The 144,179-nt window shown below is 37.2% G+C and overlaps 3 protein-coding genes across 6 annotated transcripts; 1 reads left to right on the top strand and 2 right to left on the bottom strand.

Moving 5' to 3' along the window:
* Nucleotides 1–34,896: 34,896 nt before the first annotated feature.
* On the bottom strand, nt 34,897–88,641 carry LOC113120391 (SPRY domain-containing SOCS box protein 4-like). 4 transcript variants are annotated; one of them, XM_026290218.1, is made up of 3 exons: nt 88,527–88,641; nt 61,150–62,023; nt 34,897–36,033 (listed from the first exon to the last, which is right to left on the bottom strand). In XM_026290218.1, the coding sequence occupies exons 2-3, from the start codon at nt 61,853–61,855 to the stop codon at nt 35,906–35,908; spliced, it is 834 nt and encodes a 277-aa protein (XP_026146003.1). In that variant the 5' UTR covers nt 61,856–62,023; nt 88,527–88,641; the 3' UTR covers nt 34,897–35,905. The 4 variants fall into 4 exon arrangements, with proteins under 4 accessions (XP_026146003.1, XP_026146008.1, XP_026146005.1 ...); XM_026290223.1 differs by lacking the exon at nt 88,527–88,641 and adding an exon at nt 78,209–78,330; XM_026290220.1 differs by lacking the exon at nt 88,527–88,641 and adding an exon at nt 71,170–71,331.
* LOC113120430 (GTPase IMAP family member 4-like) lies at nt 47,045–49,199 on the top strand. Its single transcript, XM_026290235.1, has 2 exons — nt 47,045–47,844; nt 48,098–49,199. The coding sequence occupies exons 1-2, from the start codon at nt 47,817–47,819 to the stop codon at nt 48,862–48,864; spliced, it is 795 nt and encodes a 264-aa protein (XP_026146020.1). The 5' UTR covers nt 47,045–47,816; the 3' UTR covers nt 48,865–49,199.
* A 10,050-nt stretch (nt 88,642–98,691) lies between the features above and the next one.
* Nucleotides 98,692–112,284, bottom strand: LOC113120375 (solute carrier family 25 member 36-A-like). The gene is made up of 7 exons (XM_026290216.1): nt 111,841–112,284; nt 109,794–109,958; nt 109,139–109,216; nt 106,117–106,217; nt 100,085–100,151; nt 99,618–99,907; nt 98,692–98,918 (listed from the first exon to the last, which is right to left on the bottom strand). The coding sequence occupies exons 1-7, from the start codon at nt 111,879–111,881 to the stop codon at nt 98,725–98,727; spliced, it is 936 nt and encodes a 311-aa protein (XP_026146001.1). The 5' UTR covers nt 111,882–112,284; the 3' UTR covers nt 98,692–98,724.
* Between the last annotated feature and the right edge of the window lie 31,895 nt (nt 112,285–144,179).

Raw genomic sequence — 144,179 nt, 5'->3', positions numbered from 1 at the left:
AAGAATCGAACTTCCCATCACTAATATAAAATGCTCTAGACATGCCTGTATCTTTCCTGATACATATTTCCTTATTATTTATCATGCATCTTTGGTGGCAAATGTTGTGACAGCACTGTAAATGTTGTGCAAGTCTATTCACAAACTCTCCACGCAGCATTTTTTATTTTTTAAAGTATTGCACAAATTGTGCTCATTTTTCATAAGTCAAACCATTGCTATATTTAATTGAAGGCTCTTTACCAAATAAAGTTTTGTTAAAATGTTGTTACAGTTACCTAATATTATTATCCCTTTTTCCTAATAAGAATATTAATAAAATAGTGGGTCACTCAGTAAATATTTAAACCTTTTATTTTGGTGTTCATCATTATGTTAAAAGTGTCTCTTTCCTATTCAAATGCTAAATATTCTACTTTTGTGTGCAGTTTGAGGACAAAACTGTGTCTATCTATTAAAATTATAATATATGTTATTTGTTCACAGGTGAAGAAAGAAAGCCAAGAAGAGTCGGTACATCCAGTCATTATGTTTGTAGACTGTGTCATCGAATGATTTGTAAAGTTTGTTGATTTACTTTCTCTAAATCCTTTTAAATGTGTATGTAAAACCTTTTTCTAAATGCAAATCACTCAACAACAAAGCATGACAATTGAGAAACTAATGTGTCAGTTTAATTTATTAAGTTAATGTAAAAGACAATAACAAATGTTCAATTATGGGATTTTTCGAGAATATTTAAAATGTTCAGACGTATGCAAATGACAAATAAAAATTGGCTATTGTATACCAAAATTATACGGTGTTGTAAAATATCCACGTAGGGCTGTGCTAATCATGCCATTGAATAATATTATTATATAAAAATGTGAAGGATACACTGGCTAATTACAAAAAAGAAGCAAACTGTAAGAAGCACAAATTAAGTTTGTTAAAGCTTTTATAAGACCTTTAAAGAGAAAAAAGTAATTGGCCACAAAATGAAGTGTGGTCATTTTCATTATCAAAGACTCACAAATTTTCCCGGAGGCGCATGTAGACGTGATCTCCTTCCTTTACAGTCAAAAAGACTGAATTAGATCATGAATCATAGCAATCGCCTAGAGGATGATTTTAAAACAGTTATCATCTGTTGTCCATTTTTTAAGAGTCTTAGACCCATAGCTTTAGATGAGCGGATATGTCCAAAGAAAGTGAAGAAATAGACTCCTTTAAAGGTGCTGTGAAGATTCCTGTAACGTACACAACAAATAACAATAAGGTTTTTATGCTCATGTAATTACACTGTTTGTTTTGATAAAACATAGTTTCAGAGTGTATTTTAAAACACTGATACAGTCTCAGTATAAAGAACACATACCAGTGGTTGGATTGTGTGACTCCTTTCGCATATTTTTTGGCCAAAAAGTACAATATTTATTAGTAAATGGATACATTAGATTTATTCAACAGTTTTCCAACATATGACACTCAACAGAAGCAATTGAGACACATTCTCATTTGAGATTAAAGTTTTTTATAATATGATGTAAAACCACTACAGAGCAGTAAATGCATCTCAACTTAAACACTATTCTCTGCACATCAACATCATCTAAACCATGCTGTAAAGAAAATAACAACATGAAAAACCACCACATGCTATAAATGTGATTTATAAACATTTTATCCTTTCACACTTAGTGGAGCTATCAGAATATTTCACGGTTTGGTCTTTAGCACTTCTGAGCTGTATTAAACAGCTGGCACCAAAATGTTCTAGACATGCCTGTATCTTTCCTGATACATATTTCCTTATTATTTATCATGCATCTTTGGTGGCAAATGTTGTGACAGCACTGTATATGTTGTGCAAGTCTATTCACAAACTCTCCATGCAGCATTTTATTTTTATTTTTTAAAGTATTGCACAAATTGTGCTGAATTTTCGTAAGTAAAAGCATTGCTATATTTATTTGAAGTCTCTTTACCAAATAAAGTGCTGTTAAAATGATGTAACAGTACTAGAAAGCCAATGCACTTGGTAATTGGGATTTTTTTTAATTCCCTTTTTTTAATAATAATAATAGTAACTAGATAAAAAAGTTCGTCAAGACAAACTTTAAGTTGGCTTGAGAAAGCCTGACCAGAAAGTTTGAAAAGTTTAGAAAGTTTAGAAAGTTTAGAAAGTTTGAAAAGTTTGAAAAGTTTGAAAATGTGAAAAGTTTAAAAGTTTAAAAAGATTTAAAAGTTTAAGAAGTATAAAAATGACAGTGATTAACATATTGCTAGCATTACAAGCAAGTGACTACCATGTGACAAGCATGTACTTAGCATGATTAGCATGTTGCTAGCATGATTTTAGCATGATTAGCATTACTACTAGCATGTTGCTAACATGATTTTAGCATGATTAGCATGTTGCTAGCATGATTTTAGCATGATTAGCATGTTGCTAGCATGATTTTAGCATGATTAGTATGCGACTAGCATGTTGCTAGCATGATTTTAGCATGATTAGCATGTTGCTAGCATGATTTTAGCATGATTAGCATGCGACTAGCATGTTGCTAGCATGATTTTAGCATGATTAGCATGTTGCTAGCATATCTCTAGCATGACTAGCATGTTGCTAGCATGATTTTAGCATGATTAGCATTACTACTAGCATGTTGCTAACATGAATTTAGCATGATTAGCATGTTGCTAGCATTATTTTAGCATGATTAGCATGTTGCTAGCATGTTTTTAGCATGATTAGCATGCGACTAGCATGTTGCTAGCATGATTAGCATGTTGCTAGCATGATTTTAGCATGATTAGCATGCGACTAGCATGTTGCTAACATGATTTTAGCATGAGTAGCATGTTGCTAGCATGATTAGCATGCGACTAGCATGTTGCTAGCATGATTTTAGCATGATTAGCATGTTGCTAGCATGATTTTAGCATGATTAGCATGCGACTAGCATGTTGCTAGCATGATTTTAGCATGATTACCATGCGACTAGCATGTTGCTAGCATGATTTCAGCATGATTAGCATGTTGCTAGCATGTCTCTAGCATGACTAGCATGCGACTAGCATGTTGCTAGCATGATTTTAGCATGATTAGCATGTTGCTATTATGATTTTAGCATGATTAGCATGCGACTAGCATGTTGCTAGCATGATTTTAGCATGATTAGCATGTTGCTAGCATGATTTTAGCATGATTAGCATGCGACTAGCATGTTGCTAGCATGATTTTAGCATGATTAGCATGTTGCTAGCATGATTTTAGCATGATTAGCATGTTGCTAGCATGATTTTAGCATGATTAGCATGCGACTAGCATGTTGCTAGCATGATTTTAGCATGATTAGCATGTTGCTAGCATGATTTTAGCATGATTAGCATGCGACTAGCATGTTGCTAGCATGATTTTAGCATGATTAGCATGTTGCTAGCATGATTTTAGCATGATTAGCAGGCGACTAGCTTGTTGTTAGCATGATTTTAGCATGATTAGCATGTTGCTAGCATGATTTTAGCATGATTTTAGCATGATTAGCATGCGACTAGCATGATTTTAGCATGATTAGCATGTTGCTAGCATGATTTTAGCATGATTAGCATGTTGCTAGCATGATTTTAGCATGATTAGCAGGCGACTAGCTTGTTGTTAGCATGATTTTAGCATGATTAGCATGTTGCTATCATGATTTTAGCATGATTAGCATGTTGCTAGCATGATTTTAGCATGATTAGCATGCGACTAGCATGTTGCTAGCATGATTTTAGCATGATTAGCATGCGACTAGCATGTTGCTAGCATGATTTTAGCATGATTAGCATGTTGCTAGCATGATTTTAGCATGATTAGCATGTTGCTAGCATGATTTTAGCATGATTAGCATGCGACTAGCATGTTGCTAGCATGATTTTAGCATGATTAGCATGTTGCTAGCATGATTTTAACATGATTAGCATGCGACTAGCATGTTGCTAGCATGATTTTAGCATGATTAGCATGTTGCTAGCATGATTTTAGCATGATTAGCAGGCGACTAGCTTGTTGTTAGCATGATTTTAGCATGATTAGCATGTTGCTAGCATGATTTTAGCATGATTTTAGCATGATTAGCATGCGACTAGCATGATTTTAGCATGATTAGCATGTTGCTAGCATGATTTTAGCATGATTAGCATGTTGCTAGCATGATTTTAGCATGATTAGCATGCGACTAGCATGTTGCCAGCATGATTTTTAGCATGACTAGCATGTTGTTAGGATAGATAGATAGATAGATAGATAGATAGATAGATAGATAGATAGATAGATAGATAGATAGATAGATAGATAGATAGATAGATAGATAGATAGATAGATAGATAGATAGATGAGTTTGAATATAGATAGATAGATAGATAGATGAGTTTGAATATAGATAGATAGATAGATGAGTTTGAATATAGATAGATAGATAGATAGATAGATAGATAGATAGATAGATAGATAGATAGATAGATAGATAGATAGATAGATAGATAGATAGATGAGTTTGATGATAGATAGATAGATAGATAGATAGATAGATAGATAGATAGATAGATAGATAGATAGATAGATAGATTAGTTTAATATAGATAGATAAGTTTGATAGATAGATAGATAGATAGATAGATTTGTTTTAATATAGATAGATAGATGAGTTTGAATATAGATAGATAGATAGATAGATAGATAGATAGATAGATAGATGAGTTTGATTATAGATAGATGAGTTTGATTATAGATAGATAGATAGATTAGTTTTAATATAGATAGATGAGTTTGATAGATAGATAGATAGATAGATAGATAGATAGATAGATAGATAGATAGATAGATAGATAGATAGATAGATAGATAGATAGATAGATAGATAGATAGATAGATAGATAGAGTTTGAATATAGATAGATAGATGAGTTTGAATGAGTTTGAATGGGTTAGTAATAGTACATAGGTTAGTCTGATTGAGTCTAATGGGCTTCAGTGTGTTTAGATTTGAATTTTTGACAGTTGGAGTTCACGGAATGTTCAGTTGAGCAGAGGCTTTTCAATGCAAGTCTATGGGATTTTTATGATTTTTAATCTTCAGTTTTATGAAAAGTATAAGTCCGATCAGTCTAAAAAGATATAGCAACTAACTTCAGATCAGTCTGAAGAGCTGGGCTGAGTTTGGAGTTTGTAGAGTTAAAGCTCTAGGAGGAGTAGCAGTCAACAGTTTTAGTCTCAGAAGAATAATAATAACTAGAATTAAAAGTTAGTGAACTAACTTTGATGTTGGCTTGGCCATCTTGGCCATGGAGCAAAAGAGCCAAAGTACTTGTGTGCCCAACATTGAGTTGCCCCGCTGCAAAATTAATACAAATAATAATGCCATAAAAAATACACCTGCAACAGTCTTTTTCCATGCTCCCTTGCTGTTTTCTTTTTTTAATAAAAAGCCTGGGCTATGATAACAGCTATGACAGGGTTGTCTAGCTGGATGTGAAATAAGTCATGCCTATTTTTCTCGTGTATGTATTTCACAGTCCTGCCACCGTCACGTTGTGGGCAACGACACACAAGATAACTGAAACAATGCATTTTAAATCAAGGAGATCATAAGGGGTCCAAGCACAATGGTTTGTATAGATGATGCAGTTACACACTGTTTAAAATTGTTTAATTTGTACTGTATGTTCATTCTATTTATTTATTTGTGCTATTTACATAATGTTTACATTTTTTTAAGTTTGTTTATGTTAATTTAAAATAGCACTGCATAGTCTTCACTGTAAGATAAAATACACAATCAAACCAAAATGTATTCAGACACCTTCAACATTTCTCACATAATCACAGTTTATTTGCTGTAGTTTAGAAACTGGTAATAATATATGACAATAACTCAGAACAAATTCATATTGATAATTTCGGATAACTTTGATAAAAAGATATGTAATGGAATCAACCAAAACTTCAGACAGCTGTCAGTATGACAATATTTACACAACTATCAATACTTTGTTGAACAGTTACCAAGCAAGAAATGCTTAATTTGGTTCAGTCTGTGGTGTGAAAAGGTTGCATTAACAATTAAAGAAAGAAACACTTAAGCAAAACATGGGCAGGTCCTTAATTATTATTTTTTTAATCAATTTCACTGGTAGCCTACAGTATTAAGAATTTGTGGGTATAATATTTCACAGATCACTATTTTGCCATACTCACTTACATAAATGAACTAGTGGCCTGCACCCACTAGTAAAACAATTCTATCTGATTTTTGGATTGACTTTGGATAAATTCTTGTACTACAAGGTAAATCAGTCAAGAGCAGTGAGTGATTTACTTTCATTTTCATACATTAAAGACTCTGACAGCAGAGCTAGTAAATTAGGCGCGGTCCCTTTAAGAGACAAACGCATCCATTATGATGATACACATCCGATTTTTTTTTTTGCAACTCTTTACTTTCACTTAAGACATAACCACATACTTATTCGAACACACTTTCCAACACGGGTATTTCGACATATTTTGTATGTATTTGTTGTCGGTACAAAAGCAAGAAGACTTTGAGACGCGTCTCTGCTTGCCCTGAACAACACCGCGCTGCTGAATTGAGCTCTTTCGCTTTTCGCTCTTTTTTCTGTTTATTTAAACTGCGATTTGAATTTGTTCGTTCAGGTCCAGGAGGAAGTGAACGTCCTGAACGAGAGCTCGGTTCAGTGTTGACGCGCGGCTCTCTCTCGTGCACACGCGCCATCAGCTGCTCAGTCCAGTTTCCCACAGTGCGGGGCTGAAGCGCGAGTTTACTGTGACGTTCCGCCTGATGATTCAGTTAGAAACCAGCTAAGACCAGCGTGACAGTGGCCAAAACTACTTTAAAACCATTTAATATATTATTCAAATTGTTTTGTGCCGTTTCGCTGCAGTGTTTTAATGTGAAAGGCTGTAAATGTGTACTTCAAGTGTTCAGAGGAATACGTCGCGAGCTCGCTGTGATGTTCAGCCTGATGATTCAGTTAGAAACCAGCTAAGACCAGCGTGACAGTGGCCAAAACTACTTTAAAACCATTTAATATATTATTCAAATTGTTTTGTGCCGTTTCGCTGCAGTGTTTTAATGTGAAAGGCTGTAAATGTGTACTTCAAGTGTTCAGAGGAATACGTCGCGAGCTCGCTGTGATGTTCAGCCTGATGATTCAGTTAGAAACCAGCTAAGACCAGCGTGACAGTGGCCAAAACTACTTTAAAACCATTTAATATATTATTCTAATTGTTTTGTGCCGTTTCGCTGCAGTGTTTTAATGTGAAAGGCTGTAAATTCTCTGTGGACTTCAAGTGTTCAGAGAAATACATTGCCAGCTCGCGAGCAGTTGGCTGCCGCGAATATATCATGTTATTACTTTAAACAGTTCAGAAACATCTCAATTTAGCTCTTGGTGTGTTCTAACGTGTGGATTGCGTGCAATAGCGTTTTTAAAATGTCTTAAATAGGAATGAATTCGCTTGTTGTCGGCTCCGTGTAGACAGCCTGAGCTGAGCAGCAGTGATTCTTCTCTCGTCTGACTGCTCCCCTCCCCTAAATGTCATTGCAACTGTAGGGGCGCAATTTTTCTCAGACAATGTAAGTCTATGGGTAATGAATTTTGACATTTAAAAATTAATAAAAAAAAAACGTTAAGTCTGATCAGTCTGAAAAGATATAGCACACACCACCGCTCTATCCCGCAGGTGTCTGCCGAGTTTGGGGCTTGTGGCTTTAAAGCCCTAGGAGGAGTAGCGTTCAGAATTTCTGTCAGAAAAATAATAATAAGAAAAAGAAGAAGAAGAAGTTTAAATAGCATAACAGTATGTTGGCTTGTTGCCAAGCCAACATAACTAGAACTAGATAAAAAAGTTCGTCAAGACAAACTTTAAGTTGGCTTGAGAAAGCCTAGCCAGTTTAAAGAGTTTAAAATTAAATTTTAAGTTAAGTTAAAAAGTTTGATAATTGCTATGCAGTTGCTAGGGTACCCGGAGTGGTTGCTAAGGTGTTGCTATGCGGTTGCTAGGGTACCCGGAGTGGTTGCTAGGGTGTTGCTATGCGGTTGCTAGGGTACCTGGGATGGTTGCTAGGGTGTTGCTATGCGGTTGCTAGGGTACCCTGAGTGGTTGCTAAGGTGTTGCTATGCGGTTGCTAGGTTACCTGGGATGGTTGCTAGGGTGTTGCTATGTGGTTGCTAGGGTACCCTGAGTGGTTGCTAAGGTGTTGCTATGCGGTTGCTAGGTTACCTGGGATGGTTGCTAGGGTGTTGCTATGCGGTTGCTAGGGTACCCTGAGTGGTTGCTAAGGTGTTGCTATGCGGTTGCTAGGGTATCTGGGATGGTTGCTAGGGTGTTGCTATGCGGTTGCTAGGGTACCCTGAGTGGTTGCTAAGGTGTTGCTATGCGGTTGCTAGGTTACCTGGGATGGTTGCTAGGGTGTTGCTATGTGGTTGCTAGGGTACCCTGAGTGGTTGCTAAGGTGTTGCTATGCGGTTGCTAGGTTACCTGGGATGGTTGCTAGGGTGTTGCTATGCGGTTGCTAGGGTACCCTGAGTGGTTGCTAAGGTGTTGCTATGCGGTTGCTAGGGTATCTGGGATGGTTGCTAGGGTGTTGCTATGCGGTTGCTAGGGTACCCTGAGTGGTTGCTAAGGTGTTCCTATGCGGTTGCTAGGGTATCTGGGATGGTTGCTAGGGTGTTGCTATGTGGTTGCTAGGGTACCCTGAGTGGTTGCTAAGGTGTTACTATGTGGTTGCTAGGGTACCCGGGGTGGTTTCTAGGTTGGTTTGTATAGTTGCTAGAGTGTTGCTATGAAGATAGATAGATAGATAGATAGATAGATAGATAGATAGATAGATAGATAGATAGATAGATAGATAGATAGATAGATTAGAAACAGACAGATTATAGATAGATAGATAGATAGATAGATAGATAGATAGATAGATAGATAGATAGATAGATAGATAGATAGATAGATAGATAGATAGATAGATAGGTAGATAGATAGATAGATAGATAGATAGATAGATAGATAGATAGATAGATAGATTAGAAACAGACAGATTATAGATAGATAGATAGATAGATAGATAGATAGATAGATAGATAGATAGATAGATAGATAGATAGATAGATAGATAGATTAGAAACAGACAGATTATAGATAGATAGATAGATAGATAGATAGATAGATAGATTAGAAACAGACAGATTATAGATAGATAGATAGATAGATAGATAGATAGATAGATAGATAGATAGATTAGAAACAGTCAGATTATAGATAGATAGATAGATAGATAGATAGATAGATTAGAAACAGACAGATTATAGATAGATAGATAGATAGATAGATAGATAGATAGATAGATAGAATAGATAGATTAGAAACAGACAGATTATAGATAGATAGATAGATAGAATAGATAGATTAGAAACAGACAGATTATAGATAGATAGATAGATAGATAGATAGATAGATAGATAGATAGATAGATAGATAGATAGATAGATAGATAGATAGATAGATAGATAGATAGAATAGATAGATTAGAAACAGACAGATTATAGATAGATAGATAGTTTAGAAACAGACATATTATAGATAGATAGATAGATAGATAGATAGATAGATAGATAGATAGATAGATAGATAGATAGATAGATAGATAGATTAGAAACAGACAGATTATAGATAGATAGATAGATAGATTAGAAACAGACAGATTTTAGATAGATAGATAGATAGATAGATAGATAGATAGATAGATAGTTTAGAAACAGACAGATTATAGATAGATAGATAGATTAGAAACAGACAGATTATAGATAGAAAGATAGATAGATAGATAGATAGATAGATTAGAAATAGATAGATAGATAGATAGATAGATAGATAGATAGATAGATAGATAGATAGATATGACATGATAGATGATTTTGAATGAGTTTGAATGGGTTAGTAATAGTACATACAATATATACATAGTACATAGACTATGAGTTTAATGGGCTTCAGTGTGTTTAGATTTGAATTTTTGACAGTTGGAGTTTGACGGAATGTTCAGTTGAGCAGAGGCTTTTCAATGCAAGTCTATGGGAGTTTTTATGATTTTTAATCTTCAGTTTTATGAAAAGTATAAGTCCGATCAGTCTAAAAAGATATAGCAACTAACTTCAGATCAGTCTGAAGAGCTGGGCTGAGTTTGGAGTTTGTAGAGTTAAAGCTCTAGGAGGAGTAGCAGTCAAGAGTTTTAGTCTCAGAAGAATAATAATAACTAGAATTAAAAGTTAGTGAACTAACTTTGATGTTGGCTTGGCCATCTTGGCCATGGAGCAAAAGAGCCAAAGTACTTGTGTGCCCAACATTGAGTTGCCCCGCTGCAAAATTAATACACATAATAATGCCATAAAAAAATACACCTGCAACAGTCTTTTTCCATGCTCCCTTGCTGTTTTCTTTTTTAATAAAAAGCCTGGGCTATGATAACAGCTATGACAGGGTTGTCTAGCTGGATGTGAAATAAGTCATGCCTATTTTTCTCGTGTATGTATTTCACAGTCCTGCCACCGTTGCGTTGTGGGCAACGACACACAAGATTACTGAAACAATGCATTTTAAATCAAGGAGATCATAAGGGGTCCAAGCACAATGGTTTGTATAGATGATGCAGTTACACACTGTTTAAAATTGTTTAATTTGTACTGTATGTTCATTCTATTTATTTATTTGTGCTATTTACATAATGTTTACTTTTTTTAAGTTTGTTTTTGTTAATGTAAAATAGCACTGCATAGTCTTCACTGTAAGATAAAATACACAATCAAACCAAAATGTATTCAGACACCTTCAACATTTCTCACATAATCACAGTTTATTTGCTGTAGTTTAGAAACTGGTAATAATATATGTCAATAACTCAGAACAAATTCATCTTGATAATTTCGGATAACTTTGATAAAAAGATATGTAATGGAATCAACCAAAACTTCAGACTGTCAGTATGACAATATTTACACAACTATCAATACTTTGTTGAACAGTTACCAAGCAAGAAATGCTTAATTTGGTTCAGTCTGTGGTGTGAAAAGGTTGCATTAACAATTAAAGAAAGAAACACTTAAGCAAAACATGGGCAGGTCCTTAATTATTATTTTTTTAAATCAAGTTCACTGGTAGCCTACTGTATGAAGAATTAGTGGGTATAATATTTCACAGATCACTATTTTGCCATACTCACTTACATAAATGAACTAGTGGCCTGCACCCACTAGTAAAACAATTCTATCTTATTTTTGGATTGACTTTGGATAAATTCTTGTACTACAAGGTAATTCAGTCAAGAGCAGTGAGTGATTTACTTTCATTTTCATACATTAAAGACTCTGACAGCAGAGCTAGTAAATTAGGCGCGGTCCCTTTAAGAGACAAACGCATCCATTATGATGATACACATCCGATTTTTTTTTTGTGCAAATCTTTACTTTCACTTAAGACATAACCACATACTTATTCGAACACACTTTCCAACACGGGTATTTCGACATATTTTGTATGTATTTGTTGTCGGTACAAAAGCAAGAAGACTTTGAGACGCGTCTCTGCTTGCTCCCTGAACAACACCGCGCTGCTGAATTGAGCTCTTTTGCTTTTCGCTCTTTTTTCTGTTTATTTAAACTGCGATTTGAATTTGTTCGTTCAGGTCCAGGAGGAAGTGAACGTCCTGAACGACAGCTCTGTTCAGTGTTGCTGTCCCTGTCCGCGATACGCGCGGCTCTCTCTCGTGCACACGCGCCATCAGCTGCTCAGTTCAGGTTCCCGCAGCGCGGGGCTGAAGCCAACTTGATGTGTTGAATGCTCGGAGCACGTTATAAAACGTATTCTTAAAATACACATTTCTGTTTTAATAAATGGTCATATTAAATCATAGCATAACACATAAGTAGGTACAAAAATAATCAGTGATGCATGCGACCCTTTTGGTCTCAGTGTAGCTCCCTGCTTTACCATGTTATGCAACGCTGAGCAATTGCTGCGACGTTAAGCCTGACAGAGAAATCTCACAAGCACATATAAACACTCATTTTCATATGTGTAATATATTCTTCTAATTGTTTTGTGCCGTTTCGCTGCAGTGTTTTAATGTGAAAGGCTGTAAATGTGTACTTCAAGTGTTCAGAGGAATACATCCCGAGCTCATCTGTGACGTTCAGCATGATGATTCAGTTAGAAACCAGCTAAGACCAGCGTGACAGTGGCCAAAACTACTTTAAAACCATATAATATATTATTCTAATTGTTTTGTGCCGTTTCGCTGCAGTGTTTTAATGCGAAAGGCTGTAAATTCTCTGTGGACTTCAAGTGTTCAGAGAAATACATCGCCAGCTCGCGAGCAGTTGGCTGCCGCGAATATATAATGTTATTACTTTAAACAGTTCAGAAACATCTGAATTTAGCTCTTGGTGTGTTCTAACGTGTGGATTGCGTGCAATCGCCGATATAATTTAATTATAAAAGGTCTTAAATAAGAATAAATTCGCTCGTTGTGAGCTCCGTGGAGACAGCCTGAGCTGAGCAGCCGTGATTCTTCTTTCGTCTTTCTGACTTCTCTCTGCCCAGACATCAAGTATTCATAAGCTGTATCACGCTGTCAAATTATATTTCATTTTGCCCACATAAACAGTTAAAAAACACCTGAATTCTGCTATTGTTGTGTTCTAATGGGTGGATTAGTGCAATTCGCTGTGATATTATTTTTGGAAGCGCTTAAAAAATGCTGATGACGCGCTCATTTCTCTCTCGTCTTTCTCGCTGTTCTTTGGCCAGAGACATAATTTATAAATGAGATCTGACCCGGTAATAATAACATATGTTGGTTTAGCTTGTCAGTGTGAATGAAATGTGTAGCCTATTTATTTGTCCGATCTCGCCCCGAAACGCGGCTGTCATGTGGACTTCAAGTGTTCAGAGAAATACATCGAGCTCGCGGACATTTGGCTGCCGCTAATATATCATGTTATTACTTTAAACAGTTCAGAAACATCTGAATTTAGCTCTTGGTGTGTTCTAACGTGTGGATTGCGTGCAATCGCCGTTTTAAAAGGTCTTAAATAAGAATGAATTCGCTCGTTGTGAGCTCCGTGGAGACAGCCTGAGATGAGCAGCCCTGATTCTTCTCTCGACTGCTCTCTGCCCATAAATCAATTATTAATGAGCCCTAACCCCTGTAATAATCAGATATGTTGGTTTAGCTTGTCAGTTTGAGGGAAATTGTATTATTTACTTGGTATTTTTAACCGGTTTAAAAGTGAAACAAAACCCGACTCCTCCCTTTAATCTCGGTTTTTGCAACTAGGGGCGCAATTTTTCTCAGACAATGTAAGTCTATGGGTAATGTATTTGACATTTAAAAATTAATAAAAAAAAAACTTTAAGTCTGATCAGTCTGAAAAGATATAGCAACCAGCACCGCTCTATCCCGCAGGTGTCTGCCGAGTTTGGGGCTTGTGGCTTTAAAGCCCTAGGAGGAGTAGCGTTTAGAATTTCTGTCAGAAAAATAATAATAAGAAAAAGAGGAAAAAGAAGAAGTTTAAATAGCATAACAGTATGTTGGCTTGTTGCCAAGCCAACATAACTAGAATTAAAAGTTAGTGAACTAACTTTGATGTTGGCTTGGCCATCTTGGCCATGGGGCAAAAGAGCCACAGTACTTGTGTGCACAACATTCTTGAGTTGCCCTGCTGCAAAAAAATAAAAAAAATAATACCATAAAAAATACACCTGCAACAGTCTTTTTCCATGGTCCCTTTGTTTTCTTTTTTAATAAAAAGCCTGGGCTATGATAACAGCTACGACAGGGTTGTCTAGCTGGATTTGAAATAAGTCATGCCTATTTTTCTCGTGTATGTATTTCACAGTCCTGTCACCGTCGCGTTGTGGGCAACGACACACTCTGAAACAATGCATTTTAAATCAAGGAGATCAAAAGGGGTCCAAGCACAATGGTGTGTATAAATGATGCAGTTACACAATGGACATGTATCTTTTCAAGTAAATTATGAGTTCTTTTGTGAGTACTATTATATGCACAACATGAAAATAGATAACTATCAGTGTCCTTTCTTCACTTTTTCAGTAATGTGTGATAACTTGATAAAAATATTGGCAATACTATTAAAATATGTTAAAATTTAATGATATCTAGGAGATGATGTTCAAGTCTTTGAACAGATGAGGTGTGCTATATTTTTTCTAACTTATTGGACTTACGGTTTTAATAAAAATAAATAATAAAAATCATAAAAATCCCTTAGACTTTAATTGTCAGGATGTTCAGATGAGCCAAGCTCCAAATCCCATTAGACTCAAACTTTGCTTCTATTAACTATTTCTAATCAATTTAAACTCATTCAAACTCGTGTAATATTTCAAATTTATTTATGTGCATAAATAAAACATGTATAAATATTCATTATAATTTTTTATAAACTTCAATAAGGCCCAATATAGTAATAATGCTAAAACTATAATCTCCTAAATACCATTCAATTTGACTCTATTTTCACGTTGTGCATATAATAGTACTCACAGAAGGAATCATAATTTACTTGAAAATAGGATATTTATGTATTTATTTGCAAGAACTCCTTTGTCTCTAAATATATCTTGAAGTATTTAGTATTTATCCTGTGGCGCCATCGTGTGGACAACATACTGAAAGCAGCTGGTGAATGCAATCTCTTTTAATATTCAATCCAGCATCAATACCTATTTTCGATTTATTTCTCAATAGTTTATGTTCATGTGTTTTCGCTTATATTAGCCAAGTTATTATGAATTTTTAAATAATCGTGTACTTGATTTGTCCGATCTACCGATGAAATGCCTTAGTCACTGTCCTTTGAAGCTGGAGAGATGGACTTTTTTTTCTTCCAGTATTCATAAGCTGTATCGCTCTGATATTTCATTTTGCACACATACACAGCTAAAAAACACCTGAATTCTGCTCTTCTTGTGTTCTAATGGGTGGATTGTGTGAGACATAATTTATTAATGAGATCTGACCCGATAATAATAACATATGTTGGTTTAGCTTGTCAGTGTGAATGAAATGTGTATTTATTTGTCCGATCTCGCCCCAAAAAACGGCTGGCATGTGACTTTTTTTCCCTTCACAATGTCAAATATTGCGTTTTGCACACATACACGGCACAAAAACCCCTGGATTTTGCTCTCGTTGTGTTCTAAAGGGTGGATTGTGTGCATTCTGAATATATATTTTATTTTAAGATGCTCTTAAAAATATATATAAATGACTTTACCACAGGGAACTACACTAACTTTTTCCACTGGTGGCTCTTATCAGTCACCACTTTTTCAGTTACTGGCACAAAACATAATTTGGTCGTCCAAATTATTTATAGTAATTACTGGATAAAAATGAACAATAATGAAACTGTATTGCATACAGATGTGCTTTTTGTTTTACTTGCCATCTTTTAAACCACATGCCTTGTTCTATTTCTTACAGTAGACACAGTGCATTGCTCTGTCTTGTAGCTGGGGTTAGAGTTGTACAGAAAGAAAGTATACTTGTAAAGAAAGAAACACCTAAGCAAAACATGGTCAGGTCCCTAATTATTATTATTTTTTAAATCAATTTCACTGGTAGCCTACAGTATAAAGCATTTTTGGGTATAATATTTCACAGATTTCACACACTATTTTTCCATACTCACTTACATAAATGAACTAGTGGCCTGCACCCACTAGTAAAACAATTCTATCTGATTTTTGGATTGACTTTGGATAAATTCTTGTACTACAAGGTAATTAAGTCAAGAGCAGTGATTGATTTACTTTCATTTTCATACATTAAAGACACTGGAGCAGAGCTAGTCAATTAGACGCGGTCGCCTTAAGAGACAAACGCATCCATTATAATGATACACATCCGATTTTTTTGCAACTCTTTACTTTGACTTAAGACATAAACACATAATCTTTCGAACACACTTTCCAACACGGGTATTTCGACATATTTTGTATGTATTTGTTGTCGGTACAAAAGCAAGAAGAGTTTGAGACGCGTCTCTGCTTGCTCCCTGAACACCAGAACACCGCGCTGCTGAATTGAGCTCTTTTGTTTTTCCGCTCTTTTTTTCTGTTTATTTAAACTGCGATTCGTATTTGTTCGTTCAGGTGCAGGAGGACGTGAACGTCCTGAACGAGAGCTCAGTTCAGTGTTGCTGTTCGCGAGACGCGGCTCTCTCTCGCACCGAACACAGCGCGAGCCACCAGCTGCTCAGTTCAGCTTTCCCGCAGCGCGGGGCTGAAGCCAACTCGATGTGTTGAATGCTCGGAGCATGTTATAAAACGTATTCGTAAAATACACATTTCTGTTTTAATAAATGCTCATATTAAATCATAGCATAACACATAAGTAGGTACAAAAATAATCAGTGATGCAAATGCTGATGCATTTTTGCAATGATGCAAAAAAAACATTTTTGTCGCAGAGTAGCTCCCTGCTTTACCATGTTATGCAACGCTGAGCATCGCAGACTTTCAGTCTGACAGAGAAATCTCACAAGCACATATAAACACTCATTTTCATCTGTATAATATATTCTTCTAATTGTTTTGTGCCGTTTCGCTGCAGTGTTTTAATGTGAAAGGCTGTAATTTCTCTGTGGACTTCAAGTGTTCAGAGAAATACATCGCTAGCTCGCGGACATTTGGCTGCCGCGAATATATCATGTTATTACTTTAAACAGTTCAGAAACATCTGAATTTAGCTCTTGGTGTGCTCTAACGTGTGGATTGCGTGCAATCGCCGTTTTAAAAGGTCTTAAATAAGAATAAATTCGCTCGTTGTGAGCTCTAAGAGACAATGCCTCCAGCAGCTGACCAGCCGTGATTCTTCTCTCGTCTGACTAGTCTCTGCCCAGAAATAAATTATTAATGAGCCCTGACCCCTGTAATCAGATATGTTGGTTTAGCTTGTCAGTTTGAGGGAAATTGTATTATTTACTTGTATTTTTAACCAATGTAAAAGTGAAAGTAAACAAAACTCCGGGTATTGCAACCAGTAGGGGCGCGATTTTTCTCAGACAATGGAAGTCTATGGGTAATGAGTTTTTACATTTAAAAATTAATAAAAAAAAAAATTTAAGTCTGATCATTCTGAAAAGATATAGCAACCTGCACCGCTCTATCCCGCAGGTGTCTGCCGAGTTTGGGGCTTGTGGCTTTAAAGCCCTAGGAGGAGTAGCGTTTAGAATTTCTGTGTCAGAAAAATAATAATAAGAAAAAGAAGAAGTTTAAATAGCATAACAGTATGTTGGCTTGCAACAAGCCAACATAATAATAATAAGAAGTTTAAATACAATATCAGTAAGTTGGCTCTCTCAAGCCAACTTAATTAAAAGTTAGTGAACTAACTTTGATGTTGGCTTGGCCATCTTGGCCATGGAGCAAAAGAGCCAAAGTACTTGTGTGCCCAACATTGAGTTGCCCCGCTGCAAAATTAATACACATAATAATGCCATAAAAAAAATACACCTGCAACAGTCTTTTTCCATGCTCCCTTGCTGTTTTCTTTTTTTAATAAAAAGCCTGGGCTATGATAACAGCTATGACAGGGTTGTCTAGCTGGATGTGAAATAAGTCATGCCTATTTTTCTCGTGTATGTATTTCACAGTCCTGCCACCGTTGCGTTGTGGGCAACGACACACAAGATTACTGAAACAATGCATTTTAAATCAAGGGGATCATAAGGGGCCCAAGCACAATGGTTTGTATAGATGATGCAGTTACACACTGTTTAAAATTGTTTAATTTGTACTGTATGTTCATTCTATTTATTTATTTGTGCTATTTACATAATGTTTACTTTTTTAAGTTTGTTTTTGTTAATGTAAAATAGCACTGCATAGTCTTCACTGTAAGATAAAATACACAATCAAACCAAAATGTATTCAGACACCTTCAACATTTCTCACATAATCACAGTTTATTTGCTGTAGTTTAGAAACTGGTGATAATATATGACAATAACTCAGAACAAATTCATCTTGATAATTTCGGATAACTTTGATAAAAAGATATGTAATGGAATCAACCAAAACTTCAGACTGTCAGTATGACAATATTTACACAACTATCAATACTTTGTTGAACAGTTACCAAGCAAGAAATGCTTAATTTGGTTCAGTCTGTGGTGTGAAAAGGTTGCATTAACAATTAAAGAAAGAAACACTTAAGCAAAACATGGGCAGGTCCTTAATTATTATTTTTTTAAATCAATTTCACTGGTAGCCTACTGTATGAAGAATTAGTGGGTATAATATTTCACAGATCACTATTTTGCCATACTCACTTACATAAATGAACTAGTGGCCTGCACCCACTAGTAAAACAATTCTATCTTATTTTTGGATTGACTTTGGATAAATTCTTGTACTACAAGGTAATTCAGTCAAGAGCAGTGAGTGATTTACTTTCATTTTCATACATTAAAGACACTGACAGCAGAGCTAGTAAATTAGGCGCGGTCCCTTTAAGAGACAAACGCATCCATTATGATGATACACATTCGATTTTTTTTTTTTTGCAAATCTTTACTTTCACTTAAGACATAACCACATACTTATTCGAACACACTTTCCAACACGGGTATTTCGACATATTTTGTATGTATTTGTTGTCGGTACAAAAGCAAGAAGACTTTGAGACGCGCCTCTGCTTGCTCCCTGAACAACACCGCGCTGCTGAATTGAGCTCTTTTGCTTTTCGCTCTTTTTTCTGTTTATTTAAACTGCGATTTGAATTTGTTCGTTCAGGTCCAGGAGGAAGTGAACGTCCTGAACGACAGCTCTGTTCAGTGTTGCTGTCCCTGTCCGCGATACGCGCGGCTCTCTCTCGTGCACACGCGCCATCAGCTGCTCAGTTCAGTTTCCCGCAGCGCGAGGCTGAAGCCAACTTGATGTGTTGAATGCTCGGAGCACGTTATAAAACGTATTCTTAAAATACACATTTCTGTTTTAATAAATGGTCATATTAAATCATAGCATAACACATAAGTAGGTACAAAAATAATCAGTGATGCATGCGACCCTTTTGGTCTCAGTGTAGCTCCCTGCTTTACCATGTTATGCAACGCTGAGCAATTGCTGCGACGTTAAGCCTGACAGAGAAATCTCACAAGCACATATAAACACTCATTTTCATATGTGTAATATATTCTTCTATTTGTTTTGTGCCGTTTCGCTGCAGTGTTTTAATGTGAAAGGCTGTAAATGTGTACTTCAAGTGTTCAGAGGAATACATCCCGAGCTCATCTGTGACGTTCAGCATGATGATTCAGTTAGAAACCAGCTAAGACCAGCGTGACAGTGGCCAAAACTACTTTAAAACCATATAATATATTATTCTAATTGTTTTGTGCCGTTTCGCTGCAGTGTTTTAATGCGAAAGGCTGTAAATTCTCTGTGGACTTCAAGTGTTCAGAGAAATACATCGCCAGCTCGCGGACATTTGGCTGCCGCGAATATATCATGTTATTACTTTAAACAGTTCAGAAACATCTGAATTTAGCTCTTGGTGTGTTCTAACGTGTGGATTGCGTGCAATCGCCGTTTTAAAAGGTCTTAAATAAGAATGAATTCGCTCGTTGTGAGCTCCTGGAGACAGTGCCTGAGCTGAGCAGCAGTGATTCTTCTCTCGTCTTTCTGACTGCTCTCTGCCCAGAAATAAATTATTAATGAGCCCTGACCCCTGTAATAATCAGATATGTTGGTTTAGCTTGTCAGTTTGAGGGAAATTGTATTATTTACTTGGTATTTTTAACCGGTTTAAAAGTGAAACGAAACCCGACTCCTCCCTTTAATCTCGGTTATTGCAACTAGGGGCGCATTTTTTCTCAGTTAATGTAAGTCTATGGGTAATGTATTTGACATTTAAAAATTAATAAAAAAAAAACTTTAAGTCTGATCAGTCTGAAAAGATATAGCAACCAGCACCGCTCTATCCCGCAGGTGTCTGCCGAGTTTGGGGCTTGTGGCTTTAAAGCCCTAGGAGGAGTAGCGTTCAGAATTTCTGTCAGAAAAATAATAATAAGAAAAAAAAGAAGAAGTTTAAATAGCATAACAGTATGTTGGCTTGTTGCCAAGCCAACATAATAAGAAGTTTAAATACAATATCAGTAAGTTGGCTCTCTCAAGCCAACTTAATAATAATAAAATAGTGGGTCACTCAGTAAATATTAAAACCTTTTATTTTGGTGTTCATCATTATGTTTGACTTAGTTCAAAAATATAAAACAAAAAATAAACATCATCAGAAAATTTTATCTAGTGAAGCATGATTGTGTTGATCTTAACTGTACTTGTGTCTGACTCCTTGCAAAAGAGCAATTATTGTTTGTGAAATGCTTGTACGCTTGCAAAAGAGTATTTCACAAACAATGCTCACTCTTTTGCAAGCGTTCAATTGCAGGCACAGCTGAGATCATTCGTTTTTAGTTAGGCCTAAACCTACAAACTATTAATTATTAAAAAGATATTGCACAAACAATGCTCGCCCCAATGCTCTTTCACAGATAAAGTGTTGCTGTCCTATTTCAAGGTGTGTGAGACCCATACTATTGAATCATCAATATATCCGAAAAGCCACTGGAACTGATGAAATCTTGGTTTGTGTTCTAAAAATATGCCATGATCAACTGCATGAACACTGCTTTCTATCCAAATTAATACAAAACCGCTAAATCTAGTTCTTGCAACTGGATACTGGATTTTCTTGCTGGCAGAGCCTAGCATGTGAGGATAGGCAAGAAAACACATATCTGATCCTCAAGACTGGGACAGCCCTATTACCATATAATGATGCTACACATCCCTCTAAAAAAATAAAATAAAATAATTAAATAAATAAATAATTGGCTGATTTGACACAGAATGACCCCGTTGCATGTCAATGCTCACATTGGGTATTGCACAAACAAATGTATTTTTTTTATTTTAAATGAGGAATCTTTTTTTCATTCTGGCATGAATAAACTACTTCATATAACAAATAAGAAGAGTATTTATACAGTTTTGTTCAAAATAATAGCAGTACAATGTGACTAACCAGAATAATCAAGGTTTTTAGTATATTTTTTATTGCTACGTGGCAAACAAGTTACCAGTAGGTTCAGTAGATTGTCAGAAAACAAACAAGACCCAGCATTCATGATATGCACGCTCTTAAGGCTGTGCAATTGGGCAATTAGTTGAAAGGGGTGTGTTCAAAAAAATAGCAGTGTCTACCTTTGACTGTACAAACTCAAAACTATTTTGTACAAACATTTTTTTTTTCTGGGATTTAGCAATCCTGTGAATCACTAAACTAATATTTAGTTGTATGACCACAGTTTTTTAAAACTGCTTGACATCTGTGTGGCATGGAGTCAACCAACTTGTGGCACCTCTCAGCTGTTATTCCACTCCATGATTCTTTAACAACATTCCACAATTCATTCACATTTCTTGGTTTTGCTTCAGAAACAGCATTTTTGATATCACCCCACAAGTTCTCAATTGGATTAAGGTCTGGAGATTGGCCTGGCCACTCCATAACATTAATTTTGTTGGTTTGGAACCAAGACTTTGCCCGTTTACTAGTGTGTTTTGGGTCATTGTCTTGTTGAAACAACCATTTCAAGGGCATGTCCTCTTCAGCATAGGGCAACATGACCTCTTCAAGTATTTTAACATATGCAAACTGATCCATGATCCCTGGTATGCGATAAATAGGCCCAACACCATAGTAGGAGAAACATGCCCATATCATGATGCTTGCACCTCCATGCTTCACTGTCTTCACTGTGTACTGTGGCTTGAATTCAGAGTTTGGGGGTCGTCTCACAAACTGCCTGTGGCCCTTGGACCCAAAAAGAACAATTTTACTCTCATCAGTCCACAAAATGTTCCTCCATTTCTCTTTAGGCCAGTTGATGTGTTCTTTGGCAAATTGTAACCTCTTCTGCACATGCCTTTTTTTTAACAGAGGGACTTTGCGGGGGATTCTTGAAAATAGATTAGCTTCACACAGACGTCTTCTAACTGTCACAGTACTTACAGGTAACTCCAGACTGTCTTTGATCATCCTGGAGGTGATCATTGGCTGAGCCTTTGCCATTCTGGTTATTCTTCTATCCATTTTGATGGTTGTCTTCCGTTTTCTTCCACGTCTCTCTGGTTTTGCTCTCCATTTTAAGGCATTGGAGATCATTTTAGCTGAACAGCCTATCATTTTTTGCACCTCTTTATAGGTTTTCCCCTCTCTAATCAACTTTTTAATCAAAGTACGCTGTTCTTCTGAACAATGTCTTGAACGACCCATTTTCCTCAGCTTTCAAATGCATGTTCAACAAGTGTTGGCTTCATCCTTAAATAGGGGCCACCTGATTCACACCTGTTTCTTCACAAAATTGATGACCTCAGTGATTGAATGCCACACTGCTATTTTTTTGAACACATCCCTTTCAACTAATTCAACTGATTGCCCAATTGCACAGCCTTAAGAGCGTGCATATCATGAATGCTGGGTCTCATTTGTTTTCTGAGAATCTACTGAACCTACTGGTAACTTGTTTGCCACGTAGCAATAAAAAAATATACGAAAAACCTTGATTATTCTGGTTAGTCACATTGTACTGCTATTATTTTGAACAATACTGTATACACACACAGTATACCTTTTGCGAATATTGTATGCTGCTTGTGCTTAAATGCTTTTAAAATATTCTATTGTTATATGCAAAAAAAGTTGAAAGTCAAAGTGAATTAATATAAAATAATCGATATATATTTATTATTTAATGTACTACAAGTCAAGCAGATGGTCATGAACAGAATGCGAATGCTTATTGCGGCCTAATAACAGACTAAGAGGAATAAGACAATTCAGTAGGCCTAGCCTATATAACTTGTTGTTGACTCCACGTATATACAGACCAGCAAATATGAACGTGCATTACGAAATTCATTTAGTGATTTTAAAAGGATCAGCTCCGTACAGGCAAGCAGACGAGTACAGAACGCAGTGCGTTAAATTGTACATTAAACGTTTCCTTCCTTTAGAAGATCATTATAAATAAAACACATAATGTATCTTAATGGACAAAGAAAGTTAAATAAACGAGTTGTAGACAGTTTATTCTATATGGAAAAATGCTTAACGCGAAACGTTGCGCGTGTTCATGCGCTGAGCTTCTTGTCTCCATTGGCAACCAGCACAATTTGTGTCGATTGCAAGTGTCCCAGGTAGCAGAGAGTGCAACTAGCGATTGCAAGTGACATTGTAATTTTGTTTATTTTTTCTTGTCTTCGCCACCTGGCTACTGTTATAAAATGTTGGAAAATTCAATAAAATAAAAAATAAAGACTGCAAGTGATGTCACTAGCGGAAGTGCAAGTGTCTGAGAGTGCACGTCTGAGAATACAAGTCTGAGAGAGCAAGTACAAGTCTGCAGCCAGAGCCTCTGGGGCCACCTGAAGTGTTCGATCCGCCATCTTACTAATCCCTACCAGCAGAGAGCACCATTGAGATACATTCGAACCCCTGTCCTAAAATAACTCGATGTGAAGCAAATCAGTCAAATGGGACTCGTTTTTATGTTATGTGTAATAAATTAATGTTTACTTCAGATGTTATCTGCAGTGTTTATGGCCTTTTGTGGCAGGATAAGCGATATATTTAAATCGTTTAGGTGGATGTGTCTGCTGCCCACTGATGAGACCGGTAACAATCCAACACAAAATATACCTTATTTCTTTTTGAACACAATTATTCAGGAATTATTAAACATGCACGTATTTGTATCAGAAATGGATTTTAATATATTACAATGAATACAATTATGTTGTTAATATTGCTCTATAATTAAATGAAAAGTTTAACTTACTATCTGGGAAATAAAGCTATATGTCTTTAAATCCGTACTGTACATAGTCAATTATTTCTCTGAATAAATTCAGGATTCAGAACGATCACTTTGTGGTTTGTTATTTGTATATCGTGTCCGTCTGATGTTTATCACATTCATGATGCTCACTACTGTGATGAATTTAGCTTTTTAATAAGTAGGGGAAATTCCCGTTCCCGACATTTAAAAAATGACCGTTTACATACCTAGGGTGATCGCATTGTAATAATGTACAGAGATACTTCATATTTATAAATGCTGACTTGTTAGGTGGTTTTCTCATTAAAATCATCCAAATTCCTATTAATTCAGTGGAACGTTTACGCACACTAGGGATAACCAATATGGCGGCGCGGCGGCTTCACTTTAATGACATCATGAGCAATACAGTTCTTAATTATAGCTCAGTGATGGTGACTGTTATGACCCCTTGGCGGAGCAACATGAATGGAGAGTCCATTCAACATAATCAAATTTGCACAAATATGTATTTTAATCAGAAAACAGACATAATTACATTAAGGTTAAAGATTAAAAAAAATAAAGATACAAAAACACAACATCAAGCCTTGGACTGGAGAGCGTGAGAAAGTCCGCATGACCACCAAACAACAAGACCAGCAGAGACCAAGCCCCAGTCTCCTTCACCCCCTGAGGGTGAGAAAGAAAGCATCTTATAAGCAGCATGGTCAATCACAATCAATTTTCCACACCTGCGTCACAGCACTTAACCTGAAGACACAAAAAGTGTTACCCCGAGACACCTGCTGGACAAAATAAAATACTACAGCCCCTTGGATCGTCACATGACCAATACTCAGAATTTTAGCTCTGCATTTAATCCATCCAAGTGCACACAAACACAGTAGTGAACACACACCCGGAGCAGTGGGCAGCCGTATTGCTGCGATTCATGTGGAGTAGTTGGGGGCCTTGCTCAAGAGTCACCTCAGTCGTGGTCATTCACTCACCCAACCTACAATTCCTGTGTAGCCCTTCTCTCCCCGATTTAAGGTGAGACACTGCAGGCAAAAACACTGTTTTTTCAAGCACCTGTCAATTTTGAGATTTTGGTTTTTCATAAAGTGCTTTTTCAAACTAGTGGAAGGAAAACATCCAAAATACACTGTTAAGTGTTTTTTTTATAGCACTTTATCTGTTTGTGTCAATAGATTTCAATTACAATACATATTTTTAAAGGCCGTTTTCTCAAAATGAGTTTTTTCTTCAACACTGTGCCATAAATCTCCACTTCAGTAGCACTTACACACACCAGACTTGACATTTTTATTCCTGTCTATATTCTGAAGGTTTTTACAGAGGGATTTGTTCATATATATTTTCCTTGATTATATACAACATTTTATTTCCCCAAAAATTGTGAAAATATATTGTTTTCTGGCTGTTCAAAGTATTTTCTGAATTATGGAGTGACAAAAAAAGATAACCATAATTCCCTCTGTAAAAAACATTTGACTCTAATATGTCAAAAAAAAAAATAAAAAAATAAAAATTGAAACTGACTTAATCTACTGTTCAGATTTTTGTACTGGACATTTATGCAAATTAGCACATATTTCATTAAATAATGCCTAATTTGCATATTTAAACACAACACTTTTGAAAGCTTGTAATACAATTTTTTTTTTTTTTTTTTTTTTTTTGCAATAATCAATGTAATCAATCAACTGGGTAAGTAAGGTGATAACTATTAGTTTTTTTTTTTTTTTTGCCCTATTCACCTGCAGTGTCTCGCCTTAAGTGGGAGGGGCCCTGGGTTAGTTTATTGTTAGATCTCTCGAAGTAGCCTCTGAATATTATTAACTTTATTCCAATACCCTTATCTCAATATTGGTGTGCTTTTTGCCAGACCAAAATTGCCACAATCTTAAAATAATCTAGTAAAATAGTATATTTAGTAGTAGTTTACTCAAATTCAAATAACAGTTGGAAATAAAATAAAAGTTAAACCTTCAAAGTTTTACAATAAAGGGTTCTTTCCACCTTCAAACTCAATAATCAACAAATACAACAATGTATGAATATTCTCTACAGAGAATAATATAGCCTATCACTCTGGTGATTTATAAAACAGATACGATGGACAAAAAATACACAAAATGTCTCAAATATTTAATTTAATTTAAATTTAAATATCACCAAGGAAATATTATTGTGTTGAATACTATTCAAGTTCACCGAGTCTTTGTTGTCTCAATACAACGGTTACTACTCACATAAACATCCCACAAAAGTGATCAAAAACACCCGGGTGTCAATGCTCAAATTTACCAAACCAAATAAAATAAATACCCTGTTGCAGGCCTGATACGGTGTTGTGGGTCTTTGAGGCACAAAACAGATTGCCGCTTCGCTCAATGAGCAAAAAAAAAAAAAAAAAACTAAACTAAAAAAAAATATCTGTCTTACCTATCGTTAGTTCGAGCCGGTCTAGCAGTCGAATCTGTTCCCCTCTGAATGTCTGTTCCCCTTTACGCAAACATACTACAATTCTTGCGTAGTTGCCGATCTACTATACGTACGATCAGAGCTTGCGTGCGCAAGAAGCACGACTGGGTGTACGGCAAGTCAAATAGTTCAAAATACCGTCCTAAATCCTAAACTTGAAAATAGTTTTAAGATGAGAGGTTTTTCAACTTGAAAAGTATTTCCTTTTTTTTTTTTTTTTTTTTTTTTTTATTATCGATTTCAATGTGATGCTTGAGGCTTTGGTTATTCTGTTTTATACTGTCGTATACTTATTAATTTAAGCTAATTTATGTTTACTTTTTTATTATATGCTTTGCTGTTGTTGTATTTATGTATGCACTGAAAGCTTAAAAAATCTTTGTGTGTGGGGTGTGCAAAACAAAGATTAGATTAAGTATACAATGAACCATAAATGTTGTGTATAAATCAGAACTCTATGCACAGCACACATGACAATTTTAATTTATTGTGACTATAAACCTGGTTAACAGACTGTGCCTTGGTCTGAAAGAATGATCTTTGTTGCCCCAAACCTGTGAAATAAAGTAATGCAGTACACAACTGCTTCATATTTAGTCAGAATAGCCTATTTTGTGTAATGGTCAATAAATGTACTCATTTACATTGTTGGTCCTGATGGTGACTTTCCCCACTAAATTCATCCTTGCTGTTAACATAATCAGTTTATGTCTCACAGCAATGTTGAAAAGGAAAATATTTAGTAGACTTTTGAACCATTTATGAACGTCCACCCCCATTCCAAGCCAGTAGAATCTAGCTGAAATGGCAAGCTTGCTATTTTCTAATTTTAAAATACAATTTTTGTAAATTGTAATAAAAAAAAATAATTCGTCCTGCAGCCACTTTTCTTCTAAACTTTACATTGTTTTCTGAGGAGATCAAGTTTGCCATCTATTGAAATAGCTTTATTGTTAAAATCTAAACAAATAACCTGCAATGTGGTTCTAAGGGTCCAATTGAAGGAATACACCCATTTAAACTGAAATTAGAAAACAGGTCATTGTCAATGTGCTAGTTGCTTTAAGTCAGTTAAGTATAGTGTCTTGACAAGAACTGACTTTTTGTTATTATCAAGACTTGTTGTATCACTATACCCTAATTTTCTATGAGAAAACGTGTCAGTGTAGAGGAGTTATCACTTAAAATACTTTGCTTACCATCAACTTGGAAACTGGAGGAACATCTGCAGGTGAATTTTTTCTGCTCTTTTTTTTTTTAAGACAAATGGATAAACACCTTGAATGTTGTAATTTAGAATTTCTTCATATAGGTTTGACATATATGAGGAACTATATTCCACTGTTATCAGTAAGAAGGTAAAACAGATTAATCAAATAGAATATTAGTTCAAATGTATTTTTGCTCTAACAGTAATATAATACCCTGAGTTTGGACGTCAGCATGGACAGATTACAATAATTTGCAATGGAAAAATTAAACTGCAAAAACAGTTTTTTTTGCAAAAACAGTTCTCAGACATAAGACAAAAATAAAGAAACAACTGCAAGATGAATAAAAAACAACTGAACATAAACGGCAGTGTGATAATCCTTTTACTGCAGTGTAGCAAAAAATGTGTCCCCTTTTGCTTTCCTTACATCCAGGTGTGTTTGGTGTATTTGCATGCGGCAGAGTTGCCAAATCCAAAGCCTTAAACAGAGGATTGACTGACATATGGCATCACTTGTAATGACTAACTTCAGCTGGAAGAGTGCAGCGTTGTAACCATAATTGGCAGTTGGTTTAGAAAGGGTGTGTTGACTCTTGTATGCCTCTAGAGGTCTCCAAATACCCTATTAAGAAGAAACCCTTAAACCGCTGGATCACATAGCAGGATCTCTTTAGTCCAGGGTGTCCAAACTGGGTCCTGGGGGGCTACTGTTCTGTAGAGTTTACTCCATCTTGCCTCATTACACCTGGCTGGAAGTTTCTAGAATGCCTAGTAAGACCTTGATTACCTGGTTTACAGGTTTATCTACTTGGGGTTGGGGCTGAAGGGAATAAAGTGTAACAATAGTTCTTTCTTACTGAGGAAACTAGATGGATTCATTTTATCAAAAGATAAAATTTTAGGCAAGCTTTCATTTTCAGCTTGTTATTTTGTTATTATTATTATTATTATTTTATTAATTAATTAATTTATATCTTTTTTTTTAATGTATTTATTTTTTGAAACGTACCATGGATATACTGTAACCTACTGCATCATAAACACATAAGCATTAAGTACAGCACGGTATAAATTGGGACTTAGAGAAAAATAAGTGACAAAGCAAACAACTCAGCACGTCCAAGTTCTGCAGCAATACATATGAGTCAGAACTGGAAGTAATATGCCTGCATCAGATCATATTGGAAGAAAGGCACTTTTTGCTAATGACGGTGTGTTAAACATGCTAATGACGGCATCTAATGTTGAAGCATAGCTCTTGTGCCTCTTAATCTCGTAAGCTTACCATAGAGCTTGCAATGTCACGTTTTTAGCAGCATGTCAGTCCTGCTACTATCCTGACCAAAGTCCAATCTGTCACGTTGTCTCAAGCCTCCAGGATACTGCCAGTCATTTACAGCTCACAATTTATTACACTATTAACTTTTATTACCATTCCAGCACCACCGTCCACCTCTTCATACGTCGAAGCGAGGCCACCAGAGTCTGAATCATAAAAACGAGACCTTTTACAGTGCCCATGTGCATGTGTTTCGGGGTTCACGCTTGACACTGAATGCTTTAAGTCCCATCACTTGTGATTTACGCCGTGAAACCTAACATTTCAAAGCTAAAAATAAGCGAGGCTTTTTGAAGCTTCAACTCAAATGAATCGATCACTTTGTAAAACATCAGATGTCACAAGTGTGTCCATTAAAGTGTGAAACCATTGGCTTGATCAATTTGCGCTATCGAGCACTAATTCGAAAAACAAATATACTATACTTTTTGGTATAGGCTGTTTTCCTGTTCACAAAGTAAAGTGTTTTTGAATGCATTTTCTACGCATGTGCATATGTGCTCAAGCTTGTTTGGTAGGTTAGACCTCATTATGAATTTCTCCTGGCTGTGAGAGCTAATTAACCTAATTTGAGCAGCACCAGCAAAGACACAGATGAACCCAGGGGCCTGCTTTGCGTTTTTCAAATTAAGAGGGCTTCACTTTTCTCTGTGTCTGCACGGAGTCATTAGCGGAAGGGTTTGTGGGGGGAAAAGAAATTGAACAGCGAGCAAGTCATATCAAAGCACATGCCTAATTCACTCGAATCTCGGAGAACGCAACAAATTGAATCTGCTGCACAAGCTTAATGTGAATAATTTTTCCAATTCTTAAACTCTGAGGTCCAATCTGCTGCTGAATAACGAATGGTGACACACGGGCTAGTTTAACATAAGCACTCATTAGCGAATGGCAAAAATCATTAAAGCAAAGCCATGATAACCTCTCATCTATTATTTGGTGAGATGACATGGAAGATTATGCCTGATGTATTTTTACATCGTGTCTAGAATGTTTTAATTAATCAGATTTCATAAAGAGAAAGACGGTGTAGATGGAGGGGATATCTTAGATGTCAGAAGACCACAAAACACCCCCCATCAATCTATTTTATATGTTGCGTCTCCGTTTCCTTTAATTGTTTTTCTTTTAATTATTTTTATTTACTCATCCATTTATTTGTTGCCAGGGTCCTTAATAATTCTTCACAAGGGAACACATTTGTGATGATTTTTAGACTGGGACCAAGTCTTTAAACACTAAATTAAGTCAGACTAAAGAACATTAGCGCTTCCAAAAAAACTCTTTAATGCTGCTTTTGCAACAGGGCTCTCAAGGAGCTGAGAAGCTAAACAGGATCCGGGGAGAGTGGAAACGTACAGACATAATAGATGGATCACATGCTATTTATACAGGCTGACTCGGACAACCGAGCATGAGAGGAGAGAAAATGAAGGGGAGTGGAGGAGGAAGAGAACATGTTGACTCGCGCTAATCTGTCTCATCTCTCTGTACTGTCCCTGTGTGTTTTTCTCTTAAGCTAAAGAGGAAACCACACCGACTCACTTTCGATATGAAGATCCTTGTAAATCCTTACAATCACCTGTTCAATATCATCCAAATCCCAATATCTCCTTGCGCTGTTACTACCCTCATGAACAGATTTTGCAATGTTAGCATAACAGTACAGAGCTGTTTAGACATGATTTATGATTCATGATTAGTCTGTAGGCCAACCTGGGAAGGCTAATGGGTTTTTAGAGCAATGGTTTTGGATTTATATATAAGTGAAATAAAGTCTAAGACACTTTTTACCACAAAGATGTGTTTATATGAACTACCATTCCAAAGTTTGGAGTCAGTAAGACTTACTAAAACATTTCAAAAATACTGAAATATTTACATTTAACATTGTCTTGAATTCTCGATTTATCAAAGATTCATAAAAAAAAATGTAATATGGTTTCCACGAAAATATATTAAGCAGCACAACTGTTTTCTGATAATAGGAATTCAGTTTATTAGAAAGGTAAGCTTTAGAGACAAAAATACTAAGGCTAGACTTTTGAACAGTAGGCCTACTGTACAGTATTTGATGAATAGCCATTTTAGTCCCTGCTTACAGTAGCATGAAATATGAACAAACAGCACATGTGATGTGTAATTTGTTACAGCACCAAATAGGAAAGTATCTTCAAGTAGGAGACATAAGGGTAATATGTGCTACCTCTTGTTTTAAACAGCCATACAAAATGAAGCAAATTGCATTTTCAGGAAGAAGCAATCATTTCATCCAGCGGTGAATTTAGTAAATTATTTATGTGAACATTTAGTAGGGGAAATTTCTGATTTTACTGTTTAGTTTGTGCTTTCACAATTAAAGAAGACATTAACCTTAGTCTTACCTCATCAAGCGTGCTTTGCATCATCTTTTTCACCGATTGCTAGACACTATCAACACTCTTACTCAGCCAAAAAGCTTTTAGTAAAAGTGAATTAAATAAGCATACATGAAATGTCTTTGTCTGTTTTTACACAACTACAGTTAATTAATTAAAGAACTGAATGTTTTATATATTAACTTTCAACCCAGGCTGTCCCTCAAAGAAATAATCGGAGTTATGGCACATGAACAGGAAGTGTGCCGTCTCCAGTGTTTTCTCAGCAGAACAAATTTGCCCACACTGTTTTCTTGTACCCTCAGTGATGTTGTGAACAGCACAGGCCAGGATGCACCTGCATATGGAAGCTGAGGTCGTTTAGGACAAAAAAGATATTTTCCCCAGACCATCACCGCCGTTGGCTCCCTATTTACACCGTCATTCTCTCTCACACACAACAGTTGCACACCCGCAGGGAAGGAAGCACATCATGGAAGTTGTTTTTTTTTGTTGTTTTTTACACTCATTTCCCAAGGCCTCTTGTGGTGGATGAGCTCTCGCCCCCCTATTTACACCCCAGTAAGCTAAGGAAATAGCCACTGGCCCATGTCTACATTGAGAATCACACTGGGAGGAAGTCGGTACAATACCCATTTCCAAGTATTCCAACAATCGCTGCATAATGATGAAGGACATTAAACATGAACAACCAGTGATTTCCCAAGACGTTTCATAAGCATTTGAACACAAAACAGACACTCCGGCTCATTCTCTCAGGGCTGGAACACACAGAATAGTCTGTTCCTTTTGGTTAAACATGTTTTTTAGTGGACTAGATTGGCGGGAAACAGAGGATAGGGAGGATCAATGTCCTGCCTTAAACCACAGCCTCTATAGTGTGCCATCCTGATGCTTTGATCGGGGCACTATCTCTGTTCCTGTGCTCTCGGATCTGTGCTATTCAATTACATTTGAACTGATTCCAATCGTGAAAGAGAGAAGCCAAGTAAAAAAAGTCAATATTTCTGCTGAAACGAAGGACAGCGTCTTTGCCATCTAACATTGATTTCCAATAAGACAGTCTTAACATGTCTAGATATACTAAAATGGGGCAAGATTAGTCCAAATCATCAAATCACGCTATTTGAAGCAAAAGAATCAGTAAGTACATTCTCCATTATCTTCAAAAAAAAAAAAAAAGCTACTTTAAGTTTGTCGAGCTTTATTGAAGAAGTGCAAAGGCAGTATGGAGTTACTTTCCAACATTTGTATGCACTTAAGATTAGATCGGAGTTGGATTACTAAGGTATTTTGGAGGGTGTTCGATTTTACTTTATTTGGCCGAACTGTTGTCCGGGTGGCTTACCAATGTATTAGATTCCTCTAATACATAAAACAAGTAAGCCTCACCAAGATTCTTGTGGGGAAGAATTTCTTGAAGGTAGTAGTGTAGAAGTTCTTCAGCAGTGATGTTAGTGTTTTAGAGGCCGTTTACACGACAATGCTTTCAGCCAAAAACAGGAAACATGTTTGTATACATGACAAAGGCGTTTTGGGGACTGAACCCCAAAACACGAATCTTTGAAAATGGTGACGTTACGTAATGTGCATGCGCAGTACGTGTTAGGTATGTCAGCATGCACAGTAATGTATTAACAGTATAAATTATTATCAATCAATTAAATAATATAAATGAGAGGTGTCAGATATTGTTAAAAAAAAAAGATATCTCCAAAATATTCAGGGATTTTATCTTTAACGATAATTAGATGAGTGTGTTATTGTGCTGGTATCTTAAGGACTATAGTGGACAGCTGACTCCTGAATTTTTTTGATATTCTTCATATTCTGAGTGGTCAGTTCACAGGAGTAATAGAAATTAATAATTTCCACCAAGTTTTATAGGGATTTTTACCTTCCTTTTGGAGAAAAACAACAGCACTCTTCATGTGATATTAACTATATGAAATTATATAAATATAAATTTTCTGCCCCCTATCTTAAATTATTTGATAATTTTAAATGTATTTTAATAGACTGATTAATGCATGTAGTGAACGAACGCCCTCTAAATGCGTGAATGCGCACTAGTCTAGCCTACTAGACTTCACCTATGCGTGCACATCATTCAAATATGCAGACCATATTTTACACCCCTTTGTTTAGATTTTTATAATGCATTTGTCTTCTTAACAATCCATCAGTTCACATTTATAGCTCTGCGTGTTTGCAGGGTTAAAACATGGGTCAATTTTCGCATTGTTCTGAACAAAAGTTGTATTGAAAATGCTCATTCATTCTCTGCCAGCAGGTGGAGCGTTTGGTAGAAATATAACGGCTTCCCCGGTAACAGCAGAACACAAAGCAGAGCAGCACTGGACTTTGAATGTAGCGCTCATGTTTATTTAATGAAATCATAACGTTAGCCTTTTGAAGTTTAATCGTCAAATTCAGCCATATAGCAATTCTGGTCTTTCAGTCCCCAAATTTAAGACATCTTGAAATCATAATTAAGACTTTCTTGTCCAATTTAAGACTTAAATAGAACGTTTAAGAGAACAGCATTTATGTAAAACTGCAACATTATAAATATCTTTCTTTAGTCACTTTTGATAAATTTAATGCATCACTGCTGAATATAAGCATTACTTTCTTAAAAAAATAAAAAAAAAATACTGGCCTCAAATTTTTAATGGTGGTATAGTATTTGTAACAATTACATTTCCATTACATTTACGCATTTAGCAGACACTTTTATTAAAATTTTAAGTGCATTCAGGCTATATATATGTGTGTTTTATTTTTTTTACCAGTTTGTGTGTTCCCTGGGAATTGAACCTACAGCCTTTTGAGCTGCCAACACAAATCTATGCATCTGCTATATATATATTAAAAAGGTATTTTCAAAGACCATAGACAGAGCACAATATAATGTATAACAAATTCTCACAATTCTGTCATTTCATTTGAAATCGCATTATTTTGCATTAGACTAGATTGAAGACTTTTTTTTCTATTTAATCATTTACTTGTCCTACAGCATCTTTGAATTATATTCATTCGAGGGTCTTTTGCAAAAATTTATATATGCAATAAGTGTGATGAATTTGATTAATCAGCAGATCATGTAGTTTTATTCAAATGAAAATGTTAAGGGATTTTTAGGTGAATGACAGTGATTAAGAACACAAGGGAGGTCTGGATTACAGAAAGCACCTGCGGTTAGTGACTGTTTAAAAACCTCCCACGAACCTGAGCAGAGCATGAGAAGAGTGATCCAATTCTTCACAGATTTAGGTTAGATAACACTTTTCAGCCTCAGACTGTGATAAAGTGGGAGTCAGACAGGAGAGAGAGAGAAAAGTGGCAAATGAGGGAACTCTCAGTGGAACATTAGTCGAGGAAAAGAAGTGGTGTTATGTAAATAGGCCCTTCTGTCCTCAAGAACACATTCGTATTCATTGAGAACGCTGAAACACATCTGGGCATATTCAGAAAAAAACTGTCAACAACATCTTTCTCATTCACTTGGCTTTTATTCACATTGCAAATATGCTAACGCTAGCAAGATCTTTACATTCCACTGTGTGCCTCTGAAAAACCAGACTTCTATCTGAGCGTTCAGACAGAATAATAATAATCATAATAAAAGTAAAAGCAGCATCCCAGTTTAAAATAGAAAGCCATATGTGACGAGTGTATGATCATGTTCGATATCTATATGCTCACTCGCGCATCTCAGTTCATTAAAAAGGAACTAGAATCTGATAAATAAAATTAAACAATAGCCAAACATCTTGATGAAATCATCGTCATCAACTGAAATCTCACACTGACATTAAAATCAGATAGAAAAGTGACTCAAGCCCACACTGAACAAAAATACGATTGTTGGTTGTTTTCTGCATATGCATGTGTGTCCTCGGGAATACACATCCATCCCAGAAAAAAAAAAAGAAGGTAAATGGTTGCTGTCAGTCGTGTAAACGCCCCTGGTGGTCCTGTGTGAAGGTACCTGCACCACTTCCAGGGCTTGTTCCTTCCAGAGGCTCCCGTGTGGTGGATTTTGACTCGGTAGGCAGCTGACCCCGACCTGCGACCGTCTCGGTCTCCTGTGTCTGCCGACTCTGCTCTGCAGGCTTTACACACAGGGAAAGAGGAATGATTATAACTATGTGGGCTTTCAAAGGCATCGCAAGGTTGATGTGCTTTCTGAAACGTCGCTTCCTGTTGTTTTCTTCAGGGCGAGACGTACACCTGGAGGCGCTGCAGGTCTGTTGAGCCGCCGCTCTAGTCCTGCGTCACACTGTCCCTCGAGCTTCTTCCAAAGCCATCAATAATTTAAACAACTCATAAAGAGGAAAATAAAAACGGAAAAACAAAACAAAAAAACTAATTTAAGATTCCACCAGTGATCCACAATGTAAACATTTTCCCTCTGCGACCTGACGGTGGCGCTATAGTAGCTCCTCAGGGTTCCTCTCTGTGTCCGTGTGTGTGCGTCTCTTTGTGAGGGCCCGTGCTCTCACTGGTACTGGAGGTAATTCTTCAGAGATTGGGGCAAAGGCAACGTCTCGATCTCCTGTAGGCGCTCTCGTCCCAGAGCTACCCGCGCTGCACGTCGACACAGGTCCATTAGAGGGAGAGGCTCCGCTGGAGAGAGACCAAGAAAAGCATCTGTTAGAACTGGATTCAAAAAGGGAAATTATAATGCACACAGATTGAAGGCAGCGTAATCGTCTGTTGAGACCAAAACAAAAGTCTTCAAACTTATACTTCATCCAAAAGATGAAAATTTTAATTTGCCAAAAGATGTCAAATTGTCCTGTTATTGGTGTTCCAAGCTTCAAAAAGGACACAAAAGCACCATAAAAGTATTTTAAAGTGCACACAGCTCAGTAAAAGTTATACGTTAGTGTGAGGCATTAACTCGAGAACTGCTGTTAAATTTAAGAATCAGGAATCTGTCTAATTCATGAACAAATGATTTTAACCGATGTCGTAAACCAGTTTAGCTGATACACTGAAAAGACCCCTAAAAAAAGATTACCGTATTTTTCGGACTATAAGTCGCACCTGAGTATAAGTCACATCAGTCCAAATATACGTCATGATGAGGAAAAAAACATATATAAGTCGTACTGGACTATAAGTCGCATTTATTTACAACCAAGAGAAAACATAACCGTCTACAGCCGCGAGAGGGCGCTCTATGTGTTCAGTGTAGACTACAGGAACACTGAGCAGCATCTCTGGCAGCATGGAGCGCCCTCTCGCGGCTGGAGACGGTAATGTTTTCTATTGGTTCATTTCTCTCGGTTCATGTCAAATTAATTTTGATAAATAAGTCGCACTTGACTATAAGTCGCAGGATGAGCCGGAAAATACGGTACATCGGATATATTGCGAAACTAATCATTCTTCTTTATTTTCAATGAATCAGTTGATCTGGTCCACACAATTGGTCTGGTGAACTGGATCAATTTCACTAATTATTCAGGCTTATTCTGTGAACCAGATCAGTTGATTCATTGTAAAGATTCATTTAAAAGTTCCCTCAAAGGTTCTTCCAAAGCTCCCTACATATATCAAACTAAAAATCTGTATGATTTGTTAACAGATTGGACCAATTCCTGAACAAGTATTTCATACCATTTCCATGAACCAAATTAAATTATCTGGGGGAAAGAATCCAACTCAAAAGAATGATTTGGACCAATTCATAACTTCTAAGATGTAAAATGTCTCACACAAAGATACTCTGTGTCTTTAAAACATTTATAGTCATATGGACTACTTTTATAGCATATGTTGATTTCTCATCTTTTCGAAAGACTCAGTAAACAGAAATTTTTTTACCATTAAATTATTTGAAATTTCTCCTTTCGTATTTCACAGAAAAATGACAGTCACACAGGTTTAGAACAACATGACATTGAGTAAAGGGTGACTGGATTATCACACACGTTAACTTGTTCCTTTAAAAGCCCCAGTGTGTGATCCAGTGTGTGTGTTTGAGCATCTTGCTCCTCTACATAAGCTGACAGAGCAGTTCAGTAATGTATGGATCTTGCCACTGGAGCTCGGTATCCATCAACAGAGGAGTCAGCCACTGTTCCAGCCAAAATTACATACCGACAAACACAAAAACAGCCATGGCTCCATCTGGACAAGATGCCACTTGTCCTCTGTTGACCATCAGGTCTTTATCGTTCTTCATCAGGACCTGGGCTGATATGATTAATCAAATCAGAGTCAGAGCGCGTTCACTCTTGCCGGCCAATCAGAGTAAGAGATTGTGTCAGACTAATGGTTAGTAGTAAGTATGTGGGGCTAACAATCAAAAGAGGAATAGTTATACAGCTGCACTAGCATAATGCAAGCTCCCACATAGAATATTTATAGCTGTGATGGAGTCCCACACAGAACATGTCGTGAGTTATGTCTTCCTCCATCCTGGCAGCATGAGCATTGTAATGCCCTCACATAATGCAATTATTCACCACAACAAGAAGTTAAAATGAAACAATGGATCCCTATGGAGCCCTCTGCACAGAGTGAATTGATTTAATTGCATAAAGCAATGGTTTTCAAGCTTAAGTTGTTGTTTGTCAAATTGACATTTCGTGTAGCACTCAGTGACTTGATACTTTTAATGCACATTTTCTGTGCCTCCAGTGTCACCAAACAGAATTGCACAAATGTTTTCAGCTTCAGCTTTCTCCTCAAAATCCCCATCAACACTGCCAACATCTAACACTTACTCTAACACTGTTACATCTTTTGCAAATCTCTAAATAAATAAAATCCATTTTATACAGCTTTTTTTAATTATATGTTATTGTTTCATAATGTTCGATAAACATTATTATCATTATTACCAATAATATTAAATATTACTATATATTACTTTTTTTTTTTAATTAACCATCATTATACCCAAACATTTTGTAAAGCCTACAATCACTTTTACTATATATATATATATATATATATATATATATATATATATATATAAACAAGAAGACCAAAAACATTACTTTCTCTCGGATAGGGATGAAAAACTCACTTCCTTCTAAATATATTTAGAAAGAGTTGCATCACCAGTAAGTGCAGCACGTCTCATAAAGAGGCAGATGGCAAGTGTAGATGGGATCCAGCTGTACCCAGTGGGCGGGTGTGGGACGGGGATGAGAGAGAGGTGACTGACAGTCAGGGTCATAAGTGACAGATGGATCAAAGCACGGACAGTGCTCCACTGCAGTAATGGAATAATTTTTCATTTCCAGCCCACGTATGAACGCGCGAAGGCCAGCAAGCTCAAGGCTAGTCTGCAGACTGTAATCATGTCAGTGAAATACACAACAAACACGGTGACCTGTCACTTGCTGTGATCCTCGGGCTGCTCCCCGTCGCTACTCAATCACATTAAAGCACTGCCTACATGCCGCATATGGCAACAAATCATATTGATGCGAGTTATACACAATAAATGTGATTACATGGCTCAGATATGTCAATGTGATTCCACTGTTTATGTTATCAGACTCTCAGAACGTCCAAATAAAATGGATGATAAAACAGACTACAGCGGATCATGCTGGGAGATTTTGGTTATCTTCCCGCACAGAAGCAGGCAGTTTGATCTCACAGGATCGTTCAGACACAAATCTATATGGTTAAAATGTAGTGCTAAAATCAGTAAAATTATAAATGCGTTAGAAGAAAAAACATAAATCAAGGTCTGACCTCACTAGAGAATTTATTCTATTTCAAAAATAACACTCGCTACTTATTTCTAAAGTGACACTTGAGATTAAACACGTAAAGAGTAAAAACATAAAAAGTGAAAGTACCCAGGAAGTCAAGCAGAAATCAACTAACAGATATAATCAAATAGAATAATTAATACAATAAAAAAACATTATTTGAAATACACAAAACGAATTAAATAAAATTAAAATAATTTCCACAACAGAATACACAATGCCATTTGCCTTTTTTCATGAAAGTTCATGTAATGAATTCATCTGATACATGCATATAAACTGTTGACATTGTTAGCAGACAAATTAAATAAACGGTTGAGAGTGTAAAAAGTTTTTTAAGAAGTTTAACTTCAAGTAAACGACCAAAAGTGGCGACTGTGTAGAAACATGTGTTCATTACACACGGTCTAAAACTACTGTGAGTGATGGCTCTCCAGTGACTGTGTCCGTGACTCCGTGCAAACCATTCTGCTTCTCTACTTGCACATATAAAACACAATATGTGAGAGCCCTTTTTGGAACTTGCATGTTTAACATATCGCCAAGCTCCTGAAAGCCTCGACTCCTCCATTAGGCACAAATGAACCCTGGTGCAGAAGAGGAGAGGGAACTGCATCTATTTCAATCCGACAATGTTTTATGATCATTATTACGGTTCCAAAAAGCAATTTCTTGTGGTTGCAAGACAAGCAATGGGATTCGTATGGTAAATATCAAAGCATCACATTTTGTTAAATCCAATTAATTCACCCTCTGTACTCAGCGGGGGTGCTGCAGCCTCACAAAGGGGGTCTGACAAGTTCTATGACCTGCGCCAGGGCAGGAAAGAGGGGGGTGGCGGCATGTGGAACCTTCTGGAAAAGCTTTGCACCAGGCTAAAGAAAGTAGCCTGAGAGGAAACATTTCGTGGAGATCAAACCCAGTGGTGTAATTCGATTAAATCATCGTGAACTGATTAATGTCTGTGTCTTAATTGAAAAATGTGCAGTGGTCACAATGAGAGGCCTGTGATCCACCCACAGAATGAGTGAGTACATAAACAATCATTACAGCATAACACCCAAACTAACTGCAGCTCTGCCTAGATCAACTCTCTCTCATGTGGGTTCTGCGTTGCAGCTCAAACATCAACTCAATAATCATTCCACCCTGAGTGATTCATTACTAGCGTGAGATCTAGGATTTTTTTATGGAAGCCGACTGATCAAAAAGACACTGCTTTGGTAATGATGATGCTCAACCGTAAATGATCCACTTAGCTAAATCATGCATAAAACCCAGGTAATTAGATGTAGATGTACTCCGAGCTTAGATCATCATGTACTCCCAACCTCAAATTAAAACACACTGTTGTGGCTGCGGTCATGATGGAGGCTTTACTGCCCTTGAACATGGTGACTCATAAAACTCACATTCATTAATAATTCAGTTATGTAACAGGGGATTTTACTATACTTAGCCAGGTCAATTATTTGACTAAGCCTAATGATAGTGATACATCAGAACAAGAAATTTAATAGCAAACAATAGGAACTGCATGTTTCCAGGAATGTGAAAATCTTTACTGTAAATTTAAAGGCTCACAATGCAATGCAAAGACTTAAACCACAAACAGCGAGACAAATACAATGTAAGAAAGATACAAGTAGTTAACCATACAGTTTAAATAAGAAATCGTATAATTAAATGCAAAAATAAAACTCTGCATAGACTCCAATCTATGAATTATACACTGATTATTATTAAATCTACAAACGTTATTCATTTAAGAGCAGTGAGTGATTTTATCTTTGTCTTTTGTCGTATGATTAACATTATACACAGACAACAGCAGACATTTAAGGCTGCTGTCACTTTAGGATCTGATGCATGGATCTAATAAAGTGACATGCATCCAATTTCAGTTTACACAGTTTACTTTCACAAAATGATTGTTGTTGCAAAAAGACTGGGTACTTTGACATTTAATGTTTTTGACCATTGAAATGCAATAATTTTTAGGTGTGTGTCTAAATACAAGTATACTGCATTAAGATTTTTTGACATCAATAACTTTCAGCAAACCTGAGCTGCACAATTATATTTATATCCTGCGATATACACAACACAGCAATATCTCTATCGATCGTCTTCATTGTACAGTATATATATGTAATGTGATAGATGAAAGATATCAACCATGATTTTTGTCAGAAAAGACATTATAATAGAAAAGTGGGTTCAAAAAAATTGAATATTTTGAGATAACAACTGGTCATGAACTGAACACACAGGACGAGGTCACAAGTGCATTAGTCTCTAATCCCAGAAGCATTCATGAGATGCTGTGGGCTAGTCTTTTAAAGCGCAGTCTCACTCTCTCTGACTGTCTATGTCTACAGTTCCTCCCGAGGCGGTGATCTGAGCACAGATACATGCAGTGAGGTCAGCATGCCTGACCCATGCAGCTTGAAAAGATGTGAACTCTCTTTGGGTATAGTGTACAGCCAAAAGAACAAATACCTCAAACCTAATATGACAATGGATGCACAAAAAGCAAAATGCCCATATTTACACAGAAGCCAACTTACAACTGAGTTTTTATGTTTCAATTAGTTGAATCAACTAAGTTCACTGCACCCAGTGAAGGTGCTGTAGGGCATTTATATCAGCGCACAGAAATGAAAATGTTTCAGACATTTCCTTATAAAGCAGCAGACCAGAATCATCAGGAAGATAAGAATCAACATTTTACGCAGCAAAAAATCCTCCGAAATAACAGCCGCTCTGAGACCCAGTTTGGCTCCGTGTAAAACCTCTAAACAATTTTTAATCTCTTTTTACACTTATTCTGCCATCATTTACTCACCCTCACATGGTTTCAAACCTATATGACTTTTTCTCTATTTCGAAAAAAAAAATATATATTAAATTAAATGTATGCATTTAGCAGACGCTTTTATCAAAAGTGACTTACAGTGAATTCAGGCTATGAATTTTTACCTATCATGTGTTCCCGGTTAATCAAACCCCCAACCGTGTGCTTGCTAGCGCAATGCTCTACCAATTGAGCTTCAGGAACACTAATAAAATATAAAATCTTGTAAATCTTTGATTGCATTATTGCATTTTTTTTTTTACTATTCACAATTTACTATTCATCATTAGAGGCCATCAAGTCCAAAAACAAATCACTCGGATCCATTTTAGGCATTGCAGATCCCCATCTACTGTACATGCAGAATGACAACTGAGTTTTCACACAGTCAGCATAATGGCCTGTAGCCGAATATTGATCATGGCAGATGCCAGATGCACATCCCCAGCCTCATTCCCTGAATCCATCCAGCAGAATTCACCGCTCAACACAGCTGGACTTTGGATGAGATTAAAGCCAGCGAATGGCCCAATGGACGCAGCAGGGTTTGGGGAGGCCAGGTAAACAGCTTCGTCATGATGACAGGGGTTGCGGAGGGCAGGGCACATGAAAAGGGAAACTCTCTAGCAGGAATGGATAGTTTTGTAATAGACAGATTCATCATAGACTGGACTCGTGTCCAGAAACAAAATGCCGACGGATGGCAGAGCGTTTCTTTGGAGGCCCAATATAATATCCAGACAGTATGTAATGAAGCCAGACTTAGAAAACTGACAGGGCATTTTTATGAAATGTGTAATATGTGAATGCTAGCACAGGGCCTGCTTAGTTTAAAACTGCAACTTTAACCAAAGACACAAAGTATAAACAATAGAAAGCAACTGAGATATACATCAACACACACAGGCACATGTGCGGGAGCCAGATACACACCATCCACCCACAGATTCCCAACAGCACTCAGACAAAGTTGGAAGACCAAGTTTATATTTCCCAGTAGCCTTTGAGCAGCAGAGAAACAGAGACTAAGATATTGAGATCCAAATATGTCCCGAAGTTTCAATGACTAATGTGCAGCGCTCTGTATGAAGAAAATCATTTGGAACTCATTTAGTTGATCGAGAAATTTAAATTCTGTCAATTTCCTCACCTTCATGTTTTAGCAAACCATTATGACTGATTTACTTCTGCACCAAAGGAGATGTTGAGAAAAATGTCGGAGCTGCTTTTTTCCTTTTTCTATAATTAAACTGGATGGTGACAAGGAGCTATTAAGCTCCAAAAGGGGTAAAAAATAATAATAATAAAATAAAAAAAGCAACTAAGTCATCATAATATTACTTGTGACTTCCAGGTCTTCTGATAACTTACAATAGCTTTCGGTGAGGAACTTCGAAGTTGTTGCTTGAGAGCTATAGCCATAGTTACCAATAAATTACATTTAATGTAAAAAGACAGTTTGGACAATCTGCTGTAAATTTCTCCTTTTGTATTCCTCAGACGAAATTACGTCATTCGGGAAGTGAGAATGAGTGAATAACAGAATTTTCATTTTGGCTGGATTTGTGGTTTACTCCACTTTTTCCTAGCATAACTTGAACCACAGTTAAACAGTGATGCATCAAGCAGACCTGATCCCACTGCCCAGTCAAGGTCATATTAGCACCAAGGCCCATGACAGCCGTAATTCACAACCTCAAATATACCAGATCAGCAAACCGTTAATATGCTCCAGCAGGAGAATTGACTTTTAGACACTCAGATAATAGTCAATTTAAGGCATAAATGAGTCACTACATTCTAATATCAGCTGCAGGTAATGAATCACGGGGCACAGGGGAAGAGCAGGCATCCTCTCTCTGTGGAACTGTGGCTATAAAAGAACAGAACCAGAAGCAAATTCAAAGCTTCCCACTTCATTATTCTATATCAGGAAACTCTGAATGATTCAAATATTAATTCTGCACCTTACTCATTAGCATTACAATTTTATTGCTTCCTTTCAGAGAGGGGTGGGCTAACTTAAAATAGCCTTCCCTCTGAGTAACAAAGGTGAGTGTGGAACACCCACTGTGTGTGAGCTTAGAGAGGGGAGCGGAGAGATTCATGTTTGCTTGCTTTGGGATTGTGTTTCAGTATATGGAACAAAAAGCGTCACCTTCAGCAGATTATGTGTGTGCTGCTTCCCTATCCATAGTCTTTAATGTTTCTCATCTCCCCTTAACAATTCTGTACCACCCAAGGCCCAGTATGAATTTGTGAGAAATCAAATGTTTATCAGTTCAAGGCTCAAAAAGATTTGTAAAAATATTTTTTCTAGTTCAGTAAAGCGATTTTTTCAACTTGCCTTCTCACCATCTTCACTCTGCCCATAAAAAAGATATATATATATATATATATATATATATGTATATATATATATATATATATATATATATATATATATATATATATATATATATATATATATATATATATATATATATATATACACACACACACAACAATAATTTATCAATATTAATAATAATAATTTATTTTAGGTAATTTAAAGTAATTAAGAAATTTTCCAGTTTTGTTGGAAAACGATGACTGTTTGAAATTCCCACACAATTATCATCAGGCCGTCATATTGTTGTGCTCTTAACTATCACTCCTATTAATGACAGACCACAATGGACCGTTACCGTTTCCTGTTCTCTTTGTTTCTTTCTGCATGATTTACCTGGGCAAACAATGTACATCTAATTCCAAAGGAGAAAATCTTTAAAGCATTAAATTCTGATCGATACCAAAACAACTAATGTTCTGGGTGGATCCTTCCACTTCGTACAGAACGCTTCACTTGCTTGCTTTTCTAAGCACCGCAACCAATTTCGCACAATAGCAATGACTTTGGATCATGAAAGAATGGGCAGCGTTTCGTGGAATCATGCATTATGCAGCACTAATGCAAGTTTTATGTGGTCGGGCTGAGTACACATGAAGGCCCATGTGAGCCTCAGTCCAGTAATGTCTTCGGCTGAGATGGACAGTAAGTAAACTGATATGGTCACCCTAGCCTTCATATTCCTCATTTACTGAGCCATACTGTACAAGCAATTACATCTGCTATCCATACTGTTCAAATGCTGTACAAGTATATAAGCATGTTTGGCACAATGATACTATAAGTATCCATAGTTGGCAATGGAGCATTTATAAGCATCATAGTCTGAAGTGTTAATAAAATAAAGTAAGGATAATAAAGGAATTAGGAACAATTAGGAAACTTAGATTTAGTCAAATTATAAGAGAGTACTATATACATCCCTTGAGAAAGAAATTCACATACTGTATGGACTATTATGTAAAAACACTACAGATTTGCACCAAATCTCTCCGTGATTCCATGATGCTTCGATTGTTCCCTTAAAAGTCAAGTGCCTATGTAAGCAGCTCACTAAGTTTTGAAACAGACCTTATGTCTGGTGCATAAATAACACGGATGCATTAGACCAAATAATGCAACAATCAGCAAAAGCCCGCTGGCACTGGCAGAGAAGGACTGTGCAATATTAGACATAATAAATGAAGCCGCATAGCCATACAAAACCCAGACGAGCTGTCAACCTTGACATTTAGTGGCATTCACCATGACAAATGGCTTACACATTAAATCTTTGAGAGAGATGTGTCTAACCACACTAGTGGGGCTCTGTAGATGTTATCTATGACCGTACCATAATGCACCTGCCTTGATTTATGATAAATGTATAATTTAAATACAAATGTATACAGAAAAAGTGATGGTGCCCATTGGTATTTCATTACCACCATCCTTCGAAATATCTTATTTTATGTTCCACAGAAGAAATAAAGGCATACAGGTTTGGAATGATACATGGGTGAATAAATGATGACAGAACATTTGGGTGGACTATCCCTCAAAACTAAAACTGAAATAAATATGAATAAAACTAAATAGAGATATTTAAAAATAAACTGAAAACCATCTAAGAACTGCTGCATGCAACTGCATTCAGTATCAAATTATGTGTGTTTGTACCTTTATCCAATTTACATAATTTATAAAACAATGCAGACAGTGGGTCCAATGGCCAGTGTATAATGGCCAAACTGAATTCTGCCCTCTGAACTGAAGACAGACTTTTGAATTATACATAAAGGTTGAATGTCTCACTTTCACACGCACAAACACACACACACACACACACAAAGCTTGAGGGTAGAGCAACACTTCAGCTCTGGAAAAAAGCAGCACTCCTTTAAAGTTCATCGTACGGTAGAAAAAAACTCTCTAAAGAGATTGCGAAGTGAGAGCACTGCATGCTGGGATATAGCTGCCATGTGTCTTGGCTCAGAGCTACAGCCCACAGATATTCCTTCCTTATTCCTCTCATATTCAACCGTTCCCTCCTCAGCTCAAACCAAAAAGATTTTTCCCTCCTAAAGATGCGAGTCATTCAACCTGATGCCATCGCTCCTCCGCCAGGCCTCTGTTTACAGATCACTTCACTCTTTCACTTTCACGTGGTGTGCAGTTCCTCCTCTAGGGTGAGTTTAAATAAGTTACCCCAGTACTGAGAGGCAAGTGACTATAAAGAAACAGGGAAGTGAGTAGAGGAACAAAACAGCACTAAAACCCATTTTTAATATCGCAACAATGCCATGAGTTCTTAAAACAGGGCAGCATGACTGTTAGCCAATCATTTACCAGCTACGATTTTGATTTACGAGTATATGCTAAATGATAAAACACAACACAACACAGTTCTTAAAGGAGTTAAAGGAGGTTTCAGAAAGCTAAGACACATCAGGGTGCTGGACTATTTAACTGCAAAAAAGGGGTTTCAAAACAGTTGAAAATTCAACCACTAAAATACATGCTTTACCTTATAAATAAGTAAACATAAAAAGTATATCATAGTATCATTAACAGTATATAAATCTTTAAAATTATATATATATATATATATATATATATAAAACTTTAAGGTTTATAATATTATTAATAGCTATTAATAAAAGGCACACATAGTAAGTAAATCAACAATCTTGTTCATTACAGGGCAAAGGAAAACTGCTACATGTCACGTTTTGCACAACTTTGAATATTTATTTACACCTAGATGTAATGCAACATATGACTCTCAATATTACTGTTGTTGGATGTACTTTTAGTGAAGGTAAAATATTCTCACTGTGAGATTTCACACACTGGAGCTTGTTAATAAAACATGAGCAGAACGAATCCCTGCACAAATCCTCAACAAATCCACTCACATACAAATTGTCCTACTTAACTGAATGTGACAATTTGCACAAAAACTGTCTTATCCATTCTGTTGGTGTGTCATCATGAATAAGGTCCATTGTTTAGTTTGTTTGACTGGAGAAAAAGAAGTCATTTCAGTCACGTTTTGGCACATTTCGCACCCATTGCCTCGATATCAAGTCATGTGACTCTATAACCAAATTAACCATTTTACCGCAGTCACTTATTAAATACTAACAATCAACTGGCACACAGCACTCAGACTTTTTTTATAAAATGCCTTTAGTTTATAACATGCCCTTAGATTTATATATAGCTTACAACTCAAACAATGAACCCCATGCTGAGGGTGAGAGGAACTAAAAAAAGCTTATCTATAGTTGTGAAACCAGGAATAGGAGGAGATTTCTGGTCACTCCCTTCTCATGTAAATGACCAGATCAGTGACGAACGTGCACATACTGTACGTCTGTGACAACCTGTCAGATGGGCTCGGACTGAATTACAAGTGTTCTGAAAAACACTGGTATTAATGGACAACGGGAATGCAAAACATAATGGTAAGACTTGTATCTGGACATTTATTTTCTACTTTGTTATTTTATATTTTACATTTTATTTTATTTTTCACATTAGGTAGAGACCGACTATGCAAAACTCTTCTTTGTAAACATGCACTGAAAGGACTTTTTTTTTTTTAATTTTTTGTAAGTGTCCCATGCTACTAATGCTGTGTTTGCTGTTCAACATTGAAGAAAATGGTCTTGGTCTACTCAAAATCTAATTAACCCACCAACACCTGTCTTCCAACAGGCACCGACCAAGTTGCCCCCCCTCTGCGGCTGCTAATCGTAGGGCAGAAGCGGACAGGAAAGAGCTCAGTGGGCAACACAATCCTGTGTAAGGAAGCATTTAATACATGGGGTGGAGCAGACAGTGCAGTAGCACATGGAGAATCTGAGGGCCGACAACTGATGGTTGTGGATGCCTGTGGATGGGGCACGAATGAGAACCTGGTCCATAAACAGGAGAAACTAGAGATATTTAACGCCTTGTCACTATGTGAGCCCGGACCCCACATTCTGCTCCTGGTCATTCCCTTACTGCACTTTAGCCACTCTGAGAAAGCGGCCCTACAAAAGCGCATGGAGATCCTCACAGAGGGTGTGTGGCGCCACACCATGGTCGTGTTCACGCTTGGGGACCGTCTGCGTGACTGCAGCATACAGGACCACATCCAGACAACCGGGAAGGATCTCCAGTGGCTAATGGAGAAGTGCAGGTATAGGTGCCACGTTCTTAACAACAAGACACCCCAGGACAGACAGCAGGTCTCTGGTTTATTGGATCGTGCGGAAGACATGCTGATGGAGAACGGGGGATGGCACTTTTCTCTTCACATGTACAGCAGACTGGAGGAGGAATGGAGCCGAAGAGAGATGGAAATGAAAGAAAAGATACTAGAGAGACATGATGGAGCAGGGAAAACCAGCCGAGGACTGGCTGTGATTTCTTATCGCAATCAAAAAGGTGGTCTGCGTCTGAACGATACTCTAATGAAATTAGTTTACCACGGATAACCTGCTGCCAAACCAAGTTATACAGCACCGTTTCGGCATGAACTCAAAGTGAACTTCTGAACTGTAAATGTGTTCATCAACAAAGATTTTAGGTTAAAATATATCGGAGTCTTCCTTCCTGCAACTGCTCAGCATTTGTCTCATTTTGTCTCTCATTTCACTTTAAATGTGTCCATTTCACCAACAACTACTTTCTGATTTCATTTTTTTTTTTCCAGTTTCATTTTAAGTGGTCCTGCGGTGTGACAAAAGATTAGATATTAGATATTTTAATTTATGAATATTTAATATTTAATATGTTCCTAAAAATAATCTAATTGATTACATTGATATTTGTTATACAGTTGCTCATCTTCGTTGATGTTAATAATTTTTTTTATAATAAGAAAAAACTGTTCATTGTTAGTTCATATTAGCTTAATTCCATTAAATAATATTAACAGATACAACTATTGATTTTAATAATGTACAAGCAAATATTAAAATGAACATTATCTAAGATTAATAAATGCATTAGAAACATTTTTCATTGTTAGTTCATGTTAGCTAATGCAATTGTAATAATGTTAAATGGAACCTACTATAAAGTGTTATCAATTATTTCATATCAGCTACCCACATTTTCACACAAACATTGTTATTTAAAACTTAATGTGAGCCTATATTTATATAACAACTCATTGTGGTTAAATAATAAATAAAATAAAAATATCATAAGATGTAGGTTAAGAGTTATGTAATATAGACATTTATTGGAGAGGGCAAATTTCAAAGATACTTTACAACATCTTGCATAATGATGAAGGCTAGATTACAAAACAGTGCAATACAGGGCAATCATTGAAGACAAAGGACTCTTATTCTTCCCAAAAAATTTTAGGACTATTGTAAATAAAATGTAAATGTCTTGTTATAACCCTTCCCATTCATTTTACTTCTCCATTCATATTTTATTTGAATTTAAGCTTTTTTGCTTGCATTCTACAGGACAGTATTAAGAGACAGAGAAGAGACGGGGAACTGACTGGAATATGATGAAGGCCAGAAACATCTGATTGTCTTCATGAGCACAATTGCTCACACGCGTTGTGAGGACGTGGTCGTCATGATTTATTCATTTGATTAATTCAATTTACCACCTGATGCCTCTTATCTGATACCTGCTACTCTCTGTTCATGCACTCATATCTCTCACCTTTACCCCTCTTCGACAACACTTCTTCACATTATCATATCCAAAATCTCCCCACCCCTCATGTACTAATACTCTTTAAAGTGACTGATGGCAATGTCATCACAGCGCTGAGCCCCGAACACTCGCTTTAATTGATATGCAATTTGCACGTCCTCTAAATCTGAGGAGGTGAGTGCCTTTAATGTGCTACTCGGAATGAGGCATTACATTTAAAAGATCAAAGCCAGAGAGCGAGTGAAACATCAGAGGCCCTAGTCTCAAAGTGAAATTCTCTCTCGTCGTCACACGGTGTCAAACATTATCCCGTTACGGTTGGGTAAACAAGCCTGAGTGCAATGATGAGAGAAACATTGAAAGCATCGAGCTAAAGTCACTGCTTGTATCGACCGCACAAGCACCCGCCCGCCACAGATTCTACCAGTCACCCTCATTTCCATATGCTATAAGCTGCTAATTTACGTGTGCGAATGTAATGCTCTTGCTGGCAAGCATGTTGTACTGCATGGGGACAGTGGAGTGACATGCTAGCAGGGAAGAGTATCTGTGGATGGACTGTCTTCATTTCAGGGCCTTCTTACAGACACTCTGCCCATAAACCAGGTGATCTACTGACCCCTTTTCCACCAAAAGTTTAGGGGTCAGCCTTTTTATTTATTTTTTTACTACTTTTATTGAGCAAGGTCACTTAAAAATGTTCAAAAGTAACAGTAAAAACTTTTATAATGTTACAGTTGTTAAAATTGATAAGAAATATTGATTGAGCATCAAATCAGCATATTATACAGATATTATACAGAACCATGTGACCCTGAAGACTGGCATAATGGCTGCTGAAAATTAATGCTTGCCATGACAGGTACAAATTACATTTTAAAATATTATATAACTGTATTGTTTTAAACTGAGACTTTAAAGATGCATTTAAAAATTACTCACTGAAAAAGTACTCTTAAAAAACTACCTGGCCTCCCAGAAAGTCCCTTAAAGGAAAGCAAACAGAATGTACATGATGTACATAAGGAGGAATGGGTAATGGCCGTACAGAGAAGTCCCATGGATTTTAGATCATATAGCACAAGAGAAGTGAGGATGCAGAGAAAGAATCGATAAATCAGAGAGCAAAAATAAAGAATACGGACACACGATGTTAAAGTGACCCGGTGAAATAAAACTGGACTTTAAAAGATTCTTTCTGAGTTAAAGCTGATATTTGCAAATTTTATGTAAAATATCATCATTTCTGTAATTTGCATGCACCCGAGTGCAAATCATCAATCTTTTTTTTTTTCATTTTCCCTGAAAAGAAAGTCTGTAAATTTTGTTAGCATGCATTATAGATTACTTTACTGCACACAGATTAGTTTAAAAAAATAATAGACATGGACAACACTTCAAAAATCCTGTTTGTTGAAATCTAAAAATCCCTGAAACAAGATACATTTACATTTAATTAAATCTTAAACTGAAATGTCTTACTGCAACTGGCAGATTTTTTTTTTCACTTGATATAAGCAAAATGTAAGTTAAAAATAATCTGCCAGTGCTCTAAAACACATAACATTTGTATGAAGTATACATTATCTAAAAACAACTAAATATTTACATATCGTACATAGATGCAGTGTTGCTGCTTAAGTACATTTACGTTTAAAGAGATTTTAAAACGGTGATTAAAAACTCATTAAAAAGGGCTTAGGCTACGTATACACTAATCCAGATATATTTGAAAACGGATTTTTCATCTAAAAACACTCCGCGTCCACACTATCATTTTCAAAAGTTTTCCAAAAGTTGCTCATCCACACTGAAATGTATGAAAACACTTACATCCCCCTACTGCGCATGAGTAAAGCTTCAACCTGCGTCATTTTTGCTAGGCGTTTATTTACTATCGGGTACTTTGAAACTTTGCGGCAATGTTGAGGAAAGGTACACAGTTTTTTAAATGGACCAACAGTGAAGTGGAGTTGCTGCTGCGAGTAACACAGGAGTATAAAGTACAAACTGTACATTCATTTTTAACAAGGCTGTCAAAACGGAGAGCATCCAAAACAACTGCTGTACAATATCGTCCACCATCTTGGCTAAATTGGTCATATGACTGCATCACATGACAGCCATTCTCGTCAAAGCTTTTTTTTTTTTCAGCACACTCAAAAAAACATAGATTCTGCTTTTAAGCTCATCCAAAAAATCTATAGCACTTCCAGCTTGAAAGATCAACAAGTAAATCACCACGCAATGTCCAATGTCAAATATCTTCTTCTTTCCTTCTTAAAGACTGCCATATACAGAGAGACACACAGTGAGCGCAATGGAAGTCAAGGCCTGTGCTTAAATCTCTGTGGATAATAAAGCTTAATATAATCCGAACGTCTACAAGTCTGCGGTCACCCCATTCTCTCATTTGTGTGGTCAGGCTTACCGTTGGATAAGTGTAAGGATGAAAAATGGCCAGATCTGATGAGCTGGAGTCAGTAAGGAACCAGCAGGCGAGCTTATTATCAGAGCCCATTGCATCCACAGCTCAATCACCGAACATACTGTCTCTCTTTACTTTGTCTTCCCTCACTCTCTGTCTCTGTCAGTGACTGAAGGATGTCTGTTTCCACGGAAACTCTTTCAGTCAATTAGGTGTGCAAATATTGCAGAAAGGACAGAACATTCTGAAAAATGTGGTGGGAACAGAAGCAAGAATCAAAGAGTCGAACGTGATCTGTTCCGCTAGCAGGGGGCGCTGCTTTCTGTGTGGCCTGGTTACCATTGAGGTTAATGGTCACAAGCCAGTGTAGCAAAAACTATAAAGCTATACAAACAACAGCAGGTGACTGATAAGGTTATTAAGTGTTAGGTGGCGTAATAAATAATAGGCTGTAATTTGTTTGGTTGTGTGCGCAACAGTGCAGCCGTGCTGAACCTCTCAGCTTGGTATAAGACCCTGCAACTATACACTAAACAAACAGCTTCTGTCTATCATTTGTTTTTCCACAAAATAAGCCTTCAAGGAGATTACCCAAGATGCTTACTAAGCCGACGGTGGGGTTTTTGTGTGTGTGCACAGGCGGATAAATACACACAAACTGCACGGTCAGCAATCGTGAAGATAAGTCTCATTTTGACATATTAAGAGCCTGAGGTATTGAGCCAACCTTAGGTACCCTACCACACAGTAATGATATGCTTTAAAAACATGCTTTCATATCTGTCATATTTCCAGGGCAGGAAAAAAAGACATCAAGTCACCATGAGAGGCAGCTTGCCAGCTAGGTCTGTGAAAAAAAAACTCAACAGTTTCCTAACATTTCCTGTGCTTCTCTCATTGCTTTACAGAGGCATTCTAGGCTTCATTGTGTGTGTGTGTGAGATTGTTGTACTATAAAGATGAATTTAACAGCTGTAGGTGAGACTGCGGCCTTATGGTGTTAGCGCAAACTTGATCCAACTAAATAATCATCTAATAACTGGCTCTAAATTAACACAGAGCCCAGCTGTTTGTCCTGAAAAGAGTAAGGACCAATTGTCTGTCCTCTCTTTACCTCTTTATCCATCTGTTTGTTCCCTCCCTACCTATGCCAGGTCATCTCCACCAATGAACCAACTAGGCTAACTAACAAACTAACTAGCTATGAGATACTAACACTAGTATCACTGTCTTATTATTTTAACATTATTTGCAATCATATACACAAACAACATCCATTTATGTTAAATAATTCAGCTCATTTAAAAAGTCAATTTAAAGGATTCTCCAAAGCAAAAAAAAAAAAATTCACATTAAATAAATGCCATCAAAACATTTTCATGGCAACCAAAAAAAGTTTTTGTTTAAACATTAAATGTAGTTATGCTGGGCATGATGGTATTCCTTCAAGTACACTGGAGAACCATGTAAATATGGAAGCATATGGGTAGCATTATTCAATTTGCGATGTAATATGCAAAATGACAATGCAATATGTAAAATGGCAATGCATTTCTGTATTTGCATTTACATTTTCCAATACATTTGTGCAACGTGCAATGCCATTTTACATATTGCATTGTCATTTTGCATATTACATCCCAAATTGAATAATGCTACCCATATGCTTCCATATGTAAACTCCAGGGTGTGGAATGAGATAAAGAATATAATAAGTACCATGGTGTATATCAAAGTACAATACTATCAATAGACATCACAGCAGTACTATGGCACCATATTCTTTTGAAGGAACCGATAAGGTCACTAAACTATGTCTACAGAGACAATGAACCTATAAATAGATAAGATTACAAAAAGCTATGAAATTCCATATAATGTATAAAAAGTGTAATTTATGACAGGATGCTCCATAAAACATAAATATCTGGGACATATATATATATATATATATATATATATATATATATATATATATATATATATATATATAAGTTGTTTATAATGTAGGATTCACACGGACATTTGTAAGCTCAGTTTATATGTGACACAGCAGGTGTTCCCATCCCGGCTGCTGACTGACAGATGCTGATGGGCCAATTAAAAGGCATGACAGCATAGCTCTGACTCCCTTATCCAAATGCTAATATCCCACAAGCCTCTGGATTAACACACGAAATCTCAGCCAGCTGCTGTCATCTGCCGATTAGAGGTAGAAGAAGAGAATAACACACACATGCAAACACACTTGTGTATTTCCGGGCTGCTTCCCAATATGCATGCTATTTATCGTAAACAAAATGCAAGATTAGACTTAATGTGTGTCCTGAGTCATAGTATGTTGAATACATAAGTGCTTTTGGGAAAAATATTGATCACAATCCATTATTATTTTCTGGTGAACATCTTGACCAGTTAGACCAGCACTGAACCTACAAATCAAAACCGTACTGCCTGTACCAGCATGGAAATTCTGGTTTAAGCTGCTTTTTCAGGGTTTAACAGCTTCTCTCTGTACAAAACCGTTTAGTGTAGGTGTTTTAAGAGACTCAAACATCAAAGGGAAGAATATAACACAGCTTAGCAAACATAGCTTAGGTCTTAAGGAACAGATGTGGCCCAAACAGCACTACTGAGTCACACACCTCCCCCAAGCACACCCACCACACACACACACACACACACTCAAGAGCGAGAGGGAGCCGTAATCTCTCCGATAAGATGCAGACGACCCTGCCAATTTATTAGGCAAGTGCCTCAGGCAAGCAACACCATGCAGCGCTAACCTACTGACCCATATAGCAGCTCTCTCCACACTTAGTCAACACATCTTACACAGACAGAGAGACATCACGCTGTCATACAGACACATTAAGGCTGCACTGAAATCAAATCAATATTCAGATTTAATTGAAAAAAAAAAATCACTTTTATTATCATGATTGTTCATTCATTTGTTCAATCAATAGTTTTATTTTATTACACATTGTTTTTTATTATAAAAGGTAGCTTTAATTTTTTTTATTAAATTATAATTATAGAAAATAAAATTTTATACATAATTTGTGTTTGTATATATATATATATATATATATATATATATATATATATTACATTATAAATAAATTATTGAGAGGCAAAAAGCACATTTTGTGATAAAACAAATCATGCATCCCTCAGACACACTATCGAACATGTACACACACACACATGCAGAAATAATAAAAGTAACAAACGGGGACTGATCACACATGATTCTTTACCATCCTAATCATTCAGGGCTTCCTTAGACCATTTAATCAGCTCGTAGTTTCAAACAATCCCACCAATTATTCAGCTATCAAAATATTTAGCTTTGCACATATTCAAAAGACACGTCCCAGCACTCCCAGCACATTGCTGCGTGTTAATACATGGTCAAGCAGATTCAAGGGGACAACGGGACACTGCGTACACCACAACAGTCGGCCTTTGTGTCTTTCCTTGTTGTTTCCGATCTCAGACTGATGGTAATTATCTATGTAGCGCTTGCTCTACATTCGTCACGTCCTCTCCGTCTCTCTTTCTCTCTCTCAGATGCTGAGACCAATAAGAGAGCATTCTGCTGGAGTGGGAATGTGGATCAGACACTATTGTGTGATGAATCATAGCCGGAGCTAATGGTGTTTTAATCCATGACAATTCAGGGCACAGTGACAGCAGCCTTCTGCCAGACACAGAGCAAATGAGAGAGAGACAGAGAGAGAAAGCACAGAAAGCTCTCCACCATCTCTCAATTATATCTACTCTGTGTTACACATTCACAATGGGGTGGCACATGTCAATTTACCGCTCATTTATTGGTTGGACGCTGGCAATTAGTGCAAGTTTATATACAGTCAAACAGCTCAGTCTGTTTATATTCCTCATTACTGATAACATAAAGACACTGGATTAATTCTACTTATATTTAAATTCAATTTTCAGTTTTATTTCTGTTCGCTACTTCGATTCCTATAGAACATTTTCAATATAATACAGAAATTCAGGCACACAAACATACGGACAACAACAACAAGACACAAATTATTGGTAAAATAAGTCAATCTACATGTTTAAATCAACAAAATATAGTGTAGACTGCAAGCAACAATGTGCAGTCAACTACACAGTCCTCACAAGACTGAAGATCTCAACAGAAAAGTTTCTTATAGTTAATCACCACTATTAAAATGTTAATGCTAAATCAAAAATGTAGGGAAAAGAATTCTAGATAAGCTAATGGTCATGTCACATACTGTTGTGGGACTAGTCGCCCATCCTGACCCATTCCAAGCATGTGTGCCCAGTGTGTGCAGTGATGAGGCTTGTTCAGAGTCTGACTGCTACTTTTCATTTGCAGTGTGATTAATCTTAGCGGTGGTGATAAACACTATTTCATTGCCGTGCGGATAACTTCTCTGGGCTAAAAATATAGCCCAGCAACGCAAGACTGGTTTGTGGTCCAGGGTCACATTCTCACTCATATGGGAGTAACAAATGTGGTGTCTCGAAAACTAGTGAGCTGCCTACTAAATATTGTTAGCTGTTTAAGTAGGCAATTCAGTAGGATATGTGACTTTACATATTGACTTCACTTTAATTTTGTTTAGGTTTGTTGATAATAATAAATGCAGTTTATAATGAATGCTATAAAAATGTAAGATTGTTTCAAATTTAAATGTTTATTTTAGGTTCTTTTTCACCATATACTCAGGTGTGACATATTTACCAGAAAAATAAATAAATATATTTTTTTAAACCCGGAATGCAGCTCACTAGGTTATGAGACACTGTACTTGATCTGCCCAGAAACTGCTTGGTAGGCAGCTTACATTCTTTTGAGAAACCATATCTCTGTAAATTGAAATAAATTCATAAATGTCAACTTTAAACATGCTGTACAAGTGGGCAGCTTAAAAGATTTAAAAAAGTTTTTTTTTTTTTTTGTTTTTTTTTTTTTATTATGTTCTAAAATTATGTCTAAGGAGGCAGCTCACTGGGTATTGACCTGGTCTCTCCATTTATCTTGTGTTTACATCATCTCTTTCTATCTCACAGTCACTTACCCTGGACACTTTAAACTCATAAGTATCTATTCCAAGACACGGAGGAGTCTGATTAAGTCAGACAGCTCAGAGTGTTTGTTTGTAATGAAATTAGCTTGCTATAGACTGTGCAGATGTGTAATAAGACAGTGATGGGTGCATGCTTGCATATATATTAAAATTAAGCCTGAGGTTCAGACTGTGCTGCACATATCTAAAAATGTCTCAGCTTACATTTTTCCAACCTCATCTTTCTTACTGCATTCATTACTCATGTTTCTCTCACTCACCATCACTCTCAGTCTCTTGCATTCTACAAGGAAAGGTGCTTAACAGCCTCCTGCACGTGACTTAAAACATGCAAAACACCTAAAACGTGTATATAAACCCACAATCCTCAGAGCAAATCTTAACACAACTTTGGAAACCACAAGCTTCCAAATGAGCGATCCAGTCCAAAGATGGCTTCTCCAAACACCTCTTGAGATTCACAGAACTCTCTCTCGCAAGCATTACACATTGCTTTGCTCATTTCATACAATTTTCCAGCAAATAAAGACATGCTTACTAGAAGCTTTGAAAAGATTTCAAATGGTCTTAGGACCACTTACTGAGTTGCTCTTTCCATCTGAAAAGGAGAAAGAGGGCTCTTTTAACTTCAGACGAGGGGGCTTTGTGAGTGTCCCACTCTGCTCTCTGTCCCGATATGGAAACACACCAGGGAGGAGAAGACTCCGTAGAGCGACACCGAGACCAAAGCAATCTAATCCATATAAACAGGGCTGAAATGACACTGATAGGATTCTGCTTATGGGTTTACTGGGTTGCTTATTAAATTAATACTCTGAAGTCATGTACAATTACAAGTTTTATAAAGGAATATCATACTTTTATTCTTTAAACACAGACAGTTTAATCAACACAGTGAAATGTCTATACAGGGATTGAGTTGTTTCAGTGATTAAAAAAGTCAGTTCCCAAATAATAACTGGGATTTTTGTGATTAATATTTTTAATACGTTTGATTATTTATTAAACAATGGGGACTTTTATCATACAGCTGTTGCTGCTTTAAAGAAAAAGCTAATTACTCAATGCTGTGCAATAATGAGCTTTTATTATGGTAAAAAAATTAACATTTGTATCATAATTTGCTCATCCTCAGGTCCTTCCCATCATACATTACTTAATTTCTTCGTAAAAAAAAAATGCTATTCATAAAAATAAATTAAATCAGTATTTTATTTTATTTTTTACATACAGAAGGTCAATAGGGTCCAATTTCACCTGGGCAAAAAATATCTTCAAAATATCTTTTGTGTTGTCATACAGGTTTGGAATGGCATGAAGCATAGTAAGCTAAAAAATAAAAATCATCCACAGGTATAGATGTTTGTAGATGGAGTTTCTTTCATATGGGGAAGTCGTGGCCTAATGAGGGTTGGACTCCCAATCGTAGGGTTGTGGGTTCTAGTCTCGGGCTGGACGGAATTGTGGGTGGGGGGAGTGCATGAACGGTTCTCTCTCCACCTTCAATACCTCGACTTAGGCAAGGCATCGAACCTCCAACTGCTCCCCGGGCGCCGCAGCATAAATGGCTGCCCACTGCTCTGGGTGTGTGCTCACAGTGTGTGTGTGTGTGTGTGTGTGTGTGTTCACTGCTCTGTGTATGTGCGCATTTCGGATGGGTTAAATGCAGAGCACAAATTCTGAGTATGGGTCACCATACTTGGCTGAATGTCACTTCACTTTCACTTTCACTTTCATATAGAAACAGCTAAATCTACCAAATGACTCTGAATCTCTGTTCTGTTGAGGTTGTGCTATTAAATAAAGCTCAAATGGTTACATGCCTCTGGCTTTAAAATGCTGTTTCATTCAAAACCCTCTGGCTTATACACACACAGTGTCTGCCTGACAGGAGCGGATTAGAAAAAAAGTGTTTCCAAAACATGCTGATGATGGATGAAGGAGTGTTTCAAGTCTCAGCGTCTAGCCTTGTGAATGACGTGATGGCTCTGAGTGTTTGAAACTAATGCATAATCACTTGCACAAAACACACATGCTGACGCATAAAATATGCAGCCAAAAACGCACCACCTGAGGGACATTGTAAGAGAAGAACCAGAATTAATCTCTTTACATTGTGGTCTTGACTGGACAAGATGGAAGACAAGATGCAATAGTCAGGGTCTCTTGCTGGCTAACTACACCTGTATGTTGAAATACCAACAATGCATGGCTTCATCTCAAGCAAGGTTTCCACAGAACACAGTGTTGTTGTAGCGTGGCATAATAAGGTCAGGTTTTTGATTGCCAGGGCAAAAGAAGTAATCTGCCTAAAGAGTACTTTTGGTTTGTTGGTCTTCTAGCCTGGTCAAGCTGGTATGTTGGCTGATTTTTAAAGGGTTTTTGGCACTTTCTAGCTGGTCGGGATTGGAGACCAGCAGTCCACCCAGCTAAACACCAGCTTGGCCAGACTGGGAGATTGGCTACACCAGAGGCATCTAATCAAGCCTCCTGAAGGATCACTGTACTGCAGAGTTTAGCTCAAATCCTAATTAAACACACCTGAAGCAGCTAATCAAGGTCTTCAGGATTACTACAAACTTCCAAGAAAGTGTGTTGGCCAGTTTGGAGCTAAACTGCAGGGACATTAATGTTCCAGGAACAAGAATAGACATCCCTTAAGCTGTGTCCAAATTCAGCGTAATGGCAGATGAAGCGAGCGGTAGCGAAATCGGAGAGGAGGATGCTTTTTCGATGTAAGTTTCTTAAAAACTGGCTTTTCAAAAATATTTTTTTTTTCAGTGGTTGTCTAGTTAGGCATTTTGTTTTAAAACATAAATAAAAATAGGATATAATGGCTTACCTGGATATGACTGTCTTGTAGTCTGATATAAAAAAACTCTCAGACAACGAGCAAAGAACGTATTTAATTTATTTAATTGCTTTATTTCTTCCAAAATAATTAAAATGAGGAGAATAAATCTTTGTTTGTCCATTTTCCCGCTTCTTGCTTAGCGCTGTCACGGTTGCTAGGCGATAGGGTATGAGCAACGGGTAAGGGAGGGAACTGAAAGAAGGGTAGGCTGTCCAAATTCACAAACACCGACTTCCGGGTTTTGCGGTCATCGGAGGACCCCTCCTCCTTCAACCAGGTAGGAAGGATCCTAAGGAGGATCACAGCCTTAGTCTAGAGCGGGAAGGCCAATATCGGTCCTGGAGAGCCACATTTCTAGAGTTTGAAAATCAGCATGACCAGGCTGAAGACCAGTTGAAGACCAGCTTGACCAGGCTTGGAGACCAAACAAGCTTAGATTGTTTAAAGATATTTTTTTAGCAAGGTAAATGTAATGCAATTTTTAAGTAGAACAACACCATGAGCTTATACCCCTGGACCAATTTAGGATTAATGCCTTGCTCGAGGGTAAAATGATGATGGAATTGAACAATCAAACTTAAGGTTTCTGAGCCGTAACAACTACACCACACAACCCAATTCAAGCGAGTTTTAAAAATTCTCCAAACTCTATTTCTAGCACGATCTTTAAGTATCAAAGGATCATTTACGTATAAATCTAGAGAAAGTGTATACTTACGATCTAGGCCATTGATGTAGCGCATGGTGATTTCACAGTGGCCCCACACTGCACTGACAATGGGGTACAGCTTTTTGCCCTTAAGACCTCTGAAGGCCACTCCAAGGTACTGTCCATCCACTATGAAGCTCAACGTGCCCTCATCCATGTCCAGCACTACTATCAAGGCATCTGGCAGCACAAAGGCCTCCTCTGGCTCCAGAAAGCTTGGGTATGTGGGTGCAGAAGAGGCTGGTCGGTTCTTACTGTTATGGTAGAGCTTGTTTCGTCCCAGGTCCCAGCCCCAGGACTCACTATCACTTCCAACTAAAGAAGTGTAACCCACTGAGTGCAAAGGGGCATCTGGTGTGGCCACACCCACCACCGCATGTGTGCCCCGTTGCCTAACAGGCCAATTGATCCTCCAAACATGGAGTCCTCGCGTGTATCCCACCCGTCCACGAATGCCATCAGTACTCTGGGCAACAGGATGCCGATGGAAGGTGAGTTTGTCGTCATCCTTGATGAAGATATTAAGCGAGCGGTCATCCGGGTTCCAGGCATGTCGAAGCTGCTGCTCATACGGAGCAGGGGGCATGTCCAGTAGTAAGTCCAGCCGGGCTGGCTTGAAGAAATCTGGACCTCTAAGTTCCCTCCTCAGGGGCCTGTAGGATGGCTCCCCACGTACATCCACAGACTTGATGCTCCCTGAGATCTTCTGGCCCATGGCTTGGCTGGTTGGACAGGGGTAGAGAGGAGGAAAGGGGTGGTGCAATAGAGGGGCTGGTCTACCGGGGTCCGCTGTTACCTCATCAAAGCACCAAAACGACAGCCTGAGGCCCCCAAACTAACATCAGCGTCTGGCAGTGGCGATAGTGCCAGCCTTACTGGAACCCTAGGAAAAAACACATAAAAATATGTCATCAGAACAGCAATATTTAGACAGATCATAGAGTGCCTCTAGAATTACTAAGTGTGAATCTCAATGGTATTAAGGATAAAAAGGATAAAGGAAATAAAGGAAGAACATAAACAAGAAGAAAATAAGATGAGCAGAAAGAGAGGGTCATTGCCAACCACAGCATGACAGCATGTGAGAATCTGCCATGGGAAAGGATGCAATAATGAATGCTGCAGGTGAGAACGAGACACCGTCTGTATGACATACAGAAACACTGAACACGCATATATTCACACATGACAAGACATCACCTCTAGCTCAAAAACAGCCCAGCTTATGTCAAAACAGAGCAATACAGACCGACACATATTGCATTAAAAAAAATCTTATATAAACGGTATTCATTCAAAAGAGCTATAGCCACTTCAAACAAACATTTTTAACTTATGACATTTGAATAAGGCAATAAAACCATTGGTTGCCATAAGTAAATAAATAAATGGAAAAATAACTTGAAGAAAACTGAGCCATGCTTGTTTATGCAAAACCTTCTGCCACAATGTTAAGGTGTGGGTGACAGTTGCTAGGGTCTTTTGGGTGGTTTCTAAGGTGTTGCATGGAGTCAAAAATTCCCATGATATTCTCATCTCTAAATATGGCTTGGGAGTTCAATGTCTCCACTAATGTAAAATTATTTAGATTGTTCGTCTGATTGCCTAAAAAGGTAATTATCAGTCTCAGATAATTGAAATGCAAATTTTCAGACATCATTACTGTCTGCAACACAAATGGCACGGGATGAGTTACATGCATAATTTGTCCTTAATACTACCTCAATGACCCAAAGTAAGATTATCAGCAACAGAAAAAAAATGGAAGCCTAAATACAGCATTATTTATTTCTAGGTTCCTGTGAGTAAGTGTGAGAGAAGGAAAAAGAGAGAGAACAAAGGAGAGAGATTCAGTTCGCATCAACCTCAATGTCACAAAAATACCTACACATTAAAAGCTCATTTTAGAGTGTGCCAGAAATGCAATACTGATATATGAAATGCTAGCAGGAACTTCCTGCTACAGTAAGTGATACATGGTCTTTTTCCTGGAATGAGAAAGTCTCATCCCAAGAATGAGCTCTACAAAAAAGACTTTAGGGGATGTTTACATAAAATGTGTTTTTGTGTCTGCTGCATCTGTGCTATTTGTGAAGTATCTAACCATTGTAAAGCACCTAACTTTTTCTTCATTGCCATGAGTGCAGTTTAAAAAAAAAAAGATTCAAGATCAAGATCAACATTTCACTATAAAAATGACAAAATGCATCACAGAGAATTTCAGGAATTTAACTGAATGAAATTAAAATAAACCAGTGAATAGTTTATCCACTTAATATGAATCATTAAATAAATCTAATAAGTGACAGAAGAGTGTGTTTGATCATTAGCTGTTTGCATGATACAAAGTAACAAAACAGCATTGTGTCACGTTAGACTACTACTTGTCAGACTACAGTTCATTACTGGACAAGCTATAATATATTAAAAATAGCAAAGCTACGCTACTAAAGTATGTGGGCAGTGGCAGTGAGTTAGAAGTGTCATTTCCTTTAGTTTCTCCACAGCAGTGCCGGACAACAAATTCACACTCTGTCAGACAAACAGTCATCATGCACATTGGTCACCAACACAAAGGAAAAAGGTCACATTTACTGTACATGTACACAAACACACATCAGACAGTCTCAACACTAAGGTCACTAAGAAAGAGAGAGAGCTGAATTCAGACGACAGGAAGGAGGTTAGCCAGACGGGCAGACAGTCAGAGCCTGGAATCCTGAGTAAGTGTTACCAATATCAAAGGAAAAATAAATGAGGTCATGAAAGAAGTTGGATAGAATGTGTATGTGTATATGTGTGTGTGAGAGAGAGAGAATGAATGAGAAAAAGAGAGGTTGCTGCCCTAACATGCCACTCACAGCTATCAAAACGTGTGCTAGGAGTCGGGGTGTTAGGTTTTCCGTATCGTATTTCAGAGCTGGAGAGGCTCCTGCGGAAGGGCACAAAGGGTTTCACAGTCTTACTGCTGTGCAGAAGCACAGTAATGTGTTTCATTCAGGTTGTGTTTGGTTCAGAGCACACACGTCAGTTTAACTAACATTCCCTCACTCAGACCACTGTAGTCTCTAATAACGGTAATAAACACTGACGCAAACATAATTACGCCATTAGTCTGGGAGTTGTAGACAGACTTTCAAACACGGTTCTAACATTAGTAATTAGAATTGTAAAACAAGGTCTGAAAAAAGATTTAATACACTGATGATGTAACAAAAAGCTTTTTGTGAATCAATTCATTCCATTAAGCACCGGAAAATTGCTACATACACATAAAATTGATCAAAGTGAAACATTAGGATGATTAAAAAATCTTCTTCTACTGCCCACTGTTTCCCACATATTTCTATATTTAAGTTTACATAAAATCTCCTGTATCAACTATCACCTAAAATAGCTTAACTTTTAACTTCAACTGTGTTGACCGCTTACAACAAAGATGAATGAATGAACGAACAAAAGGGACAGATAGACACAGATGGACAGACTGGCAGACAGACAGATAGATGATAAACTGAAAATCTGAAACAATGATAAACATAAGTTCGATAGATAGACAGAGATAGACAGACAGAGACTAATAGATAGAACAGAAAACAGATAGAACTATAGAGAGAATGATAGAACAGCTGCTGCAAATAGACAGACAGAACGACAGAGAGATAGATAGCTTGTGTTTCATTGCGTCACAGCAGAGTGACTAAATCAAGCTGTGAGACGATGACCACATGGCATGACTGTATCGTGCCTTTTGCCATTACACTGCTGATATATAAAAGGCCAACGTCAAGCCGGGAAGTGATAAAAAAAAAAAAAGTTCACTACATCAGTTACACAGGGGTAATGATCCCAAACCATATGGGACACAACTAATGTAACTATAACAACCTTATTCTAATGGACCGCTGATGTGCTGTCTCCATCTGCTTAGCCATGCGAGAAAAGACTACATATAAAAGCAGTCTGCCAGGACCATCCGTCTCCGCATGGGAAAATGCCCATTTGTGCTGACTTATCTATTAGAAAAACAAAAGCACTCCGTTGGTGAGCGTATCAAAGGGATGGGGCTGCTATGGCTATAAATCAAAGAAAAATGAAGCAGAAGTCAAAACAACCCTGGTGTAATTGTGCCCTGTGGCTCTTCTACCGCAATGTCTTCAATCAGGCCAAATGGGTCTTTTTTCTGTGCTTATTGAAATAATGCGGATGAAGAATGAAAGACAAAACGGACACATTTAGTTTTTTTTTACTCCATTCTTCAATCTGCAACAATTTTGGGTAATGAACATCTTCCTCAACTCGCCATTTCACACTCAAGGCCCCATTTGTTTTGCTTGCCCCATCATAAAGATAGCATTTTTTTGTTTTCAGGCCTGCGTAATTGAATTTTTCACCGCTGCATTGAGTGTTTGGTGAACGCCCCAGGACTCAAGAGTTTGTAGCTGTTCTGCATTACAAGAGGCATGATAATATCACAGACTCCAGGCTGTCCGATTAAAAGGCATAAATCCTGCCTTATACAACAGTTAGGTCTGTCTATGCAACCTGACTGGCCAGAAGGTTATACAGGTTTGGAATGACATGAGGGGGAGTAAATAAAATGTAAAAACGTAATTTGTAATAGAGGACTATCTCTTTAAATAAAACACATCTAAATCTGTGGAGCCGCCCTATGTGACGTGTCGTGTGTCTGTGTGTTCACACTGTTTAGTCTACTGGCCATTATTGTGTACATCTACATGTGAATTTGTTTATGCTTCAGCACCCATCAGACCCTCAGCACACTTTTTCCTCGCAAGCTGTGGCACACAGGAGCTTGTGTTTCCCTTCTGGATGGTGATGGGTTTGTGATAAAGCGAGCGCCTGGGGTCTGGACCATTACCTGCGTTACCCTGGCCACCAGAGACATGATGGACACACACTCCTCTAGCCACCAGTGGCTTTGATGGGTAGGAACACACATTCCCCATCTGTTGTTTATCTTTGCATCCTCTCTCTCTATTATTTAATCGGAAACATCTCGTCTTCCTCTGTGGAGAAGCTGAGATCGTTAGCTAGAATAAGTGAAAGTTAACGTGCCTGGCGTTTTCGACTCGTACATTACACATCACACCCTGATGTCACGTGTCTTTACGGGACCTTTACGGGTTTTGTGTGAACTCAAGCACATATCCTAGGTAATCACTGGCAGGGTGAAAGTGCAAAATCTAGCGACCCGGGAAAAATTCCCGGGACACATTACCCATGTATTTTCCGGAATCGCAGTGTGAAAGGGGCTTTGGTTACATAATGTAACCTTCATTCCCAGAAGAAGGGAATGGAGACTGACTGAATCCTTACTTACTGGACGATCTGGTTGCAGTAGTTTACAGCTCATGGGGGGAAATTTTTCAGGGAATTTTCAGTGAATAACAACCTGAACTTTGTTGCTATTACACAAAATGATTGTATGGCTTTAGAATATTATTATTATACACTACCATTCAAATGTTCAGGGGCAATATAATTTTTTTATAAAGAAATTAATATTTTTATTCGGCAAGGATGCATTGAATAATTAAAAGTGACAGTAAAGACATTTTGTATGGTAGTTTAGAGCGTGGATTGTATGGTTTATTTTTATAATGCTTTTGCAACCTATTTGAAGCTTGAAAGCCTCATACTATACAATCCTTTGAAATACCAATTTGTTGAGCAATTTTCATTCTTACTCAATTCCTAAACTAGCAAAAACCCAACACACCATCTACGAGTATGACATGGTTTTCCCAGCAGCGTTAACATTGCATTTTTGTCCATCCTTTCCCTCTGTCTTGTTTTCCTCCCCACCCCCACCCTTACCAATCTCCCTGTCCCTCTCTCATTGTCACTTACACAAACGGCAGATCAGCAAAACTCATGTCCAGTGCTCGATCATCTAGGTGGTTCAGAGGGAACAGGACAGACAGCCATATGGTCACATGTTCCCCCATGCCTCTGTCCACCTACACAGTCCTAATTAAACAAACCTACCCCATAGAGACACACTGCCGGCACACACACACACACACGCATGTGGCGTGAGAGAAATTCTCTCACAACAGGCATCTGTTGAAGCAGGCTGTGCTGTTTTTCTGTTCAGAACATTCTGGAATCAAGTATAAGCCAACTGCCGTGTTTAGTAATAAAATCATGAGATGATTGTGTACTCTGTGTGTATAAGTGCCTGTGTGAGAGAGAAAGTTCCCAACATGACATGTTCTGATGGGCAAGATGTTGTTCTGAAGTGACACACAAGCAGATGAATCTAGCGATCGCCCTTGGAGGCTGTCACATCAAAGTGGATAAATGTGAACCTTACGAAATCGCTGCTTTCGATTAGAATTCAGATATCGTTTACAACGAATGTGGCTACTCATAGCAGCAAAACCTCGCATGACGCTAATTTTAATTTAACCCATGCCTCATCTGCATCCTAAAATACCAGTCATACAGAGCATACATATTCTTAAACGAGAACAGAAAGGAAATGACTGCATATGAACATCACAATACTGGTCACAAGAGTAACATCAAATGTGAGAATATTTCCTAACCAGATTTCCTAAGCAATTTCTCTGTCAACGCTAAATGCACTTAAGTGCACTTTAAAAAGACGATTTTAAGTTAGCCTAAAGCAATTCATCCTTTTAAAATGTCATACAAATGCTTTAGTCGGACTGAAATCGCACAATTTTCGTGAAGTCAGAATAACAGCCCAAGACAATGGAATATGTAAACAACATTTACATTTACTGAAAGGCATGATGGGACAATCAGATCATAAGTGGGGCAGGATTTTGGATGAATGGGGTTTTCACAAATATAGGAATAGAAACCCTGACAAAATGCTATGTCTTCTGTTGCAATTGTTGCTGGTAAGGTCACAAAGTCAGAAACTGTTAAACATCCAAACCTCCAATACCGTTGAAACATTTGAGGTCAAGTATACTAAGTCATCCATGTACATACTATATCCTTTCGATGGCAAAGCTGAATTTTCACACATTATACCAGTCTTCTGTGTCATATGGTCCTCCATAAATTATTCGGTCCCACTTTATATTAGGTGGCCTTAACTACTATGTACTTACATAATAAATAAGTACAATGTACTGTTTGTGTTTATATTGTATTGTAAAACACTTTTGCTGCTATTGAGGTGGGATAGGGGTAAGGTTAGGGAGAGGGTTGGAGGTATGGGTAAGTTTAAGGGTGGGTTAAGGTGTGAAGTATGGGTCAACAGTGTAATTATGAATGTAATTACATAAATTAAATACAGATGTAATTACATGTAGTTTTTTTATATAAGTACAATGTAAAAACGTACACAATTGTACTAAATTATTAATTAAAATGTAAGTACATAGTAGTTAATGCCACTTAATATAAAGTGGGTCCAATTATTCTAATATGCTGATTTGGTGCTCAAGAAACTTTTATTATAATAATCAATGCTGAAAACAGTTGTGCTGCAGTCCTTTGAATTTTTGAACAGTAGTGTATGTGACAGATATTTCCCATACAAGATTCAATTATATTTCTTCCTGACTAGCAAAACAAGTCCATATTATAAACAAATGCAATATAACCATACAATAAATACCACAATAAAACTCAATTTAATAAAACTATGTCGACTTCAAGCATCTATTTGTCACCAGAAAGCCAACAGAACATCCCAAACCTTTGTGCCAAGGTTAAATCTGATTTTCATTAAATGTGTCTTTTTTTCCGTACCTCATGTTAATCTGTTCCAAATATCTCACAATATAATTTCCCATTCAATTTCCCTGTGCCTAGAAGCTCAAAAGTCTTCAGCGAGAACATCAGATGCAGCTATGTGGAGGAAGAGTGTAAATATAAAACACATCCATCGCAGTCCAGGCTTTCTGACAACCCAAAAGCCATTTATCACTGTGACAAAAATGTCCACCCCCAACCCAACACCGGTAATCACACTCACACTAACGCGCACACACACACACACACACAAAGAGCCTTGAGGCAGATGTGCAAGCCCACCTCCTGTCCTTTCAAACCCTTAAGCTGCTCAGACACACACACACACATACGCTTCTGGCACTAATCCAATGGTCCTCTCCAAAGGAGGGACACTGACTGGTTGAAAGGCAAATGGTTGTGTTGCTCTTCACACGACTAACAGCTGAGCTCTAAGCTCTCCCAGAAGAGCCTCTCTCCACAGAGCAGCTCCAGTCAGCTCTTTCCAGCCCACTGCTCTCAGACAACACACTCAGTGATTAAAGCAGTCCCACTGCCCTCCTCGTCCCACACACACCTTGTGCCCCCGTCCCACACTGCTCGCAACACACATACACAAATACATGCAGACACACATGCAGAGATCACGTGAAATCATCAAGATTTTTGGACATCCACCATAGAAAATTACTATGTTAAACATTTAGTACTTTGGTATATAAGTAGTGAGGTAATATTGCAGTATTTTAGAATATGTACTGTGGTAATAAAATAGAAATATCACTGAATGTGAATATGGTAATCTTTCTGCACCATACTGAAATAACACTGAAAGACATGCATTCCCATTGCATTTCAATGCATTAAACAATGGCAATACCATGTTTTTTGTTTTTTTTTTGGGGTGGGGGGGGGCTATAATAATATACTTGCATACTAGTAGTATCCATTAAAAAAGTACTTGGTTCCACAGTTCAGTGATGGCATTCATGCATTCATGTACCATTGTATTTACATGGTACTTCATGGTCTTCCAAGTATAAGCGAAAATATCATTACCATGATGTCTATGATACGCATCATGATAACACCAAGGTAAAATCTTTCAGTACAATCAAAGCACCTCAGTTTTGCCATGGCTTTTTAGTATCATGGCTGTTGTTTTACAAGTAATGCAAAAATGGGAATGTAAAAAAACACAAATGGTATTACCATCTGATATCACCACTGTACCATATACCACCATGGTACTTTTTGTAAGAGATGCCCCACTGCCCTCAGCACAAAAACACACACACACACACACACACAAACATATACACAGTCTGTTCCATAAACACACAGCCACACGCGCGCAAACAGACACAGGCAAATCCATAAGCTGCGCATGCACACACACAACGAACACAATGAAAAGCATTCAAATCTGCTCCGCGGGCTAAGAGTCAGCCAGCGCTGTGGGAACGTTTCCTCTGTACAGCAAACCAGAAGAAAGAGAAATTTAAACGATAGCTGTGACGCGCAACGCAGGGAGGAGAAGATCCAGCCATCCTCTAATCACCTTATCTGATTGTCCACAGCAGCTGAAAAAAACATCAACCATGGGTTAAAGTGAAAATACTTCTCTTTCCAACCCGCACAAGCAATCTATCCTCAAGAGCAGGACCCAGGCACCGTTCCTACGACCCCAATGCTGCATTCAGGGCTCCCTGGAGCTCAGAAAGTATCAAATGTGTGGAAATCCCAGGTTTATAAACATCACGGCCAGTTATAACATCCAACACAAAGAAAAGTCTGTATCCTTGCTGAGTATCCTTTCCAGGGTGGATCAAACCTCAATTAAAGGATCAAACCTCTATTAGGGGAATAAAAGACAACGGGGAAATGCCAGAAAGCGGGAGCTAGAAAGAAAGAGTGCACAGAGGTAACCCAAACAGCCCAAAGCAAGCAGGGAAGGAATGAAAGATCACAGGATAGTTTCTCATCAAGTTCTTCATTGCACTCAAACACACACAAACACAAACACCGACCCGGTTGTGATGGTCTCCCCGGCAGAACTCCCCGGTCTTCACCAGTTCAGGGAAAAAAACAAGGAAACCCCAAGGAATAAAGGACGAAAGGAGCTCCTCTCTTTGTGAGAAGGAGCGCACACTAGTTTTTTTCCTCTTTGCTCGGTCTCCCTGCTGAAGAAGGAGAAAAGAAGCTTCTCCCCAGAGACGTAACCCCCCCACCCCCTCCCTGAGGTTAATCCCAGCCGTGACAGCCTCCGTCCCACTCCGCACTCCTTACTCCGTCCTGTGTCGCGGCTCCAGCTCCGGCTCCGGCTCCAAAGCCTAGCTCAGTGGCCCGAAAGAGAGAGAAAGGGAAGGAGAGAGAGAAAGAGGACAGACAACAGTGCGAGCAGCAGCGTGAGAGCTGCCTCATGATGAAAGGCGATCCGCTGATCTCATCAAGTAGGGACAACAGGCAAACAGAGAGAAGGGAGGACACGCCCCTTACCCCACCCCCGAAACATGCATCCTCCTCGCCACAGTCTTTCACACTTTCAGCTCAGCCAATCAGCTGAGAGCTACTCATAAACACACATGCTTTGAGTCTCCAGCATGTTACTTCTAACACTCGGATATCGGTTTTGAAAGATAATTTGACTTCAGCTTCAGTGGCAAAATGTTATGAGGATGTAGCATTATTATGCTTATGCCCAACATAAAATATTCAATTTTAACACTGCTTAGAAAAAAAATGGCTCTATCCAGATAGGAGAGTTTGTGTTTTACAGATTTCCTTTGATGATTTGAATCCTGTTTAAAGTTAGCAAAACAAAAACAAAGAACCACTGTAGAAATTATGGCACAAATGATTAAAAAAAAAAAAAAAAAAAAGGTGAGCTAATCCTGTTTGCATGGGAATATCTGTGATTATGCCATTTTGCTAGTTTACTGGGTAAAACTTGTTCAAAATGATTATACACTGCTTACATCCAACACAGCATAAAAAGAAAAAATACTTTAATTCAATAAAATTAACTCTGTGAGAATCAACAATGAACTTTCCTTAATCACATGTGCAATATTTTATTTATATTGCATAGCATGGTACATATCAAATGTTTTATATATATATATATGAAATGCACACATTCAGACAACATATGATCTCACTATAATGAAATAAATAAACAAATACACAATACATAAAATAATAAATAATTATTTCTTTTGTGATATTTGCTTTCCTCAAAAATAAATTAAAACAAGTACACACATCTCATAAGTATGTATTTAGCATACATTTACTTACATTTATTAATTTAGCAGATGCTTTTCTCCCACAAAGCAACTTATACCTAATAGCTATTCCAGTCAACTGATGTGCAAAAAAAAAAAACAAGAAAAAAAAAAAAAACAAGCCTATACTGGTCTGGATAACTCTTCTAGACAACATTTTGCTAACTGGCCTTGATCTCTACATACACTAACCCCACATCTTTAGGTCAAACATTTTACAGGCACACTTCTGAGTCAAGCTCCAGATCTTGAATAAACACCATATCAGTCCTCAGTCCAGCAAGCCCCATCCAACCCCGAAACGCACTCAAATCACCCTGAGACACCCTGAATTTAGTCTTTCAGGGTGATGTGAGTTTCCTGACCATTTCCACCAAGGCCACACACAAAATGAAAGGTCTGCAGCAGTAAAGAGAGAGTGAGTTGCTCTTGCACTACCCCCTTTCACCCTCTTGCTGAAAACTCAATCAGCCTTTTCAAAAGTGCTGACCCACTCTCCAGGAAGCTCAATCTGAACGAAGTGCAAGTTGCCATGAAAACACACTCAGTCTTGAAGGATCAACTGCACCAGACATACTTCATGCCTAAAGCACAAACTGTGCAAATAAGCTACATGTAAAAACATTAAGTTACAAACAAGGAAAATGAACCAAAAATGTGGATGACTCATCCTGCACTTACTCTTTTTAACCAATCAAATACTCTCTATAACAAGAAAGCCCTTCCCAGTAACGCCATCTACTTCTGACCAGCAATGAAGTGCAATAGTCAGGTTCTGGAAGTAAAGATCTCATTCATTTTATCCATACAGGAACAGATTTGTAACAGTAATTACATACTTTTAAAAACAGACAGACATACTGTTTGCTACAAGGTTGTTAATCAAGGGTATTGATTTTGTTGAAGCCACCAGCCTATATCATAATCATGGGCAAACTGCATTGCCCATGATTCTGCCATGAAATCTCCACCAATCAGAGAATCAAATTTTATATTGTTAACACACACACACACACACGTATATATCCATTGCTTTTAATGTGATCAGGTTATTTACAATGCTTTTTGGATTGGAAATGCAGTTCCTTTTCTAGTTCTATACTAAAGGCCAGTCACAAATAACTGCCAATCCCATCAATATATAATGCTGAAACTTCCCGTTTCAAAAGTAAATACACAGGAAAGAAAACTGCACTCATCAAGCATCTTGCCTCGAGCCTCCAGTGCAACGGGGTTCTGTTTGTACTGTTAAGTGTTCCTTCAAATCGCAGTTTGCAACCAAACTCCTACCCATTACTCCAGCATTCATTGTCTTTCTCCTCTTTCTCTCTCTTTGTTGACCCATTGCAGTGGCCGGCTGTGTAAATTGCCTCCTCGTTTTCTGCTTCAGGGCGTTTTAACACTTTTGGGCCAGCATGTGGTGGGGGAACAGGAGAGATGGGAGGGACTTGTGTTAATCTATCAGACAATAGTGGAAGACCCCCTTCCACAAAGAGATAATGGCCCAGCGGACTGAGAGGAGGGCTCCATCAGAGTGGTCTTTGTATAATAAAGTGGAGTGGGAGGGGGGCCAGGCACACCTCCCGGCGACACACGTGTCACAAACAAAGCCCCGCAATTGTCCGAGCTCCAGTGCTGGAGGACAGAGAGGAGAGGGGTAGAAAGGAGAGGATGAGAGGGCAGTCAAAAATGATGCTCATCTGGCAGTTACAAAACTGCCCCTGGACAGATGGCAAATAAGAGAGAATGAAAACGAAAAAAGAAGAGTGTGGGTCATGTGGTGACAGATATGATGACACATATTCAGAAAGCAGACATTATCCACAAGCAAGCAAGGTTCAGCTTACAATTACAGATCACACGTACAGCACACACACACACAGAGATGGATGGATCCAAGAGGAAGCAACTATATTGCCCTTCTCTTTGTTGTATGACACAATAGCCCCTTACATCAGAGTGAGGCTACACATGGAAAACTCTGCCACCCCCTCTATTCGGGCACTCGGTGCAAAAAAACAACAAAAAAAACAGACCAGCTGGATCCACACTGATATCATTTACTGCACCAAACACAAACAAAATCATCTGCACACATAAATTTTACTCTGAACACACACACACACACACACACAGGTTAAAATGTTGAACAGCTTATGTACTGTCAGAGCATCTAGCACTACATAAAGTTGTAGAGTATTATAAGATAAATGATATATAAAATCCAGTATATGTTTATAATACTCTAATTAGTTATTGTATTATAATACATTTTGAATAAACAATGTGAGTGTGTGTGTTTGTGCATAATATTTACTTATAATAACACATAATATGTGTTTGTGTACACACACACACACACACACACATATAAATATAAACACATTTGCATTTGTAACAAAGCAGACTAAATGAAAATGATTCATGATTCAATCACTTGAAAGATTCTAATCAGAACCAAAGATTATGTTCATGAATCACCATTTCATATCAAATCTTAAAAAAAAAAAAAAAAAAAAAAAAAAAAAATTGTTCTTTTATAACACTACTTTTCAAAAAAATTTTATAATGCGAAAGCACCCATTGAAATATTTTATATCGAACTGGTTGTGTGGTGTAAGTGTCTGTGTACAGTTGCATTTCCTAATTTCCCAGAAATCCCACAGATACTGATATAAAGATTTGCACAAATATATTTGTCCACAAAAAGGGAGTGATATACTTATATAGTGAATAATATAAAGAAAAAAATCCAGATAGATTAAACATACACACCATAGACTGCCAACAAGACAAGCCACCATACAAAACGTACCTAAAAACAGACTTCAAAACACACACACACACTCCAGACAACAAACACAGGACATTCCAAATAAAACATTCCAGGACACAGTCACAGAGAGAAACCAAAATAACAGACACACTCAAATCACAGACACCACACCACTCAAACACATGACATCGTCTTCCAGTAGCGAGAAACAAGCTCATTTAAACACTGCTCGTACACACATGGTTTAAGAGATCTGGCAACAAGAACCAATGCTCCATTTGTCTCTTAGCTTCGATCGGGGTGTGATAATTCTGAAGCTACTCATCAATATGACATCTGAATTTGCAGAGTACAGCGTCAGGCTATACATCTGGGAAGGGAACAGAATCAATGCCTTAAGTGGTGGAGAAGTGGGTTCAGAGCTTAGACACAAGGATGGGGGATAAAATAAACGATAAATTTGGCAAGACAACCTTCCTTCTTGCCAAAATCTACTTCCTCTGTTCCTTACATTCCAGCTACACTTTAATCTTCCATTTCAGGTACAGCTTCCTTCCTGTATGAGTATGTTCAAATTCAATTTCATCCCTCAGATGATGCCGGAATGATCATATTTACAAGATGAAGACAAATGAACATCTCACTGGCATCTTTACTAGTTGAGATACACTACCATTAAAGGAAAATTCAAGTGATTAAAAGTAACAGTAAAGACATTTAACCCTCTACATTACGACTAAATCTTCACATCAGGCGACTAAATAATAACTGTTAAAATGGGTTTAAATCAGGACAGACAGCAGTTTCAATATATTTGCAGCAATTTCTAGTAATTATTAAACCATAATGTGCATTGATAACTGCTGACTACGCTTTACAATAGCATTTTATTCAAGGGAGTAATAGAGCATGTCGTTTTCAAATAAGCCTGAAGGACTTGATTAGTTGGATCAGGTGTGTTTAATCAGGGTTAAATATAAACTCTGCAGGGTTCCAGCCCTCCAGGAATTGAGGTTGACACCCCTGGCATACACGGTTGATTTATGCTTTTATACTTTTTATTTCTAATTAATAAAATTCATCACAGTTTCCCCAAAATTGTAAGGACATTAATGAATCACACATTTTAAAGTGTATTTTTATATTTACATTTGTAACATTAAAAGACTTGTCTGAGTCACAGAGTATTTTTAATAAATTAGCTGAGTGAACTGTGTGCAAAATGAAATGTGTGTAAAATCTTCTTTGTGATTAGAAGATTTGATTCACTGTGAGGATTTAAAAGTCACATCATTCTGTGTAGAGGATCTTACCCTGCATACTATCCATCATTCATACATACTATCCATCCTAAATAGTATGTGAAATTAGAATAAGTGCGTCACAAAGCATAGAATGATGAAAAGAGTATACTGAAAATTCCTGCATGGTCTACGGTTTCAGAAAGATTTTTGAACTGTGGATCCGTGCACACTCTAATGGCTAATCTTGCCCACAATCCACTGCGCTTTGGTGAAGGATTTGGTTCAGAACAACAAACACGAATGGAACAACTAAAAACATGGTAGAAGTGCACGACCGATGGCTCGGTAGAGAGGTTTAGATGAAGGTGATTGAGTAACTAATAATCAACATTTAACCTGGTAAAAAATAAATAAAATAAATAATAATAATAATTATATATATATATATATATATATATATATATATATATATATATATATATATATATATATATATATATATATATAATGTTATGTGTTACAATTCATCTGCACCAACAATTTGAACATTTGTGTGTACTTTTTTCTTCACCAAAATAGTGCATACTTTAAGGGCATAGTACAAGCAGGCACATTGGGACACAACATTAGAGTTTACAGCATTTGCCCCATGCCCTTTTATTTGAGGTCATGCCCTCTCTAATCTAAGTGTCTTTATGTGTCATTATGTCCTTGTTCTCTTATTGCAGTCCACAACAGTGACAGTGGGGGTCTCTGTCTCCGTGACTGTTTGTAAGGTCAGGGGAGGGCTAAGAGGTCAGGGTTTAATCAGTATAATGGCCTCTAGTATATCTCTTTTCCCCCGATGACCTCAAAAACTGGCCACTGTGATCCCCGTGGCAGCTGTTGATCTGTGTTTGACCCTAAAACCACCCTCAATAAGATGATCCAATCCCTGTCCTATTGCCACCTCCACTGGCCCTAATACCCCAACAGACACACATTTGGGATAATGAGGATAAATCTTAAAGCCCTAAATGCACTCAAACAGAATGGATGAGCTTGGTATATAGTGACAATAGCCGTTTCCATCCAAGCTGCATATTTATTTTATTCGAATAAAGCGATAATCATAAAAATAACTTGTAAATAAAGCAGCACATATCATATATTCAAGAAAACAAAAAATATCTCTTTCAGAGAAACTGCTGTAATTTACAAATAGAAATGGAAGTAGTAGTAACTAGGCCATTCATTGTGGGTCTTTTATTTATAAAAATAATAAAATACTTTCTAGACATATTAAAGCATGCAGAACATGCAAACATTTTTTTCCAAGTTCATGTTTTCTAGGGATTGGTGGCAGATGTCTGGAGTGTGAATGTCCCTTCTGGGAGGTGCTATTAGCCAATCAACCCAGTGTTTTTTCTTAGCTTTTGTGTGTGTGTGAACTGAGTCACATAACCTGATGCAGTCACATGACTTATTTTATTTAAAGGTGACATTACATGAAAATCTAACTTTTTCCAGGGTTTAAGTGCTATTATCAGGTCCCCGGTGAATCAACCAATCAAGGAAACATGAAAAAGATTAACTTTGTTTTGGTAATCCTTTTTCTGCAAGCATCTGCAAAAATAAGCACGTCTGATTTCGCTCCCCTGGTGACATGGCAAAGGGATATTATTATAATAATCATGCCCCTTAATCTGTAAATTTACACCCAGGGTGCGGTCATTTTGATTTCACAAGTGGCAATGGTGTACCAGCTCTAATGCCATGGTGAAAGTTTAAGCTGTTCTGTCTTTGGCTGGACAGACGAGAACAGAACACTATTTAGAGGCCCAGCCTCAGAGGAGACAAGAGAGCAGTGGATTTATTCATTTATTTACTTATATAAGTAAATTGCTACTGCCACACAGATCTAAAATAAACATGCAATTTTTTTCTCAGCCGTTGACCTTCACAGACATAACCTACTGTTTTTGTAACTCGTGTTTTTAACGTAAACTTCTGTGTGAATGAGAACTTAATTTAATACTCACATGCTGTGTGTTGTCTGCTTTCTGTCCATTTGCTTTGTATTTGTAACGTACACTCAGAAAACATTATATCATAAGTTTAAACTCATAAGGTATAAAACGCATGATTTCAGCGATATAAACATGATAATCAGAACCAAAACAGCTATTTTTAGCAGGTCCGAAATGTTATGGCAGCTGCTCTATACTGGAAAAGGGGCGGGGAGCAGCAGCTCATTTGCATTTAAAGAGACATGCCCGAAAAACAGCATGTTTCTGCTGCCACTCAAAATAGGTAATAACCAAGCGGCAACCTCCCGCTCTCTCTTGTGAAGCCAACAAGGAAGTGACTAAAACTGTAATTCATCGACTGGCCGCTTGAGGCTGGCTGCAAAAGGGAGTCAATCCCATAGATTCCCCATGTTAAAATGCCCACCTTTACAGCAGAAAAAAACATGTTTACAGCCTGGTGCAAAATATTATTTTGGTCTACATAGCTAATTTTGCCCTTCATGACAACTGTGAGGGGGGTGATTTTTTTTATAACTCATCCATTTAAATCATATTAAACCTTAAAGTTCTGCATAATTAAGGTATCGGTGCTGCTTTCACTGCCGTCATGCTAGGTGGGCGTGACTTCAGCAACCAGCTCCCGCCTTTTTGCCCATAGAAGCATATAGTCCATAGAAGCAACGGGACAAAATTGTTCAACAACGTCTGCAAGATTCGGTGGGTAATTCATATTTCTCTTGGCACAGCGATTAGAAGACTTACAATTGTCAGACGGGTTGCTCACGTGACCTCTACGTCATCAAGCTCAGTTTGAGTCTGCGCAGTACGCTCGACCCCCAGGAAGTGCGTGCTTCTAATTGGCCTCAATTGTCTCCGTTGAATCCAATGGGGTCGCTGTGTCCATTTCTTTTACTGTCTATGGTGGTGACGCGCTGCCAAGATGGCGAAGGTCCGCTCTGCACACTTTAAGTTTCAAAAACACTCTTCAGGAGTCTACGGGTGACAGACACTACGTCCATGTTTTTATACAGGCTATGGTAATAACCCCAATAACCCTGGCATGTGAATTTTATTAGGGGAACCCCAGCAAAAAAAAAATTATTTATCCCCCAGGGGACCCCCCGTCGAAATGCAACTGGACTAGTTTTGAGTAGCAATTGGGTGGGTTTACTCCGAGGATTAGCACTATTTTTTTATATTTCAAATAAATGTTTATCTTTTGAACTTTCTACTGAAAAAAAATTAAACAGCACAACTATTTTAAACATTAACAATGAAAGCAAACCATAATGATTTCTGAAGGATCATGTGACACTGAAGAAAAAAAGTCAACATTGCTATCATGGAAATAAATTACATTTTAAAATATATTAAAAAAGAAAGCAGCTATTTTATATTGTAAAAATATTTCCTAATATTACTTTTTATAGTGCTGTATTTTTTCATTTATTTTCTTAAAAGGCTGCTTAAGTTGACTTTATTTTGGATTAAGTTTTGTGTCAAAACCTCTGCAGACAGCTCTCTAGGTTTTGGAACAGAGCAGCTCTGTACCCTCTTTGCAATAGCATTAATTAAATAAAAATAAAAAAACAGAAACAAACCTTCTGTTCAAGTCAGGCATTGTCAAGGGCTTATCAGACCACAGAACAGAACCTGGCTGAATGTGTGCGTTTGTGTTATTCCACTCTCCTTTCTTTTAGCGTTATTACTGCAAATTCTTTGTTCTGTTTAAGCCAAATAGCTGGCATGTGTTGTGGGTGTCGGGCCCTTGTAATTCAACCCTGGGCCCTGACACACAGGGAGTAGCAGATGGGGATGGCTGATTTTCAAATTCTATCTGCTGCTACTTCTCTCTCGCTCTCTTTCTCTGAAATATTCAGAGACTCACAGGCTCCTGTTACCTGCCTGGCCAGCAGACGAGGGCCTGCGGATCCACTTTCCTACCACAGTATCTCCAAGGGCAACAAGTACGGAGTGTGTGTCCGCATGTAAGAGAGAGCTCACGTTTGTTTGCAATGGTATATGCATATACAGAAGATGTACTTTCCTCTCCTCTTGCTCTCTTACCAATGTGTGTGTGTGGTCATTGTCGGACATTCACAGAGGCATTTGCATTATTTATTGTGCTGCTCCAGGTCTGTATAATCAAAAGGCGCCCGATACCATTCTGAGGGACACATGACCTCAATTTGGTCTCATCTGGATTTTATAAAGCAATACTGCTTAAAGGGCACAAAGGGACACATTTAGGGGTCTCCACAAAAATGGGAGGGCCAAACTACCTCCAAATATTACTCTAGCCATAAGATAAATAAACTCAAGAGTTAGAAGGCGAGGAGTAAGTATTCAGTCCTGATCTGTTACCTACCAATTTACCTAGTTCCACCCACTTGCATTTCATCCATTATAAATGAATAAAACAATGCCACAGCCCTATTTGATCCACAGTCTCAACCTTTTTAAGAGGCCACATGTAACAATCACTTTCTTTCAAGTCTTCAACTCTTTTTAAAGGGGTCATATGATGCTGCTAAAAAAAAAACATTATTTGGTGTAATGAAATGGGTTTATGCGGTCTAAGGTTCAAAAAACTAATTATTTTCCACATACTGTCCATCATTGTTTCTCCTCTATGCCCAGTCTTCTGAAACACATTGATTTTTACAAGGCTCATCGGTCTGAAAAAAGCGAGGTGTGCTCTGATTGGCCAGCTATCCAGTGCATTGGGGTTGGCTGAATACCTCAAGCGTGTGACGGAAATGTTACGCCCCTTAACATATTGTGATGCCCTGTCCAGCCAGAACGACAAGACATTAAATATTAAAACCCATTCTAAATGTGATATACCGTATTTTCCAGACTAAAGTCACACTTTTTTTCATAGTTTGGCTGGTCCTGCGACTTCTAGTCATGTGCGACTTATTTATCAAAATTTATTTGACATGAACCAAGAGAAATGAACCAAGAGAAAACATTACCGTCTACAGCCGAGAGAGGGCGCCCTCTCGTGGCTGTAGACGGTAATGTTTTCTCTTGGTTCTTGGTTATAAATAAATGAGACGTATAATCCAGTGCGACTTATATATGTTTTTTTTTTCCTCGTCATGACGTATTTTTGGACTGATGCACCTACTTAGGTGCGACTTAAAGTCAGAAAAATACAGTAAACATGATTTCTAGTCGTGTCCACTTTTTGAAGGCCAAACAAAGTAGTTTCGCTTTCTCAACGAAAACAGCGTCACAAGAGTGAGCTAAGGCCTTGAGTGAGGGGAGGCCGGAGGTCTTGAGAATGGCGCGGACGGAGGATTATACGAAAGAGCGTCCGTTGGGCTTGCGGCAACCACATGTGATGACCCCGGGCTGGACTCCACTTCATCCACAGTGACCCAGTGATCCACAGTGCAAAGTTGATGTATTTCCTCATTGACCAGCATGGATCAGCTCCAGGCATGAAAAAGCGGATATCGTTCTCTTTTGGAAGGCCAAACAAAGTAGTTTTGCTTCTACACTGAAACACACAGTGTCCATACGACATGACGGTGACGGCAACAAAAATACTACAACGAGAATAAAAGGTACTACTTCTTTCTTTGCGTTAACATCTGGGTAACATTAGGCAAATCTTCCCACATAGTGAAGTAGAGATGTGGGGGTGTGTTAGAACAAGCCGTTTTAGTGGGGTGTGGATGAGTCTTAACTTTTATAAAGAATATCTCTTTGGATTTGAGACTTTAGTCCTTGGAACTTTACAGACCTTCTTTATGCACCAAGAGCTTATAACACTCCAAAGAGAAAGGGGGAAAAAAAAAAAAATCATATGACACATTATATGACCCCTTTAATAAAAAACAAGGAAAATTCTGCATTCCCTTCATAAATCTGTTAACCTCTTGGTCATCATCAATGGTGGAATGATCTTTCTAACTCCTTTAGAAAAGCTGATTATTTTTTATTCAGTCAAAAATTAGAAACATGTACAGCCACCATGGAGATCAAATGCTATTCAAAAAGATTCTGATGAAAAAGCCAAGATATGAATGATGGGCAAAAAGATGAGGCTGAACACTGAATACACACTTGCTTATTGGACACAATGAAGCACAAAAGGCCTGATATAGACGGAGTTCCTCACTGTCAACTTTTATACACTGTTATTTTCAGTAATCAATATCGCTTCTATAGACCGTGTGATTGAAGGTTCATTTGGGAATGGATGAAAGGTCACGTTCGCTCCAAACAGCATGGCTGGAGTGTCTGTGTCTGAGCAAGACACATACTCCATCATGGTTAATGGAATGCACATGTAAACAAACAAACAAACAAACATGGATCAGAGAACACCAAAGGTCACATGCCTTTTTCATGGGGGTCAAGTCTAAAAAATGAAGAGAATACATTTATGCAGAAATCTTAGCATTTGCACCAGGGGCGATACTAAGATTTCAGTAGTATATAAGCATTAGCTGATGTGTCTACGAAATATTTATTGACTTATGGGAGGAAGTGAGTTTGATGTTGACAAATCTGTTAAAAATGGCTTTATTCGCTGAAATAAACTTAAGACAAAAAAAAAAAAAATTATATATATATATATGAGAAACTGTAATAAAATAGTTTTAAATTAAATTTAAACTTACTAAAATTACTAAGCCAAACACTGAAAAAAATAAAGCTAAATTAAATAGTCTTAAAAGTGACACAAATGACAAAAACACATTATAAAATTACTCAAATATAAAAGCTAATTCCAAATATTAATATTATCTAAATAATACTAAAATACCACTGCATCTTTTATAGTAATAATAATCCTCTGACAAACATAATATATATAAATAAAGCATATAAAATATATATTTTATATATAATATATAAAAAGCATCACGAAAAGTCATGTCAAATTTCTTCCAACTTGATTTTATGAAAAATTTTACACACTATTTTATGGCTTAATTTTAATTTAATCTACCTGGATCATTTTACCCTGAAGGGAAAGGAAGGAAAATTAAGGATCTAGTTTCCATCATGACCCTGACACCTTTGCGCAAATAATTTTTTGTTTCCATGACAACTGTGAAATGACGGCATGGAAAGATAGTAGCACCATGCACGGCGAGAATGGCTTCCATGATATGGAAAGATAAGTGTGTTGGAGACAGCAGAGAGAGAGGTACGAAGACCAGAGGCAAAAAGTAGGCCAAAGAAAGAGCTAAGTATAATAAGTGTGCTACAGACAACTAATGTCGCCTTACAATGGCAGCACTCCCTGCCGAACAGGTCTGTCAATTCACTGCTAAATTTCCCAAGGGGTTTTGCAACAGCGCTTGGCACTTCCAGGCCTCTGGTGTGTGGAGTGCTGGGGGTTTCTGAGTCTTCTGCTCTACCTGAATTTACCAATGACGAGCACTGTGCAAATTAGGTCACAGGGTACGGTCAACAGCATAGGAAGGCTGATGACTCTCCCGATAGGAAGACTTGGATAAAAAAAAAAAAAAAAGAGCAGGTTTTGTGGCAGCTTGATAGCTGTGTTTCTGACCTCTTGTCATCTCATTGTAAGAGTTTTCTATTTTACTGTGCACTGTATACTCAAGAGGTGTCAAAAGCAGCATAATGGTGAAATATAAGCAAGCTCTGTCAGAGTGTCAAAGGGTTTATAAAAAGCAACTGAAATTTAGCACAAAAAGACATTTGGTTCAGATTTGTAAGTTCTTGAGGGAGGGTTACTTTAACGTACACTACTGTTCAAAAGTCTGGGGTCAGTACATTTAAAAAAGAAAATTGTAAATACTTATGTTGCATAAAATTGATCTGAACTTTCTATTATAAAGAACAATTTTATTTTTATTTTTTACATTGATAACGTTTAATGAGCAACAAATCATCATAATACAATAATCTCACAAGGATCATGTGTTGCTGGAGACAAGTAATGGCTGCTGAAAGACCCTACACTGGTGAGAGTACTTCATTCCTTTCATAGCTATTCCCATTTTCATGATATGTACAGGTAACCTTATTGAATCTTCTTTTTTATATCTGTAATGGAATACAGTAACCTTTTTAAATTACATAACCTCATTTCGAGTCTGCTGTAACTTCTCAAGTCTGGGTTTATCACATTGTTGCATGTATCAAATAACACCTTCCTGAGAACTGTAAATGCATGATCATAAAAGCTAAGATAACAGATTACACATGAACTAGCAGGTGGGCTAGCAGAGAACCATTGTAACCCCTTGAAGACCATTCCCCAGGTCATTTCCATATCATCCGCAGGTGAAAAAGACTTGATGAGGGTCATTCAGCAATGAAACAACACAGTCTGACAATTTTTCTTTGAGAGGGTAGATAATACTGTTCCTTTTTGTTCTCATCTGCTACTAGCGTAGCATATTAGATTAGCCTTGACCTGACCTCTATGGACTTGTCTCTAGTTTTTTTTTTTTTTTTTAATGAGCACAATGTTAATTTTTTTACTCATATGGACTTGAATACTTAATTCAAACTAATTCAGTGACAAAGTAACAGGAAATGTTTGTATGAGGGGAGAGACTATGAAATCCCATTTTCCTTTTCTTCCGATAGCTTTTACATTCTCTGTCCATATCTCAATCTTAAGCTCTTCTCGAGCTCTTTTACTTGCTTGATCTTCACACAAACTAACATCTCTCTCTCTCTCTCTCTCTCTCTCCTCTCTCTCTCTCTCTCTCTCTCTCTCTCTCTCTCTCTCTCTCTCTCTCTCTCTCTCTCTCTCTCTCTCTCTCTCTCTCTCTCTCTCTCTCTCTCTCTCTCTCTCTCTCTCTCTCTCTCTCTCTCTCTCTCTCTCTCTCTCTCTCTCTCTCTCTCTCTCTCTCTCTCTCTCTCTCTCTCTCTCTCTCTTCTCTCCTCTCTCTCTCTCTCTCTCTCTCTCTCTCTCTCTCTCTCTCTCTCTCTCTCTCTCTCTCTCTCTCTCTCTCTCTCTCTCTCTCTCTCTCTCTCTCTCTCTCTCTCTCTCTCTCTCTCTCTCTCCTCTCTCTCTCTCTACTCTCTCCTCTCTCTCTCTCTCTCTCTCTCTCTTCTCTCTCTTCTCTCTCTCAAGCAACAAACAGCATGTTGCTTAAAGGTGACCCAACCTGAACCATCAATTAGGTGCTGCCTGAATTAGTCAAAGACCATATTGAGGGTGGAGTGTTAAGCAGAATTCAGCCAAAGCTTTGGCGCAAACAAATGCCGTGATCGTTCTCACTTCCTCTCATTTTTCTGTGTGAGGGAAACCACTGATGACACCATGAAAAAAGGTAAAGCTTAAAGGGATATTCCATCCAAAAAATGTAAATTATCATGTATTGCACCTCATATTGTTTCAAACCTTTATGACTTCCTTTCATTTTTGGAACATACAAAAAAAATAAAAAAAATAAAAGATATTAAGAAAGTTTAGAACCAACCAACATTTTGAGCCCAATGACATTCATTGTATGGACCAAAAAAGAAGAGAGAGCACAATAGACACACGGATGGACAGATGGATGGATGGATAAATTGAGAGACAGAATGATAGAACGTGTGATAAACAGAACTTTAGATTAGAACAATGGATGGATAGATGGAAAACCAGACGGACAGAATCGCAACAGCTTATTTTCCACAAATTATCAGCTGCAGGTGCATCTGAATGAGCACACAAGACTGTATTCTTTACTCCATGTAACAGTTAATTATCTCTGCTTTGCAATCCTTAAGACCAAGAATGACAGTATCATCTGAGAATTTTACAACAATATCAGATAGGGAATCCTATATTCATTGGTGTACACACCCCTGGGGGACACCAGTACTAATGGACCTACACTCAGAAAGAGTCTGCTTGATTTTGACTGGTTGAGTCATACTAGTAAGAAATGCATGGAACCATTTGATGCTATGGATTAATAGCCATACTATATATTTTGGAGGGCATAAGGTGTGGCAGAACGACATTAAAAGCAGAGCTCAGACCAAGAAAGAACTACCTGGCATAAGCCTTGCGATCCTGCCAAATGTTTTAAATCATGATCCACCACAATAAGAATAGCGTCACCAATGCACCGATTGATTTGATAGGCAAACTAAAAATGATCAAGATAGTCCTTAAGCTCTTCTTTAAGCTTCCACACCATAATCCTCTCCAAATACTTTCACTTTTGACGACCAGGTCTTTTTGGAACTGGCACATAAAATGATTTCTTCCAAATATCTGGAATAATATTTAAATCAATGGACCTCTGAAAAATGTCCACCCATGCAGGGGCTAATCTGCAAAGGTTTTCAAAATAAAAGCAGAAAGATCATCCTGCCCAGATGCCTTTCAATTTTAAACTAATTTAAAGGTTAGATACAGAATCGTCAACCTAACAGCCCCAAGTACATAACAACAGTCATAACAATTAACAGGGAACCTACAGTAAAATTATTAAGCACATTTGCCAGTGCCTCCTCATTTAAAACCTGCATACCTCATATTAGTTACACCTTACCACAACTTTTTGGGATTTTTACTCCAATCACTATCAATTAAATATCTGTAATTCTTAAGAGTTTCTCTTATTTTATTATTAAGCTTTTTCTGAGCCAGTTTTAGAAGTTTAGGGTCCCGTTGTTTTAAAGCCAAGTGTTTCTGATTTATACACTCTTTTACCTCCTTGGTGATATAAGGCTTGTTATTTGAAAAAAATGAATCGTTTAAATGGAATCACATAATCTAAACAAAATTTGACATGTGCAGACCTGAATATTCCTGTGAATATCTGGACCATACCGCACCTCTCAGTCAATACAGAGAAACCTGCCTTTCAATATCTCCTACCTTGTGTCACCACCTTGTTCACAGGCTTCTGACTTCTGCAAGGTACAGTAGAAAGGAATGAGCTACACCGTATTATGGTCCGACTTTGCTAATGGTGGTTTAAATAATGCATTGGATATGTTCCCACAAAAAGGCAAAATATTAGTGTTCATTGTATTGCAGTTGACATTGTTGAAAACCAGGAATAAAATCTTTCAAGATAACAGTGATTCATATCACCCATAATAAACAGAGAAGCATTAGGAGCACGTTGGAGCTGCTGTTGCATGCACTCAGGCACCTGCGATACAGCTATTACTCAGTTTCCATCCAGCGGCACATAAACAACACAGATGACAACATTGCAAAACTCATGTGGCAAATAAAAGGTCACAAGCTAATGCACAACAGCTCCACGTCTTTGTCACTGATAGTCTCCCTCACAGTAATGCAGCCACACCATATAATTATAAACATGCTTTTTTTTGACACATCTATTTTTGTGCTCTGAATTGTGTGCGTGTGTTGGGGGGGGGTGTTAACTTCAAACTAAAAGTTAAACATTTAGGAGTCAAATTCACCTCAGTCCGGACACATAAATTCATAATAGAGTTCTAAAAAAGGCCTCTGAACTAGACCTAGTTTAAAATAATAATAATAATAATAATAATAAATAATACCTTCTTAAGATATCAATGTTGAGTACCGGTAACTGCAAACAGATCTACACAACACATCAGTCAATCCAGGCATGTAGCCCCAATGGGTTTTGACCCAGTTTTGTTATCCTAAATGTGAAGAAAAATTAATGAATAAATAAATGAGAGGAAGGGGGCTGTGCTGCGTTTGGTGAACTCTGCTCATGGCATTGTAAATGATTAATGCCTCTCCTATTAAGAGCAGCTGCTTCCTGTGTGATATCATTCCAGTGCTTTATACAAGTGACGTAAGTGCACCTCCATTAGACAGCACAACAAATTCTCAAATCCACACAACACCCATTTGTTGAAATATAAATCAAGTTCTGCCTAAAAAATAAATAAATCAGTGCAGTCACAAACAAACAAGAACTCATGTATAAATATGCTCAAAGTCATCTGAATAGTGAACCTTTCACTTAAGGGGGAATAAACATGCACTATTAAATCTACAATAAAAGCTAAAAATGGACTGATAACAATATATTAAAATAATACTAATACTAATAATAACAACATCAGCAGCAGATAACCCATTGTAACATTGTACCAATATATTGTGCACCCCTAGAAGGTACAGTAGCAAAAATATATGTCAAATAGGTTGGAAATCATGAACTTGGCCCATCTTGTCAATCAAGCCACCAATGACCATCCAAACTTTCCAGCCCACCCTGAAAGACCTAAAAGACACTTCCCATGGCATGTTAGACTTAACTAAAACAACAGCTATTTTTGGTCCAAGAACCCCTGAATAACTTTAAAAGCGGAGACAATTTAGATAGGACCATTTAAAAATTTGAAAAGTTAATTGATGGTGGTAATTTACCTGTAACGATGAGTCAGGGATGTTCGGATCCATGTGCAGTACTTTATCATCAAGAATGGTCAAACAGGTAGAGATCAGAGAACAGCATCAGGTATGTCAGGGGATATCCAAAATCTGAAACAGAAACAAGCAGAGTTCGGGGCAGGCAGCAGAGAATCACTGTCGGTATAAACAATCCAAGATCAAAACACGGAAGAAACAAACAGAGAAAACGCTCGGGAATGTCAGACTAGGCTAAACAAGACTACGACCTTCATTGAGAGTCCAAACACAGTATATTTAATGGAGTGGCAAAGGGGAACACCTGGTGGTGATTAGCCCCAAGCACAGGATTCTGGGAAATGGAGGCGGGCATGGAAAGGGACACCAAATACAAAAGTCCTGAGTGGAGTGCCCTCTGCTGGAGTTCATGGGCACTCTAGCTGATGATTGTGACATAGCCAACGGGCCGAGCCGGAGTCCAGGACTCAGAGGCTAAAGGTGTAGGTGAGGGAGAGTCTGGCCAGGCTGGAGGATGGAAGTCCCACGGAGCTCCCACCGCAGTGATGATGGGCTGAGGGCGAGCAGAGGGACTGAAAAATTACAGTGGTGGTGGAGGCAGGAGTGGTAGGAAGGGAAGGCATTTAGGAGAAAGAGCCACAGGAGAGCAAGTCTTGTCAGGTAGGACTGAAACAGAGAACATAAACAGGTTAATGACCGCCTCCTTGGCCGTGATAAGGTGGCTAGAGAGTTCCCAAATGGTCTCCATGGCCATGACAGGACAGACTGTGAGTTCATGGATGGATACTACTGACACCTCCGAAGGTTCTGCAGCAGTTGCTGCCACCTCTGGAGGTTCCACAGCCGTAACAGTCTCCTTGACAGAAACACAACAGACAGAGAACATTGCTGGTTGTAACCGACAGGATGAGACGTGGATCTGGATGATCAGCCGAGACGGGACTTTGATTCTGGAAGATCAGCGGTGACTTGACCTTACTCTGGAAGGTCAACACAGACTTGACTCTGGAAGGACAACGGGAACTTGACTTGACTCTGGAAGGTCATCTTGTGCAGTGGCGTCGGCTTGACAGGCCTGACGAAAGCAGACTCTGGAATGTAGGCCATGTTTTGATGAGACTCTGGAATGGCGGCCATGTCATGGAACGTTTCTGGAATGGGAGATACTGCAGGACTACAATGTTCCTCATCCACAACACCCACATTAAATGCAGAGCCACTTCGTTGAAGTGCTAGATCTATATAAACCTCCAGTGTCCAGTTAGGTTCGTGCAAGGGCATGATCAAACTAAGTGACTCAGACAGCCCTCCTCGGAAAAAGATCATTAGGTATACCTCTTCCATGTTGGGCAAATGGGCCAACTCAACAAAGTCCATCACATAGTCCTCGATGGGCTGATCTCCCTGACATAGACAAATAAGTTGTGCTGCTGGATGCATGACTGACCTGGATATACTTAAGGCTGCTGGATCCAGTCTTGGCGAAGTCTTCTGTACGATCAGTCAGAGACGTTCGTGTCCATGTGCAGTACTTTATTATCAAGAATGTCAAACAGGTAGAGATCAGAGAACAGCGTCAGGTATGTCAGGGGATATCCAAAATCAGAAACAGAAACAAACAGAGGTCGAGGCAGGCAGCAGATAAATCACAGCCGGTCCAAGATCTAAAATGGAAGGAACAAACACAGAGAAACCCCTCTGAACACTAGGCTAAAAAAAAAAGACTTTGCCATCATTGAGAGTCCAAAGACAGTATATATAGGTGAGTGGTAATGGGAAACACCTGGTGGTGATTAGCCCTAAGCATGGGATTCTGGTAAATGGAGTTGGGAACGGAAAGGGACACCAAATGCAAAAGTCCTGAGTGGAGTGCCCTCTGCTGGAGTTCATGGGCAATCCTGCTGATGATCGTGACATTACCATTGGTCTGGGACATTTCGCAAGTGAAACCCATTTTTATTCCAATTTAAATAGGAATATGTGTGAACAGAAGTTTCATAAATTGTTATATATTGACAGAACAATTTTCTTTCTCTCTTTACCGTGTCAACAAATAACCCCCATAACATAGAAATCAGATCTGTTCCTGAAGCGACTTACTCTCTTTAAGGTGTATGACGCAGCGATTTAAATATAGTTCATGTGAGTCTGTGCCATGACAGGTTCTGTCAGGTGTGGTCTGCTCTGTGCCTGGCAGTTTCTGAACATCAGAACAATAATGTATATTAGCATTCGGCCTATATGGGTGAGGCTACAGAGTCTTGGATAGTGTTGCTGTCTGTGAGACTGGATGAGTGGGATTGGAGTGCAAATGAATGTGTGCTCAGGGATGTGTGCTGGCGTGGACTCTTGCTGAGCTTGTGTCCCCTACTGTGTCTGACAGCGGTAGCTCAAACCATGCCTTCCTGATGAGTAAAAACAGAGACTGAAAAAGCACAGAAAGCTAAAACCAGAGGGAGAACAAGTGAAGCAAATCAAAAATATCCAGCCCTTTTGGCTGGTAAGGTTAAATGTTTCATAAAGAGAGTGTACTGTATTGTTAGGCACTACATAAGCACCTATGTAAAACATGTAGGAAAATAGCGTAACATACGATTTGAGAAGCACAGAACAGCCAGGAGAGCGCTTTGTTTTCAACACAAAGACCAGCCATCCTCTCACCCATCCTGTTCTGCCGTTACGCCGCAGACATATTTAGCGCCGCCGGAAGGAAAGAAGAGCCAGCAGTATCATTTTCCAACCAGTGTGAAATTCAGACACCCTTTTATGCATTCTGCTTCGCTTTACTCTACCACACAGAGAGAGAGAAACAGACAAAAAGGGAAAGACTTTATATTGAGAGCCCATCTGTCAGTCTCTTTTATGAAAATGTCCCTATAATTCTATTTTATTACTCTCAAAGGGAAAAGAGGATGAAAGAGGAAAAGAGAATGTGAGTGTGAAGGAAAATGAGTGCAAGTGTGAAACCTCAGTATGAAATCAAATCATGAGATAAAGAGAGAAATGTCCGCTGTATGTACTTGGATATCCGACAACCTAAAGAGAGAAAGAAAGGAACAATTGTATAGACATGGATTAAAAGGAACAGGCAAACAGTCTAGAAGAAATGAAAACTATCTTTGGAGTCACAGCCTATCTGTCAGTGTACAAAAACTAGATGAAAACATTTTTCATAGCCCAAATAAAAACTAAATACAAAAACTAGTAAAAACTGACACTAAAATACATTTTCATTACTTCAAAATTAAAATTAAATAAGAGAGGCCGAAATTTGATTTTATTAATCAAAGCTGTGTTGTGCAAGTAGGAAATATCAGTTTACATTTCCAAACATTCATTTTGCCATTAATTGTCATAATCCAGTGAGATTTTTGTATGCAGAAGGAGCCGACAACAGCCAGTGCTCCATACCTAGGACCCAAGCATATTGGAGACGTTGCTACAGTTCTTCTGGATTAAGCCTCTTATTTCTTTCTGTTTCTTCATGTAATTCCAGACGGACTAGATGATGGTGAGATCTGTGTGGAGCACTGGCTGTTGTCAGACTCCCTGTGCATACAAAAATATTATTAGTAGAAGTACATTTTCATTACTCCCCCACTAAAATAAAAAATATGAAAGGCCAAAATTTAATTTGTTCTTAATATTAATAAATTAAAACTTATGCATATATATATATATATATATATATATACACATACATACATACACACACACACACACACACACACACACACACACACACACACACACACACACATACACAGAGTGCCGCTCCACTATTATTAGCACCCTTGGTGAATATGAGCAAAGGTGGCTGTGAAAATAAAGCTGCATTGTTTATTCTTTTGATCTTTCACTCAACAAAAAAAAAAAAAAATCCCAATAATTACACTGAATAGACAAATTAGCAATAAATTAAATTAACACTGGCACATGCCATGTTGATTATTCTGGGATTCAACTTCGAGTCTGATTCATAACATTTCCAATCCTCTACATAATTTCCTCTTCTCTTTGCGATATCTGAAATATGTCAAAAGGCCTAGATTAAAATTGTAATAAATAAATAAAAACCAGCTGTCCTTAGATAGCCGGACTCCGTTAGTGACTAGTCTGTCTTTTCTGGCAGACAGATAAATGGGCACTGTCACAATGGCGCAGCTTCCTTCCACCCCTTACAACAGCGCATCCGTCAATCTCACAGAGACCAACATCAAGTTATCCAAATTAAAACGAGTTTAGCGTGGCATCTGGCCCCATCCCTAAGGAGCCAAAAACAGCTGAGCTCAAAGCAGACTTTAAAATACCATGACCCCCTTGTAAAACTAAGGCCCCATCACATGGTACGATGCCAGCCTATATTAATCACAGTTACAGATCACATAGGGTCATATGGCTCATTCACGTCAGTTTGTACTATACTATGCTGGTCTATATCAGGGCTTTGCAAGGTATATCTGGTGCACTATCCAGTGCAACACAACCTATGAGCAGGAAAAGCTTTCAATGGAGCTAGAGGAAGACAGCTCTGAAAGAATGATGTGGCCTTTCTGTGCTCACTTTCCCTTGAAAGTCTACTATAGTAACAGTGTCACGTATTTGTACAAAAGTGACAACAGTCATGATAACAATGGTTTTTAAAGGCTGTATTCAGAGACATTTCACAGAGCATCAGCTGATATAATATCTTAAAACAAAAAAAAGAAATCTGCATAGATAGATAGATAGACATCTCAGTTTCACAGCACAATAAACTCTTTTCTGAAAATGATTTTAAGATTAAGTTTCCCTGATTTTATTTGAAGACGAGCCACTCAGAAAGAAAGTGTATTTGAAGTAAAAAAAAAAAAAAAAAAAAAAAGGCTCTCACCTCCCTGAAGCAGCTGGCTCTCAATCTTGATGGAGTCTTGAATGACAGAACACTTTTAACAAAGTCAGAAATGAGGTATCCCCTCCATCTCAGTGAAATCCCACCAGCGGCACATTCTCCTGGATAGAAATACATTTGCATTTTCATAAGGCCCCGATAGTCATCCAGCCGACACAATGATGAAGCGCTTATCTGCAAATGGAGAAGCGAAACAGATAACTTGACGGAGGAATGGGACTAATTTGGACTTGCACAGAGGGACTGTACTGCCTGACAAATTTCTGATAAGTGAATACATGTTGAAACTGGAGTAGATATCCATTTCCGTGTAGAATAACAACAGTGGGTCAAAATAACAAGTGAAATAGGATTTTACAATCGACAATGGGAACCGATGCGTGACGCAAACACAACGTAAGGAAGTAAATAAACCATATGTAGTTGTTTTCAAGGCGGCGTCGAACAGTAGACGAACCACGTGCACGCGTAGAATAGGCCACGACTTCTTCTTTATATATAACAAATAGCTAATTACTTTACACAGTTTAACAATTAATATATAAAGATAATAATTATTTGATATTAATATGATTAAACTATTGAATATTATACACTCAGCTGAGAATGTTTATTATTGTTTTCAAATAGCCTGTGTAGACCGTCATAGCAATATTTTTAAGTGAAAGATGGCCTTCAGTTTTTAGTCATGTAATCTGTAGGCTACTCGCAACTGATTGTATCCTTAAATGGGCAGGAAGATTTTTTTTTTTTGCAATTTCCCATCACAATACAAATAGCTCTTTATTTTCAAACCATTGCTTTCACTTTCATGGGAGATATAAACTGCACAGTTTATATCTCCCATTACATTAACATGTAAAAGATACTACCAGTTACCCCGAGGTCATCATTGTCCTTCTCAAGGCATACAGCCATGTTACTTTTAGAACATTCTGCAATCCGACCTTTAATTAGTTTAAAATAGACCTTTCTGTGTAGAAAAAAAGTGAATATTTTAAGATTTTAAGAACTCAATGTAGGAATTTCAGTGTATTGCTCTATTTAAGGAATAAAGAGTCATACTCCAGTCATACTGGATATTCTCATAAGTGGATTGTGACCATAACTGACAAATTCTATACTTGTTTTTTGCATATATTTGCTTTTTTCAAATCTTAATGGCAAGCAGTCATTTAGCCGGTTGCTTGTCATGTAAAGTGATTTACAGTACACATTTTGCCTGCAGTAACATGTCTTTGAATGCTTTGCCTGATGTAAACACAAAAGACCATAAAATTAGTAAGTTAGGCCATGAATCACTCCTACATGTATGAAAGCACACACACACACACACACACTTATTTTCTCTCTCTCTGTTCTCAACACACAGACACAAGAGCCTTTATGTCAAGGTGTTCTGCAATCATGTTTGCACAGCTGTTTGCCAGTCTGTTGTGGCAGTTTAAGTTTTTTTTTTTTTTTGCAGGATGTTGGAGTGTTTTCTCCAATGTAAATATACTGCACTAACTGAGAAGTTCAACAAGGGCATTTTTAACTGTGGTGTGAAATGATTTGCACCAGTCCTGAAATGTTGATGAAATGTCCTTTATGTTAAGGCTTTGCTGCCATCCTCTGGCAGCACCAACTAATAACAACAACACCAAAGAATTATGCAGTATGCATTAAACCGATTAAAAAAAAAAAAGAGCGTTAATATATTTTCAATGTTACGGAAGATTTCTATTTCAAATTTGCTTATTCATTAAAGAAACCTGTGAAAGAAATGTATCATGGTTTCCACAAAAATATAAAAGCCTGCATAATTATATAACAATAATATTTATATTAGAATGATTATTGAAGGATCATGTGACACTGAAGACTGCAATTATAACTGCTGAAAATTCAGCTTTCCCATCCCATTATTTTTATTATTTTTTCAATATTGCAGTTTTGCTGTATAAACTCTCAAATAATGCAGTCTTGTAGAGCATAAGAGACAGTGTTTGTTGGTCACCATAATACTGTCGTGTAATATAAACAAACCCCGTTTGGATTTTTATTTTGGTCTATTAAAACTCTTCAGCTTTTAAAAGAGATAAGAGACAACATGGGTATTCCATTGTTTTTTATTGACAGTTTGTACAAACATGGGTATTCCATTGTTTTTTATTGACAGTTTGTACAAAAAGAGGTATGATAAGTCACATAACCATCAAATAATAGGCCACATTTACCATAAAAACAACTGGACTTTAAAAAAAATAAAATGGGGTGGGGGGGTTGTTGATGAAATGAAACAGGTGTTACATACATTTTATTAATGTTGGTCATGTTAGTTTGCACAATACAGACATCACACATGAAAATTGCTGACTATGCCTTTAAACGTGTCATGAAGATGATAAAATTAATCTAGACCAGGGCTATTCAAATCTTGCCCTGGAGTTTAGCTCCAACCCTGATCAAACCCACCCACCTGTGATTTTCTAATCATCCCAAAGACATGGATTAACAGGCTCAGGTGTGTTTGATCAGAGTTGGAGCTAAACTCTGCAGTGCACTGGCCCTCCAGGGCAAGATTTGAGTAGCCCTGATCTAGACCATCATGTTCAATATTTGGGTTAATCGGTTAGGCTCAGTTAACATAATGTTCAAGTCTGTCCAATCAGTCCAACATTGACTCCTGAATTTTCCATCATCACTTTCTGAAAATGCCTTTTTGAATTTCTTTGTAATGCCATTTAAAGTCTCCATGAGATTGTTACAAGTGCATTTGTTGAATGCAAACTTGGAGCATCATGGATGCATGTTTGCGCGAGATCACTTTTCTAACAGAAGGACAATATGTCTTCAGATTCAACACAAATAATTACACACTAATTTACTAATCCGTCAACGATAGTCTAACTATTCTAATTATACTAAAACATCACGTCTGAAGCTTTTTTTTCCAAAAGCAAATGGTTTTTAATCATCAGAACAATCTCTGATTGAGATCACATTAGCTGTGACAAGAGTCCAGCATTAATTGCATAATATCTGATTATGTTGTGTTTATAATGAGAAATGAAATCCAATGCGTGGCGATGAACATTACAGTATTCCAGAGCTTCTTTATCAGTATTACAGATATCGATGACTTATAAGCAAAATGGACTTGAACTGGACAGGAGAGACACTAAAATGCATGAAAACTCCATGCGAAATCAAACATCACTTCTGCTTATGGAGAAAAAAAAAAAAAAAAAAAAAAAACCCAGGCCCATTAAAGGCTCTGTATGGGATCTACCAGAATGAGGTTTAGTATAATTAGCTTGAATTATAATTTAAGCCCATTTGTTGGTAATCAACGGTTTGGAAATGATTTGGATTACATCTAAATCACAAACATGAACAGTCTGGGATACTTCATATCATGAAGATGTGAAAGTACAGACAACAGTAATGTAAACAAACAAGTACGCTGAAAACACTTGGAAACAAAACTGACTCCATTTCAAGCAAAGAGTCCAGGGCCAAAGTTAGGAGTGATAAACAAAATGATATAAAATTAATAATAAAAAAAAGAAAGAAAAGATAACATTCACCAAAATGGGTTTAACAACATCCTTCCGTGATAAATCTATCAAACAAATGCAGTCATTCAAATAATACTACTGCATAATCAGAGGACTTAAGTTATGGACACGATATTTGATATGCATACATACAATATATACAAGAATATCCTTCACTAAAAGTTTAGTACACTGAACTGTACAATAACTTCCAAAGGGAACTGTTCAGCAAAACACTGTCTTGCTTACATAGTAATACTATGTTTTAATACACAAGATCATAATTGTTCCAAACAGAAAAAAGAAAAGAAAAAAGTTTTGGGCAAGCCTACAGACAAAGTGCATAAATGGTCAGTCAGAAGCCACTGTTAGAGAAATCCATAGGGTGGGAAACGATTCTGCAGCTTGTATTCCCACTCAAAATTGGAAAAATGACTATTGCCGTACGACAAATAATGTCGTCACAACATGGCATGTTGTTTGTAGGCAACATGATCAGGGTTAGCATTAGCCACTACCATTTAGCCATTGGTTAATCCATCTTTGGCTCTCACCGACACCTCGGATTCAAGTAGAGGCTTTGCAGCAGCAAATGGAAGCAATAAACTCGAGAATGCTCCATCTCTGTTAAAAGAGGCCCAGTGATGCAAGCAGGACATCAACTCCCAATTCAAAAATACCACACCAATATATACCAGGACTGAGCAGCTTTGGCCCAGAAGAGCCACCGTCCTGCAGAGTTTAGATCCAATCCTAATCTAACTCCCCTGAACCAGCCAATCAGTGTCTTCAAGATCACTAGAAAGCTACAGACAGGTGTGTTTGATTGAGGTTGGAGCTAAACTCTGCAGGACAGGAGCTCTTCAGGACTGAAGCTACTCAGCCCTAGTACATACTATACTGATATTAGGACAATGGTATGATCATCAAAAACACACATAAAATAAGTATGGTTAAACTTAACATGAAACTAATGAAGAAACACTTCAGTTTGAAGCACATGATGGGCCACAGATCCCGTGACCATTAATTTAACAACAGCGAATGAACATTTGTGCGTGGACAACCATCTGCCAGTTTGGAAAGAGTGGAAGGTGACCTCTAGAGGAGAATGCTTGAGAGAACAAATTCTGGAAAGGCAAAAATGTCATCTTTATGAAATGGTGATCTAAAAAGGAAAAACATCCATTACAGTAGTGCTATTGTGCCACATCTGGAGAAACACTTTACTGTGCTTTTTTTTTTTTCAAAGTCCTCCAGCCATTTGAGAACTCGACAGGTATGTTTATCTTTTATTAAAGCAATGGCTCAGATAAAATAATTTCTAAAATGATCATTTTTTTCTTAAATGAAGAATTCTAGCCAATTCAGGCTTTAGTTTTTTCTTCAAGCATTCCCCTCTCTGATTGTCCTTTCTAAACGGACTTTTCTTAAAACATTTTGAAACAAATGGACAGACAGCATTAGCAGATTTGTTTTCCATCACTCCATCATATATATATATATATATATATATATATATATATATATATATATATATATATTTTTTTTTTTTTTTTAAACCCTCTCCAGTCTGACAGGCTTGAATCCCTCTTGTTCTTAGAGACTACAGCCCCCTTTGGGGGTCTGGATTAATAATACACTTCTAGGACTTGTTCTTCTTTGATCTAAGCTTGTCTCTCTCAGTCTCCATCTAGCTTTTGCTTTTTCACCCTGTTCATCTCTCTCTCTGTCTCTCTGCCTCTATTTCCTGGTCTCTCATAGGTTAACCATTGAGCAGGTAGACCACCAGCTCGTAGGTGCACATCATAATAGCAGTGTTGGGGATCTGTCGGACCAGGTGAGTAGTGAGGCCTCGGTACAGTGCTTTGTAACCCTCTTCCCGGATCACCATATTTAGAGTTTGGAAGAACGAACGATACTTGCTGCCCTCCTCACGTAGTCTAGTACGAATAACCTCTGTCAAAGGAGAAAGAAAGAGATGAGAGATCAAGTTAATTAACAATAATTTATCAGTGAAACCAAAACTTGGCAATAAGGCACATACAGTGCATTCCAATAGCTGGAAAAAAATTATTCAAATTCCCACTGAAATTTGTACAAATTTAATTCCAATCAATCAGCTGTCCAGAAATTTTATAGATTATTTTTTCTTCATTTCACAGCATAACTTATTTTTGTTATTGTCTTTTTTTTTAGTTTATTTTCAGATTTAAATATAATTAATAAATCACATATTTTCAATGTGGACTTATAAACATAAGGAAGAAAAAAGGGCAAAATAATATTGGATTCATGGATAAAGGGACAGATGGATTTTCAAGGTAGCTTCATCTTTTAAATACAGGTTTCAAATTAGGTTTTCAAGGATATTAATGTATTGATCTCCAGAGAGCATCTACAGAGATGGCGATCTATACCGCTCAGTGTTCCTGCAGCATACCCCTGAAAACAACTCTCGCGGCTGGAGACGGTAATGTTTTCTCTTGGTTCTTGGTTCTAAATAAATGCGACTTATAGTCCAGTGTGACTTCAATGTTTTTTTTTTTTACTCGTCATGGCGTATTTTTGGACTAATGTGACTTATACTTAGGTGCGACTTATAGTCTGAAAAATACGGTAACTATCACAAACAAAAACAACAAAAATAGCACTCACCATGAGGATATGCAATTGAAGTGGCACATGTCTTGGATGTGGCAGCAGCCAGCATCATTCCAACAAAGTCCGAAGCGTCTTTTACAGATTCATCTTCATCATCCATGTTAGCGTTGGCCTTGGACTCAACGAGTTTGCGTTTAATGCTTTCATAGATGACAAAGTGGATGACAGTCTCTGATATGCCAGCATAAGATGCAGACATGCCCCTGTAGAATCCCCGTAACCCATCTGACTGATAGACCCGCCGGAAACACTCAAATGCACTCATGCGCTTTTCGCCCCGGTTCCTGGACAAAGACAAACACGTGTGATAAATGTTACAAATCTGATGATCAGAATTTACATTTAAAAAAGAAAGAAAAAAACTTAAATTGTTGTAATATTTCTATTTTTACTGTATTTTTGATAATTTCTTTGATGATTTCTTATAAAAACAGTAGTATAAAGCAAACAGAATTACTCACCGGGCATCAAGCTGCAATCGAGTCTTTATAAGCCAGATCGGGTTGGTTGCTGTGATGGCAGTGAACCCTGGGAAAAAGAGGTGTTCCAGATTAGGCTTGGAAGTGATATTGTCAGAGTAACTCACAATTCAGCAAATTTTCCCTAAAGAAACTCCACACTTCAAGGAAGTGCTGTGGACATCTGTAAAATATGCTTGCAGCCTATCCGTTTCAGTTTAAATTGTAGGATCTGAATCCTGTTATTTCTTGAATCCTTATTTCAGCATATCATACCAATCTCAAACACCAACAGTGTTATGTAGCCTACATGTTCTCTTCAGGAATGCCCAGCATCATTAGCATTAACAGTGATTACTATCTGATGTCGGGAAAAACCATTACAGATCCACTAGGCATTTATTCGATATTCTGGGGTAAGAGCCATAAGCACATCTTAGAGTGGCCACAGCAGTAAATAAGGCCTTTAGCTAAAGCATTAAGCAGCTTTTCATCTATAACAGAATTCTGAAACCAATGTAGCTTTACTTCTTAAATATCTCGCCCTATCCTCACTGAATTAAACAGTATTTTAGGGATCGAGTGGAAGCTAAATGAAATAGAAATTTTTAGAAAAGGGTCTTAAGTTAAAAAGAACCCCTATTCAGTTGCATAACTGCAGCCAAATCACATTTTAATTATTGTTTTTCACAGCATGGACACTGAATTAAAACTACCGCTGTGATTGTTGAAATGCATGCCATGCTAGTACTATGTTGGCAAGATTGTGTGATGTGACAAAATATTAGTAAATGACATTAGCACAACAGTGGCTGAATTTATTTTGTGTTTGCCATTAAGGAATCTGTGCGCAAATTAAGGTATTGTGTGTTTGAAGGGATTTAAAGGAATAGTTCTCCCAAAAAATACGAAAATTTACTCACCCTGAGGCCATCTAAGATACAGAGGAATTTGATTTGTCATCAAAACAGATTTGGAGAAATTCAGCATTGCATCACTTGCTCATCAATGGATTCTCTACAGTAAATGGGTGCCGTCAGAATTAGAGTTCAAACAGTTGATAAAACATGACAATAATCCACACTAGGGCTGCACGATGTTGGGAAAAAAATGACATTGCGATATTTTATTTTTCTGCGATATATTGCGATATGAAATCTAATCAAAAAAATTTTTACAAACAAAAATGGGGTGAGCACACTTACATTCTCATTTTAAATGATTTAAACATCGACACCATCGTGTCAATTGACTAATATGCGCGATGGAGAGAGAGAGCAAGACAGTGCTCGTGTTGTTTGAAGATGGTCTCCCTCTCTTGCGATTCGTACATCACGATATCGATGCTTAAACGACACCTCGTGCAGCCCTAATCCACACGACTCCTGTCTAATAAATAATATCTTGTGAACATAGACATATTAGTTTACACTTGTTAACGGTGCTTGATCTATGCATATGTCTCTCCTGATTCAGACTAGATCACTTTTTCACTGGTAAAAGCAATATTAGCGATAGAGGACTCATGCTGTGTTCACACCAAATGTGAATAGAGCATCTAGCGCGAATGATTTCAATGTAAAGTCAATGCAAAGGCGCGTTTACGCGCGTCTGGAGGTCTTGCGGCGCGAATGGGGCATTAAGCGCGGCGCGGAAGACGCGAATTCGCCTCATTGTCATCATGACGCGAATTGACGCGCGAATAGGACGCGTTAAGAGCGGATGGTGCTTTTTGTGCATTTAGCGTCTGCCACCTGAGTTTAAATTTTTTAACTTTGCCGTCAATTCGCACCGCGTTAACCAATCAGGAGCCTGCTAGGAGTCACTCATTCAACAGTATGTTCCTGCAGCCTCCGGTTGTGCAGGAATACCCTTCTCCACTCATTCAACAAGGAGGAACGACTGATGTTGTCAGTGAGCAGTCAACCGGAGCTATATGACAAAAGTTCATATTTCTATAGAGACAGGAATAAAAAGGACCTATATATAAAAAACATATTAATAGATAAATTGAATAAAGGCCAAAGATAAGAAACATTTCATTTTACCCCAAACGAATTATATTTTATCTTGAACCACTAAAGAGACATCAGAGCCAGCGGCAAATGTCAGAAGATCTATCCGAGGTGAGGCTGCTCTCGGCGAATACATGATGACGGAGCTCCCTCTGATCGCATTGGAGCTCATCTCCGAGATCGGCGAAACACATTTTTTAAATAGACGCTGTCATTATAAATAAACCGCATATTTGAGTTTAAAACAACTACATTCTCGCCTGAAATACCTATAAAACTACATTTTATGACACAATAACAGTAATGTTTTGAAAATTATCCGACTAAAAATGGCGGTTGAAAATGCTGCATGAACTCAGCTGGCAGAAGCCCCCCATGACGCGAATTCGCGTCTGTTGTGAAGTTAATTTCACGCGCGAATGAAGCGAATGATCTCAAAATGGTCAAGCGAGCGTTTGGTGTGAACACAGCATCAGAGTCACATCAGACAATGGTTTGAAGTCAAAAAAAAAAGAAAAAAAGAAATGGCCTTGATGATGGATTTGTTTCTTACTAATACAGCTTTGTATATGTTAAATCGTGGACTGGAGTAGTGTGGATTATTGAGATGTTTTTATCTGCTGTTTTATCATTCTGACCGCACCCATTCACTGCAGAGGATCCATTTTTGAGAATGTGATGTAATGCTAAATTTCTCCAAATTTGTTCCAATGGAGAAACAAACTCCCATCCATATTGGATGTCCAGAGGGAGAGTGCATTTTCAGATTTTCTTTTATTTTTGGATGAACTATTTCTATTATGTGTACTTGCTTTGTATTAATGGCATTAAAAGCAACTGCCATATATTCTGCCTGATGTTGGTAGGAACAATTAGTTTATCTATTCAACTGAAGCAATATTAAGCACAAAGCCTGTGCTCGGTGTTGGGGGAGCACAAAATATCCCCGAACAAACAAAAACAAAAGAGAGCGAAAGACAATGGCAATTGGAGATGAATATATTCATGTGCATTTCTAACAGTATAGTGTAAAACATCAGTGCTTTCTTAAGCTAAACAAAGTCTACTGAGCTGGAGTAGAAGCTCTAGAGAAGGTAAGAGGCCTACTGACTGGTGAAGGGAGGGGGTGGATGACAGTTCGGTACAAAAGAGTAAGATAGAGAGAGAGAGAGTGTCTCTGACAAGTACTCACAGGGGAGGGGCAAAGCTCCTCTCCTCACAGCTGCAGGACGAAGCCTGCAGATATGGGGGGCAGAGCAGGCTGGCTCACAGACCCTCACGCAGGGTGAAAGCTACAGTAAAGGCCTAAAATAGACACAGGCTTTTCTGTACCACATTCACAAGCAGCAGTCCACATGCCCCTCAGAGCCAAGTCAAACCCATGAGGGAGTGGAACACGACAAAAAACCTTGCCCACTTCCCATTAAACCCCTCCCACCTCCCCAACCAAGCCCCACCCACCAATTACAACAAACAATGACCATTCCATCCCACCCACCACCCCATTTAAACATTCAAGAGTGCTTTTATTTGCCTTTCTTTTTTTAATGGATAGAGGGAGAAAGATGGTAAGAGAGGTAGATAGAGCGAGACATAGATAAAGACAGAGCGAGATGAAAGTGATTTTTTGAGTTTTAAAGGACATCATTAGACCAGTGTTTTTCATTTGAAAAGGTACAAGACAGAGCTGATCTTGCTGTAGTAACACTATTTCTTTTGATCATATCTGAGCTTTATCAATGCTGGGTCATATAAACAGCTACAAAATCAAACTAGGTTCAAAGTTTATATCTACAATAACTTCATGGAGGGTCAGAGGCATTGCATGTAAGAGTCCAATGCTAACCTTGTCATTCCTGTTGAAAAAAATCATAGCAGTTTCAAAATTGTGCTCAGCTATTCTGGTATGATTCAATCAAGGTTTTGCTATTTGAAAAATACTACTTGCACAAAAAATAAATGTTGAATATGTTGGGTCCATAAAGAGAGGGATTTTTTTCAAAAAAAAAAAAAAAACGAATAGGTTTATATAGTATGGTCAAAATTTAATCCCATTTAATCACAAATTATATTATTAGGATAACAATTTGAGTAAAATAAAATATGATAACATAAAAGTATTATTAAATATTACAAGTGTTTTTTATAACAGCATGTTTCTATTTTAATACAAATTATAAAATGCAAAAAAAAGCTGAATTCTTTGCCACTTCCTTCCGAAACCATAATATGCTGATTTTGTGCTCCTTATTAGAAATGCTGAAATCAGCTAACATTTTTTTTTCTTTGAATAGAAAGTTCAAGAGAACAGTATTTATTTAAAACCGTAATCTACACAATTAAATGGCACCTTACATATAATTTGGTTTAACATTTTTCAGAAATGTAAGGTTCAGGTTCAAACCAAATTGATTTTGGACCAGTCTGTATGATTGCACCACCAAGTGGTTAATAGAGGCCTTGCTGTGATCTTTATGATTTATATAATTCAGTTATAACCTAACCACAGTGATGAACAATGTGTGGGCCATACGTGGCATGCATCATGTTGCAGGAACTGAGCTGGAAGCAACTGTAACCTGATGCTGATTAAAAGAGCCATTAAAGAAAGGGAGTAGTCACCTGTGCTTTTGAGAGAAAAGAGCAGTGAATGTAATGAATATTTCATAATCCTGTCCCCCTTAGATGCCAATTTTCCATTGCAGGCCTTCACTGGCCTATATTTAACCACTTTTGTAACGTAAAGACTATGTGTGCTACAAGATGGAGTATTTTAGCTCATGTGGCCCCTTCTTTTTCTTATCTTCAACACACAGACAGAATATGGTAGGAATGTTTACGCTGCAACGAATGTGCTTTAGAGCTTACATATAGTGCAATCGAATAACACAGCCTACATATAGTGCAATCGAATGACAAGGTTAGCAATCAGGACTGAAATTAAGTGACAAAAAAAAAAGTAGTGCATGTAGTTTTATTTTACTGAATTTACCTTTACAGGGGATTACAGGCTGGCAAGGTGGCCATGTGTCAAAACTGCGTAATCACAAGGAGGTAAAAAAAAGAAAAGAAAAAAATAGAAAGAACTGCAAGCCAGCTACAGTGGCTACATTAATTTAAATAACCATCATTATCATTATTAATAATAATTATCATTAGGAGAATCATGATCATACCGGTGAGTAGAGCCGTAACTACCTGAGGCGTCCCGATCCCGCCAGTGTCAGTCACGAGGACCGCTGCCCACCGCGCATGGCACTCTACATGTTAGCGTAGCGCCCTGCTAGCGGCCACTACTACACACAGCACAGACAGCGTGTGAAGCCAGACTGTTTAGTAGCACACTGGCATTTAATGACTTATGTCCTCCAGCCCTCAAAAGGTAGAAGAAAAAAAAAGAAAAGAAACTGGGAATGGAAAGCACAACCCAAACTTTAAGGACTTTTTTTTTTTAGCAATATTGCTAACAAGCTTTCAAGCAGATAAAACATGCTTGAAAATTAGCCTATTTGTTTTAGAAATGCTCTCAAATGACTATTTCAATATTTTTCAAATAAAATGTTACATTTTCTTTCTGTGTGGCCTGCTTTCTATAAATTATTATTTTTTTTTCAAACTGTTTGACAGACTAAGAAAGAACACATATTTGAAGCTAGTCATATTAACAGTGAATATTTATCGGCTTCAAAAATAACTTTTTTATCCTGAAAGTCTTCAATTGTGCTTTCGATCTAAATGCTGTCATACCTTGAAAAAGGTAACCCAAAATACCATGGCTAAACTCTCTCATTTGTACTAGATGGTCACTAGGATAAAGCATTTTATCGTAATAAGGCAGTCAATGCTAAAAACAAAAGCGACTGACAAACATTGGTTATAACACCCCAATGATGCAAACTCTGGTTTTTGCACACTAAGAGTGAGTAGTCATTTTAGTTCAAAGTGTATACAAAAAAAAAGAGCCAATGCAAAAGTTAGTCAAGAATGCATCTACTTGAAAGACGTAGCTGGGACTCCTACCTGCTAAACCAGCGGACAGCATGTGCACCTGTGTTGAGTCAGGATCAAACACATTGTTCAACTTCTCTTTGGATGTGGAGTAGGCAGCAAAATAAATTGCTCTGTGGACAAAACAGGCATTAACATTGGCATTAACATTAGTTTTGAAGTTCTGTTACGTCTGACAAATGTATCAGAAGAAGAAGATGTGAGAATAAATATTTTTTATAGATGCGTTTTCAAATTAATATTTTTGGGTAGGGCTACGACAATGTACATTAAACCCATCACTACACAGTTTCTAATAAACTAAAATAAACTATGCTAATGATATTTACATTAATACCATACATTATTTCCCTTGCTACACTGTTTCAAACCAAACCCCCCAAAAAACCAATGTCTATTAGAAACAAAATAAAATCAGTGTTAAATAAATAAATAACAAACAAACACTATGGTTGTTCTTTACATCAATATTCTTGGGAAGGGTTAGGGCTGACTGTACATTGTCCCACTTATTACAGTTTCTAACAAAAAATGTAAAAAAACATGACAAAGCTAAATGGTGTAATGTGGCAAAAGTATGTCATGCTCATCAAATTACATGTCCTTGTATTAGCCACCAAATTTTCATTTATAAATGCTGAAACACACTTGAAAATATTCAATGTAGTATTTAAGCCTTCCTCACTGGGATTTTGTTTTTATTACTTTGCTTTAATCTAGGTTACATAATTCTTGCACGCACACAACAAGGGTAAATTTTAAGGTCTCACGGTTTCCTGATGAGATGCTTATAAACACCTGCTTCCTCCCACCTCTTCGTAGCGACAACCAATCAGAGTTCTTCCACATTTGACTGACAGCCAATCAGATCACGATCTAAATATCTGCCAATCCTGTGCGAGTACAATGCTGTACTTTGGTGCATGGCTTAATTTGACCATCTGAATGAAATAACGTGACCTTCACGGGAGGATGTTACATAAATAATCTCAAACCAGATTAATCTAGAAAACTAATTAATTATGGATTACGATCTGAAGTGCATAGTTAATATCAGCATGTGAGCATAAGAAAAAGCCTTTTTTTTTTTTTTTTTTACATACATGTGCATTTAATCTTTACATAATACAAACAGTCACAAGGCAGACATTCCAGCTGTGATGGCAGAGGACAAACAGGATGGAAATGCACAGATGGAGGCACACACACACACACCTCCTGCAGCATGAAAAGGGTGCAAACTCTAAACACTGAAATACAGACATTTTAAGTGCCTTAGTTGCAAAACCATCTCCCACATACCAATTTAAATGCGATTAAACAGCACAGACATGCACATAAAGCTCAAGTGGATGAGGGCATGAGAGCAGCTAGTGTGTAGCATAATGCTGACACACTGCAGTCAATGAAAAAAAGCACAATTGAATCATAAGGGAGACAGGGAATATTCACTGGAGTTAATGAGTCGCTACACTCATACAGAGCAGAGAATGTGATCACAGTTCCCCGAACACTACTAAACATAGTAGCCATTTTATAATACCGACAGTTTTACTACTTTAAAATGCTGCATCAGTGTTTCCCATACATTGATATATTTGTGGCGGCCCACAATATCAACACTGACCGCCACAAATAGTTTTTCTAAAATGCTTTGACTTTGTTAAACAAACATGAGCATGGGTGTTTTTATTTGAATGTATCTTTGAAGGGAACTGACTGTCTTTAGTCTTTCCATTTAATCTTTCCTAATATGCATAAAAATAGGATCAGCGTTTGAGCGGTGCACTGCTTTGATTACAGCCATTACATGGGGATCTGCTATTTCTGCTGCTCCAAAAGCAATGAATGTGCATTTTCGATAATACACTCTGCTGTTTTATTTAGCCTATTTCCCCTGGTGGAAGTGCCACCAAACATAGAGTGTAAGTCTGTAGGAAACACATGCATCAATAGCACACTAGGTTCTGGAACCATTTAAGTGAGCGTTAGAGATTTAGGAATAAACTCTTGACAGTTGAATTGCACACTCTTAATGGTCAAGAGTGAGTTAAATAAGTGAGCAGTGTGATAGAGGGCCCATAGCCAGTTTAGTCCATAATTAAGACAGCGACATGATCCCCTGGTGATGATACACTGAGATTAGTGCAATATGACATGACCAGTTTGGGGGGAGGGGGGGGGACTATATATTTTTTTCTTTTCCATCTCGACTGCAGTGAGGAAATACAGCAAATCTCAAAAGGAAACAGTGAGGAACACGTATCCAAAACAACCATTTATTATTCCATGGCGAAGTGAAAACATCTCATGAGTCAAACATGTACGTAGGTATTAGTGCAGTACAGTAAGGTTTCAGAAGAAAAATACCCATTTTCTCCATAGGGAAATAGATTTTGAATGAGAACTTAAACTTTTAAACTAAAGAAAGACCTAATCTGAGGTTTTTAACTGATGGCATTTGCTTTTATTGTAGTCGTGAGTCTGCATTATTGAAACTTGGTTAAAAAAATATATAATAAAAAAATGATAAAATAAATAATAATAATTTACAGTGTAACACAAAGTAAAATATTATATGATAAATAATTCTGCATAGAAGTCTCCACAAATCAGAGAATCGAAACCAGCAAAAAGCCAAAAAGAAACTCTTTAGCACCTGCCCACTCCCATGAAGCAGTGTGAATGACAACCTCAGACTACTAAATTAATATGCATATTTTTGCAAAAAAAAATAAATAAATAAAAAAATAGATTGATAAATGTGTGTGTGTGTGTGTATATATTTTTTTTGTCATTTGCGATGTGTCATGAGATCGTAGCTCTTTCCATCATTAAAACCGTTAAGTACACAGTCTTATACTAGTGTTTTTACTTGATTTTCAAATACATATTGTGCTTCAAAGTTTGTAATGTTATGATTCACCTTGCAGCTGGGAACAATATATATATTTTTTTCATTCCTGTGGGAACAATAAATGAGGGAAAATACTTTCAAAACTAAGGCATTTGTGTTTTTGCATACAGGTTGTACCTGGATGGAGCCACTCCCACCAGGTTGGGTCCTAGCCCTCTAAAGAGTGAACGAGGACCTTCTTTCTCCAGTATTAACCTGAGACAGAGAGAGAAAGTTAAAAGAAACTTAGTGGATGCTTGCACCCGTATGAAGGATTTAACAGTATGAAATGTTGCCATGACAGTCAACATTTGTTTCACCATCTTCAGTAAGTTATCCACACCAACTCAGGGGTTTGGGACGAAGCAGGTAATTTGGAGAACCAATGCTTAGCTGTACCTTAATCAATGCTACCTGCTACATGCAACTGCATACATGACTGTGTACATTTCACAGACAGCAGTCATAGATATAGATAGTCCTCAGAAAATATAATTAAAAACCAACCTACAAAGGTTACGGACATTCAACAAATCTGAAGGAGGAACTTAGAGATTTTTTATTTGAATATCTTTTTTATGCACACAGACTAAAATTCAAAAAGTGAAATAGCATAATAGGACCCCTTTAAACAAGAAATTTCTAGTGTTTGTGGTACCAACAAGTATTATGTTCTATAGAAATATACTGCAATGTTTTGCCAGTTTCCATGTGTTGTTTTTGAAACACTGGTTTCAATGCCGCTGGAGCATGATAAACCAGGTTTTGTGAGGTTGGGTTTTGAAGTACTCACTTTAGACAGTGCAGAGGCCCCGGTGGAGACATGCGGGCCACACTGGCCCCGTTCACAGTGCTGAGCTGAACTTCAGAGATGTAAAGAGTCACCGAAGAAGACTGCAGCCTCGTCTTCACCACCTCCAACGGACATGTCAGAATTGCACCTACAGTGCCACCACAGCTAGAGACAGAGAGTAAATATTATAATCCACTTTTATTTACACAGTATTAATTGTAATGAAAAACTAGTTAATTTGAAATATGACTGAAAAAATATCACAATTTCAGAAGCCATTAATCCAGTCTTTAGTATCAAAAATGATTTGAATATTTTATCAATGTTGAAAATGGTTGTGCTGCTTAAATGTTTTTTGCAGAAACTTCAATCAATTTTATCTTTATTATTTGTTGCCTAGAAAGTTTAAAAGAACAATAATTATTTGAAATAAAAATCTAACATTGTAAATATTTTTTTCATCATGTTTGATACATTTAACGTGTCCTTGCTTACTAACCCCAAACTTATGAACTCTTCAATATTTTAAAAGATGATGCAAATGAATCAGTTCTGAACTGATTCATAAAAATAAAATAAAATAAATAACAGATACAAAAATAAAAATACAGACCATCATACATAACTACTTTTACATATTCCGACATTGTATGCATTTTGCGTTTGTCAAAAAAATAAATAAAAAAAATAAACTAAAGGATCAAAAAAAGTCTTCTGGCATGAAACTGCTGACATAAAAGCATGTTGCATTTTAGGTGTTAAAGCATATTTCCTTCTGCTGACATCCACAGTGATTAGTGATTGTGAATGCAACCTTGACTTACATCTGTATGTGGGTCAAGTTTAACATGTATTTGGTTGTGTACATGTACAAAGCAGAAAAAAGTGGGCCCAGTCTGCAACAAGTCAAAGGTTAGGCCTGGACAAAACTTCCCTGAAATAGTGTATAAACCACAGACACTTCTCATCTTGATGGGTTTTCACTAATTCACTTTAGCAAGCATCAAAACAGATCAACAATTATGCCACTAAAATATCAAAGGTCTGACCTGTAAATCAAACTAACAGAAAGCTCCTTAAACAGATTCCCTGCTTTTATTATGTTTATGTAAAGTTGACAAAGACGGCACTGAATGTTGATAACACTAAACTTGCTAGCCTCAGAATTTAACTCCTGTGTTCAAAACCCTGCATCTATCAAGGTCTATTTTTTGTATCACCTTTCCAAAGGCCAACCCACATGAAGGGAGCAGCTGTGAACTTTGTCCCAGATATGAAGCCCTCTGGTTTGTTGCTGCTTAGGTTTACACACTGGCTCTCGCTCTCTCTCTGGTTGTCCAATGAGCAGTTATACTCCCCTTGTGAAAATTTGTAAGGCACAAACCTTTGATTTAAAGAGAGAACAGTGTTTGCATGGGCCTCACAGAATCTAAAAGAGCAGCCAGGGACAAGCAGGAATGAGAATGGCGTCAAAAATAGCTGTACTATACTAGAAGAGACTGCTGTCAAACATCCAGCGTCAAGCTGACAGTTGAAACCACAGTCCTACAAAAAAAAAAAAACAACTTCTGATTTGTTACAGGAAATGGAACGTATTGCTTTAGATTCACATTTAGCTTGAAGCCTCGAGATTTGTATGTCTCTTATGTGATATCTGCATGGTTAAAGTATGAATGAAAAACATCAAAGCAGCAACACTTCCTGTAAAACAGAAAACCGCCATGTCTAGAGACTTCCAGAGGATTCTGTGACAACACCAAAGGACATGCTGAATCGGTTGCATGACCTTTGCATTCACAAATAAAGCATCGATAGCATGGATACATGCTGACAGAGGATAGCTAGATTTCGTACAGCGATGCTGAATGTGCATCTTACTGACCTTTTATATAACGGGCAACCTGTTTATTATTTTATTTTTTTATGATGAATGTGTCATGTATTACATTTAAAAAAAATAAAACAATCAAGCCCGACTGCAATGAAAGCCAGAGGCAGATATCGGATAGATCGGTTTGTCTCATGCTTGATAACGTTAGTTACTCACCCTCCAGCAAACAGATGAACCAGGGTGTCCCTCTGACTCATCCTTTAGCATTCTCCGCACCCGCACCCAGGCCTGCAGTACGAGCAAGAGCCGAACAGCTCCGCCGAACCCGCTGAGATTCTGCTGAACCACTCAGTTTAATTGATGTTGATGAGGATTGTAAAGCACAGTTATTGAGCCCGACGTCTCTCGGGCGAGATGCGTCGCGAGACGCGGCTAGCTCAAACGGCTAACGGCTGCTGATGTGCGCAGACGCTTCTTTTTTGCCTCTAATCGGTCCGTTTTTAATATATCAAGATATTTTCGTTTAAACAACGCAGAAAGCTCTCTGATATCAAGGTTGTGGTTGCAGGGGGCGCGTTTTTCTGGAGCAAAATTCGCGTAGAGTAGGTGATGTCTCAGATTCAGGGGCTGAAGTGCTGACTGAGATGGACAGCAGAGGCGCTATTTACGAGCCAATCAGCAACCGCAAAACAGAGGCCACGATTGGTGGGTTCGTGGAGTGACGTCTCTCTGCCCCGCCCCATCATGCTCCTTTCACATGATCACGCAATTGATAAATCGTAAATATTGATTTAGCCCGTTTTCAGAGGTTAAGACACATATTTGCACATTTGTTTATAAGGTGAATTTGCCTCTGCCTGCTATTATTCTTGCTATTATAAGTGCCATAGAAACGATAACTGTGATTAGTTTAAAAGTACATCGTCATATTTCTAGCTAAGAATGAATGAGGGTATTCATAGTGGGCAGTTAATATTATTTTTTATTTTTTATTTTCGTGTATTGTAATAGACACCACTGTCAGTTTATGCAATAAGGGTCGGCACGTGTACTTGATTCCCCCTCACACGGAAAAATACTGGTTATTGATCAAGTTTAGGAAGGAAGACAAGTAGGGACACGTCCTCCCCCACTTTTTAAACAGGACCCCTTTTTTCACTTTTTTAATCACTTTGACACAAAAGTACATTTCTTTCTTTCTTTTTTATAATTTGTTTATTACTGTTAGGATTGACATATTCATGGAGAACCTGGAATTATGCGGAAATTATCAAAGTGTGATTAAAATCAGGGAAATCATTAATCACTTCAAAATTATTTTCATCCTTAATTTCTAATTATGCTCAGTTCTACAATATTTATTCGGCATGCAATATTTATTTGATATATCTCTTTGTGAGACATTTCTAGAAAAAAAGAGCATAATCACAAATGCATGAGAAAGTCATAGCACGTTAGGCCAAATGGGAAGGAAGTAGCCTGTAATATATGAATTAATGAATCCTCAAAGGACCTGGTGTCTGTCAGCTGACGAGTTACAGCATCAGAAATCTGGTTTCCTTACTAAATAGCTGAACAAAATGCACATGCCTCTTGTTTTCAAGATTAGAGCTACAGTTGAACAAGTTCAGATCATGTGCATGGAAAATCTAATTTCTCTTGGCATGCCAACCTAAGAAATAAAATGAGAAAGTTCTTCAGACAGGGTCTTCTATATGTTTACAGAGTTCAAATTGCTTAGATGGTTGACTGATGATGACTTCTTTATTTTATAGATAAGGCTGTAATATTCACAAGACAATGAATGACAATATTAATGTCCTTAAATAAAGAAAAATCACAGCCTTTTACCAGAATGGTTGATTTTAGCAAGGTTGCATAAGACTGTCATACTGATACTTTTCTTTATTATACGTAGTAGATTTTATTTAGGGCTTTTTGCATTTCTTCTAAAATGACAGTGGAGAAGTGATAATAATACATGAAGAGGATGGGACTCTTTCAAGCCAACTGGCAAATATAATTGTCTTAAATCCTAAATTATTAATATAACTAAATAAGTTACCATGCCATTTCCATCTCATGCCATGAGTAGTGTCACAAGAAACCTGCAATAAAATGTAAGTTTGATGTGCAGCACCCAGGAATTCATTAGAACTTACATAACTACTCTCATAGCAATGTGCCTAAACTGGTGCTGGAAAAAATAGGTCTGTGATTAACTGTGCGGCACATCATTCCAACTCATCTATTGCCAAAGGGAACAAAGTTCACCATCAAACATAACAGTATGTGCAGTTATTTTCCATTCTATTTCTAACTGTTGTTGTATACTATTGTAATATTTTATGAAATTGTTTTGAAAAAGAAGAAGAAGTTTATTCACATACACATATTCATATGCACTTAAGATAATCATGCATGTGAACTGTTCCCCAAAGAAGCTATATATCTAAAGCTTATACTAGGGGGCCATGACAAGCCAGGGAAAAAGAAAAATGAGAATGAAAAAATGAAAAAAATACAGTGTTGAAATCTTGAATTTGTTGCATTTAACTATAAATTCAAGTAATCATATCTTTATATAAAACCATGATGGAAACATCTGGAGACCAACGGTCAGCAGATTAACTTCGTGTAACATAGATAAGAATTCTAAAATTAGATTGATCTATAGGGTCAGTCACTCCATAGGAAGAAAGCTTGCTTGACCTAGTCTGACCATATTTCTTTGATTATTTGATTTCAGTGTTTTTTTTTATTGTAAATTATAAATATTTATTCTTGTTGTAAATTTATTTAATTTTTGATTTTGAATTACAACAATAATGCATCAAATGAAAAATAAATAATTGCAAATGTAAAATGTTCCATGCATATTCTGATGTCTTATTTTAATGAGAATGCCTTATTTTCTTATTTAATGTTTATACAAACAACTGGCAAAAACTATTTCTTGTACATGCAATCCTACCTGGACAATAAAAACCTGTTATGATTCTGATGTCAAAATCTGTGAGTCTTCAGAGAAATGGAAATAAGATGTTTCATAAGATGATCATAAGATAGTTTCATAAGATGATCAGAAACTGCTGCATAATTAGTGGATGGGTGAGCCCGTGTTGTAGTCGAGACCAGCTCATTCGAGTCTGAGTCCAGATCGAGTCCAGAGAGGGTTGAGTCCAAGTCAAGACCGAGTCCAGAGAGGGTTGAGTCTGAGTCAAGACATAGTCCAGAGAGATTGGGTCTGAGACAAGACCTAAAGAAATCTTCAAGAGTATGTAAAATGTTTTGTGGAAACAATACAATTGGTACCATACACAAACAGTATTTAAAATATAACATGGCATGTACACTGTATTTTATTTACTTGATTAAAGTGACGTGACATACAGCCAAGTATAGTGACCCATACTCAGAATTTGTGCTCTGCAATTACTGGTAACCCATACAAAGTGCACACAGACAGCAGTGAACACACACTCGAAGCAGTGGGCAGCCATTTATGATGTGGTGCCCATGGGGGTTAAATGCTTTGCTCAAGTGCACCTCAGTCATGGTATTGGCGGCCCGAGACTCGAACCCACAACCCTAGGGTTAGAAGTCATCACAGAATGTTTCTTTTTTAGATTCTTACTGCACACAAACTCTTTGTGGCTCTTACATGCAAACTGAATAATAGATAGACGTTTTAAATAATAGACGTTTTAAAAAGTTGATGTGTTAAGTTCACGGAGACATCATGAGTCCTGCTGCCTCTGAACTAACATTACACTAACATCTCATGTCACAAGAAAATCACCAATCATTGAACATGTCAATCATATTCATTTTTTTATGTTTTAATTTTTCTAAGCTACTTTTTAATGGTTAAATTTAATTGTATTAATCAAAAAGCATGTCTAATTAATTAAAATCATAACACAAATTTTCACAACCATTTATTTAGAGTTTAACAAAATTGTTTAGGGCCCTATGAAATGTTTTACTTTTTTCTTCACCATGTTTTTTTGTTACCTAATTATGTTTTAGCATGTCTAATTATTTATATCCATAAAACAACGTAATATTATTTGTATTATTATTTATTTCTTAAAATAGCCCCCCCCCCCCCCCCCCCCCCTCAAAAAATTATGTTGTGTAGGCTATTTACATTTTTCTGGTTATCAAATGAAGACATAAATCATTAATTAAATATTTCTTTTATTTATTGAAAAATTAAGCAAACTTAATTTTTTGGTAAAGATGGGATTTACTATTAAAAATAAAACATGGAAGTAATATTGTGTGATTATCCTTAAAAAAATAATGTTTGTTTAATTTATTAGTAGTAGTCGTATAGTAGTAGGGTGTGTACATTCTGGCAAATACCATGAATATCTTTACAGTTCTGTGTATGTGATGTGACGCTAGTTTTACTAAAACAAACGGTCAAATGTTAATGAAGTGACTCTCAGTGCAGTTTTGATGTTCCTCATGTGTTCACATCCTCATTTAGTGAGACGGCAGAAGCTGAAATCACTGTTAGCTTCCATGTGTATTGTAATAGACGAAGCACAGACACACAGAACATGAAGGATTCATATTTAAATAGACTTTTCCGGCTTAATATTTACAGGTAGTCTATATCGTGATTTGATGTAAGTGCAACGACCTACTTGGGTTACACATAAACCTCCTTTAACAATTTAACCTTCACATCTTTCAACCTTAGAGGTCAAATATTACATAAATCTTAATCCTTAAAATCTCAAATATATTGAAAATATGATCAATTCATCAGTTACTATATATATATATATATATATATATATATATATATATATATATATATATATATATATATATATATATATATATATATATATATATATATATATATATAAAAGATGACAAAGAATGTAAAAAAAGAATGATCGGCATGCGCGATGTCACCTGAGAGGTATCATTACTTCAACAATGTTACATTGAGTAGTTTCTCAAACCAGTCTTTTGTTTCTTGACCAGACCCAAATAAAGACATGAGATGGCTGTAACATTACCATAATACACATCCCGTGCTTCCCACATAGATAACAAGAGTCCTAGCAAGATCTCATGATGTTTAGGGTGGTTCTGGTGCGAGTTGTCTTCTAATAGAGTGCACGTTTTTCCAGCTCATATGACTCATATGAGTCCTGAGTGAAGCCTTTTGCTGCTCAGTATCTGATTAGCTACACTAACCTGTCATTCTGTAGCTCACATGACAGACAGCAACAGACATTAAAGCTGGACCAAAGCAGAGAAGGTCAATCAACGTCTGTATACATATTGCTATGATTATATTTGCTGCTAAAATAAGCCTATTGGTTATGTCAACTATTTTAAGAAATACTTTTTAATTTGAAAGTTTTAATACTGTGTACATTATTATGTGCAGAAGAAAATCTATATGTTCTATTAAAGTCATATATAATATCTTTCAACAATCATATGTTTATTTTATGTAGGCTAATTTTATTTTATTGCTGAAAAATATTTTGCAAATGCTTGCATACTGTTCCAATTAGTGAAGCCAGTTTTGCTGCGGCTATAAGGCATTACTAATGAATGTTCAAAGTTGTTTTATGACTGTAGGATGTTTTTGGTGTTGTGTGTTTGTTTGCCTTTTTTAGACTTTGACATGATGATGATATCCAAAATGTCAGACAGAACACAAAGTGAAGCACGGGTCAGAGTCAAATCAAGTTCAAATATGCACAGTGCACCAGAAATGCAGGTCAGTCTTACAAAGTTTCCAGATCATTCTCTGGTTAAATTTTAGTCAAAGTGAAATGTTGGCATCGGAAATTAGTGGGGCTGAACCCTGGATGATATTTACCCTCATTTGATTAAGTTTTATCTACACATTTGATCATAAGATACAACTTCAGCTAGATTAATCAAAATATTTATAGGGCCATAAATATTCTGAACAATGTAATAAGCTACATAGGAATTATTAGCCTACATGTTAATTCCAAGATGGTAATACATACTTGCCATTAGATTCTATGGAATAACACTGATATGAAGTGAATTAAAATTAAAAAAAATTTGTGAGTTAAAACTTTTAACTTACAAAATATTGAATTAACTTAAAAGTAATTCTAAAATACATTTAGCAAACCTGCTAACGTATTGAGGCAAGAGACCCTCTAGTGGTCGTACTCACAGACATTAGCTGCCTAATATGTCGTTATATATATATATATATATATATATATATATATATATATATATATGTATAAGATTAGTAATGAAGACTATTCATATCTGTATTGCAACTAACATACAACTAACATACAACAACAACTACTACCACTACTATGGGCTACTTATTTAACTACTATATTCATAATCCATACAATGCTTGCTTATCATAATGTAGGTTATTGTGTTTTGTCTGGTCCTCATTTGTTGTGTTTTTTTCCTTCCAAAATGTAATGATATTATTCCACACCAGTTCCCTTTTGCTCGTATTTTTCAGTAACATTTTTGCATATTTTATGTTTGCAGTGTGCCTGAAGCTGTGCATTTAATATCTTATTTTCTTTGCAATGAGCTCATTACAGTTTGGGATTTCCACAGGATTTTTCAGCAAGCGCTGCACATTCAGAACTTCCTTTCCTCAGTGGGATAGAGGTGGTTTAGCTTTGTTAGTCTTAGAGAACTCATCCATTTCCGTTTTTTTTGGCATTCTATGCTATTATGCGCCTTAATGACAGAACTGCCTTTTTGCAGATAATCTATTAAAACGGACTTCTCTTGCACTACGCAGACTTTTGTCCAGTCTTATCCTCTCAATGCAAATTTCAATCGACTAGCAAGAAACAAATCATGATAATGGCTATTTAAAGGAGTGAGGATCTTTTTAAAAGTGATTTTTGATCATTCTTTAACTTCTTAAACTTTGTTATCATGTGATAAGCATTTTAAAATAAATCAGATTATTGATTATAGTGATAGAAAGAGAAGCATAAACAGGCTAGTTCTCAGAGAAATTGAGCTGTAGCTTAACTATGCTTTTAATATGTGATATGCGTTTTTAATAATATTAATTGCTTTGGAATGTAATTTTAAAATTACATTTTTATTTTACAATTATTTGGAATAATATCTTTCAAGAAATGTTCTTATTGTAATTTCCTCTGTGACCACGAGATGTCGCCATTTGATCGACAATTTAAAGTCTTTTTTTTTTTTTTTCTGTTCGGCAAATATTTCTTGAGATACTGCTTGGGGATTTAATTTTTACTCTTAATAAAATTGTGACCAAATTGATAGATTGATAGTGTCTTTTTTTGTTGTTGTTTATTTTTTTTAAATTTTTTTTACTATGTTTACAGTAGCAGAATCTAACTCATACAATTGTCCTCATGAAATAAAGTAATCAAGTCTGGACAATTTTTTGTTATGCATTTTCAGTAAAATTTTTAAAAGGCTCCTTGTTTTTGCAGTTTGATCATCTAAAAGATTGTTTTGTGTGTGTGTGTGTGTGTGTGTGTGTGTGTGTGTGAAGAGCTATTCTGCCTCTTTAGTCCTCTTTTCCTCAATTTTTTTGCCTGTATCTGCCGTCTCATTCTCTCTTTTCATCAACCCCTCCCCTTGTTCCCTCTTTCTCCGTTCTCTGTAAATTGGGTCAGACTGGGTTCTCTCAGATCGAAGTGTCTTAGTAGGAAGCACCCTACTCCCACCTCCCCCCTCTGCTGCAGAGAGTGTCATAACTGCAGGAGAGAGGGCTTTCTGAAGCAGGAGAGGAGAGGAGAGTCCACACTCGCTCAAGTTTTCCTCTCCCACCTCTGCTATTCTCACCATTCTGTAACACACCTTTATCGAGGCGAGTATTCTGGTTAATGTACTGCCTGCTACCTGCCTTTTGTGTCTTTTTAAGTGGAAGATGGCCCCTATGTTAAGTGGTTAATGCATTTTATTTTTAAGTGCTTTTCTGAAGTTGTTTAAATATATGCTCTAATAATATTCAAATAGTATGTATTTTAAAATAAAAGTATGCATTGTAACAAGTTACTTTTAAGATCCAATGAAATCCGATGAAATGAGTTTGGTCCACGTGTGTTAGCTTTAAGGCTAATCTGTATGCTTGCGAGTTCCTAAATAATAGCACAACTCACTTTTAGCAGATATACACACATAACATTTTAAGTCTTTTCTGTGAAAACGGACTTTTTTTTTTTGATGACTCATCCTGTACTTTACAATTCTTTGTCCAATAAAATGCTTTGTAGGATGAGATAGTCCCTCCCCCTGAATCTGGAGGGGGGGCTATTTAATGAAAAATGGATAAACCCATTGATATCCCATGCCTAAAATTTCTGTTTCAGTTAGAAATATGTCAATACAGGAGCTTCCAAAAAAAAAAGCCTCCAAAACAAATTTCTCTGAAATGCATTGTAAGCAATATCTCTATTCAGGAATCAAAGTCTGTCAAATGTGCTTTTGAAATGTGCTCGGCTGTATTTTGAGTCCACAGGGTGTGTGATTTGCTGTGTAATGTTGACCTGTGTGAGGTAATATAGCTAAACTTCCCCTCTTTGTCAAATAGTTCCTGATCCCAGTGAATGGCACACTGTTTAGTGGGCTTTTTCTAATAGCATTATTAAGTTTCTTCCTGGTTGGCGCCATGCAAAATGTATGTCTGTGAATGTGCATGCACAAGTAAGTGTGCATGCAAGCACATTGATGAAAAAGGGCTCTTTTGGAAATTAAAATCTGAATTTTACATGAGGATGTTCAAAGATCACAACAGCCCTTCTTAAGCTGAACTCTTTTAATGTTTATATTACACTTTTCCTAATTTCTTTGTGTATAATTGATAACATGCTGATACACTCTTGATACATGCCAACTTTGATCCATTGTGGCTGCAACATCAATTTCAGTTCACATTCATTCCTTGAAAGGCCACAAGAAGTCAGAACTCACCCATGAATTCCTGGTCTCATTGTGAACAATTTGGCAAATTATTCAGAAGAAGAAATAAATCCTAACTTGCTCTGACTCTGAAACAAATATACCTTTCAGCTTACGTCATCATATCATCTTATTTTTCACTCCCTTGTCACCAGTGCCTGTCAAACGAGATTCTTGTCACCAGATGCCTGACTAAAGAGATTTCATGGTCCAATCAATAATTGATTTTACTCTTAAAATCATAGTACAATGAAAATAGCATGTCAAATAACTTGTACACTTGTACGCTTGTAACTTATACTACTACATCCTAAAATGTGTGCCTTGTTTCAACAAACTGTTTTGTAGAAGACTGTTTGGATGTTAGCATTAGCATATAGCTCATTCTTTGAAAGGCCACAAGAAATCAGAACTCACCCGACATTTTACCACACATTCTTGGTCTTTGTGAACAATAGTTAACATTATTCAGAAATAAAAATAAATCATCAAAATGTCATAACTTACTCCAACTCTAAAATAAATTCATTTCTTGGTTGACGTCTTCTGTTTTTATCTAAGTACACTACAAAACAGTATACCTTCCAGTGGCTTTTGAAGGACTATAATTTCAGTGTACTATAATTTGGGTAGCTCTAATCCTCATCTTGCAGACTATATAGAATTGTAATTTGGGATGCACCCGCAGACATTAACTGCTAAGCTAAACTGATTGCACATAATGGTGCATGTTCACATTTTGGCAATGGACACTGCTTCTGTATCCGTCTCTTGAAAGCATAACACATGTCCTCTTTTTCACCATCCACTACTTCACTCAATCACACTGTGTGTCTTTTTTCTCTGCCCGAACACAAACACACACAAACAGGAACCTTGATCTCAGGCGGTAACACACACATACACCCTCTCCATCGACATGAAAGCATCCCCTCAGCTCTTTTGATGCCGTGCATCTTGGCTGATGCATCGCCAAAATAAAATGTTTGCTCTTGAATCAATATGACTCAATTCAGAGAGCTGTTGGGCCTCTCACGTACACACACAGATGCACAAACGGATGATGACCAAGCGAAGATTAGAGAGAGAAGCAGAGGGGAGTGAAAAATAAGAGTAAAGGACAGAGATAAAAAGAAAGAATATAATAGAGAAAGTGAGTGAGAAATCCATATTTCCGTTTCATATTTTTGACTGTGTCCTTTTCTCACCCACCTGCCTCTGCCGGGCGGATGGGGAAGAAAAGAGTAATGAAAAATAAAATCAATGTTAGCTGGTAATAAGAGAGAAAGATGGAGCAGATTGTAGTCTATAGACTGCTGCTGTTTATTTATCTGGGTGTTGGGGAATGTGCTCCTCAGTCCTCATCAAACTGAGCCTTGTGTTTTATGCCAAATTCTACCTCCATGCAGCAGTACGAGGGTTGCGAACTGCTTGCCAACTATTGTTCTGCCTCCAATGAAAACTTCACCCCCCCCCCCCACTGTTTGACTGGATCTGAATTAGCTGTCAATCAACAGCACTGTCCAACGTGTCGGTTACATATCTTTAAGGGGCTTCTTTTGTTTTTAGACTGGTTTGATGATTTTTTTTACGTTTATTGGAATGCAAAAGAAGAGTTACTTCCTAAATATGCATATCAAGTATGTGATATACATCACAACCTGTCACATTGTTTGTTTGGGTCAACATTCCATGAACTTTTGTTCAACTCGATCTCAGACTAAGTCTTGAGACTAAATGAGATTGAAATTGCATGGGTCAGTGATGGTATGAGATGTGGTATTTTGATATAAGTCATACACACTAAAGATTTCAGAGTAGGTATATTTTTGAAAGCCAAAAACATACCTTGTGTCCAGGGCTTGACATTCAATTTTTCTCTCACTAGCCAATGTGGCTAGTGGTTTTCCAAAGTTAATAGCCACACATCATTTTTAATAGCCAAATTTTTGTTGTTGTGAATATACTCTCATATCATACACCAGCCATTCTCGACCTGTCTTCCACTTTTAATTGAAAAGTCTTTTGTTTTCCTTTGTCTCTTCTTCCTTTTTGGTGTCATCGTCAGGTTTTCTCTTGTGTGTTTTGTTACACCTTTTATATGTCGCCACATAGCTCCACCGGCGTCCAACGACGTCTAAATGTCTAAATGTTCAACAAAATTAGTCAACGGTGAAAATCAATAGTAGATTTCATTTGAAGTCCAACAGTTTAACACTAATATTGGACATGAACACGTTAAATATAAACTAGGCTTTTCAAAATGGGTAAGTTCATATATTTGGAGTAAAGATAAACTGAACCGATGTATCAGTAATACACCTCATGATGAGGCCGACGCACTGCCACAGAAACAAGAATGAGATGCATTCTAACATAACTGTGGCATTAAACTCAGTTAGCGAGGGCTCGTTTAAATTATTGCACATACAGAGGCTGTTCAGATTACCTGTTAAAGTGCAATGAAATACCTAATATCTGCAGACGACGTACGTCTGTTTGTGGATGGAGACTCCTTCACCGGCTACATGCGCTAATCCTCAATTGTGTGTGTGTGGAATGCGGTGCTGAAGTGAAATAGCTGGGCAGTTTGATTGCTGAATTATAATAGGCCGCCTCATAACCTGCTGGTCGGGTTGGGGCAGGTAAGGAAATTTTACTTTATTTGTGGGGCGGGCTGGGGTAGGCCAAATAATTTCATAAAAGCGGGACCCGCGGGTTGGAAATAAACCCGACCCGCGCATCTCTAGTGTGGATGTAATACTCATGGGAGTTGTAGTGTTGCAGTGTCACACTGCAATATGGCTTATTTCAGATGCCTTTTAAAATCACTACAATTATTCAACCCGCCAAAGTGGCTAGTTGGAGTCACTGTATTATCTGCCACGAATAAAATCCACCCACATTTGGCGGGTTGGCAGGTGTTAATGTCAAGCCCTGCTTGTGTTTTTGCAGAGGAAAAATGTACAATTAATTAATAACACATTAGTATTGCAGGTCATGCTGTTGCACATTATGGGCAAGTTCTCCCAATGGAACCCTCCATTGTGCATAATATTAAAAATAAATACATTTAAACAGTAGCATAAAAACTATAAAGTAGTGTGTTATCTAATAAAAATATACAATATTAAGACCCACAAAACACCCCAACCTGTCTTCAATCATTTAGTAAAAATAAATAAATAAATTTAAAATTGGTAATGTTTTTTAAGGAAGTGTCTTATAATCGCTAAGGCTGCATTTAGTTTAGGTAAAATAATACTTAAATAATACGTCTAATACTTTGAAATGCAATTTATTCCTGGGATGCCAAAGCTGAATTTTCAGCAGCCATTTCTTCATTTTTCAGTGTCACACGATCCTTTAATAAGCTGATTTGGTGCACAAGAAACATCTCTTATTATTAACATTTGTTATGCTAGTTGATATTATTTTTGGGGACATTTTATTTAATGACTCTTTGACCAGCCCAGGATTCCTTGTGTTCACTTTCTTTAAGCCAAAAGCTACAGCACAAAATATGTGATGAAATTCACAAAACATGCACAAACATTGCTGAACCAAACATTTGAGAATTTGGACCTGGAGATAGATACAGTAGATAGATAAACAGATGGCATTAAAAAACCATGGCATTACAATTTTTCAGTAGCAGATTTTTCTTTTAAAACCGTAGTACTTTTTTTATAAGGATGTGTAGTTTTAGAAACAATGTATTGTTGTGATAGATTGAAAAGACAAAGAAGCAAGAAGCAGTGATTGGGGTGTAGGGGTGCAGGGGAAGGAGAGGAAGAGACAGATGAAGGTTTCGGTGCCGGTGTGAGCCGATGCCCTCTGTGTGTGTGGGAATGCCATTCAGGGTGATAACTCAACCCTGACAGCCCATGATGGAATTCATGATTGATGGGCCTCAATAGCTGCCAGTTCAATTTTCTCCTGTAATGAAAACAAGATTCACGTTTTTCTCCCTCTCTGCCTGCTAAAATCTATGTGAGAAACATGCCTGCCGACTCTTACGAGAGCCCGGTGTTGTCCGCTAATGTATTTTTCTATCTTTTTGGCTTTGTCTCTCTCCCTCTCTCGCTCTCTCGCTCTCTCCATCTGTTGGGCAGGAGGTAATGAATAGTTTGCTTGCGGCAGACATGAAGAAGGATTGTGGGAGTGAGTTGTTACTACTCTGTGATTGTTATCGTAACATGGTGCAGAGCCTTAAGGAATGTTCTGCGAATGTTCATGCCATATCTCAGTTTAACTATCCACTTTCTCGACTCGTGTGAAATACAAGCACCAAGCTGTACCTCCTCCAAACTCGTTTGACTGAATAAGCGTAAATAATAATTTCTCAGACACATTCAGCCCCTCTGCATGGTTTAACATCCTCCTTCAGACGCTAAAAAGTTGAGGAGCAGCTCCTGGAAGTGCACCAGAAATTGAATGCAGAATTAATGATCACATGGATTTAAAAAAAAAAAAATGTTAATATTAGCCTTTTAGTGTTGGATGAAATAAATATTCTTTACTTGTAGAGTGTTCAAAAGACACTTTATATTCAGTAATATTACCACCACTAGATGAAAAAAAAAAAAAAAGTTTTGCAACTGACATTTTGCATTTGTTATTGAACTGAACTGAATCAACATGAAACTGACTCAAGCTAGATAATGACACCTTTGTCCTCTCTAGAGCCACTTATAGCTGAACTGAACATAACTGATGAACTTTACACAGTTATTGAAATTAACTGAACTAACACTGAACTGACTCGAGTTGAATAATAAATCAAATTTGTTTCATAATCGATTAACATTGCAACATCGACGCTGATTATTAAACTGAATTAATCAACATGGAACTGAGCTTTTGTTTCTATGTTTCGCCACGGGATTTACATCCCGTGGTAACTAGGATTTACACAAGCTCCAGTCTGGTTCCAGAACACCTGAGAAGAGACGATGCTTACCCTCAGAGGACCCCAGATGATGCTAACCCTGAATCAACAAACAGAACTAACAATTATTGCTAAATGTGTGACCGAATCATATAATAACTTAATTAATAATATTGATAGTTCATCGTCTAGTTGACTACGTCTTGTATTATTATTATTATTTTTATTTTTTCTAAAATCCTGTCAAATGTGCACAAACTACTAGCTACTACTAAATATTGAAGAAACATAATTTTCTGTAAAGTTGCTTTGTAACGATTTGTTTTGTAAAAAGCGCTAAAAGAAAAAAAAGAAAAAAAAGAAAGAAGAAAAAAAGAAGAAGCTTCATAACAACACTCTTGTTTTCTGTCGAGTTACTTGGCCAGAACTGATTAACATTACACAGCTATTAAAATGTAACGCACACTGAACTAAATGATACTACCGTATATTTTTCGGACTATAAGTTACACTTTTTTTCATAGTTTGGCTGGTCCTGCGACTTATAGTCAGGTGCGACTTATTTATCAACATTAAGTTGACATGAACGGAGAGAAAGGAACTAAGACAAATGAACCAATAGAAAACATTACTGTCTCCAGCCGCAAGAGGGCGCTATATGCTGCTCAGTGCTCCTGTAGTCTACACTGAGCAGCATAGAGTGCCCTCTCGTGGCTGGAGACGGTAATGTTTTCTCTTGGTTCTTGGATCTAAATAAATGCGACTTATAGTCCAGTGCGACTTATAGTCAGAGAAATACGGTATTATCGTTTTAGGCCTGCTTTACAGCAGAGTATCAATTTGTCTCATATTTGATAAAGCTTGCATCATTGATTCTGTTATTTTCCTGTTTGTTACAGTAAGGATGCTTTAAAACACTAAAAACACATGTGACTAAAACCACATCTCTTCCATCTTTATTTGATGGAATAACTTTAAAACTCACTATTCTAATTCTATTCTTTAAAAAAAAATCTATCTAACTTGCTTTCTAATCTTTTCATATTCTATCCGTTTTCTTTTCAATTAACAAAAGCAAAAAAAAAAAAAAGACCTTTAACACTAGCTTGCTCTATTCTTTTTATTTTTATTTATTATATTATTTAAAAGCCCTTGCTATGTGTACTGTGTTAAGCTAAATGAGACTTGTTATATGACTTGTATATCATTGCTCTTTTGTTAATTTTGATTGTTTCCATTGTCCTCATTTTTAAGTCACTTTGGATAAAGGTGTCTGCTAAATGACTAAATGTAAATGTAAAACAATCTATAAAGTGCTATATCAATAAAAGTGACTTGACATATAGAAAACAAATTGGTTTTCCAATCTATTCATGACTGCACAGAAACACGTTGGATCGTGTAACACCAAGGCCCTCCGTGTTAAAAACTTTGCACACCACCTTACAGGGTGGACCTCGTTCATGCACGACTGCGGTCTGGACTAGCTCAGTTGTTAAGTTGCCATGCCGAGACTTTACTGCCGTATTTTCGGAGAGATCTATCATTTTGACTAATATTCCCCGACTCTCTACACCTCGTTAAAGCATTGTTAAAGAGGAAAAACATAAGCAGAACTATGAAAGCTTTAAGAGCATTTCTTCACAATAATGTTTAAACCAAGCCCAACTTTTTTTTTTTTCCTGTGTGGATTGATACTCGCCAGAGGTGTATGTGCTGAGATATATTTGGCGCCTGGGAGTAGTGAAATTGTAGACAATTTACATAAAACTTATGAGGTTATGAGGGAGGCTTATTTATTGAAAATGACCAAAGAAATATTGTGTTTTATGCCACAAATAATGAGGGAGAATAAAATTGCACCACAACAGCAAATGCTCTCTTTTTGGTGCATTTTATGATGTCCATAAAACAGAAAACACCATCAGATTATGCAATAACTTGTAATGCACCTTGAAGGTACAATATACTAGTCCAAAAGTGGCTGAGAAAATTCCTCCGAAGTCTCATATTGATCCAAAGATAACTTGGACAGCACCAGCAATGATGGAGGTACAAAAAAGAGAAATGATGGATGGCTACAACAGAGGTCATTTTAAATTTATATAATTGAAAATAATACGTTGCAGTAAGTCAATGAATGAGAGGCAGCTTTAAAGTTTCTCAAAGGACATCTTGTAGCCTTGCAACCATCGAGGCAAATACAAAATGCTTGTATATGTCTGCCTGTGACCTAGACCTCAGAGTTTCTCAGGAAGACCCTGTAGCTCCATTTTCGCAAAGCTACACGTGTAAACACCGAACAGATGTGACTGGATGACAGGTCTCTGAATAATGTTCAGTGATCTTCGTGCGATGGCAGAGATCAGATCATTTTTAGCTCACTGTGATAGAATATGATGGACTGTGGCAAACTGGAAAGGGCTGGTATTGATCTGCGAGAGAGAGCTGGATGATAAAGAGAGATTTCGTGGAGTAGTAGATGAAGGGGAAAGATAGAGTTGGAGTGAAGGTATCTGCTCTTGTCTCTTTATGCTGTATCATTGTATCACAGCCCATGCTCACCTCCATTGCTGCTTGTCACTTCCATTTGTCATGGCATTGCATTGCGCATTTTTCTCTGTCAGTGTGAACTACTTTCCTCAAACTGTACTGTAAGCGCATTAACTGGTGGGCTCAGTCATTTTATAAAGCTGGTATGCATTAGTAGAAACATTTCAAGCTCTTCAACACTCATTTACATAGATTTAATCATTTTTAACCAGTCTTTTGTGGGACAGCCCTTATTAAATGGCAGTTCAGACTCTTTAAAGTGCTCTCACCTATGTGTGTGTTTGTTCTACTCAATTACCCTTTCCTTGCCTAGCAACCAAAATGAAAGCGCTCTGAGGCTCAGATTTTTTTTGTAGATTCTACTTGACCTGAAGCCCAATGATCCTTTCCTTCACCCGCTAACTGCAGCCATGTGTCTGTCGGATTCAACTTTTCTCATTATCATCTAGAATTATCATTCCTACGCTCTCCTGAGTATCTGCTACCCTTCTTATTTTCCTTGAGAAAACTGATAACTACCAGTCCTTCACTGTGTGGTGCCCATACAACCATGCCCATGGTTTTGTGGATGTATTGATTATCTGATCTTCATTATATTTTAAAGGTTTTTTTTTTTTTTTTGCAATATCTACAGTACTGAATAAACTGATATTTTTATTCTGAGATTTGCCTAATTTTCTCAGAAATAGCTATTTTAAATGATTAGTTTTTAACTAAATTAGTAAGTTATGATGGTGTTAGATGATGCAATATAAATGCAAAAATAGGTTGGGATGCCTGAATTCACTCTTATCACTTTAAATGACAGTTTTGCTTGCTTGTTTGTTTTCGTTTTTATTGTGTTATGTTTTATTTATTTAGAAAAAAAAAATACTATAACATTTTAACATAGGACATTTACTGGTTGTTGGATGGAATTTGAAAATAATAATAAGGTTATCATATCAGTTATAATTTGAATATTAGTGCATTAAAAAAAAGGTACTTAAACCCAACCTTTCCATTTAGTTTCAACAGGACCCATTGTAAACATGCCAGCAAATCTGCTGACTTAAGAAGTTGTAACATGCCAAAAAATGTCCTGCAAAATGAGCTGCGTGAGCAAAACCTATGTGGAATGAACAGTTTAAATACATATGAGGTTAATGTAACTGCAAATAGGGTGTTTAGTTGTAAGCCTGTGATGCTCACGATGAAACTCATTATTATGAAATTTTGGAAAGAAATATTAGCAATTTGGGTGCTGAAATGTAAGAGCTTCTTTCCAACTGAGCAGATAAAGAAATTATTCAACAGATTACTGGAACAGTAAAGGATTCTTTCACTATCTTACTATATTTCCAATGCAGCTGTTTAAAGGTCATTTCCGGCAATTAACATCACAGTTTTAATGGCGTTTTGTTGCTGATGTGTGAATGGTAGCTATATGAATAAAAGACGAAAAGCGGCAGCATTTGTGAATAGCAGATGATTTGCGTCTAGTGGAAAAACTATCCGTCAATTTTACTGCAGTTTAACAGGTTTCAAATGTAAAAGTGGTAATTGGAAAAACAGTGAAGCACATCGCAAAGGTCAAAGATTTTCATGTATCATGTTGCCTTGGATCAGTAATTAAAACCAGTGAACAAGAATGTGTCCGGTGTGACCAGCCTCTTAAGAATCTTTCTCATTAGTTGTGTTTGTAAGAAACAAATCCATCATTCAGCCGTTTTAACTTTAAATTGTTACTTCTGGATGAATCATGAGTCCCTAATTCATAATAATACTTCCTCCAGTGTAAAAGTCCATTCCCTGTTGTCCTTTCACATTAACATCCACCAACAATATATTCTGACGGTTTTCCCTTGTAAGCTTAATTATTGGACTGGAGTCTTGTCAATTTTATCAGCTGTTTGAACTCTCATTCAGAAGGCACCCATTCACTGTAGAGGATCCACTGATGGGGAAGTGATGTAATGCTCAATTTCTACAAATCAGTTCCGGTGAAGAAACAAACTCATCTACATCTTGGATGGTCTGAGGGTGAATACGTTTTAAGAAAATTTTAATTTTTGATTGAACTGTTCCTTTACCATTATCTTAAAAAAAATGCCACTAATAAAAGAGAAAAACTATGTGTAATCTGTCAAAACAATAGTGGTGTTACGGACAGACATAGTGAAACTGAGGCAAAAGAACCGCACTTTGGAGTGAAACTCAGACCTCTCTGGCTAACTTACCTCACATGCCTCTGTGTGCCAGTGGCTTTATATGAAATCTCAGGCCCCCCTTCACTTCCCATAACAAAGCCAGCACTTGTTCAACTGCTTGATCATTGGGGTAAAGTAGTGAGCCAGCTACACGTTTCAGCACTAGAACCTGCAGGCATCCTGGATATTGGGTTTCATTGCCATTGTTCTTAATTGCCATCGCAGGCTCGGTGCACACTGGAATGAAAAGCAGAGGTATGCTCAATTAATTTGTTTCTGAGCAAAATTTTTCCTCTTATTCCTCAGCGATCGGCAGGTAAATGACCTGAGAACATCCACCAAGCTGTTTTGATAGGATATTTATCGTCTTAATTACCTCTCATTAGTTCAGACTTTTTAGTAGAACAAATGTTGTTCATTAACTTCCTGGTGTTTAAAGGAATACTTCACCTAAAAATTTAAATTTAGTGTCATTGTTTACTCATTGTTTATTTTTTGTCATTCCAAACTCATTTAACTTCCATGTATTACAAAAGATACATTTTTAAAGAATATTTTAATTTTAATTTTTTGCAAATGATGCTTCTGACTGTCAAGCTTCAAAAAACAGCTAAGTATCACAAAATTAGTCAATATTACTCATGCACTCAATTTCAAGATTTTTTTTTTTTTTTATCAATGTAAGTCATTATTCACTGAAGACATTGATATCCTTGACACACTGATGAGAATAACAGCAATTTTCTGTTCTTAAACTAATACTTTTTATTTATTGTTTGTGTCAAAATTCAGCTTGTTTTGCCATATTGCTTCAGACAATTCATATTGACTCAGAGTCCTATTAACTATACTTTTACGATGCTTTTTGGTGCTGTTTTAATCTTGAAAGCACAATTCTAAATTTTCTGAACAACATGAGGGTCAATAAATGATGACACAATTCTCATTATTGAGTGAACTATCCCTTTAAGTGAGATGAAAACTTTCCTTCTTTCACAATATGCTTTCAGACATGGGTTAATGGTTCGCTACAGTGATGCGTTCACTATTCTCCATACGGCATCAGACCAAAATATTTGTGCTCTGAGGCATGAAATCTCAGTGCTAAGTGCTCCATGGCTGACACCTAGAAAATGAGTATTGGTTCAGTGCAAGTGAGGGAGATTTTTACTTAAATGTGCACAAAAACCTGACTGGACGTGGAGGCTCAAAGCATGTGCTGGGGCATATGCCTGTAACAGGACCTCCTCTGGGGGTGCAATAGAAGCCCACCAGGGAGTCTGTGACGGAAGAGAAGTATATTTTTCAAGTCGAGCTACAGAGAGGCAGTAAACAAAGCCAGAGATTTGGGGAGATCCAAAAGAGGTTTCCCTCACCTGCTCCAATTGGTTCCCATTTCACATGAGCACTTATTCTCTCTCCATTTCGTTTTCTTTCTTGATTTCTCTGTTTCTATCTGGTCCCCAGTGGAATGCACTCCAGTATTTATTTACCTCTGTGCTGAATGGAGAGAAGGCCTCACATATTCAGGGTTTATTTTGCTTCATTTTGGGCTGAAAGAGTGACTTGTGTGTTTGGTGGGATGCTGGTACACAGCGACTGGGACTGTAGTTGATCAAAGACAAACAAAGCACTTAATAGTGCATTAGTACATTTCCATCTGTTTGTCCCCAAGTTAACACAGCTGTGTCATTTCAAGCAAAAATGTTTACTCCTAATTATACACAGACCACATATGAACTGAGAAATATTCACTCAGGCAGTTGGTAGTAGAAGGGTTTGATGTTGGGCCACAGCTGACTCTGTAATCCATCTCATGTTGGGATCAGTGGTGGTGAAGAGCCAGTGTGAAACACAGAGAAACTCCTCCTCACAGCTGCCAGTGAGCTGTAAACACAGACTGAATGTGTGAATGTTCCTTCTGCTACAGCTGATATACTGTTACAGCTGTGGTCAAAATTATTCATACCCTTAGAAAATACGATAAAAGATGGCTATGAAAATAAATCTGTTTCATTAATCCTTTTGATCTTATATATATATATATATATATATATATATATATATATATATATATATATATATATATATATATATATATATATATATATATATATATATATATATATATATATATATATATATATAATAGATATATAGATTGATACACACACACAAAAATCTTACTTTTCATTGGAGAATAAGAATTTTAAATGGGAGAGAAAACTCATTATGATTGTTTTCTCCCCTCTAATATACATTGGCCACAATTGATTCAATTAATTACCCTTTCATTCAATCCTTTTTGCAACCTCCTTTTGCCAAGATAACAGCTCCGAATATTCACCTATAATGCCTGATATGCTTGGGGAACATCTGACAAAAGATTCCCATCTCCATGTGGGTGCTTCTCCTCTTCAGTTCACCCCACTCATTTTCTACAGGGTTCAGCTCAGGGAACTGGGCTGTTAATGGCAGAAGCTTGGTTTTGTACCCAGTGACCCATTTTTGTTTTGGGTGTGATGTTTGTTTTATGGATCACTGTCCTGTTGGAAGATCCAGCCACACCCCATTATACGATTTCTAGCATGGACAGTAATTTTTTTTATTTTTTTATATGTTGGTATTTAATTGAATCCATGATGCCATGTATCTAAATAAGATGTACAGGACCTCCAGCAGAAAAATAGGCCCACAACATAAAAAATACAGCAGTTTATTTCATTGTGCACATGGGGTACTTTTTTTTATCTCTATGTGTGCACCAAACCTGTCTTGAGTGTTTGCTGCCAAAAAACTCCTGTTTTAGTTTAATGTGACCATAGAAGCCAGTGCTATTTGAAGTTCCAATCATGTCTGACAATTGACAGTCTGATAATCTGTTCTCTCTTCTCTTCTCTTCTCTTCTCTTCTCTTCTCTTCTCTTCTCTTCTCTTCTCTTCTCTTCTCTTCTCTTCTCTTCTCTTCTCTTCTCTTCTCTTCTCTTCTCTTCTCTTCTCTTCTCTTCTCTTCTCTTCTCTTCTCTTCTCTTCTCTTCTCTTCTCTTCTCTTCTCTTCTCTCCTCTCCTCTTGTCCCCCCTGTTGTTTCATTTCTCCACATTGCTCCGCTAATTTTATTTCTCTTTTTGTCTAATCTTTTGTTTATCTTTCCATGTCTCTTTTTGCTTCATCTCTTCATTCCCTAGTAAAACACTCCAGCTTGTCTCCTCTTTCCTTCAGTTTGCATGTTCGGAATATGCATCTCATTACATCAGCTATCCATTACCTTGTTGGAGAACCTGTTCTAGTTTATAAGGACATTCATCTAAATGTAATTCTGAGATGCACTTTTTATAGAGAAGAGAAGTACGCCATCTCAAGGACACCACATGTCATTCTCAGACTGATGTGCCATTTGAATTTAGCTTTACAAGAGAAAGCTGAGGAAGAGAAAGGAAAAGTTGTCTGGCAGCTTGGTAATTCTTCTCCCTCAGTGTCTCTGCTTAAGACAGGCCACAGACCTTTACAGCACATATCTTAATTTGGAGATTTGGGAGTCTCTGAAGTGGTGGACTGAAGGAATGTTTCAGGGGTTTGAGAACTCTATTAGAATTCTGCAAATGAACAGTCTGCAGGCATGTTCTCAAGGACTGTAAGCATCAAAGCATTGAGAGAGAGAGAGAGAGAGAGAGAGAGAGAGAGGGAGTGTGGGGGGGCATTAAGGTAGGATAGGTTTAGATGAGAATTCAGGAGTCACCGATTAAGATATTTCTCATCTGCAATTCAGCGATGGAGATCAAACTCAGCTGTCAGGCTAACAAGACTGACTTACTGTACACTTAAATCTGATTTCACCTGCACACTGTGTGGACTTCACTTTTGTTTCAAATATAGGCAAAGGATATTGCTTTGATTGAAAAGTAATATTCCAAGTTCAATACAAGTTGAATCATCAGCATTTGTGACATAATGCTGATTACCACAAAAAAGAAAAAAAAAGAAAAAAGAAAAAAAAAAAATATGGTGAAATATGAAATACTATATGAAAAAGTTATTTATATAGTCATATTCCATTTAGAAACAGCTGGAGAAGATGAATGCTGCAACAACATAGATTTAATTCATTATTAATCTGCGATCTAAGTTAGTTTTTCTATGGTATAGCTTAAACAGCTACAGTGTAATATGTCTTCCTCCATTTTAAGTTCTTTTACTGGTTCCTTGTTCTTCTTTTTGCTCAATGTTGCTCGAAGCTGGCCAATCAGAATCCAGAAGTGTTCCAGAGAGCATCGTAACAGGCACACATAAATATGTCCTATAGAGGGCGCCATAAACATTCTTGTTTCTTTCCAGGTTTCCTTCCCTGAAGGTGTTCTTTTTTCCTCTGCTCTGGTTGTTTCATTCTTTGCATTTTGTTTGTCTTTATCCATTTTTCTGGCATGATGCTCTGTGTTCGTAGAAAGGAGTGTGCTTATCCAGCGGAAAGTTAGGTGGGAAACATTCAGACGATTGTGTTCCTAAGATTACGGTGCAGAAGAGAAAGATGAGCTCTGTTTATGGTTTACATACATTAGAGAAAAGCACAAGTGACAAGGATTATTTTTTTTTTAAGCCAGCAAATTATACTTCATACTATTCTTAGTCTGCTTTAAGAACCCTCACAGATTTCTTTCCATTGCGAGGCTTGGAAAAAGAAAGCCTGGTTGAAAAAGAGCGAGACGAAGCGAAGGTTGGTGAAAAAAAAGCAGAGCAATCGGAAGGATATAGGAACTCTGTGCCAATGGTTAAGGTGAGGTCTGCTTATTCTCAGGATAAAGCACCACTGCAGGCTCTTGGCTGTCAGACAGACAACGGCCTTTTCTCTTTCTCAAAGATTCATGTGTGTGGAGGGAACCGATCCGCAAGGATGTCACTGATTTTAGCTGCATGGTGCAGAAAAATCTATTTTTAAGAACATATATTTTATGAGCAACAATACAACATGCTGAACGGTCCTCTTCTCTCATTTTAGTACTACACAAACACTAAAAAACATAATCAGACATTAAACAGAATTCAGATTACAAAAGGAGAGAGCAGGGATCATTATATATATGTCCACAATAGCTATTAAAGACTTTATTAAATACTTATTTAAATACTTTTATAATTCAGTTAATAGATAGATAATCCTTAAAGGTTTCAAAGGATGCCCTTTTTCCACAAGTTGCTATGACTATTTTTGGTCTTCATGAAATGTCGGCAAAATACTTTGAGGTTAAAATTCCTCCAGAGGTTGTGTAAAACAAGTCCCATTTTACCTTGGTAAAGTTTTGATCCGGGTCTCTTTAAATGACAAATAGCCACTATTGATCATAATATACAGTTCATCATATGTAGATGTGTTTTGCATTCACTATCATTAATATTTAATAGATAAAATATCACTATTCACATTATAAGGCTCTTTTATTTATTGAGATAATTATCACATACCGCCGTTATAATTAACATACTGTAGGTGTTATCGATGTTTCATCAGGCTTTTTGTACAGCAAAGTTCTATCAAACTTTAACTGTATCCAAACCATTTAATTTACAATGCTCATGACTGTCTAATTTACAATGCTAATATGCAATGTCAAATATGTTTGCGAACAAATTTTAAAGCATTTTCTGTTAATCTTTGCAGTTATCTCTGCTCTCTACTAAAGTGAGTATCATGGATGACAAGATGTGTGTGAAACCAGGCATTAACAGTCCAATCAGATCTGGGAAGGACAGGCAGACAGAAGAATGTGTGTGTTTACACAGCCTGAGTCACGACAGGTCCTAGTAGGTTATGATGCCTGGTGTCTGGGTAAAGATGGCTTCCTGTAGCCTGTGCTCCTCTTACATGTCTGGTGACAGTTCGGTGTGCCCGCCTGTCATCAACAGCTCACCATGTCTATTTCGCCTGCTATGGATTGACAAGTTTTCCTCTCTGGGTCTTGCTTGCACACAAGGCCCATATGCGTTCTTTCATCTTTATCATTGCCTGGCTGAGATGTCTTCCACCCACTCCAACCCTCTTTTTTTAATCTTCCCAGCTGAAATGATGTGAATGTTGGGCGTTGTTGGCCCGAACTCACCCGGCTCTGAGTCCTGGTCTGGTTAGTGGCTGGAAGATGGGCTGGAAAGATAAACAGAGAGAGAATAATGAGAGCTGTTAAACGCAGCTTCACCATCATATGCTAGCCTGAGGCACCTCCACACTGCGGTGACCAGACCCGACCCATACTTCTGTCCCTTGGAGACATTTCCAACTCCTTTCATACTTTGTCGGCAGATACAATTAAAGTACAGTGCATCATTTTTTTTTGCTGCCATCAGGACATTGATTTAGCTGTCAGTGGGAATATAATCGCTCTTTCCCACTCCATCTTTCTCTCTATTATAAAAACATGAATATAGCATCGGACCGAATTGTATGGGGGTTCTGATTCAAAGGATATTCATTTGATTGTGCTGTAGAGTTTGGGAAAATTAGCTTGTGAATGAAAGGATAACATTGAATATAAAACACATTAAATAACACAAAAACTTCATACCCCATTCACATTCATCACTGTTCACATCGTATCTTTTAGTAGCTGTGCTAATATTCCTTGTGCTAAACCAGGACACTATAAAAAAAAAAAAAAAAAAAAAACTAACTAACTAACTAACTAACAAATAAATACATAAATAAAATATAAAAGCTTTTTTAAAGCAGGTTTCCTTTTTCTTTTCTATTCTATTTATTTATTTTTTATTTATTCACTGACAATATAAAAATATATTTTAAGAGTTTATTTATTTATTTATTTTAATATTTTTTTAAACTGACAATTCATAGAAACCAAAAAAAAAAAAAAAAAAAAAAGAAAAAAAGAAAAAGAAATACAGTGTAGGACAATAACATAAATTAAATTAATATTAACATCTATCCAGCCATTTGTGTTCAGCATTCTAAAATAAAATAGAGTAATTGATTAAGTAAATCAAATAAAAGTCAAATAATAATAATTTATTTTGCAATTTATTTGAATTATAATTATATTTTATCTCATTGATCTCTTATTCTATATATTTTATTTGGCCACATTCTAAATCATTTTAAATCACTTTGTTTTTTATTATCTATCTGTAATGTATTTAATAAATCTTTATAATTTGTTAATTAATATTTTTTTTTACTCTATAACAGGAGCTTCATATACATACACACACACACACACACACAACCCCACACACACACACACACACACACATATACTGCATATATATAGAAAATCAGCACAACTATTTCTTCAAGCAGCCAGGATAGGAAAAATAATTTTAACATTTGAAAAAATAACACACTTCATCTTTAAGGAAGTAAAGTGTAATTCCGTGCGATCTTGATTGATTCTCACGACTGTTAAGAGAATGTTCTGTGAACACATTTGCTTTTTATCACAGGCGTCGATCTGTAAGAGTCTCTAAAGCTCTTAACGTAACCAAAGAAGGTGGCGGCATAAACTGACTCAAGCATTCTAGAGTGGAAACAGCCTTTTTTTTTTAGCACCAGTAAGAACTATTGCTCCTTAACGTTCGTGTCCACAGACCGTGAAACAATCTAATATCCTCGCACCCTTTTAAAAGACTCACAGGCGGTCTTTAATGTCTTCGCAAACATTCACGCATGTCTCTATGGTGCTGTTACACACCGGATCCCAGTCATTCCGTTTCCCCAGTAACAGAGTGCTTGTGTCCATAAATAAAGAGGCTATTTACTGTTCAGGTTTATAGTTGATACCCCTCTATACCTGTGTACTTTTCCCTTCTGGCAGGTTTAACGTTCACCTGAGAGGTCCTGGATCTATTTCACACTCCACTAGGTCTTTAGGAGGGGGGTTGGGTGAGAAGGTTTGCAGCATCTCCACTCGCATCAGAAGCTCTCCAAACCGATCGGGAAGAGGATCTGGCTGGAAATACTTTGTGAGGAAGCTTCACCTGTGCGCACACACACACACACACGCACGCACGCACACACACACACACACACAGACATAATATGATTGAAACTGTTACATTTGTCCTGCTGAATCCCACCATGTTGTCAATGTGGAAGCCTCTGATCCTTTGATGATGATCAAAGCCGAGGCAAAGTGTGTCCCTAATACCCCTGCTTTGGTCAATCTCCTTCTGTCTCGCTACCCTTTCTCACTTCCTCTTTCCTTCATCCTTTTTGTCGACTGGAAGTTAGAGGGTGTTCATAGAAAATGATGCATTATAGAGAATTAAATGTAATTTTTAAATTAAAAGTACTTTAATATACTTATTGTAAGTTGTTTTATTTTTAAAGAGATTCAATCTTATAAATATAAACAAAATTTAAATAGGATAGTAATTAGTAAATTTCACAAATAATGACAAAGAAATTACAAATAAAACACTGCATTGAACATAACATTTTTAAGTAGATTGAATAAAGCAATATATATATATATATATATATATATATATATATATATATATATATATATATATATATATATATATATATATATATATGTGTATATATATATATATATATATATATATATATATATATATATATATATATATATATATATATATATATATACACATTTTTTTTTGTAAAACACTCTAATCTTTGTAATAAATATGATTTGGTGTTTTTGCATTTTATTTTATTTTATAATTTATTGTTTGTTTTATTTATCTAAATCCATATTGGTCAGTATTATATTTCGATGACCTTTGCCAGCATTGAACACTTACTGTACTTTAAACACATGTAAAAAGTAATTAATTGGTCATACTTTATGATGTTCTAATATAATTTTTTTTCTTATGTGTGTTTTATTTTTAAAAAAGGTAGATAAAATATTTTTATGTCAAACATTTACTAGTTATCCACCATAGACACATACATTGATTGAAGTATTGTCAGTATTAGATTAATTGTACATGCTTAGTTACCTTAAAATTACCTTTGTTGTTATCTAACACTTACTGTAAGTTCATCTTTGAAAACATTTAATGACACTTCTAATCTTAAAAAAAAATATATAAAAAATCAATGAAAAAAGAATGAATAAATAATAAAATAAAACAATTCTGGCATTTATCAATAGCATAATAATCGGCTCATCAAAATTGACCAAAATCAATCCCTAATTTTTGCATGACGTCATACTCCCTTGTGCAGAAAACCCAAGAAAGTCTTACGACTGCATCTGGGTCTGTCCATTGGAAAAGTAAAGTAAAATTTCCTCTTTATTCTTACCCGTCTATGTTTATCTTTAGTCTCCTTTCCTCTGCTCCCTCACTCTCCTTCATCCCTCTCATTCCCTCCATGTCTTTCCCTTCCCCCTTCTCTCTCTCTTTCTGTTCCTTTCTCTTTGTATTCTTATCTGTCACTGCTCCTTCCTGTCTCACGTTTCCACACATATGTACACTGTCAACACTCAACAACATCTTTCGGTAGAGTAAACCTTCTATAGTAGCATATCTCTCTCCCAAAAACTTGTTCTCGCTCTCATTTTTTGTTGGCAGATTTATGAGAATCTTGTGAAAAATGAGCAAAAGTATTACTCTGTGCATTTGAAAGTCTGCTTTGCGTCACGCCACACGTAGAAGTCGCTCGCTCTCCGAGATGATGGCATTTTTGTGACGGATCCCTCTCCTAGGATGGCACCACTCTCAAGCCGACTATTTCTAGTGTCTATTTCATCGTTTTGTGGGTAATGGCTGACCTCTGACCTTTGCATGAGACCATCCTGTGCAGACAGGTGATGACAGCCGTCAGAGAGAGGCAGACACCATTTGTGCCCGTCAGGCTTTAAAATGCATCATTAAAGCCCCAACACAGAACCGCTCTCCTAAGTGGTGATCTGATGCATCTGATTGCTTTTGTTCTGACATGTTGGAGCTTTGTGGGATTGTTTGGAAAGTCGCCATGCTTGAACTCCAGCCTGTTGCTCGCTTGAAAACAAGTGAGAAATTCAAGGCCATACATTCAACAATAAAATGATCAATTCAACATCAAGATATTTATTTAATTTATCATCCATGGCCTCCTTTATGATTTTTACTTTTCTTTAAATATCTTAAAATTACTCCACAAAGGCTGAACATCACTCACTCTCACTCATATGTGTTTTGTAAACCACAGTCTTAGTTAATTTTGTGATCGTTTAAAGCAAGATTTGTGAAATTCCTAATTATCTCAGAAAATGAAAATGCTGTTTTTTTGATTAATTTTTTTACTTTTTTACTTTTTATTCATCGACAAATCATATATCCTGGTTTCCACAAAATATTCAGCTGTTAATAATACTAATAACTAATTTTGACACTGATAATAATAATATGCTATCAGCATATTCAAATGATTTCTGAAGTTTCTTGTGACACTAAAGCGGTGTTATTTTAGTATTATTAACACTACTTTTTATTTATATTTTGAATTATTTTCTTTTTATTTTGATTTAACTTAAAGTTTTAGTTTTTTTATGTTTTAGTTTATCTTTTTTTCTGTTTTATGATTATTTAAGTTAAATTAAGTATATATATATATATATATATAGAGAGAGAGAGAGAATAAATATATAAGTATATATATATATATATATATATATATATATATATATATATATATATATATATATGTAACAGTAATAACCAGCAGAAGACTAAAGTATTGGCAGCTAAAAATTTTGCTTTGCCACTACATAAAAAATTATATATTAAAATATACTCTAATTCAAGTAGAACTTGTAATAGTACTATACAAAATAATACAGTTTTATTGTATTTTTGATCAAATAGATGCACTCTTTCTTTCAAAAACATTACAAAAAGCTTACAAACCCCAAACTTTTGTAAAGGGAGCCAAAATGGCAACATTCCATCTAGATTTGCTGGTCTCCTAGCAACCAAATTGCAGAGAACTGCAGTGCTAGCATTCCTTCTGTAAGTGTACGACTATCAATAGAGATATTAATTTACTTTGTTATACACTCCTAAACTGGTAACTTTGGAATGTCGGTGTGAGCAACCTTCAGATGAACAATAGAGGCTGCTGGGAAATGTAGTCTTTTTCATTCACCTTGGGCCTCCGTATGCAAATGAGGCATGTGAGGTCAAGAGTGTGGATGATTGTGGCTAATTGGGCAGCACTACCATTAAGATTGGAGAACCCGGTGGCCCCGGCCCCGCCTAGAGCCGAGAGAGAGACTCATTATAGCTCCACTCAGGTCTGCCCTCAGAGATCACCTGTCAGTGAGGCAGATGGACAGTAATGGCTTGTGTTTGTAGCTGTGGAAGCAAGAGTGGGTGTAAATGTATGTGTCTATATGTGTGTCTGTAGATGTATGTCTGTGTGGCTGTTCTTCCTCTCTGTTTGCCCTGCAGCTGTCTCTCTTAGAGAGGTGGGAAAGGAGCAGTGGCGCACGATGTCTCTTCGCTGTTGCAAGTAAATGGACAGAACTGTCTGCTGTGAGGGAACAGTCCGCATATACAGTCCACATTAGACCTCAGCAGTACCTGCAGTTAAAGTTTGGATAAAAAAATGTAATCTATGTAATCTATCTATGTAATCTATCTATCTATCTATCTATCTATCTATCTATCTATCTATCTATCTATCTATCTATCTATCTATCTATCTATCTATCTATCTATCTATCTATCTATCTATCTATCTATCTATCTATCTATCTATCTATCTATCTATCTATCTATCTATCTATCGTTATCTGAGAAAAACAAAACAAAAACTGACCACACGTGACAAAACAATAGTAAGAGGTCAGACTGTGGGAGTGTGTCCTCCTCCCCCTAATTTTGACAATAATCTGAACCCAATCCCCCCCCCCCAGCTCTTCTTTATCCATCTGGACTTCTCCTACACACCAGCAATCTCTCCACTTCCTTTTCCAATTACTCCTAAAACAGGCTGCTATTAAAGAGTATTAGTTTTCCTGAGGGAAAAACCTCTCTCTCTGTGTGTGTGTGTGTTTGTGTGTGCGACTGTCATGTCCAGTAGCTCAGCAGTGGGTGGCCTTTAGTGGGAGGAATGGAGACCAGCCATGAGAGATTAAACACCCTTGGAGACATGTCCGACGAAGCTCTACTCTCCAGAACATTCCTTTTTTTTCATTTTGTTCACTGTGCTTTTACTGTAGCCAGTTTGGAGAATAATACCACATAGACTTGCCCAAATGAAAGAGAACATAAAGAGATAATTGAAAAATGTAAATGTAACTAGGTGTTTTTTAATTTACTGTCAGCTGTCCATTCAGAGCCGAGGTGGCAACTGCCATGGAGGATAGCAGGATGCTGTAACGTGCCCCCCCCCCCAGTCTAATTCACTTAATGCTGTGGTGATCCAATCTGCGGTCCCTCCTGCCAAATTTCAGACCGTTGTGGGCAGCCAGGACTGTTCTCCACACTTGCATTCAGTCAAGAGCGCTAATGAGAGATGTTGTTCAAAGAGCCTCGGTCCACCTCTTCTGTCTCGCTCTAGCTCTCTTTCTTTTCCCCCTTTTCTAACTCTTTCTGTATGATCAAGTAGACTTCTGAGAGAGCAAGCTTGCTTAGAGCACCAAGCAAGTACAAAAGCCATTAATAAACCACTATGGATGCTCTACTAGGCATTTAATCATTGCTCTCTCTTTCCTTTCTATCTCCGCCGGGCTAGCTGTTGAGCTGGTCAGGCAGCCACTTGAGCTATAGGGAGCATTAAATGCATGTTATTGTGGGGTTAGAGGGTGGACAACTATTAGGCCTGGACTTGTCAAGTGGACGTCTGCGTTAGAAACAGAATTGTTGTGTTGACCACCAAATTACACTATTTGTTTAACTGGGACATGCAGCATTTCCAGACGATTGCAAAGTCACAGTCATGGGAGAAGTCTGGTGCCCAAATGTGCTCACACCTGTTCTGGTGTGGCATTTGCTTGATATCCTTAATATCACATTACTGGATTTTTTCTTTTTTCTTTTTTTTAAATCACAGATATGTTAACTGAATGAAGTGCCTGTATTGAAGCACGACCTGAGAGCCACACAACCTCCAAGAAGAACATATTGTCAAGGCGGCTATTTTACAGTTTATTTTTTGGGTGAAAAAAAAAAAATTCTTAATCAGTATTTTATCTACTAAAGTACTTTTTATATGTCTTTAAAATAAATGTACTTGGGCAGCAGAACTGTATAATATACTGCAATTTCAGAGGTTGTATCTTAAATTAAGTAATTCTCTCAGCAGACTTTTTTTTTTAAGTGCATTATATAAAAGCTGTTGTCTCTGGGGTCAGGGAATGTTCAGTCACACAGAGCTTTTCATCACTAACACCATCCTCTCTCCCGTCTGTTCTTCAGCTGCATTCACAGGCGAGCGAGACGGCTTTACTGCACTGCGTTTAGTGAGCCGAGGGCTGTGGAGAGCAGGGCCTTTATTCAAACTGTCTGCCTGAAATGGTGGGGCATTAGCTCACATGAAGAGCCTTTGTGTTTTTGAAGGACACTGTCATTATACACCTCCAGCATTGTGACCTCTCACTCATTTACTCGAGAGAGAGAGAGAGAGAGAGAGAGAGAGAGAGAGAGGGTGAGAGGAAGAGAGTTAAAAAGGACAGAGGGTTGGAAACAGACAGTGAGGAAAGAGAAAGAAGCTTTTTGGCAGAAAGAGACAAGTGGTGCTCATCTCTTTCATGTGTTTGGCGGTACAGTCGAGAGGAGAGACAAACCAAAATCCTTTTTCTTTTCCCTCCTCAGACACTAGAATGTAGACTGAGGGGACTGTTCCTTTGCAGTTCTCATGAGCACTGCGGGATTTACGCTGAAGTGGACACATCAATAGCAATCAACCCTGCACCTAAACCTACCCCTATAGAAAACATTCTGCATTTTTTGGATTAAAACAAAAAACAAAACTTTGTTTACTTTATTTTCAAACCAGGTTTACAAATAAGGACATT

This window comes from Carassius auratus, chromosome 2 (genome assembly GCF_003368295.1).
Source record: "Carassius auratus strain Wakin chromosome 2, ASM336829v1, whole genome shotgun sequence".
NCBI lineage: Eukaryota > Metazoa > Chordata > Actinopteri > Cypriniformes > Cyprinidae > Carassius > Carassius auratus.
This window is presented reverse-complemented; position numbering and strand designations above follow the sequence as displayed.

What these genes read in the sequence shown, in the direction of transcription:
- LOC113120391 (XM_026290218.1), bottom strand. Translation starts at nt 61,855, where the DNA reads ATGGGCCAGAAGATCTCAGGGAGCATCAAGTCTGTGGATGTACGTGGG. An exon ending in CTACATCAATGGCCTAGATC is followed by an intron (nt 36,034 to 61,149) that starts GTAAGTATACAC and finishes GTCTCTCTCCAG; the next exon opens with CGGAGCCTCTCCCTCTAATG.
- LOC113120430 (XM_026290235.1), top strand. Translation starts at nt 47,817, where the DNA reads ATGGACAACGGGAATGCAAAACATAATG. An exon ending in CGGGAATGCAAAACATAATG is followed by an intron (nt 47,845 to 48,097) that starts GTAAGACTTGTA and finishes GTCTTCCAACAG; the next exon opens with GCACCGACCAAGTTGCCCCC.
- LOC113120375 (XM_026290216.1), bottom strand. Translation starts at nt 111,881, where the DNA reads ATGAGTCAGAGGGACACCCTGGTTCATCTGTTTGCTGGAGG. An exon ending in CGATTGCAGCTTGATGCCCG is followed by an intron (nt 99,908 to 100,084) that starts GTGAGTAATTCT and finishes GTCTTTGTCCAG; the next exon opens with GAACCGGGGCGAAAAGCGCA. An exon ending in TTCAATTGCATATCCTCATG is followed by an intron (nt 98,919 to 99,617) that starts GTGAGTGCTATT and finishes CTCCTTTGACAG; the next exon opens with AGGTTATTCGTACTAGACTA.